At 41.1% G+C, this 121,896-nt stretch overlaps 1 protein-coding gene across 1 annotated transcript; it reads right to left on the bottom strand.

Moving 5' to 3' along the window:
• Positions 1-573: 573 nt before the first annotated feature.
• Positions 574-70,908, bottom strand: pkp2 (plakophilin 2). The gene is made up of 13 exons (XM_062983099.1): positions 70,487-70,908; positions 49,468-49,580; positions 45,389-46,065; positions 42,748-42,883; positions 38,681-38,888; positions 32,460-32,637; positions 12,446-12,563; positions 10,511-10,672; positions 9,272-9,445; positions 7,733-7,886; positions 5,182-5,371; positions 3,842-3,917; positions 574-1,225 (listed from the first exon to the last, which is right to left on the bottom strand). The coding sequence occupies exons 1-13, from the start codon at positions 70,677-70,679 to the stop codon at positions 1,157-1,159; spliced, it is 2,448 nt and encodes an 815-aa protein (XP_062839169.1). The 5' UTR covers positions 70,680-70,908; the 3' UTR covers positions 574-1,156.
• Between the last annotated feature and the right edge of the window lie 50,988 nt (positions 70,909-121,896).

Genomic DNA, 121,896 nt, shown 5'->3' with positions numbered 1-121,896 from the left:
TGACAATAGGTCTGGACCAGCACATATATCCATTATGACCAGTTTAAAGCACAGGTGTGGCACACATTAGTGAACCACTGTGAGTAAAAAAAAATCCCACTAGGCACACTGAGGATGATAGGAGTTGCAGCTCAAGAAGAGGCCTGAGACATCTTTCTGAGGGAGAAAGAAAGAACTGCTTTGTATTTCAATGTGGTGCATAATGGTGCTTCTTATTAAGTGAGGTGGCTACAGAATGCCTTATAAAAACCCCAAGGAACAGGTCCCTTCAAAAGCAAAAAATAAAATAAAATGCAAAGCCAGATTTGAACCTGATGACAGTTACAGCCTGACCAGGTCTTGGGCTGATGGGAGTTGCACCCCATCAGTTGTACGATTTGATATATAGTCCCATTATACAGTTATGCATGTTATAATACGGTCATTCATAAAATTCAAAACCAATCAGTGACTATTTCTAATAAATAGCATTACAAAATGCCTAGCCTGGGCAATGCCATGTACATAAGCTAGTCTGAAATAAACCTAATGATCTCATAGTGTCTTTTTTAAAAAAAACACACAGAAACATACTTCTAATTTTGTAGGTATTTTAAAAATAATTCTTCCAATACAGAATTCAATTCCATACTGTTAGCAAACTAGGTTTTAGCAAACAAGCATGCACAAAGCAAAGAAATTATGCTGAAAAATTACAACCTGAGGAAATGTCATACCTGAAGAACATTCTATGAGAATCTGCCTGCTTTTTCTAAAGATCTGCACAGACAATTTTGTATTATTAATAGTCAGTTTTAGCAGACAGAAAGCAAAAGGAAGTTTTAAAACCCATATTATTTGGTTATTAATTTTTCGTAGTACAAAACAAGGAAATTGACGTGGTCAAAACTGGACCAATATTGCTGTCAGTGTATGAAAATAAAATGACTCACTAGACTGAAACTACAGTTGAATTGAGATTTACAAATCATGTATTGAGTTCAAAAGCAGTAAGAAACAATGAAATAAGGCAGAGAATATTTTATCCTTTGAAAATATAAAACTGGTCTTCCTTGTAGGATGCTGTGCAGTTTTTGCTGGTGATTTAGTGCCAAGAATAGGGCTTTAATGGTTCTGTATAATCTCATCAGTCTCTAAAGTCCTTGTAGTTTGCTTTTCAGTCTTTTAGTGAATTATAGGCTCTTAATGTCCGGTTATTGATGAAGTCAGTCTTCTTGAAGTTAACCTTTACATAAAATTAAAAATAAAATAAAAGAAGAGATTACATAATAATAAAGAACAGTTCTGAATTCTGTGTTCTGAAAATACAGTATATAATCTCTATATGCTGTGAGGCATATATTGTGGCTCAAATTTCCACCTTACTGCAACAGACCTATTGTCCTAAAAGCAAACTTTTGCTCTCTTTGCAGTTGCTATCAGTCACAGAAATACATGTGAAACAGTGCATATCAAAGCTTCTTCGTCTGTATTAATTGCAAAAAATGAGGGAATAGACTTTCACTGGAAATTTGACTGCACTGGGAAAGATTAATGGTCTCTTCCCCTGACAAAAAGCACCTGTCATGTGGTTCCTGTTAAGATTCACCCCCCACCAAGCTGGCAAAAATGTCAACTTCTCATTTAAGAAGGAGTGCTTTTGGATGTTTTGCAGCTGGCTCCCCTTGATCTGCAGCAGACCATATAGAGCAGACATGGGCAAACTTCAGCCCTCCAGGTGTTTTGGCCTTCAACTCCCACAATTCCTAACAACCTCAGGCCCTTTCCTCCCCCCCCCCCAGCTGCTTAAGCACCTGGAGGGTCGAAGTTTGCCCATGCTTGATATAGTGTGTTCGCTGGGGTTTGGTTCTGTAGATACCAAAATCCATGGATGCTCAAGTCCCATTATATACCGTGGCATAGAAAACTGCATCCCTTCTATAAAATGGTGACCAACTCAAATAGGTCCCAGAGAGAGCCTGAGGATCTGTGAAATGTTGGGAGGCTACAGCCTGGAAAGTAGAAAACCAAGACTTGCTTTTTGGATTTTTCCCCCCCTCTGTGGATGCAGAACCTGTGGATTTGGAGAGCTGCTGACTATACCATTGTGTTTTTTTAAAAAACTTCTAAGCTATTTTGGTAGGTCTGAGGAAGGCATCTCTGAAATAATGCTAAAAGGATAAACTGCATTCTCTGGCATTATTTTGTCTGAAAATTATATTCTCTTCCCCCAAATAGAGTTAATTTCATAGGGTTGGAGGGGAATGGGGATGGCACAGGACTCTTCTCCCCAACCAGTATGTGGTCCACAGACTGCATGATTCCCAACCCTACTAAAATGAAGCTGGCTAACAAAACAATTGTGAGCCTATCCCTATTTTGTCAGTCAAAACAGATGTCATCTATAAATAGATCTGGCTTACATTCTGAATCGAAATCAACAAGTTGAACTGTTATGATTTAAAGCAGGGCTGGGCAGTTGTCAGGGGTTGAGGGGCTGCACTCCCTCCTGTTTGTAGGATCTGAGAGGACTCCGCCCTTACTGTGCTTACACCCTAATAGTTTATCTTTTTGAAAATATTTTTAAACTCAAAAGGTCCCCGTCTGCAGGGGAGTAAAACAAACTCTTCTGGTTTTTATTTCCTAGTACAAAAATGCCCTCCAGTGCAAAGTCTACAGCTGACAAAAGCACGTGAAATTGACCTCATGCCCTTTAGGGGATGATAGAGGCATTTTTTTGTTTTAAAATAACAATATTTTATCAAAAATGGGAATGGAAGCTGAGGGACCCTTGGAATCCTGAAAATAGCCTGGCAGAAGGGTTTTTAAAATAGTGTCAGAAGTGACGAGAATACACTGCAAGTCACTTCTGGTGTGAGAGAATTGGTCATCTACAGGGGATGCCTGGATGTGTTACTGGGAGGTTTTTCTAATGTCCCTACAAGCTATAGCTGACAGACGAGAACTCACCCGTCTTGTGGATTCGAACCGGCAACCTTCAGGTCAGAAGTTCACAAGGGTTTAACCCATTGCGCCACCACGGCTCCTTGGCAGAAGGTGCCAAATCAGTTTAAATAAACACAATTTTAGTAAACTATTTGGGAAATCAATTTTTTGTTTCCTACTTGCCAGCCAGAAAAATTTAGTTAAGTTGAAAGTACTTTGGTTTTTAATTATCATATTTATTTTGGGGAAATTACTCAATTGTTTCAAAGACAAAGATGTTTAGGGACAAATCAGACATGCTGATCCTTTCCACCATGTCATTTTCCTAATCTAAATCTGTAGAGGGTCAGCTTTGTCATTAGGCAGAAGGAAATAGGGATATCACCGGGACAATAGTGGCAGCTTCCTGTTTATACCTCAGAAGTAGAGGACAGAACTAGATCTTCCAGGCAATCACTCCTGGTGCTCTCCGGTGAGGTGGAAGGTTTTGTTGAAAGAAGAGCCAATTTCTACTATTGTTTGGCTTCTGTACATATTAACGGGGAAATTTTGTCTTGTTCTTTGCTCCAGGCATTGAAACAGCTTTTGCCAGTGGTGATTTTACACAAACCCTTCATAAAGGCACTTTCTGTGCACTCAGGTCTAATACTAGAACAAATGCACCAAAATATACATGCTGAGTAGTGAACAGCATTGATACCATATCTGTAACAAATGCAGAATCTATCTATAGGGTAACTTTAGATTCAATTTCTAACTGTGAACTGTCTCAAGTCCCCTTTGGGGTTGAGAAGAGCGGTATATAAATAAACAAAAACGCATGGACCATTGCACTGAGATCATCTTTTTTTTTTTTTTGCTATTCAACTTTGTGGGCATTTTAACAAAGCATCTCCTGGCTGTTCTGCTTGCTTACCTTTTTGTAGGCACTGTGAAGATCGGTGTGAGACCACAGAGAATACAACAGGACTGAAGCAGCTCTACCAGCTTTGCTGAAAAGAACAGTAATAACAATTATTCTACGATCAATTATTTATAAAGCTTCCCCAAAGGTTTGGCATATCAACAATAACAAATTTAAAGAGAACAAACTCTGCTCACAGGCTTACGATATAATAAGAGAAAGATATACACTAGAAACATGGAAAGAAGGCAGGGGGGGGGAGGGGGATTCAAAGCATGGATGAATTGATATATTTTCAGACTTCCATCTAAACATTTTCTTATCAGGTTGGGACTAAATCCAAAATGTACTTTTTCATACAGAAATCGCTCATAATTACATGGGTTTAACTGGTATGTTTCAATTATGTTGCTGTGCTATTTTTATGCCGGGGTAATGGGAGTTTAAAAAAATGTAATATCTGAAATAGTTAATTTCTTATTCGTCGGGGTTCAAGTTCGTATTTTTGTTTTTATTGTCTTGATTTTACATACTGTATGCCACTTTGAGTCCCACCATGGGGGAAAAGCAGGATAGAAATAAATAAATAATAAAATAGTAAGAATTAGAAGTACAACACAGCTTTCCCTGTATAATTACCATTTACATGCATGGGTTCAACTTTTGCATATATGATTAGCCCCATTCCCACCCCCAGGATTTCCAAGTTATCTAGCACAACTCTGTAGCCAGCATCCAATGGAAGTTGAGTAGAAAGTCATACTGGAGAGCCTAAAAATTGCTAGAAATGCTCCTCTCAGATTAAAAAAAATATTGTTAGTTTTTCACTTTCACAGGGGTCCTATGCATCTAGCTACAGAGAATATGGAGGGATGAATTGATACTTGCTAGAGCAATATTAAACAATGTCCCAAATTTTCAAGTGCAGCTTTCCTTCTCTAAGCAAGTAGGATAAAATATCCCAGGAAATTTACTGATCTGTCATTGAGGGAATGTTCCTGTCCCAGTCAATAAAAACTGCAAAAGTCAAAATGTTCCATGAGTATTTTGATTCCAATAACATTGAGCCATGGCAGTTAAAGTGGGATCAAACTGCATCCATTTCACAGTGTGGATGTACCCTAAATGGAACTGCATAGGCAAATAAAATATATTATCCAAGAAACACAGATATCTATAACAAATACCAAAAACAACAAGTTGTCAACTATTATACACACACATATATAAATAAAATATATTGTCATCCTGAAACACAACTGTTTTCTACTTTACCCCTTGGATAGCTAGAAAACAGGCTGGGATTCCTGTTTGTTTTGTGCCTTTTAGGGGCACACATGAAAATGGCTCACCTTTCACTTGTGCTGATGCTCATAATCTTTGAGATGCCATCAGAGTTCAGGAGGAGGCGAGCATTCTGGGAGTTGTTCTGAGTCAGGTTGTATAATGCATAACAGGCAGAAGCAGTAGTCTCATTGGCCACATCGGTTGTTGGCACAGAATCCGGAAGAATGGCAACCAAATCAGGCAAGATTTCTCTGGCTAGAAGACAAACATATTGTGGCCTTAGTCTAGTCCTTAAGGATAAAGCTTACCAGCTAACTGATTAAACAAGGTAAAGGTAAAGGTTTCCCCCTGATATTAAATCTAGTTGTGTCCAAATCTGGGGGTTGGTGCATATCTCCATTTTTAAGCCGAAGAGCCGGCGTTGTCCGTTGGCCGGCATGACTGCATGGAGTGCTATTACCTTCCCGCTGGAGAGGTACCTATTGATCTACTCACATATGCATGTTTTCAAACTGCTAGGTTGGCAGAAGCTGGGGCTAACAGCAGGAGCTCACCCTGTTCCCCAGATTTGAACTGCTGACCTTTGGGTCACAAGTTCAGCAGCTCAGCAGTTTAACCAGCTGTGCCACCGGAGGCTCAACTGATTAAACTATTACCCATTTAATGCTGGTCATTTTTATTTTGCAATCCTTCCCAGTTTACCTTATAAACAAACATTTTATGACCTATATGTTGCTATCGGGATGATTTCTGAGGTTTCCATCCCTGCAAGAAAAGAGCCCTATGCTAAAGCCCCACAGAAATTTAATGAATTCATATCATCCTTCAGCTTAAAACTAATTGTCCTTAATAGCTATTTGAAAAACAATAATAAACTGTTCAAGGGCACATTCTTTAGTATTAAAAGAATGAGTATTTAGTGATTACTTCTCTCAGAGGAGCAGAGCGCTAGGACAAGTTTATATATGTATGCTTATTCACAGTTGCATGAGAAAGTGATTACTAAAATCTGGAGGCTTATACAATGTGCAATTCAGAAATGAAGATTAAGTGTGGGTACATCTAACAGAATTAGAACGTAGTTTAACTGTCAGGATTCAATGGGAATTGTAGTTTTTTGAGGCACCAGATTCTTTTGCAGTGAAGGCTAAAGACTTTGTAAATCTGAAACTCCTATGATTCCACAGCACTGATCCATGGTAGTTAGATGGTGTCAAACTGCAGTATTTCTACAGTGCAGACACACCTCAGGTTAGTACAACACTTCTCTTTCCATTGTTTTTATGTTGTGCACAGGTGGTCATGAATATATGGTGTGTGTATATATATGTGTGTGTGTGTGTATGTATGTACCCATCCATCTACCTACACAGGCAATCCCTGAGTTACAAACATCCAACTTACAAATGATTCATAGTTAAGAATGGAATGAGACAACAGGAAGTGAGAGAAATCTACCCCTACGAAGGGAAAGTCATTCCTGAAAGAGGTATCATGGAAAAAAGGTGTCTCAACTGAAGCTTTCTACCAATCCTTGTTTTCACAACATGCCAAATTTTTCAAAATCGCCAGGGACAGAAAGTGAGGTGAAATCTTCTGAACAGGGGCACAAGCAGCAAAACAAAGACCACAGGGGTGTTAACCCTTCCCTATGCTATACACAGCTTATATATATATATATACACACACACACACACACCATACACACATACACACACATGTACCTGTTCTGACTTAGCTACAAATTCTACTTAAGAACAAACCAACAGAATTTATTTTGTTAGTAACTTGGGGACTGTCTCGCTGTGTACACACACACACACACACACACACACACACACAGAGCTGATATTTGTACTTTGGTTTAAGTTCATAATCCCATCTACAAATAGTGATATCATTCTGCATTTGATTCATTGTGTATACAGCAGTTGAGAATATCAATTGGATTTAGATTTTATGTAGATTACATGGATTAAGTCTATGTTTGTCAGTCTCCTCACATATAAATTCATGAAGATAAATCCAGTACATCAAGTAGGATCAACAGACATGGAATAGGTCCCAGGGAGTGATCATCATAGAAAATATGTTTATATAATCTCAGAGAGAAAACCGGGGGGGGGGGGGGGAGGGGGATATATACAGTTGACACACTCACACTGTGGCACACTACTGATGTAAAGTTTTAGCCTTGCTAAAAGGCATTTTTCTGACTCAAAATGGTTGTTATGTTGCAATGTAATTAACAGCTAAATTGGATTTAATAATAAATAAATAATTAATAAACTTCATTTATACCCCGCCACCATCTCCCCAACGGGGACTCGGGGCGGCTTACATGGGGCCATGCCCAGAACAATACAATATAACAGAATATAAAAAGAACAACAAATCATAACACATTGAACAATACAATAAATGATAATATACACTACATTATGCAAAATCAGAAGAACAATAAAACAAGGGCGGGCCACATGAACACTAAGTTAAAACTCGGGGTGAGAAAAGAAATAAGAATAAAAACCACAGAGAACAGGGTCATAAAGTAGTGGTGCAATCTGGAGGACAGATATTGGAGGCGAGCCTGATATATAACCCTGATATATTTACCTATTTCATTCTGCAGAGAGGTGTTACGAGTCAAGTTCCTGAGAAGAGAAACAGCAGTTTTTCGGACACTTGCACTGCTCACGTGTAGCATGTTTCGAATACTTGGGAGGCCATTGGCCTTCTTGACAATAATGTAGGCTATCCCAAATGGCATCTGTCAGAACACACATACAGCTTTTAGAATTGGTATATTCAACAGCAGTGCAAAGCATCCTTTTAATGTCAAGTGGAAAATGTTGCTACTAATTGTCAATGAGTGATTGAAGACTTGTTAAAGCATGCCTACAAAATATATAAATTACTTTGTCATTCTTTCTTTCCTGGGTGATTGTAGTTCTATAACATAGGTATGGATTTTAATCACCTTTATCAAATTACATTTTTAGAGGTGGGAACCCATATAAATTATATTGGTCCAATCAGCATAAATGGGTTATATGACTCTAGGCTGCTGTAGCATCAGAATTGAAAAGATTGTACAAAATGATCAGGCTTGCAGATCACACTTTCTTTTCTATTAAAAATGTGAGGTTCAAATAAAAAACAGCGCCTTAGAAGAAATAAACTCCTTGAATTAAAGAACAAGGTTATTTATAATTATTATTATTATTATTTTTATACCCCGCCTCCATCTCCCTGAAGGGACTCGGGGCGGCTTACATGGGGCTAAGCCCGGATAAAACAACAAAACATAAAAAACATCAAAAAAACCCAAACACAGTTATTAAAATCCAACACTCCAAACAAAACAAAAGAAATAATAATCATATTAAAAACATATTAAAAACGTAGATTTGGCACCCAAATAAAAGAATAAAAATGAACTGGTAAAGTGCAATGAATAAATATTGAATCACGAGGTAGTTGAATGAATACAACCATCAACGATGGAGCAACTTTGGTGGGGCGGACCCTATGACTGTAAACGGATAGGGCAGAATAAAGTGCAGTAAATGAGGAAATGGCCGCAGATATAGAGTATCTCGTGGGGATGGGGAGTTCATTCTCCATATTTGAATATGTTTTAATCATTTTAAATTGTGAATTGTTAAATACTTTTTATATTTTTTGTTTTTATGTTTGCATATTTGTATATTTTAAATTGTATGCTAATGTTTTATGTTAAGCTGCTTTGAGTCTCCTTCAGGAGAGATTAAGCAGGGTATAAATAAATACACTACTACTGCTACTACTACTACTAATAATAATAATAATAGTAATACCTCTGAGCAGATACTCAGTCCAGTAATAAGTTTCCATTAGCACAGTGGTTTTCAGCCTTTAATTATCCAGATGTTTTAGTCTTTAACTCCCAATTTCTTCACTACTAGCTGTTGTGATCTGGATTCATGGGACTTGATGTCCAACACTCGGATGACTAAAGGTTGAGAACCACTGTAGTAGTAGAACTTGTGGACAACCATTGCTATTTGTAAACTGGGAGTCATAATTAGCATAGGAGTAATGGTAAGCCCTCATACTCCAAATATCACCAGGTTACTGCTGAAGAAAGTCAATAACCCTGCCTCCCATACTTACTGGGCCACTCCCTGCTGTGAGGTTCTGCAGAGCTCCCAGTGAGGCTTCCCGGGTGTAGTTCCTTGTACTTTTGGCGATTAAAGACAGGTATATTCTTATCAGTGTGGAATGCCAGAGTGTTTCAACACCACTGGGGACACTCTTTTCTTCAGGGAGTGGCAGATCCTGCTGCTTCTAAACACACAAAGATATTAAAGGAACAAAGCAATTTAGGAACAAGAGACAAACCTCTTTGGAACAGACGGATCAGTGACCTGCCAAGATTAGAAGAATAAGCCTGGAATGGATGTCTGTCAGTCATGTATATGATGCATATCAGTAAAGCCTTACCTCCTGGTGACCCCTGCTATAGCCATGCTTAACAGAGTTTTGAAATGTTTTGGGGATTACAGCTCTCTCCTATCCAGCAACTCCCCATTTTTTTGTTGTTGTTGTGTGTCTTCAACTTGTTTATGACTTATGGTGAGTGGGAATTCATATCCTGGTCCAAAGAGTCATAGTTCAATGCTCAAACCAGCACACCATGTTGGCATTCACATTTTATCATACTTTCTTACTGTATACACACATAATAAGTGCATTTAAAGTACATGCTACCAACAGTTACAGGGTCAGAAGAGACCTGCTGAAATCATTCTTCTAGTCCAGGGATCCCCAAACTAAGGTGATTCGTAGCAATTCTTTAGGGCTAGACAAACATTTTATCAATTTTATCATATTGTTGGTGAAAAATGCTGTCCAACAATATTCAGAGAGCTGCATGATTCCCACCCTGGCTCTGGCATTGCAGAAATACCCTTTTCACATCCCTCATGAAGATGCCAATGGCTGGATCTGGAACCCTTCAGCCTGTGATACATAAATTCTGTTACGAGTTGAGCATCCCTTATCTGGATTTCCGAAATATCCCAAAAACCAAAACTGTCCACAGGGTGACTGTGATAGTGACATCTTTGCTTTCTGATTGTTCGATGTACGCAAACTTTGTTTCATGCACAAAATTATTTAAAATATTGTATAAAAGGTCATATGACTGTGTGTATAGGTATATGAAACATCAACCAATTTTGTGTTTAGATGTGGGACCTATCTCCAAGATACCTCATTATTTACATACATGGAAATACATGAATTCCAAAACCTGCAAAAATTCAAAATCAAAAACATATTTGGTGCCAAGAATTCTGAATAAGAGCAGCTTTATACTGCGTTACTGCCGCTTCCTCAACCAAACATTACCTGCTTTGCTTTCCTGCTTTTGGTTCCAAAACATCCAATGCTGTTGTTATTGGAAGGAACATCTCTTTTTTGCATATAGATATTGTGGGTATAACTACTAGGAAGCTCAGACTCTAACTGATAGGAGAGATTATGAAGGATGCACACGCAGTTCTCAGTGGCCTGAAAGAATAAAGAAATGTGCATTGTTCTGTTTGTGTAAACAACAGGAAGCAAGAAGTAGAGACCTTAGTTTCAGGCACTTGCATATCTGGCCTTTTTAGGGCTCTTGATAGACTGTGGATTATTGTACTGCTGACTAGATATTTTCTAGTGATGGTTGAGGTGAAATGCATCATGTTTCATATAGAATTCTAGAATCTTAAGCAAATAGGCAGCACTAAAAGATTGTTTTTTACATGATCAACAGGGTAGTTAACATAACCACTTTTGCTCTTTTTTAGTTTAATAGCACAATATCATACTAATACCATAGAATCATAGAGCTGGAAAGGTGTCTATGGGCTATTATGTCCAAATCTCTGCTCAATGCAATTTAAATTTGAATACATTTAGGATTCATTTGTATATGAACAATAATCAAATATAGATAAAGGTTTTCCCCTGACATTAAGTCTAGTCGTGTCCGACTCTGGGGGTTGGTGTTCATCTCAATTTCTAAGCCAAACAGCAGGCGTTGTGCGTAGACACCTCCAAGGTCATGCGGCTGGCATGATTGTATGGAGCGTTGTTACCTTCCACCCAGAGCACTACCTATTGATCTACTCACATTTGCATGTTTTTGAATTGCTAGGTTGGCAGAAGTTGGGGCTAACAGTGAGAGTTCACCCCACTTCCTGGAGTCGAACCACTGACCTTTCAGTCAGCAAGTTCATCAGCTCAGCGGTTTAACCCGCTGTACCACCAGAGGCTTCTTTAATCAATTATATTTAATAATAATTAATTGAAGTACAATTACACTATGTAACACAATTTTTGTTCCTGAGTTATAAGTATCATTTCCTAATTGATTCTATCATAAAAACATGGAAAAGTGGATTAAACTGATTTTTTTTTGTTTTTGTAGTACATCCTGCAACACATTTTGCTATAGTTTTTCAATGAATATCTCATTGAGTCTCAAGCAATTCAACATAGTTTGTGGCAGCCACAAAAACAAAGTTTCTCAAGTACAGTAGTCTCACTTATCCAAGCTTCACTTATCCAAGGTTCTGTATTATCCAAGGCAGTCTGCCTTTTAGTAGTCATTGTTTTTGTAGTAAATGTTGCAATGTTTTGGTGATAAATTCGTAAATATAGTAATTACTACATAATATTACTGTTTATTGAACTGCTTTTTTGTCAATTTCTTGTAAAACATGATGTTTTGGTGCTTAATTTGTAAAATCATAATGTAATTTTATGTTTAATAGGCTTTTTTCTTAATCTCTCCTTATTATCAAAGATTTTCGCTTATCCAATGTTCTGCCGACTCGTTTATCTTGGATAAGGGAGACTCTACTGTATAACAACTACTTTCAAAGTAAATACCACACAATTAAACATGAAATAACACATTCAAACCAGGAACAGATTTTTTTCCAATTTTTTTACATAGTGTTATGAACCACATTCCTACAAATGAATATGTGTCAGTGTTTTGCTGGATTACACAGCTGACTAGCTGACTGCGGAATGGATGCCAGGTTCTTGAGCTCATTCAATACATAATAGAGGATTAGTTTCCCATCCACCAAGTTAAATGTGAGAGAAAGGGATGTCCTCATGCTTGCAAAAACATAGGCTGAATGAGGTTTTGGCTTACACTAACTCTGAGAAAATGCAACTGTTAGCATAGATTATATTTATGCTAGTGTGGCACCCAATGAATTCCAGCTGAAGTATCAATGGTCCCCATATCTAGATTCAGAAAATAGATTAATTTCATCAAGCTACCTTATCATCTGGCTGGTGGTCTGCCGTGGTTCCTTGGATGTAATACACCAGTGATTCAATCAATCCATCACATTCTCTCATCTTTTTCCTTCCTTCAGGGCCAGCAGAGCTCATGTTTCTGTTAGAAATGAATTGGAATTGGTTACACAAACATGATAACTCAGTTTCTTGGAAAATGTGAACTGTTTCTTTAAAGTCTATGTCTCTTGGCTGCCCTTGGCTCTCTATTTGGTTGAACATACATATAAAAGAAACAGCTGGACACAGGGATTCTCAAGGATCATTGCCTGATGCCCAGCACAAAATTCAGCCTCTCTGCTTTTAAGGTTTTTAGGCAACGACATTTAGCCACATCCTTGAATTTGCAACACTGGAGCAGTGTCTCTCTTGGAGGGCTCTGCTGGAGGTCTCTTGGACCCTGTTATAGGGTCACCATAAATAAAAGTTGTTTTGAAAGTACAGAACAAGTAAAAGTGGTTCTTCTAGGTTTCATGGAAGAGTACTTTCTTGCCTTACTTAGAGGCTTGAAAAGTTACTTTTTAAAGCTACAGTTCCAAAAATCCCCGCTGACCATGCTGGTTAGGGGATTTTGACAATTACAGTTCAAAGAAGAAACATTTCTAATCTCTGGTGCTACCTGAACCTGGGATTTTCCACATGGAAAGCATATGCTCTAGCACTAATCTATGGTCCTTCACAAATCTTATTTAAAGTATGCATAACAATCATACACACACACACACACACACACACACACATATAGAGAGAGAGAGAGGAAGAGAAAAATAGCTCAAATATTTATTCATACAGATAATCCATTTTAAATGTGGGATGATTTTTATTTTTATGCGTTAGGATACAGTAGACATACAGAACCTGACTTAAAACTCAGCGCAACATTATTATATAAGCTGCATATGCTACCCATTTGGATAAAATAAATATTTGATTAAAATACATAGGAAATTAGGAAGTCATTTCAGGAACACAAACTTTTATAAAATTGAGTGCCCTTTCTCCTCAGCTTTCATTTTCATGTGGTTTTGCAGCCAGGGGTATCAAAGCAATGACAGAAGCAGTTCCAACTAGACTAAGCAAACAACCTTCTCCTATGGGCTCCCCAGCGCAGTTTTAAGGGCCATTCAGTCATTTTCCTACAACACAGCCAACTGCAGAAAGATAATCTGGACTAATAAAATATATCCCCTCTGTATTACTGTAAACTTTCACCCTCTTGATGGAGTCCAGATAAACATCTGTCCCTTTGAGAATTTATCTATATCTAAAAACATGGCAGACCTTCTCACAGCTTCATTCACTAACATACCAAGCATATTTACTCAAAAGTGAAGCAGCCAATGAGTTAAGCATTACAGAAAAGTATTGGTTGGATCTGTAGGCTGCTTGTTTTAGATTACAGAAAGATTTCATGATACAATCTCCCCGGTCTTTATTTCCCTTATTCATGGCTCCGTTTACATGTAAACCAGGGGTTCTCAAACTTTTTCAGCCGTGAAGCCCTTTTTGAAGCAGAAGTCTCTTGTGGAGCCCCAATAAATGTTTGTTTATATTATATATAATGTATACGAGCATGGGGAAATTTTTTGATGCAATGCATTTTAAAATTTGACAGACGGGGTGGGACAGTGGCAGATGGTTGTGGAGTGTTTGTGTGAACTAATTGAAAAAAATGGACAAATTCCTATACATACTGCACGTATTACGTTTGTAGTGCCAGAAAAAAGAGGAAAGAAAGAATAATACAATATTTAAAATGAAGAACAATTCTAACCAATCTAATTTAACCCTTCTTTAGTGGAAGACCCCAGGGGCCATCTAGTCCAACCCCTTTCTGCCATGCAGGAAAAGTACAATCAAAGAACCTCCAACAGATGGCCATCCAGACTTTGTAATAATAATAATAACAACAACAGCAGCAGCAGCAACCTCAAGAGCCATCCAGATCAACTCCCTTCTGCCATGCAGGAAAAACACCTCTTAAGTGGTGAGGGAAATAGGGTTTTGGAAGCAAGGAAGGATAGGGAAAAAGAGTCAGGGCGGCAAGAGAGGTGGGGAGAAAAGGTGTTTAGTGGCAAGTGAGCTGAGCGGAAAAGCTTTTAGCAGCAAGGGAGGCAGGGAGGAGGAAAGAGGAGGAAAAGCTTGGAGGGGAAGGAGTGAGGAGGGAACTGTGGAGCCTCTCAGTATGCTTTGCAGAGCCCCAAGGGCTCCATGGAGCACACTTAAGACAACTGCTGCTGTAGACCAAAGGCATAAATGATGCATATTATCCCACATGAGCTTGCCTGAGCTTTAGGATCTACAGGGGAGCTATTTCTCTGTATCCTGTATGCTGTGGTTATTAACTTTGAATATATTTTAATGATTTTTAACTGGGATTTTTAAAATACTATTTATACTGTATATAATCCTGTCTTAATATTTGCATATTGGCATATTTTAAATTGTATAGTTATGCTTTTATGTTAAGCAGGGGCAGTTCACCCGTAAGACAATTTAGGCAGTTGCCTGGAGCGTCACAATTTGGGGGGCGCAGTTGAGGCACCTCAGCAGGCGGCAGGACCGAGGCAGACGGCAGGACCGATCGGTAAACTGGCGGTGAAATGGGCGGCTGCCCGCTTACACCATGCAGCCGCTTCGAGGATACAGGGCGGGGCCAAGTGGCGGAATCGCGCATGCGCAGTGGTAGGAGAGGGCGGCCCACCCATCTCGCCCATCCACCAGAGGCGGTCTGAACAGCGAGATCGGCGGGGCGCCCTCTCCGACCACTGCACATGCATGTATTCTTGCAGCCCCACGAAGGGCTGCGCCCGAAGCGGCGGCTACATGGGCTTCAATGAAGAACCGGGCCTGTTCAGTAATGACTGTGTCCTTAATCTAGAGATCTGAATGCATAATACAAAATTTAATACATAACCACACAGCCAATCCTAGCTGAAGTACATTTATTGAATGAGTGCAGTGTACTCTAGTTGAGATTAGACTTGGATTTAGTATTTTAAAAAAGAATACAGCCAATGAATAAAAAGAGGAAACAAGAAAACCAAGTAATAAATAGTGAAGACAATGCCTGACATAAAACCATCAGTGAAATTGAAGCATGTCAAGATCTAAGAACACCAAAAGCCATTCTTAAAATGTTCAAGAGAATAATAACATCCACATCTGTTGTCAAAAAGAGAATGGGACATGCGCCAGGTGAGGCTTTCTGGAGAAAATGTCTCCAAAGATCTATCACTGAAAAGACCCCTTTTCACTTATAGCTGCATACTCGCCTCATTTATTGGAGCACTTGGAGGAGAGCTCAGATGAAGACCTTAAAGTGGTGGTTCGCAACTTGTGGGTCCCCAGACTCATTGTTCTGATATGCTGTTTTATCCTGTTTTATGCTGTTATATGGTTTTATTGTTTATATTGGTTTTATTGCATGACTGTTTATTATATGTGACATTGGGCTTGTTCCCCATGTGAGCCATCCTGAGTCCCCCTGGGGGAGATGGAAGCGGGATATAAAAATAAAGTATTATTATTATTGTTTTGGCCTACAACTGCCAGAAATCCCAGCCAGTTTACCAGCTGTTATGATTTCTGGGAGTTGAAGGTCAAAACATCTGAGGACCCACAGGTTGAGAACCACTGCCTTAAAGGATATGACAGAAGATTACAAACTCGTCCTGTTGGTGAGTTATGCCAGTGCAATGCTCCATAAGGCACATCCTGGAATGGTTTGCACCGTGGTGCTACAATAGGAAAGAAATCTACATCCACCACTTAACAACAAAGCTGTCCTGCCAGCTTCTACACCATTCAGCAATATGATATCCTAGACTACATTCATCTGTAAATCATTATAGGATCTTAAGCCATCTTATGTAACAAGATCACCAATTAAATGTGCTATCTTTCTTCCCTATTCCTTTCCCCCTTAATAGCTCAACTACTTGGTTATGAACCTATTTCATCTTTGACTCTCTGTACATTGAGATTAAAATAACATTTTAGCTGCTTTATTTAACAGCAGTTTACATTCAAGAGGTTATCTTATGGTTTAAAAAGAGAAAAACCAAAACCTATAAATAGAATGAAGGCTCAGCTATTCAACCAGCGCCAGGTGCCATATTTTACAAAGTTTGTTAATACGGCAATCGTGAAGGGATTGCAGTTCAAGAGGAATTGGCTCCAGACTATCTAGATCTGTAGAGTAATCTTGAATGGAGCTGGGAAATACATAGTAACTGATAAAGCTGAAGACTGCCCACAGTAACATGCCATGATCTTTTTGTCCTAATCAAAAAACAGACCTTTAGGCTTAGCCACACATTAACCATAGGATTAAAATGTCAGCGTTTCAATGATGTTATGGTTCCTGTTCAAACAAATTCCAATATCTCAACCAGATTTTATTGAAACTGAATTTCCACTGCTAAGGAAAATTATGTTTCCATCTATTGCAGGGACACCAACATGCACATCCTCATCATTTTGCAAATAAACACAGAGAAAAGCTCCCATGTATGCCCCCCTTACTATATACAGTAGAGTCTCACTTATCCAAGCTAAACGGGCCGGCAGAAGCTTGGATAAGCGAATATCTTGGATAATAAGGAGGGATTAAGGAAAAGACTATTAAACTGTCACGACCCAGGCTGCAGAGCACCAATAACCATACACAGAGGCCAGAATCTATCTAATATCTTTATTGTAGGAATATATAAAGTTAATAAAAACAAGTGTAGAAAATAGTCCAGAATTAGACCTTTCAGGAAAGGTCAGAATTAGTCCAAAAAAGCAATGTCCAATAAGAAATATTAAGGTCCAAAGTTGTAATCCAATAACCGAAACACTCACTTTGCCAAGCAAAGTGAGGGGAGATGACAAGGTCCTTTAGTCCATGAAACTTGAGCGAGGCTAGAAAATAACTTGATACTTGAAACAAGGCTTGAACGTGGAACAAGGTAACTAAGAACAAGAACAAGGTCCGTGGAATAACTTGATAAATCCGTGGAACAAGGCAAGGATTGATCCTGGGAAACAAGGCAAAGTCCGTAGATAAACAAAGGCTGGGAAGCAAGGCGAAGGCTGGATAGCAAGGCAAGGCTTGAGCAGGAGCGAGGCTTGAACCGGAGCGCGCTGTCCAGACACAACTCGCTCCGTAGGCTGACGAATTGACTCCGCGAAGTTACTACGCGGGTAAAACACCTAAATAGAGTCTAGCTTCCCGCCGAAGCAGTTCTCTGGGAATCAGAACCGAAAGCTAACTCTGAGACCAGATGTGAGACTCCCCAAAGATTCTCACGAGAAGCAGTCTTAATTGGCCACATTCTTAGCTGCAATCCTCGCACTCCTGCGCGAAGCTGAATCTAAACTTCTCTGTTGTTTACAAAACTCCCGACGCAAGAATACGGGAGAAGTAGGCTCTGGGCTTGTTTGACATACTTCTGGGAGACAACTTTCTTGCAGGTGCAAGGTTCCCAGATCTGCCTGGGAAAGATCTGGCTGAGAGGAATCCAGTTCAGACTGGGAAGGTAAAAAACCCAAGTTTTCATCTTCATCAGGAATTACAATGTCCTGAGCAGGACTACAAGGCCCATGAGTCATCACACTATCCCCCTCCTCAAGGCCCCTCCCAAACTGGGGCCCTCTCCCCGAGGCGCGAGGTCGCGGCTTGGCGGGATAGGTCTGATGAAAGCGACGGGTTAGATCAGGAGCATGGACTGTGGAGGCGTCTTCCCAAGAGCGTTCTTCAGGGCCAAAACCCACCCAGTCAATGAGATATTGTAGGCGGCGGCGGTGAAAGCGAGAATCCAAAATGTCCTCAACCTCGAACTCCTCCTCCCCATTCATCAAAACAGGAGGGGGGGCCGGTTGGTCTGTATCAGGACGCACACCATCCGCCGGAAGGAGCAGGGAACGGTGAAACACTGGGTGAATGCGCATTGAACGCGGAAGTTGGAGTTTGAAAGTCACGGGGTTTAATTGCGCCACCACTGGATAGGGGCCAATGAAACGGGCATCTAACTTCCGGCAAGGGCGGTGGGAGGGCAGAAAGCGAGTGGACAGGAAAACCCGATCTCCTACCTTGATTTCGGGACCCGGCTGGCGATGTTTGTCAGCGTGGCGTTTATAGTCCTCCTTGGCTTGGTCCAGTTGCTGGAGCAAAAGTTGTTGCACCGCTGTGAGTTCCTGCAGCCAATCCTCTGCTGCGGGAACCTCTGAAGTTTCAATGACAGGGGGAAAGAAACGTGGATGGAAGCCGTAGTTTGCAAAGAACGGCGTTTCTTTTGTAGAAGCTTGAACTCCATTGTTGTAGGCAAACTCAGACAGTGGTAACAGAGAAGCCCAATTGTCCTGTTGATAGTTTACATAACAGCGAAGATACTGCTCCAAAGTGGCATTGGTGCGCTCCGTTTGCCCATCTGTTTGGGGATGATGAGCTGAAGATAAGCGAGAGTCTATGCCCAATAGTTTTTGTAGTGCCTTCCAAAAACGAGAGGTGAATTGAGATCCACGGTCTGTGACTAAACTCTTGGGCAATCCATGTAGTCTGAAAACATGTTGAAGAAATAAATCCGCAGTTTCCTTGGCCGTGGGGAGGCCTTCGCAGGGAATGAAATGGGCTAACTTGGTGAATAGGTCCACCACCACTAAGATCGTGGTGAACCCACAGGAAGGTGGTAGGTCAGTGATGAAATCCGCGGAAATTATTTCCCATGGGCGAGATGGGGTAGGAAGGGGGTGTAAAAGCCCTGAGGGCTTCTCCCTTCGTATCTTGGAGCGCTGGCATACTGGGCAGGTGTTGACATATTTTTCCACATCCTTGCGGATCTTGGGCCACCAAAAATCCCTTAGGATCAGATGCATAGTTTTAAATAGTCCGAAGTGCCCTGCTGGTTTGCAGTCATGACACAGACGAAGCGCCTTTTCCCTGCCCGGTCCGGGTGGGATATAGACATGATTTCTATAGCAGAGCAGCCCATCTTTAAGCGAAAAGGGGAAATGCAGACCTTGGCGAAGTTGGTCCTGCGCCCAGGCATCTGCTTGCTGACTAGCCCTGATTTCTTGAGCACAGATGGGTCCTGGAGTAGGGGAAGTTGAACCAATGGGAATGGATTTGGTGTTCCCCACCGTGAGCGTGGCAAAGTTCTCAGGTTGTAGCAGTTGGGATTCAAAGGTCTCCTTGCGTCCTGCAGCGTATTCCGGTTTACGTGACAGGGCGTCTGCTTGCTTGGTTTGGGCTGGGGTCACATAATGGATCTGGAAGTTGAAACGTTCAAAGAATAAAGCCCAACGTTGCTGCCTCTGATTTAGTTTGCGGGCAGTTCTTAGATGTTCTAGATTACGATGATCAGTGTGGACTTCAATGGGAAATTTGGCCCCTTCTAGCCAATGTCTCCAAGTTTCAAAGGCTGCCTTTATGGCCAGTAGTTCTTTTTCCCAAATGGTGTAATTCCTCTCTGGTGTGGTTAGTTGACGAGAATAAAAGGCACAGGGGTGGAGGTGATCTCCCACCGGTTGTAAGAGTACAGCCCCAATTGCCACATCAGAGGCGTCCGCTTGCACCACAAAAGGGGTTCCAGGATTTGGGTGCTGTAGAATTGGCTGGGAGGTGAATAGTTTCTTTAGTTGCTGGAACCCTTTCTCTGCTTGATCAGTCCAGCGGAAAGGCTGCTTTCCACGGATGCAGCTAGTGATGGGGTCGGACCAGCGGGCAAAATCTGGAATGAACTTGCGGTAGTAGTTCGCGAACCCCAAGAAACGCTGCACCTCTTTCTTGTTAGTTGGCGCCCGCCATTCCAATACTGCTGAAACTTTGGCTGGATCCATGGAAAGCCCTAGAGGCGAGATGCGGTAACCAAGGAAATCTACCTCTTGTAGATCAAAAGCGCATTTTTCCAGCTTGGCATAAAGTCCATGATCCCGCAATCGTTGTAACACCATTTTGACGTGGTTCTCATGTTCTGATTGTGATCTGGAAAACACCAAAAAATCGTCCAGGTAGATTATCAAGAACCTGTCTAGATAGTCCTGAAAAATGTCATTGACAAAATGCTGGAACGTTGCGGGGGCTCCGCATAAACCGAAATTCATAACTCGGGACTCAAATAATCCGAATTTGGTCTGGAAGGCGGTCTTCCACTCGTCCCCTTCCCTGATGCGAATTAAGTTGTAAGCCCCCCGAAGATCCAGCTTGGTGTAAACCTTGGCTCCTCGAAGCCGATCCAGTAGATCCGAGATTAAAGGCAGGGGATAGCTGTTCCGCTTGGTGATATTGTTCAATGCTCTGTAGTCCACCACCAAGCGTAGTTCCCCTGACTTCTTCTTCACAAACATCACTGGGGAGGCGGCTGGGGATTGAGAGGGTCTGATGAATCCCTTGCGAAGGTTTGTCTCTAGGAATTCCCTGAGAGCTTCTTGCTCTGGTTCAGTCAGGGAGTAGAGATGCCCTCGCGGGATCGGGGCCCCCTCCACCAAGTCAATGGCACAGTCATAAGGTCTATGTGGGGGTAATTTTTCGGCTTCTTTCTCATTGAATACATCCCAATACTCGGAGTACTTCTTTGGCAAGGTGATGATGGGCTCGGTGTCTGTGGCATGGCATACCTTGGCTACGAGGCAATGGTTTTGGCAGTACGGTGAAGCAAACTGCAGTTCTCTGTTGGACCAGGAGATGTTAGGGTCGTGGAGAGTCAGCCATGGAATTCCCAAAATCACAGGGAAATGGGGAACCTCGGTAACAAAGAAGGAAATCTCTTCCATATGTTCCCTTATCCACATCCTGGTGGGTTCCGACCACTGACTTACGGGGCCCGTCTTGAGGGGACGGCCGTCTATGGCTTGCACCACACGGGCATTCTTGAAATCATGATATTGTAATCCCAGAGAGTCGGCATACTCTCTATCGATGAAATTGTTGGTAGCTCCAGAGTCTATCATGGCGTGGATCATGACGGGTCCCCTTTTTGCTGACCATAATGTGACCACGAGAAGGAACAGGACCCCGGTTGGCGGCTCTTGGATGGATTTTTTGACCGGGTTGGCGAGCCCCTCTACACCCGGTCGTTGGCTTCCCCCGCCGGCTGTGTGCCAGTCGGCTCAGACGCCTTCGTCTCCGTGGAGGACGCCGCCGCAAGACGGGCGGCAGGCTTCCCTTTGGCTGGGCACTCTCTGGCGAAGTGGCCCCCGTTCCCGCAGTACCAGCAGAGGTTTAAGCGTTGACGACGGGCCTTCTCGGCGGCATCTAGTCTGGGACGCACATTGCCCAACTGCATCGGCACCTCCTCGCCTCCTCTGGGGTATGGGGTTGGCGGTGGGGGTCTCCACACCGGACGTGGCTGAACGCTGGCGGGAGCGGGGGGTTTTGCCCCGGCTCTACTGCCCTGGCCTCGAACCCACTGTTTCCTGTTGGCAATCATGACTTCAGCCCGTAAACATTGATCAATGAGTGCCTCGAGGGTCTGGGGAGGATCCACCTTGGAGATTTCTTCCAGCATTTCAATGTTGAGACCCTCCCGGAATTGTCCCCTGAGGGCTACATCGTTCCAGCCGGTGTTGTGGGCCAGCACTCGGAACTCGGCTATATACTGAGACATAGGTCTGTCTCCTTGGAAAAGGCGACGGAGTTTGTGACCGGCTGCCTCCAAATTGTCCTCGATTCCCCAAGTCTCCTTGAGGTGGTCCAAGAAGTGTTGCGCTGATCTTAGGTGTGGAGAGGCTTGGTCGAACAGTGCCGTCGCCCAGCTGGCCGCTGGCCCGTCTAGAAGACTGTAAACCCATGCCACTTTGATGTCTTCTTGGGGAAACTCGGCAGCACGGGCCTCCAGATAAGCTTGACATTGGCGACGGAAGACATGAACCTTAGAAGCTTCTCCAGTAAACTTGGTTGGCAACGCCATGGCCGGAAGACGAACTCCGCGTTCCTTCAAACCCCTTATTTCTCCATCCTGTGCATTGAGCTTATCACGGATTCGGTCCACCTCTTCCTTGTCGATGGTGTAGGTAATCGGCTGGCCGCTCGGCCCAGGTACGGTTCCGGTAGACATTCTGGCCGAGGTTAATTGGTGCTTAGGGGGGCGGAGTCAAACTGTCACGACCCAGGCTGCAGAGCACCAATAACCATACACAGAGGCCAGAATCTATCTAATATCTTTATTGTAGGAATATATAAAGTTAATAAAAACAAGTGTAGAAAATAGTCCAGAATTAGACCTTTCAGGAAAGGTCAGAATTAGTCCAAAAAAGCAATGTCCAATAAGAAATATTAAGGTCCAAAGTTGTAATCCAATAACCGAAACACTCACTTTGCCAAGCAAAGTGAGGGGAGATGACAAGGTCCTTTAGTCCATGAAACTTGAGCGAGGCTAGAAAATAACTTGATACTTGAAACAAGGCTTGAACGTGGAACAAGGTAACTAAGAACAAGAACAAGGTCCGTGGAATAACTTGATAAATCCGTGGAACAAGGCAAGGATTGATCCTGGGAAACAAGGCAAAGTCCGTAGATAAACAAAGGCTGGGAAGCAAGGCGAAGGCTGGATAGCAAGGCAAGGCTTGAGCAGGAGCGAGGCTTGAACCGGAGCGCGCTGTCCAGACACAACTCGCTCCGTAGGCTGACGAATTGACTCCGCGAAGTTACTACGCGGGTAAAACACCTAAATAGAGTCTAGCTTCCCGCCGAAGCAGTTCTCTGGGAATCAGAACCGAAAGCTAACTCTGAGACCAGATGTGAGACTCCCCAAAGATTCTCACGAGAAGCAGTCTTAATTGGCCACATTCTTAGCTGCAATCCTCGCACTCCTGCGCGAAGCTGAATCTAAACTTCTCTGTTGTTTACAAAACTCCCGACGCAAGAATACGGGAGAAGTAGGCTCTGGGCTTGTTTGACATACTTCTGGGAGACAACTTTCTTGCAGGTGCAAGGTTCCCAGATCTGCCTGGGAAAGATCTGGCTGAGAGGAATCCAGTTCAGACTGGGAAGGTAAAAAACCCAAGTTTTCATCTTCATCAGGAATTACAATGTCCTGAGCAGGACTACAAGGCCCATGAGTCATCACATAAACATCAAATTAGATTTATGATTTTACAAATTAAACACCAAAACATCATGTTTTACAATAAATTTGACAAAAAAAGCAGTTCAATACGCAGTAATGTTATGTTGTAATTACTGTTTTTACAAATTTAGCACCAAAATATCATGATGTATTGAAAACATTGAGTACAAAAACGGCTTGGATAATCCAGAAACTTGGATAAGCGAAGCTTGGATAAGTGAGACTCTACTGTAAGTAGAGATGGGCATATTTCCCCGTAGACTCAATAAAGGGACAGCATGACCTCTCTTCTATGTGCTGTGCAGTCCCTTACTTAAACACTCATTGATTAAAATCAGGAATGGAAATTATATTTTGGCAACCACATTAGCTCCCAGAACACCTTGGAATGCCATACTGTAAATAAAATGAAATAAGGATAATTTTCTTCTGCTCCCAAATGCCCCCTAGGAGGCATGAGGGACATTTTTTGATATGTTTTTGTTTACTCCCTAGTTCTACAACTTCACTGGGGCCTAAAATGGCATAGGGCCCCTCAAAATATAGTGAAATTGCCCACCGGAGGGTATCATGGGCATTCTGGAATCAAATTTATTTTTAATTTTTTTTAAAAAAATGGGGGCCACCTCTGGTTAGTGGTCTTCACTTTGCCCATTTCTGAGTTAAAGAACCCCCTGCTAGTAAGCTTTCAAAATGACATGTAATCAGGATGTTCTATTTCTGACCCACCTTAATGGTCAGTCCTAGGTCAGCTCCTCCCTAACACAGCATGAGACTTTTTGTCCTCTTCTCACTAAGAGCTTCCAGACAGTTTGCTCATATTTTAAAAATGACTGTGTCCTGGTTTTGCTGAGATATCCCTGCACTTGAAAGAACACTTTCACCCTTTCAATCGGTTTGTAAGCACTGTTGACAGTAGCATGTTTGTGACAGCCTTCCTTCTGCACGTAGAAATAGTTTCATGGGAATGCCAGAGCTAAAGAAAACAAAAGTGATAAGGGTGGAATTTTTAACACCACTGCTTGATTCAGAAGGGGGAAGAAGGGGCTCAAAACTGAATCTGTAGTTGCTGCAAATGAAGAGTGTTAGATGTTGTGCAAACAATGCTGGACGGTTGTTTTGCAGTTTTGCCTAACCAGGGAGTGTTTTGTCTTCTGACCCAGGAACACATAAGACAAACAAACTGAAAAACCAAATTGTGATTCCTTTTTCAAGGTTTTCAGGAAATTATGCATGATCGCACTTCATTTTAGAGACTTCCTTATGCACGGAATGCAGATACGTGAATGAGGATTCTGGCTACATGCATTTCCTTCCTTTGTTACTCTTCACATTAGCTTTGTTTTTTTCACAGAAATTATGCAATATATAATAAAGTTCTCAACTACAAATTCTGATGTTTTATTGAAGAGGAAAAAGAAGATAAATATAAATTATTCATACATTTCAATAATATTGATATATTCAAATATTTCAATGTAATCAATAGTGATGCGCCATGCAGTCATGCTGGCCACATGACCTTGGAGGTGTCTGCGGACAATGCCGGTTCTTCAGCTTAGAAATGGAGATGAGCACCAACCCCCAGAGTCGAATATGACTAGACTTAATGTCAGGGGAAAACCTTTACCTTTACCTAAGTCAGTTTGTAGATTGTGTCAATACATCAATCTTTTAAATGCTGAAAGCATTATTAAATCTCCTAGGCACTGTAGCACAGGCGGTCAAAATTATCCTTCACTTTTGGCTGTTAAGATGATGTGAAAGATCTATTTCCGCTGACCACGTGTTATGTTCCAGATACACATCGCTCAAAATAATATGTACATCATTAAATATCAAATTTCTTGTACCAAGTTTGTGTAATTACTTCCACCCAAAATGAAGCAACTATGAGGCATTTCCAAAAAGTAAGGATTAGAGAAGCATCAACTATATTACACCTCCAGCAATTAGATCATTTTGTAAAAGTCTTCTATCAGAAAGAGTTGTGGTGACTAATATAATTGAAACAGTAACTTTTGTTGTATAAAACACAGTTGCAGATCTAAGTCAAACTGGCACGTTAAAATAATCATTTATTTCATGTTCCTTACAAGCTTTTTCCTAGAGTGAAATGACATATTATCTTGGCAAATCCATGTTCTCAAACAAGACATTTGCCAGTGTCACAAAGGCAGAGGAATCAGCATGCAGGAGAGTGTGTTGGAAAAAAAGAGAGTAAATAAGCTGAAGAAAAAGAAGTTAAATAAAGAGGAGAAAGAGAATGCATGGGGTTGAGTGAAAAAGGTATTTAATCCCTTGCACTATTTCATGCCTGTAAATGCCCTGAAACTGTTTTTCCATAGCAAGCTTCCTCTCAATCGCTGATGGGGGAAAACAAATTAGTAGGAAACTCATTTGGAAGGAAAGTCAGGAAACGGGGGAGATTAAGATCTTCTGTGTCTACTGATTTACTCCCTAAATACTTCTGCATCCTAAACAAAACACAAAATTTGGAATGCCATTTAACTGCTGGTCTTAAAATGTCTCCGGGACTAAGTCCTGGCCAGAAACAAAGAACAAGATCTCGTGCACAGAAATCTACAGGACTGAGAGTTAAAACTTACTTCAACACTAGCAATGGGATTTAGCACCCAAAAGAAAAAGCAACATTGTGCCATAAGACACTTTCCCACTCGGGCATTTCATGGGGTGAAAGACAGTAAATGGTTTGCTAATTTAAAATAATGACAAAAGCTACTGTAGTGAAAAACAAAAAGAACTTTAAAGCCTACTACTATCTTCTACTATATAGGGGCCCCAGTAGCACAGCGGGTTAAACTGCTGCTCCATGCAGTTATGCCGACCACATGACCTTGGAGGTGTCTATGGACAACGCCTGTTCCTTGGCTTAGAAATGGAGATGAGCACCAACCCCCAGAGTTGGATACGACTAAACTCAATGTCAGGGGAAAACCTTACCTTAACCTTACTATTTTCCATGAATCATAAACTCACTCCAGCAAAATTGGTATGCTGTACCTTTCATTCAGAATTGCCAGCTTTTGAGTCAAACAGAAATAATTACTGTAGAAATTAGTTGTGCAGAAAAAAAAATATTTAGAGCACAATCTAAAGCAAGAGCAGGCACCATTATGCCATTGAGATGATTGAGACCACAACCACAACGTGCTCCAGCCAATGGACAAAGATCATGGGAATTATGATCCAAAACATCTGGACTACATTGGATTGTTTATCCCAGTTTAAGAATCGTGAAACAGTTGCAAAAGCACTCCGAAGAAGAATTCCTGCTAACTTATTACAAACAGGTCTACATGGACTGATTCCAGAGTTCAGACGTATTTGTGTTCCTTGAGGGGTGGAGAACTTTGTAATTAATTTAAAATAACTCCTCCCTCATCGGTGACAAACTTCATGTCCATGTCAGTGCTAGGAAATGAGCATTGTGTGCCCAAAGTCTTGTTCCAGCAACTGTCAGGTACTGAGCCCTGAACCAGAAGCTTTGTTTACCGCTAAAGGAGAAGAGAACTTGGCTGCGTGCCTTGAGTTGGCACGGAGAGGTAAAACAAAAGGACATGCTTGTTGCCCTAACAACCTGATGGGGTTGGCCTTTACCATTTAATAAGCTCGTCTTCAGTTCATGCAAAACCTTCCGGCCATAAACATTGTGTATTTATGCATATATGAAATGAAGTTGTAAGTCAGAATAGTACAATGTATACTCTACTTAGATTAACAATAGCAAAACCGAGTCTCAAGGGCTATTCTGAACCCAGAGGTCAGATTTCATATGCAGAAGTAATTTTAGTCAGAATACTCAAGAGGAAGCACATTATATTGCCTTTGATAATGATAATGCTTCAAATAAAGGCTGGCAATGAGAAGAGCACTACAGCTGATCTTGAATTTTGGCAGGGTTTACGAGTAGGAACCTCATGAAAGTGGAAAAATCATGAATATAATTTGACTTCCCAGACTACCGTATGTAAACATCCATGCAAAAGTATTGATACTTCTACTGGCAGACAGGCTAGAGGAAAGGCGATGGGATGGGGGAAGAAGTCAGGTGGCTGGTGGATAGGTTTCTAGGATGGGTGGAGGGAGTGCCATCATCATAAGAGCAGCTGCTGAAGCCTTTTCCCATCACAGGCACCCAACTCCGCTGCCCTGGCCCTCTCCTCCTCCCATCTCCACCCAGATGCTCCCATCTGCCCAATGCACCACCCACTCCTCTTCTCTGTACTCCCCTATCCATCCGCCTTTCCTCTCTGCCTACCTACCCATCCAAGTGAAGAGATGCAAGAGAGACCTGCTCCAGCCTTCCCACCTTTTTATTTCTTCCTAGTGACCAAGTCGAATTTAACTGAAAACAGCTTAAGATGGACATCAAAGGTAAAAATTAATCCATGAAATATAAACTAACAAATGCAGAGGACTAGCTCTTCTGATTTGTCATCTCATTCACAAAACATCTGAAGCAACCTTGTTATATTCTTCTGCCTGCCTATCCTTTTCTTTATTTTTCCCACTGGGAGCAGCCACCATTTCCCCCCTGGCCTCTACCTCCAGAGTGCCAAATACAGTAGGGCAGGTAATCTACTCCTGTTCTGACATATTATTTCTGCAAATGTGATAACATTATGAAGGGCAACTCAGGTACATGAAGCATGACATACAACATAGCTTGTTTTCTGCAATAAAGGCTGCAGGCTATAGACGTAAAAAACCCAAGCAAGGAGGATGCCAGTTATTACAAAAGAAAGAACTAATTGGGCATTTGCAATCTGGCAGATGTACAAGCTGTTAAGAAAATTATTTGTCAGCACATTTCTTTCATGTGTGGTGTCTGCTAGATCTCTAGATCTCAAACTATTTTTAGTACACATGAATAGGTAAATACCAGCAAAGTTTGAGCAGGAAGAGCATCATTAGGTATTCTCACAGCCCATAACTATCGGTTTTCTAGGGATACAGGATGGAGACATTTCAGTGAAGGGGAAGAACTTCCAAAACATCACAGATGAAAATGGGGATATGTGTGGCTGAGCAACCTCAGAGTATGCTCAAAATGGCGAAAGTTATTAAAGGGGAGTTGCACACAAGCTAGGTGAAGGCCATTTGCAGCAATTGCATTAAGCTGAGGACAAAGGGGATAAGGGGAGGAGAGAGAAGCTGGAACGTTTTAAATGCAGCTGGAAAAGTGAGAAGACAAAGGATTAATCAAAATTGCTCCTGTCAAATTGGGAAATTCTGAATATGTGGGATCTCCTCAGCCATTCCTAGTTTAAAGTTCATTTTATTACTCACAGGCAGATCTAATTGTGTCCTTTTGTGAGAGTGATTGTTGTAGACCAGTGGTTCTCAACCTGGTGTACCCAGATGTTTTTGGCCTTCAACTCCCAGAAATCCTAACAGCTGGTAAACTGGCTGGGATTTCTGGGATAAAAACATCTGGGGACACCAGATTGAGAACCACTGTTGTAGAGGGTCCTAAGCCTTCAGAGCAGATTTTCACTTGCCAAAGTAAGTTACAATGAGGGAGACTGGGGGAAATTACTTCACCTTTTTCTGTGGATGGAAGCTTCCAGTGGGTTTGTGTTTTCAGCTAATGAAAGGGATACTGCTTGCTTTTTCACTGGCGAGGTTTACATGGAAATAGTATACATTTTATCATTGCTACTGTATTTTACGTTTTACTAGGAAATCTAATATATTGATATCCAATAACAAATGAAAAGTGGTTTCTTGCTTTTGCAAAGTTTAAGAAATAAGTAGAAGAATACTTCTTCATGTAGACAAAATTCAAAGGTGTCAAGTTTGCTTTTTAATTCAGTATAATACAGAACTTGGGCATTAGGTTCATTATCACAAAACAAAGATTTTCTCTGTTTTACTTATGTTGATCAATGCCAAGTGCACATGCTTTCATTTTGTACTAGTTAATTATTCCTGAAAGAATGACGTTGGTGGCCTTCTAGCACTTTTGAAAGTAAACAAACCTAAGTGGGTACAAAGAGCTATCCCTGTCACTGTGTCTGTATTCTGGTATAAACAAGCATCAGATACCTGAAATGACAACAACAAATTTCAGGCAGAACTTCTACCCTTTAGTAATGGACACCTTTGTCAGAACCTCCAGTCATCCCACACCTTTGCTAGCCAATATTCATGCTAATTGGGAACTCCTCTTTGCAAGAAATGAAAGAGTTGTTGATTTGCTATGGAAAAAGAACACTGGAGTCCACATTTCATGCTGACTTTTTTAACATTTAGAACCTCAAATTATACACAGTCCAGCAGTACTACGAGCATTGTATTCCTCATGTGCCAAATTGCAATATAAATTGCTGCTGGGCAAAACGTTTGGTTCAAATCAATCAATTTCCATTTCCATATATTTTCAGTATACATCATTTTCACCTTTGTCCACTCTGAGGCCTTTCAGGCTCAGTTAATGCATTAAAATGCACATTTAAAAATGTATGGAAAGATGCATTTAGATATGTTATGTGTTTTCACTTAAAATGCAAAGAACCCTAAATCATTTTCTTGGTATATTAGCAGTATTTCTGCTGAAGAAATTCAACCCTAATACATACGAAGCCATAAGGATGAGCCAGCACTATGAAAGGGAAGGTGATAAAATGCATCTCTCAACTGTCTCTTTGTATCGAATGGAGAATGTTTGAAAAGGACTGTGAGTAGGAGTGCATCTACATTGTAGAATTGATGCAGCTCAACACCACATTGACTGTCATGGCTCAATGCTACGGTTTTACAAGGTCTTTAGTATTCTCTGTCAAACAATACTTATGTCTCAAGAAACTACAAATCTCAGGATTCCATCTCAATGAGTCTTGGCAGTTAAAGTCTTGTTGCATTGCATTAGTTCTACAGTGTAGAAGCATCCTACGGCTTGCTTGTGAAGGAAATAACCATCAAGAAACTATCCTCTCTTCCCTAGTAGATTTTTCCCTGTTGCTAAATTTGCTTTTCCTTTTGCTTAACAAAGTGTTACAAAATATGCTGCACGGGCAAAATAATATCAAATGACAAAAAACATCGTAACTGGGCAATATTGTGAAACAAATGTTTTGTAAATAATTTTTGTTTTTTTTATACGGTGGGGGAGGGGGTTTAATATCCTTAAACTCAAGGAATTAAAAATGGTGAGGTCCCAGCCCTTAAATCTGTACATATATTTTGGATAAATACTATGGAAAAACTTTTCTGACATTTTCGGAATCCAGTGAAAAGGCTAAGCAGGATCACTAGATAATTTATGATTGCAACTTTAGAGCTCGCTGAATAGTATGCTGCTCTTCCTAATGATTAGTACTGTAAGTTACACAATATAAGGCAATGCACTTAATTTGCGTGACTAAGAGCATACTGGTTTTTTTTGTTGCAAATATTTTGCGCTACCTTGGCACAAAGTTTTCATATATATTTTCAAGCCTACTGCATCCACAGCCCTGACTATAGTTAATATTAAAACCTCTCAGACCCTTAGACATTCAAGACATCAAATGAAATCAAATTCTGCCTTGGAGGTTTTTTTCTGAGCTGGTAATCTTTTCTTGACCTTTAATGTAAGTTTGAGGCAAAAGCAGGGAAGCGTGATCAATAGAACAGTTATTGATCACAAGCTGCTTCCTGCCTGCCAGTCTATTTATCTGAATCATTCCCACTGGTGGCTGCTTTGTTTGCCTGGACAGCAGCTCTTGTTAAGAAAGTAAACCAGCATGTATTAGCTAATATCCTTCATGGAACAGTCATTCACTGAATACCAGGGGGTACTTGAGTTTCCAGAATAGAATCATATCAAAATCCATAATTTTGGCCCCAACACCTATCCTCAATTTATACATGAGGTAGACTTATATATGTATATATACAATATTCCCATTCCCTAATTAGTAGCCTTTCAGGATTCCTGGTATCTGAGCCAGCTGTCTTATTCTGCTTAACAGCAGGGCCAGTCCTGTGAAACTCTTGTGTTGCATCTTCATTCTTATCAAGAAAGAATTCACGGATGAGACTTTTGTAAGTGAGCACGATCCATCTTAACATTAATCACAATGACAGTATTGGTTGTACTGTCTCTCATGGACTGGTCTGATATTTGCAAAAGGACAAGGCGACAATCCTTATGGAGGAACATCCACCTTCTGATGAATGGTTGTCCTGTTAATATTTCCTGCCTGGTTCTTTCCACCTTCTCTAGTTAACGCCCCCATAGGATAAAGATAGACCACAAGCCCCAGAAATGCTCGATAAAGCTACAATTTGTTGTCTTGTTTTCAAAACTGGCACAATCTCAGATGTCTGGAGAACTCCTTTTCCATACAACTATTCTCCTTCTTCCTTAATGTCTCAATCACTTATGATTTCATTTCTCCAAATGTTTCCTCAGAATCCACTTTTCTTGTGAAGCACTGGTACAGCTCTTGAGATGTTTTTATGGCAGAGGGAAAGCTTATACAATTGTGCAGATGCATACACTGTATGCATCCACTTACAAAAATTTCAGAGTAAACAGAGTAAACAATAGTGTGCTAGATAGATACATAGCTCTATCTGTTTTCCTGTATCTTCCTATCGCTTATTGAAAGTAATTAAATAGAACATATCAGCTGCATCTCATTACGATTTACATTGCCATTAAAAGCATAAGAGAGCAGTGAAAAAACCGGGAAATGTGCTTTGACATTACAGAACATTATTGTACACCAGGTTTTTCATAGCAGAACTTCAACATGTAAAGAAATCTATCACATCTATTTGTTTGATTTTAGTATTTCCAGGCTATTGCTGAGCAAGGCACGCTATAAAGGCCAACCACATTCAAATCACTTGGACACCACCTGAAAAACCAATTGCTTAGGCAATAAGGTGTTCAAAACCAAGCTGGTCAATGTCACCAGAGCACAGCATACCTCAGGCATCCTGTAGCATTGTAGAAGATATCGGGATCTGGTATGATGCTTGACTTTGTATAATCTCTATCTGGCCATCCTGAGTAAGGGATGAGGACGGTTTCTGTCAGTGGTTTCAAGGCCTCTCGAATCAGTAAATGCTTCAGCTGGTCATTGGAGGAGAGATTCCATAATAAACCTAGAGAAGGTATAGAAAACAGGATCATAAAAACACCTCTTCCTTCATATAGCTTACACTATTCGTCAATATTGCTGAGCATAACAGGTTCAAAGAATTTTATAATACAGCATGTTGTCTCCACAGTGGCCAACCAGATAGCAATAAGAAGAGAGGAACAGAACTGTGTCCTCCTGTTCATATTCCTAAGTGGCTGTATTGAAACCACACTTATTTTGATTTTGGAAGCAGAGGTGTTATGCACACAAGTCGTTTATTAAATGGCTCCAAAACAGGTGCATGAATGGCAGAAAGAAGGAGCTCACAGCTCCCAAGGTGCAATGTTGTTGTATGCAAGCTTGGAATTTGTTCCTTTTCATAAACTTTTGATGTGTTCTGTCTTGGCTGCATCTAGTAGCTCCTCCGCAAACAGGGGTGAGGATGGGGAATTAAATAAAGCTCTGGCACTCACATTCCATTCCAGGCAAACAAAGTGGGTAGACCTTCAAAGTGAGGACTCTGTGAAGGGAGAAATTATGCAGGACTATTGCCTGACAGGTCTCTGCTATTTTGGTAGTGGCAGAGTGTGAGGAAACCAAATTGAACTCCAAATTCCCCTTTTAATTGAACTCTTCAGTTTTGGCTGCAGTCTTCCTGTTCTTCCTTCACTCTCATGATGTGAGAAAGGAAAACAAAAATAGGAATTTGAGTTTACACTGTTTTAGGAGCAGGGACGTATAGCCCTTCCTTATGTTGTAGGGCTACCATGCCCATCTATTCCAGCCAGTATAGTATCTGTTGAAGGATGATGAGTGTGAGGAAGGTCCCACTGGCTGAGCCATCAACTGGAAAGCTATTCGGAAGTGCATGAGCATAGTTTCTCTCAATACGATTTTCTCCAGGCTGGAAAGGTTTTGTATGTTGACTTTTTGCCTGTCATGCCCGTTCTTCAAGCCCTGCCATAAAACAATGTTAGCAAAACTCCACAAAATCTAGAATAGACTGTAAATATACAATTAGAAAGGGAGTACTTGGTCTTCTGAATGTTCCACTACATGCAGATTTCAAAGTTTATTTTACAGGGCCTGGACGAAAATCCAGATAATTTGTTTCAAGTTAGCTGAACTACACAGCTGTCTTAAAAAACTAGCAAAGCTGCTAAACTGCTTTCGGTTGCACAAGAGTGTGACCACACAAAGGTTGTCTCTTTTAGCTACCCATTTCCAAACACTCTAACAACACCCCACCAAGGCATTCACCTTACAACAGGTGTGTGTGAAGGTCATGGGGTGCATCGGGGCTATTTTTGGGTTCTCCAAACCACCACCCACACTCCCAATACAGAAAAAGATATATTTTCAAAAAATTACTTTACCTTGCCCCTCCAATTAAATAGTTCTTCTGTATTGCTAGTTGGGCTTTCACTCACTGACCAAGTCATTGGTACATTCAGACCCACCTTCTACCAGTTATAATGATAGTAAAGTTGGTCCTCTGGATGCAAGGATTCTGCTTCCCTGGATTCAACCACCCATGGCTTTAATTTTTTTAAGATCAAAAAGCTAGCCTTTATTTTACCATTTTATATAAGGGGCACCCTTTTACTATGCCGTTGGGCATCCATGGATTTTGGTATCCATAGGGCGTCCTGGAACCAAAGCTCAATGGATGCCAAAGGCCTCTTGTATTTTGTTGGTTCTGTGATAAAACCAAGCTCAGTTCTCATGTTATGAAGGTCTTATTGATACTCTGGTCACAGATCTACTTGTTCCTCAAAACTTTAAAGGGGAAAAATGACACAGCACTTTAATTGTGTTGATTAAAAGGGTGTCTGGGAAGCAGGAAAGCTGGATCTAATTTGGAGATCTGTATATTTTAAAAACCTGACCAGAGGAATTTACCAGAAGTATTTTTCCATTTCCCCTCCCCCCTCCCTATATTTTGGAATGAGATTTTGTTAAGTATCATCTGGCAATATATCATATGAACATTGGCTCTGCTCTACAAAGAGAACCATTGTTGTTTCAGCTAACTGCTCTGAATTCCAAAACACATCTTTTAAATCTTACTTCAGTGCAGATGGTATTTAAATCTCGGCACCAAACCCCTTCTCACCCTTGGCTCATGGATAATCATTCTTTTGTAATAGTCAAAAACAGTAGTGGCATTGTCATGTTAGAAGGGTAGGGGAAAAACAGCATTTATGATGTTGACATTACTGCCACACCTGTTTATGACCACTTACTGAGAAACAGGGAAATAAATGTATTGTATATATTGTAGAGGTAGTGGATAGAATACTGAGATAATTTTATTTTCAGTGGTTGGCCCTGGAGAAATCACTATTTGTAAGACTCATCATCATAGGCGATCACTAGTGGCTTTGTGTGATTGTCTTCCAAGAGTAGAGTCTTCGCGATGGGTCTGTTAGTGACTGTAGTGACTACTCTTGATCCGCATAGTCTTTCACAATGAGGACATAGATTTCCAGATGGAAGATAACATGTGAGTTGCATTTGCCAAAACAGCATGACTCTCTTATCTATGGATTCGATACATCCATGGTTCCACTTACCCATGCTCCAAAATATATGCCCCCAACCCCAGAAGTATTTGTGCCCCTCTCTAGTCTTCCAATGCAATTCTATGGTATACTTCCAACCCACATATAGCCAAAATATAAGGGCTCACTATTGTCTGAGTTGCAGGTATCTATGGGAGATCTTGGAATGCATCTCCCACATATATGGGGGCCGTGAGTTTATTTGTTTTTGGGGGAGGGGTCATGGCTCCTGTACCTCCAAATAACTTCCTACAGAGTATAGGTGGCTAATGGACACATGCATTAAAAGAAAGCTCACACCATGAGATGCCTTTAAAAACCTAGTTTTTAGATATAACTGCATTACACGCATACTACCTTCACAATAACAGATGGTTGTCACCACCATGGCAGATAGGTGGGCTCTCTTCTACTATTTATCCTTTGTTTTAGGACAGATCTGTCTGTCTGCCTGTTCTATAATCCTTCCTGCAGAAGGAATATTCCTCCATTTCTTAGATGTATGTTGTATGAGACAAGATCAAAACATTAGGCACTCCCTGAAGGGTTTAGCTGGCTCACCTTCATAAGCTAGTTTTGGCTGTGTTTAGCTTTGCTGTCTTCTGTTGCTACCAAGCCGACTCCATAATAAATAAAGTTTTAGCTCCTATCAGCTTTGGCACTCAATCTCTCCTCATTTCTTTCCAAGGGATTCTCAACCTCTATAAAGCATTTAGTATTAATAGAATGGGAAATTAGGCCCATTCTTAGAAAAACAGCTACACTTTATAACTTTCTATATGACCTTTAAAAAAGAGCTGAAATAGTTCCATCATTCAGACATCAAAGAGAAAGCAACCTTACTCTGTATCTGAAAACATTTACCTTGGATGAGTTCAACCACATTTCTGTAAAAAAATATAGTTTCAAAAGTAATAGTAATCAAAGTGTGTTTCCCCCCCCAAAAACACACTCAAATCTGTGACATGTTTAAATCATTCCCAAAGAATTCGGCATATATTACTTCGTGTTTCATAATTGAAACTTTTGCATGTTATGGAATTAAGGCCACTGAAAGTCTTACATTTTGAGGAGGTGATCCTGCTCTATCTCATTGCCCAACAACCATGTTTATGTACATTTTTACATTTAGTGGACAAGCAAGCAGAAAAAAGGACCTACCATGCTGCAGGAGAATAGAGGGGAAAGACAATGTTTGTTAGGTGTGAAAGGATTTTCACCTTCATTTCCCCAAGGTCTGTTGCTGCAACTGAGGCTGATATGAGGAAAGAATTCCTGGTAACGTCAATAGCTCCTGATGGCCATGAGTTTAGACTGCTTTAAAAGAGGGGGTGACAAAATTCATGGAGAATCAATGTGTCATTGGCTACTGGTAATGATAGACTATGTGCCTTTGAATACCAGATCCTGAAAAACACAAGCAGAGGCCTTCATGATATGCTGTGGGTTTCCCAAGTGTTTGGTTGGTGACAAAAGGCAAACTAGATAAGCCTATCATCTGATGTAGCATGGCTCTTTATCTTTTATTACTTAAGATATGTGATCAGGATTGAAAAAAGAGCAAGGTTGTTTTCTGACGGGCAGAGTTCTCAGTTCTATGATGACCCAAAATCAGGCAGCCTGGGGTTGGGGAAATGCATCTGAAGAAAACAGCACCTACTCAAAAGGCTTATTTCACTAAGTGGGAATAGCTAGTTCTCACATTTGCAGACATCTGCAACATTTTCAATATACTATAAAAAATAAATAAACCAAGCCTAGAATATAGAGTTCCTTACAGAATCAACAACGGCACTCATTTCCTCCCACCAGCTCTAACTGGAAATTTCAACATGATCAAGAAGAAAACCTTAAATATCCAGGGTACTAAGTAGAAGCTTCTTACAGGAGTCCTATCAGGTGCTATTATCAGCCTCCAAAATTCCTTAGCTCTGACATATTTACTACATTCTGCAGCAGTGTTATCATAGGTTAACATAAGCAATCTCTATCTACTGACCCCCTCCCCGCAACTGCCTAATTTGTGGCGATTACTCAGGAGAGGGGCTGTCATCATTCCAGGGTGTGGGGGATTCTGGCAGGAGCTCTGGAACTCAGCCACTTTCTCTGCCTGTTATCCTTACATTTCACCATCATTACAACACATAGACATTTTGCTGGTTTAAGAATATTAGAGCACATATTGGCAACCGTTCTGTTTGCTCAAGTAGGTATTCAGACTTTATTGGAAGTTAGGTGGTTATTCAAACATCTCCAAAAAGGAAATCCATCATCAAAAAGGCGATGAAACAGATTGTCGATATGCATGACATGTGCACATCTGAACTCATATGTACAGATGTACATTAAGAAAAGAATCCTATGATTTAAATGTGCTATAATACATCTCAACACAGTAGGAACTGGGTAGTCTGCGAGTCTCTAAAGTTACTCATCCAAATGCTAATTAATGAAGACAAGTTCAAAGCCTCCTTTTCTTTCTTCTTTAGAGCAGATGTGGCCTGGACAGCTTTTCAAATAGGGGGATGTCTTCTCTGTAGTGTAGGACATAGATATGGTCACCCTATTTTTAAAGTATTGTGAAAGATTGTATGGGGATCCTGTTTTTGTCGATCTTTAGGGCTTTATATCTCTGGTGTAAAGAACCAGTGGGTGCTATCATGAGTAGATCTGAATAGCGAGCAAGAGACAAATGTGTCTATGCTTTCAAGGCTGTTGTGCAAAGAGGTATTCAGATCTTTCTTCTGCAATACCTTAAGATTGTGCAAAGCAAAACAACTTTACAATATTGGTACATACATCCAGTGGTGAGGGGAGAGGATGATTTGGGGCAGACATTGAATGGCCACGGAAGAATGCAGAATGTCCAGGCAGTTTAGCAGATGGGAGAAAAAAAAAACTTGGGTTGTTCTCCTTGACCTCAAACATCACTGGTGCTGGAGATTGAAGAGGGCAACACCTTCCCTTTATTCTAAGTATTGCAGCTGGATACTTGCTGAGCAGCCACATCACATGCACTCATATGACTTTTAAATGTTTGTGATGGCTAAATTTTGTGCTGTTAAGTTGAATTTCATGGAAAACAGATGCATCAGCTGAGCAGAACTAACTGGTTCTCATTTGATAATTTGCTCTGGCCAGTGGTTGGTCAGACAATATAAGATGCACATGGTATGGGATGCTACTTCTTAATACATAAAAACATTCAGGAACCACCCTTCTAACTAATTTTCCCTCCAACTAACCACAGAAGTACATGTAGAGTTTGGCCATCTAATCAACAAGGACACCAGTTACAGAAAGTCTATGCACAAAGAGTGTAACACTCCACTGTATCAAAACTTTGTTGTTTCTGACTTATGGTGATCTTAAGGGATTTTCTGGACTCACTTTGCCATCCTCTGAGGCTGAGTGAGTATGACCTAGTGGATTTCTGTAGACAAGTGAGGATTCAAACCCTGTTTGCCAGAGTCATAGTCCAACACTCAACATCTTACTAACCTGTGATTTGCTTTTTAGTCTCCACATCTCGAGTTTGCCGCAACAGCCTTAGCAGGACAGAGATCCCCTTTTGTTCTGACACTTCCAGTTTGTTATCATTGTCTTCGTACACCAGATTCCTCAAAGCTCCACATGCTGCTCTCTGCACGTCCTCATTCTGTACACTCAGAAGTTCCACCAGCTTGGGAATACCACCGAGCGAATAAACCTGACATGTTAAAAAGAAAAAGCAGATGTTTACACTATGATAATTCCATAATAGATAGCAAATATGGAGCTCAGCATAGGAGAGTGTGCTAAGGATTCTAATGTTTCAAAGTAAATTACTTTTGATAAGGAAACATTTTGTCTCCAGGTGTTATCAGTTTTTGTAGCACAAAGTCAATCTCCCCAAACAGGGAAAGTTAAAGCAGTTCAGGTTAGCAAGTATCTGGTCTTGAGAAATGGGAAAAATCCTAACATTTCAGTAGGAATAGGTTAGGGAAAGGTTTGTTTGCTTTGCATTCATATAAGAATAAACTTAATTCATATCTCCTAAACTAACTAAAATGCACTTATACTTCAGTTTTCATTTTTTGCCTGAATTTTCTGATACTATTGTTCAATAAAAATATATACTCTAGGAAAAATTCTTACAATAGTCACATATTCGGTAAAACCATATACAAAAATACAAAATTTAAACTTAAAAAAAAAGTAAATTAATATGGTAATGTTTCAGATGAAATTTCATCCCAAGCATACATTACAGCTTTATGCTTTGTGTTTGAAAAAAAAAAGCCATTTGGAGGATATTAGTTTCCTTCTGTAAAATCAAGGAAGTCTATATTATTGTCTGCCTCCTCTTTTATCCTCATAACAGGGTCAAGCTGAGAAGAAAAACAAGAGTAAGAAGAAGATTGGCTCATGTGGTTGATGGCTCAGTAGACTAGAACCTGGATCTCTCAAATCCCATTTACAAAATCAGGTCTATTAGCTACAATGTGATTAATTAGGATATAAAATTAAACTTCCATATTTCAGAGATAGCACCAGGCCACTGAAACCTGAGTTATACGAAGAGGTCAGGGGAAGGGCATCACTAACAGGGTATACTTATCAGCTTCCAGAGCTATTTGGCTGGAAAAAAAATGCTAGCCTGGTTGACCCCTTAGTGTGATTTTATCTTCAGGAAGGGGCTTTGATGCTGATGGGGGAAGCTAGTGAGGAAAGGGCTGCAAAATCATCCAATAAAATGCTGAAAGAATTCCATCTGTGAAGGCTACATGCACTCAATTAGCTGAATTCTGGTGACTGGTAAGTTTCAAATGAACAGGAACATACTATAGGGAGATATTTGGAAATCCCCTTTCTTTGTTTGCTTCCCAAATCTTTTAAGAAATAGATTTGCCAACAATACTGATATATCATTACTGTAAAAATAAAATCATGTCACATTTATGGCACACTAGTGAATTTCTTGGGTTGTCTCATGCATAACAGCACCGGGCTGTGTCTATAAAGTCTATCAAACAGTAGAAAAGTGACACTGCTTCCACCAGAAAACCTAAACAATTCGTCTTAGATGCTACACAGTTTTGTTCAGAAGTTCATCTATCTTTACAAGTAGTTTCTTCAATAAGCAGGTATATAATACAAAAAAATACATTTTAGCTCAGGCTTACATAATACAATACTCTCAGTTGAACAAACTTTTTAAGGTCAGAAATGCACATATGAAACTTACCATGGGCTTTCCTGTTATTTCTGGCCTAGTTCACAAAACAGTAAATGCTAAATTATCTCCCCATTTTTCTCAAGATCAAAATAAATCATTATCTGTGTGGCCTTTCAGATGTTGTTGGGCCGCAATTCCCATCATCCCTGACCCTCAATTATGCTGTCTGGGACTGATAAGAGTTGTGGTCCAAACATACCCAGAGAATGACACATTCATCACCACATCTTGATCTGCATCACTGCTCTTTAACCAGTTGTTACAGCTGACTATGGAATTATGTCCCAAACTAAAATGAATTGCAGTAGCTGCCAGCCATTATATCCTTCTTAATTTTTGTATTTTGGAAAGTGGGGAAGTTTTTTTTAAAGAGATGTAAACCAAGAGATGCAGAAAAGTAGATGGAAAAGGAAAATAATGTGACAGCGAAAGAGAAAGAAAATGAATGTAGGCATGAAAAGGAAAAGAAAAAAAAAGTAAAGATGGCCCCATTGCTCTGTGTTACAATCAGTGGCCAGTATGGAGTAAGGTTTGAGCACTGGACTATGACTCTGAAGGTTAGGGTTTAATTCCCTGCTTGGTTATGGAAACCACTGGGTGATCTTGGGAGAATCACACAATATGGATTTTGGTTTTGTTGTTTTAATGTTGTTAATTATGGAGCTATTGTATAACTACAGTGAACTCCTGTGTACGTAGAAGTACATGTTGAGAAAACTAGACTTTGAAGTACAGTAGCTATGGTAAATGGTCTGTGTACTGTTTTCAGATTAAGCAAAGCATGTTCCTTGCAAAAATGCTGATCAAACAAAACTACAGGGCCAAGAATTTGTTTTGGAGAACTTGTGCTCGGAATGCTCAACAGTTTATTATGTCCAGCGTTTCCATGTCTTGGTCAACAGTGTAATCAGTAGCTGAGATACTGAGGTGGTCCATGCTGGTACCATAGATATTTGGAAGTGCTGTCTAAAATCTTTTCAAGTCTTCATGTAAACAGGTTTATCATAACGTTTTCACATCTAGTAGTATACTAAATATAGAAGTGAACAACAGACATAGAGTCATGTGAAGTGTTTTAAAAGATTTTCCAGTATAAGTCTCTACAGTGAGGACGTGTTATTTGGCAAACAAACTGAACTGGCCTTATTATTATAGACAGAATGTGGAAGTTACTCAGACTGAAGATGCAACACTCCTTCTCTGTCTATTTCTGTTTAGTAGTATAGTTTTGTGTGATATGTGTTTTGGCCTAAACCAAGAATTACCAAGGTGTCCTTATGTTAAGTAAAAGTCTGTATCCGACTACTGGTGTCATGTCAACATTTTATAGCTAACATGGTTCATGTCTGAATGGGGGTTTTGTGTGAATGTGGGTGGCTTGGAGGAACGCATGGTGGTGGAGGGATGGGAGGCTGGTTGAATACTATCCTTTGCTCCAAGCAGAAACTGTATTACACTGGTCTTGCAATGAGACATTGCATCATGAAGCCAGTTAGAGAATCTGTTTCAGTAATACTTATCACTTTTTAATACACCAATAATCCACTTCCTCTGCCAAGAGCTGACTTCATGTATGTAGGAGGAATAGATAGCCTATTCACCTGCTTATCTGGTGCCTTCTCATCACCACAGGTAGGTTTGGCTTGAGCAAAGATAGAAGATAAAAATTAGGCTAGATTCATCTTGTGTTCCATTGAAATTAAACTGGGGGTGATTTTAAACACACCTGAAAGTAAGCATACCTACCTATCTAGAATACTGTGCGGTTTGGCACACATCAACTAAAAGAGTCCTAAATTAAGAGGACAACACTGAAAAAAGTTCAATCCTATGGACCTCTCAGCCTAGTTGCTGCAACAGGCAGGTGTCCAACGTTGACAGGACAGCAAGGGTGAAGGCAACCAATCCTTGTTGTAACCTGGACTCAAAATATTTTTAAAAACCAATGGACATGTTCATGTGTCTTCAATCTGCCTGTCAATGTATGGTGATCCCATTAATGTAAGAGGATTTTCTTAGGCAAAGAATACTCACAGATGGTTTTGTGTGGTCCTTCCTCTGAAACACAACCCACAGCACTGGGAATTCATTGGTGGTCTCCTATCTAAATACTAATGAGGGCTGCCCTGTTTAATCTCCAAGATGAGATGGGATTTGGTGCCTTTACGATATATCAGCTCTCTGTGTTGGCCTCAGTTTATTTTAATTATATCCACAGAGAAGTGTGGTGCAGAATATCTTTCCATCCTTGCTGTCTGATAGCTGCATTTTGTTCCAGATGCCATGCCTCACATACAAGAAGATCCTCTGCAAGACCATGAAAAAAATGATAAAGAAAATGGTTACTTACTGTCCTTCTGGCCTCTGCTCTTTGGAAGCTCTCATGCTGTATGAAAACAATTGCTGCAAGAACTCGGGGAGACAATGCATTTTCAGTTTGCAGTATATTGACTGCTCGCTCGAGAGTCAAGTCTCCTTCTTTATTCCTGGATGATTAAACATGAAAACATAAAAATGTAGTAAGATAAAGAAAACAATTGGAACCAATGTCTATTTTTTGTCAGAATGTGAATAATTTTCAACGACCCCAGTTAAAAACAGAAGTTTGCAAAAAGCAGAACCTGCTTTGTTGACAAGGCATTCCTCATTTGGAAGATATGGGAAAATACATGAGAGAACAGAAAATAATTCTTTATTCTAGAACTGACATATTCTTCATTGTTGCACTTCTAGTGATGAAAATTTCAGATAGTAGTATCAGCCTGTTTTTGTTCACGCTCCAGTTTATTAAGCTGCTGATGGTCGGCAATCCAATTATAAATCAGAGACTCAACACTAACGTATTAAAAGATAATCATGTCATTGACAAGATTAGGTCAAAAGTACAGTAGAGTCTCACTTATCCAACACTCGCTTATCCAACGTTCTGGATTATCCAACGCATTTTTGTAGTCAATGTTTTCAATATATCGTGATATTTTGGTGCTAAATTTGTAAACACAGTAATTACTACATAACATTACTGCGTATTGAACTACCTTTTCTGTCAAATTTGTTGTTTAACATGATGTTTTGGTGCTTAATTTGTAAAATCATAACTTAATTTGGTGTTTAATAGGCTTCTCCTTAATCTCTCCTTGTTATCCAACATATTCGCTTATCCAACGTTCTGCTGGCCCGTTTATGTTGGATAAGTGAGACTCTACTGTACCAGAATATTTTACCATTAATTTCACCGAAAGGATACTATAGAGAACAATATGGGATAATGATAAAACTGTACATTCATTAATAGGGAGATCAAAGAACAATAAAGACATTAATAATAAGATTAGAGATTGACCTAATGCATAAAATAACCAACAGGATCAGATAGTATTTCAGCTAACAATACCAGGAAGCTCTCATGATGAGTAATTCTTATAAATGAAGAGGTTCTCACACTCTTATTATCATAACTAAAGTATTTTGCTGGCTCTACCATTAGGCAGTGTGAGATGTGCCTCATGTGATGGATTGATCAGTGTGGGGCATCAGCTTTATATACTTCCTTTGATTATAATAAAATAATAAAACTTTATTTGTATTCAGCCCTATCTCCCCAAGAGGACTCAGGGCAGACTGCAACATACAATGGCAAACATTTAATGCCTCATTCTGAAAGCTCTGGTTCCTCTTGTGATGACAGATCTGACAGTGTGGCTCATGCACCTTGTCCCATGTGCTCCAAGCTGGATTCCTGCCCATAGGTAGAATAGTGAACTCAGTCCTCAGAGCAATACCTTGTGTATAAAACAAGTTATAAGCTACCACTCTGTCATTCTCTGTACAGAGAAAGTCACCTCAGGCAGCATGATGTATTAAGTCTGCCTTGTTTATAACCAACCATCCTTCACTATACATCAGTGGTTCTCAATCTGGGATCCCCAGATGTTTTTGGTCTACAACTCCCAGAAATCCTAGCCAGTTTACCAGCTGTTAGGATTTCTGGGAGTTGAAGGCCAAAAACATCTGGGGACTCCAGGTTGAGAACTACTTTTATACATAGAGGTAGCAGATCAACTTAGGGAAGGTTATATGCCACATTACCCTCTCCTAGGTTGCCACCTCCCAGAATTTGTCACCTCCCAGAATTTGCAATCTGAGACTCTTGTGATATTTTGCACAATATAGAAGTTAGTCCCTGAAAGACATGCAAAAATGTTACAAGCAATGTAAAAAGTCTTTTGGTTCTATCTTATTGCTTTTTCCTATACTTTTCCTGGTGAATTCAGCTGTTTTGTTCAGTTCTCACCAGACATAACTCTTTTTACAGAACGTGTTCTGGCCTGATATTGTGAATAACCCTCTTCTGTCCCCCGACACTGTATACCTTAACAGCTGCAAACTTAAATCCCTGAGTATGCAAAATCATGCAGCTAAACTCAGTGGAATAGAGGAGAAATTCCAGCAATGGGCTACCCAAAAAATCACTGTGAAAACAATACATCCAGTGGCAAAAAAAGTAATGTTGTAGCAATGAAAGTACTTTTGGAAGAATACAATTCCATGCTGCTGAGAAATAAGACCTTTCTGCTGCTGGCATGCATCCCTCAGCATACTTTGGAAGGACAGGAGAAAATAAATACATGATACAACAACAAATGTTATCACACACACACAGATCCATGGGAGAGGTGGTTTCATTTATCCATTTCCTTTCTAGGCATTTTAGGTCCTCTGATTTTAGGTCCAGCATTATGTTTCTTGGACAAATGGATGTAACCATATGTTTTAAATTTTTATATTGTATTTAATAGTTTTTAATTTATTCTATGTACTGTTATGATTTTAAACTATATATATCCCTCATGGATACAGGGATTATACTATTTGTGCATGCACATTTCTCTCTCACACACACTCTCCTGCTTTCAGTTTGATTATATTAAAAGGTACATAACAAATGGAAAGTGATCCATATGCCTGGGAGGTATGCAGGTAAAACTCACCCAGGCTGGGATCCAGTGCCAACTCCCCTCTCATGCTCCATGAAACCATTTCGTCTTGCAGCTGCCTCAGCTGCGGTCATTGCAAATCTTGTCTCTGCAGTGCCGCTGGTGGGCGAAGTTGGTTGAGAAGCCTCCTTTGAGTTCTGAGATCTGAAGGTACTCTGGTGCCAGCTGGACCTGAGAGTCTGCTTTTGCTGAGACCCAATTTGAGAAGCAACGGGGTTTCGGACTTGTCCCACGGCGGAACCAGATGTCAGGTAGCTCTCTTTCTCCAAAAGGTTGTTCATGCTCCGACTGTTCCCAATTCGCTGATAGATCGGAGCTCTTGGGCTGTTAGGGGCACTGTCAACCACAGTTTCATTAGGAGGCCCAATGTAGAAGTGTCTTTGAGTACTATACCCTCTGTTCCCACCATTATGAGTTGCATAGCCAACGATCTCAGAACGAGCATATCTTGGAGGCATGACACTTGACCTTTTGCTTTCTTGCCTTATGGTTAGCCCCCTGTTGTACTGGTAGTCATTCTGGAAGAAAACCGGCTTGTCGGGACTGCCATTAGGGGAAACCTCTAATCTCTTCAAGGGTTGCCTTTGAGACTTGTCTTCTGTTGTTCTGTATGAAATATATGGGATGATTCTAGGTCCCCAGCCATTTTCATAACTACTCTGGGAACCTACCTGTTAGGAAAAAAAAATCAAGAACAAAACAGATGGGAGTGATATAGCAATTGAAAAGAACATCAGACTAAGATAGCTATCGATGTGTATGGAATATATTCCAGAACAGTTTCCACGCATGAACGTTATTACATTTTTTAGAAATACAAAATTTTATAAAATTAATCACCAACATAATGAACAGATGCAAATCAAATTTAGCAATCTGAATGGGATGAATATAAATCGGGTGTAATTAACCTTTCCCAGATGAATGAAGGACCTATATTTATATTTACAACATTTTAGACACCCTCAAATTAGTATATTCGCTGTCCTCAATATTTTCATTCCCTCCCTTATGATATAAATGCATGTGTAAAGTATATGCTATACAGTGGTTATGTCTTAAAAAATTATTTACTTTGCTTTTATATCCCACCCTCTCTCCTTCATAGAGGGACTCAGAGCGGCTAAGATTTGGAACAAAGTTGGGCAACTATGGTGAGGCAGGAGGCCATTCCTACCTGCTCCCGTGCTCCCCACCCACCCTGTGGGCTGCACTGTCATGTTTTGGCATACTGGGAGTGATGTAAAGTCACTTCCAGCTGCCATTGAGGCCAATTTGGGGCCTTTCCTAGAGGGGGAAGTAAAACAGCACATTGGCAGCTGGGTTTGGATGAAAAAACACCTGAAAATCTTTTACCTAGAGGATTTTGGGGGATTTGCAGAAGTGTGGATTTGCAGAAGTGTGGATACAGCAAACGCAATTGAAATGAAGAGCCTCTGGCTCGAGAAGTCCATAAAATTGTGCCAGAGAATCTTTAAAAAACATATTTTTTGGAAATTGACAAATGAAATTGCAGATACAGATCCCATGGATAAGAGGGTTGTACTCTCCTGTTTATCTTTTTTAATGAGAAAACTGTAAAACTTTAAACAGATAAAGATATGGAGGCAGGAAGAGAGAGAAGACTTGATTTGAGCCTGGAAGCTTAGTTGACACAATACTGGTTGAACATGTTCCCATCTCCTCGGGGCAGGAAACACCTTGGACCATTTCAAGGACGGCCCTGTAGAGGACAAGATAGTTTTTGTGTCTCTGCGTTTTCTCCCAGGCACGGGACGCAAGTAGCCTGAACAGGAGTCCAGAAATACAACACTTCACAGCTCCTCCTTGGAAAAATCTAAGAAAAGTGGTAATATCTGTAACCTATGAATTACCTCTTCTTTTTATGCTGGGTATTTGTGTCTCTTTCAAGAGAGATAAATAAAAATCATGATGTGTGTGGCTTAGAGAAAATATTTTTATTCCCTCCATTGAACCCCTCTCTCTATTTCTTCTTTCTCTAAGCACCTTCTAAATCCCAGGTTGTTTACCACCTCATGCAACCTGAATACAATGTTTTCAAACATCCTCAATAATAGCTCAGGTCTCAAAGTCCTGAGGCTTTGTGAGTTTGTTTATTAGAAGTAACATTTTCCCATTCGGAGGCAATTGTGACGTATTAGCTATTTATTTGTGTAATCCTCCCATTGTTTGCTTTTTATGAAGTTTTACCATAGTATTTCCTGTTTCTCAGTGCAATTATTTATGTATGCTTTGGTCTGTGTGTGTTCAATAATCTCCCTTTTAAATAGCTCGGTGTGAATGAAGGTTGTTTGATATACTAAGACTTACTATTGACATGGTAAATCTGGATGGCCATCTGTCGGGTGTGCTTTGAATGCGATTTCCTGCTTCTTGGCAGGGGGTTGGACTGGAAGGCCCATGAGGTCTCTTCCAACTCTACTGTTCTATGATTCTATGATCCCTTAGAGATTGTATAGTCCGAACATGTGTGAGTTCACATATGTGTTTGAAGAACATCTCTAGCAACATTTCTGTTCATGTTCTCATCTATTCCCAAGATCTCCATATTTCTTACATTTGTATAATGCACTTCCTCCAAAGGGGAGCTGAAGGTATCACAAATGGGTTTTCCTCTATATTTTATTATTGTAGTGAACATGTGAGTTTAGTTACAAGCTGGAACACATTGGGTTGTCCAAAATTACTGCCAAATCTCATGGGTGAGTGGGAAATGAAGTCTAATCCTCTATGCATTAAATTATGCTGGCCAACCCATCATCTATTCCTTCCTTTCTAAAACTTGCATATTCACTACTTTGGAAAGGCCATATATCCAACCAATAGGAGGGATGTGATTAGTTGTGAAGGTTGTTCTCATATGTGTTGTCAAAGGCTTTCATGGCCAGAATCACAGGGTTGCTATGAGGTTTCTGGGCTGTATGGCTATGTTCCAGAAGCATTCTCTCCTGACGTTTTGTCCTCATCTATGGCAGGCATCCTCAGAGGTTGCGAGATTGTTGGAAACTAAGCAAGTGAGGTTTATATATATGTGGAAGATCCAGGGTGGGAGAAAGAACTCTTGCCTGTTGGATGCAAGTGTGAATGTTGCAATTAATAGGCTTGATTAGCATTGAAAAGTCTTGCAGCTTCAAGGCCTGGCTGATTCCTGCTTGGGGGAATCCTTTGTTGGGAGGTGTTAGCTCCCACAGATATATAAACCTCCTTAGCCTAGTTTCCAATATACCTCACAACCTCTGAGGGTGCCTGCCATAGATGTGGGCGAAACGCCAAGAGAGAATGCTTCTGGAACATGGTCATACAACTTGGAAAACTCACAGCAACCCAGTTGTTCTCATGTAGTAGGGTTAACAAACAGGCACTCTATTTCCAAAGTATTTGAAGAGCTTTAAATATAATTGCTGTGGTATTTCTTCATAAATTTGTTACTTTCCCAGCCTTTTTCAGATTCGCAAATGTTGTAATTTAACATCAAAACTAACTGAAATAGTGAGAAATCTGCGGGACAGGTGCAAAGCATTGATGATGGAGAAAAGGAAAAGGCAAAGTAAGTAATTACATAAATACAGACACTGTAATTAAATGCTAGAGTGGACTTAGTTTAATCCTAACAAGATAGCTTCAGTCTACAAGGTCCATAACATGTCTAACAAATATAAACAAAGACAGAATTCCTTTTGGCTCCTGTACAATCAAAAGCTCTAGTGTCTGCAATGAGGATTAGATTCTTCCTGGTACAGATGTTGTACAGGAGAGCAGTTCACTCTTTTATATGTTTCCATTTCAGCTTCAAATGGGTTTGTACAAGTAAAAAACAAAATTCAGACTCTTTTAAATATTTCCAGAGTGTATTGTTTCAAGTTAGTATTCTTTCTTCCCTTATTAAATGTATGTATGTATTCCAGCAAAGGTGTACTGAATTACAACTCTCATAATTCTAATTCTGGCACTGAGATTATGTTTCTTATCATCCATCATATCTGGAGGGAACCAGTTGGAGAAGGTTGCTCACTCATATGCATGTGCATATGTGCTCTTTTAGTATTTCTCACCTGATGAGATTGATAAAATGAAGTCCCAAAAGAAGGTCTTGAAGGAAAATCAGTTTCAACTGTGTCTAATTTATACACATATTCGGGAACACTGGTGGCCCGATGCAGACTCCCTGTGAAAAGATATCAGAAACAGGTTTATAGCAAATTCCTTTTACTAATCTAATAAAACTGGGTTATATGGCTGTGTGGAAGGACCCTGAGGTTCCTTTTTTTCCAATCAGATCACTCTCATCTCTAAACTGGATTTCCTTGCACATTTTAAGAATATAAACATTTTAGGCTGTACACATATATATACACATACACAAACATATACACAAACACATATTTGTGCATACAGTTTCAAAATATGCATTTTAAAGTATTTTTCCCTGCAGAATAGAGCATTTCTGTGAAAAACAACTATGTGCAACTTTTGCAGAGGATAAATCTCAAATGGCGAATTGGCTTTAGAAGAACTTTCTGCAGTGAGAATGACAGCTTCCTTGGAGAAGAAAATTAGTTTAGAACTACACCTCTATTTTCAGTCCATCTTAGTGAACTGGGTTCATTTATACTGTATTCACAAAATCAATAACAAAAGCAGCAATACTGAGAAAAGCTATCCAGCTGTGTGAACGTAAATCCTACAGATATCAGAAGGATATATTCATCTAAAAAGGAGGAACAGGATAAAAAAAATTAAATTTGCCCCAAGTGATCTTTTTAAATTGAGCAAGTGGCTAATAAAACTATTCAATCTTGAATTGCTTGCTGTTAGAGCCCGATTTTCCCTGTATTAATAATCACAGCGGGGTCACTTCCATGGACCTTCCTCCGTATCAAACCAGAATAAGTCTATTGATACAATACATGTAAACTAGGTTTATGAAAAAAATGTTTTTGTAGTTTTATCTAACCACAGGGATACTTTTATTAAAATAATGCATTGCTTCTGAAACAATACACAGTCATTTTGGTGTCACCCTCTGATTGTGTCACCTGGTGCTGTTTTCACCCTCTGTACCCTCCTAGTGACACCACTCAGTGATCTGCTGCCGCCTCCACACAGTTGATTCCTCCTTCCTTTCCCTTGCCTTGGAATCTTTGCATTACAAACCAGAGCGAATAGCACCTCCTTAATTCCCACTGAATGAGGCATACAATCTGCTTTAAAGGTTACCAGTCAATTTTGCAGATTAGAGGAGACATATGGCAGACGGTAGTGAGTCAGAACTGGGAAGTTAATGAATTTCCTCATCCGTACCTGGAAGGCTAAGTAATCCTGCAGAAAATTCAGGAGTCAGATGACACATCTTATCTGCAAGGTTCCTAGAAGGTCAAGTTATCTGAACTGTTGTTTCACGTTGGCCACAATCTGATTTCTGATTTAATTTAAAGCAGTTTTCCCCAGTCTCTCTCTCTCCAGCATCTCACCATAAAGTCTGCTGATTAAAATTGATTATTTGTATGTGTGCAATGGTGATGGAAGAATTTTAGTTTACAAACCTTGCAATTATTGTCTCAGAGGGTGACAGTTGTAGAGCAATGGTAAGAATGACTATTCAACAAAAGAACTAACCAATAATGTTGTAGAAATCACCCAACTGTATATAATTACCAAGCTGAGACTCAAAGTGAGTTACAATAGAGAAAATTGCACCCACCCACCCCACACACAAGGCTAAAAGCACACAAAAATGGTATGGCTAAAAACCAAAATTGTATGGGGCAATGTATGTTGAATTTACCATTAGCATAAGCATATAGCTGCTGCAGAAGGACCGTGTAAAGCAAAGTGAAGCAAACAGCCTCAGGCAGCAGTTGTGTCATGAAAAGCAGAGCAAGGAAGCAACTCACTTTCAAATTAGTGACTTGGATAACTAATCGCCTTTTGGAGTAGTGAGTTGGAATTCAGTTGTGTTTCTGTTTTGCCTGTAACAGTTTTGTTAATCCCATCAGTGAATAGGAGTATGTTGTTTGCTCATCCTTGCAGGATATATCTTAGACTCTGTCTAAATGCATGGAGAAAGTGAAACAAGGTCCAAAGGATAGGTGTCTCATGTTGCCGTTGGAAAGCCCTCTCAAAATTTACAGTATCTGAATGGGCCACTTGTGAAACCAGCCAAGTATTTTGGTGCATTTTTCAATGCTACAATGGCAAGTCACAATAATTTCTTAGTAACAAATAATTGAATGTGTGACCTTCTTGGTCTGAAGGAACAGTAATACATAATTACTTTTTTGATGGTCAGGTTTGTGAGGATTTGTAAAATGATGGAATGGGTTGACTGGAAAGGCATGTGTCGACAGCTGATTGGCTGAGCCAGTCAGGAGCCTGAATTCTTATTGGCTGCTGTTTCTAACTTGCTGCTGAGACAAATGGTTTTAACTGCCACTTTCACCTCGGAGAGAGAAGAGAACGGTGATTGGAAATGGTCAGGAAGGAAATGGCTGCCAACTCTCTGAAGCCTGATTATTTATAAGGAAATGAGACATATTTAAAGACTGTTTAAAGAGACAGTTTATTCCCTCTGTTCTCTGTGTGAATTCAGAGACATTGATGTATATAATGTTGCCCTGTTTGAACTTTTGAACTGAAGTAAAGATACTGTTAGTTGTTGCACAAGCTTGAGTGTCACTTTATTATACTGTAGGGTTTATCTTGGTTCAGAAACTCTGGTAAAGCTATTTATTTATTTCTACAACCTATAACAAGGTTGAGCCTGGTAACTAGTTCCTTTACAAAACTAACATGTCGAGCCTTGATGAAAAGACAACAAAGGAGGACCTAGTCATTTACTGTAGGTCCAGTCAGTCATGGGCTTTGGTGCAGTGTCTTATAATAACCAGCGTAGACAGATGTTGCTGGTCCAGTGTGAAGGCAATCAAATAATATCACTATATCTAGTTTGGTACAACTCCTGGATCTACAGGACCAGTACCTGCAGATTCACTACCCATTTATAAAAAATATGCAATCTCTAGGAATTTTCTAAGTCCTCTAGGTGATTCTATGCCACTGAGGATACCATAACATGAACCTAGTGGCTCTGCCAAATTCCTAGAGATGATATCTCATTAGAATGTTCTGTTGTCTATGGTGGCTCTATGGTAACTTCTGACAGATTTCGTTCATTTCAAAGAATTTGCTATTACACAGTTTCCTATTTTTACTGTAAGTTAAGGAATGTATTCCTGCATGGATATGGGAATCATACTGTACGTAAATTGGAACTCATTGTCTTTGTCATGCCTACTAACTCTGTTGTGTATGAATCTCTTTGCTTCTGTTTTATAGTTAACAATAGTTAACTGTAAAGCTGTAGTTGCAAAAATGAACTGATGCAATGGGGAGTGTAACAAAGCATTATCACCACAGTACTTCGTATTTCTGCAGAATTGGATTTGCTAATGCCTCCATATCTTCTATGTTGCACCAGCAACAATCAAGTAAATGGGCCAATCTTACTATTACTGAGATTGAGCCAATCATCTCAGGCAGTAATTGTCCTCCTCAGTTATCTGTCCACAGTCCCAGGTCATTCCTCTCTGCTGAAGGATAGAGCTATATTTGCCACAATCTGTCTTGCATTCTCCAAACTAGTTTTGTTACCTGTAGGGAGAATGGAAAATCATGTCCCATTGCCAATAATTAAGCAAGAGTCATCTGTTATTCCAGTTTAATTCTTTATGTAATAAAATGTGATATATGCTATTATTCCCTTTGGGAAGTCCCAGGTGAATTATAAATATAGTTTTGTACTTATATGAGTACAAAAGAGTACTTATATGAACTAGTGTAGTATTACATAACATATAAGCCTTGCCTCCTTGATTGCCACCCTTGATTGCCACCTATACTCCGAATTCCAAAGAATGTGGAGGGCTGCCTGTACAACTCAGAGATTATTCACTCAATAACTGACATCAGTCTTTGCTGCTACTATCTGAAGAAAACAATGAAAAGAAACTGGAAAAAATATAGGAAGGTGATGCAACAGGTTAAACCACCATGGTGTCACAATGGGTTAAACCACCGAGCTGCTGAACTTGCTGACCGGAAGCTGGCAGTTCGAATCCACAGGATGGGATGAGCTCCAGCTGTTAGCCCCAGCTGCTGCCAACCTAGCAGTTCAAAAACAGGCAAATGTGAGTACCGCCTCAGTGGGAAGTTAAACAGCACTCCATGCAGTCATGCTGGCCACATGACTTGGAGGTGTCTATGGACAACACAGGCTCTTCGGCTTAGATCCCAGTAAGGTGGCCTTTTGCAGTTGACAGATCGTAATTTTGTCAATGTCTATTGTTTCCAAATGCCGGCTGAGATCTTTTGGCACAGCACCCAGTGTGCCAATTACCACCAGGACCACCTGTACTGGTTTCTGCCAGAGTCTTTGCAGTTCAATCTTGAGGTCCTGATAGCGGCTGAGTTTTTCCTGTTTATTATTATTATTATTATTATTATTATTATTATTATTATTATTAAATGGGTAAAGGGGTTAACAGTTTCATACTGCTAATGAGGTCATTGAATACCTTGCCCTTTTTTGCTCACTGTGGCAATTCTTCTTTCTCACAATGATTGCCAAATGGAAGACCTCTGTCCAAAAATGACACAGACCTTGTTGTGATGGCATTTGTGGAACTTCCAGCATCTGATTAGAAAGTGATAATCCTGAAGACTGGTTTTGCAGATGATCAGTCGTTAACTGAGATTTCCATTTAAATTTATACAGATTAGAGCTTAAGGAATTCATCATCTTAATCGGGGGGGGGGGGGTGAATCAACTGGTGTCTTATCTCTCTTATTGAAAACCTAGGCTGTGCCCTGAGAAGTGAAAAAGGATAGATAGTGCTGTAAAGCAACTCCACAACAAGCACTGAAATAGAGCCTGTTTCTTATGGACACAACTGCTCAGTGGCTGCTTCCAACTGTGGAATCCTCTCTCATGGAAAGCTACTCTGGCTCTCTCTTTGATTCCTTTTCATCAGTAAGCAAAGACACATTTACTTTAAAAAGTCTTCATTTTATCTAAGTATGGAAGTATATCAATGGTCTGTGCTGTATTTCCTATGCTAGCAGATGTACTAAGCATTACCCAGGTTTCCATTTTGTAATGGTGTTGTTTGTTTTACAGTTGTAAGGTTGGTTCTATCCCCATACAGAAGCACAAAGCAGGACTTTCTTTGTCCCTCAGGAAGTGACCACACCTGGCAGATATAGGTCGCCATGGCAAACACCTGGCTGCCTCTTGGGGTTGCATCTGAGTCTTCCTCACTCATTTCTAATCGGTCAATTTATTTATTTATTACAGCATTTCTACCCCTAACCCGGTACAAGGACTCATCTGACCCGGTACGGAGACTCAGGGCGGCTGAGTCCTAAGTTCCTATATTGTCTCACAGGTTCTCAGTAATTGTACCATGTTTGGTTTTGGAATGACTTGTTCCATAGTTTTCTAAAGGGATTCCACAGTCACCTGACTTGATTAAATAAGAAAACTCATCATGAAAGACAAAGCAGTAGTTTCTCTGTCCCTCAGGTACTGACCACACCCTGGGGATACAGGCCTTCTAGTGCAGGCAGGTGTTTTGGACTCCAACTCCCACAATTCCTAACAGCCTCAGGCTCTTCCCTTTTCCCCCTCAGCCGCTTAAGCTCATATCTGGCTGGCTTCAACTCCCATCAGCCCCAATTTGCTTGGGCTTCAACTCCTTTCAATTCCAGATTTGGCTGGCTGCAATTCACAGCTATCCTTCTAACTGGTCAGGGGGCTCAGCCTTCTTTGTGTCTTGCAACTTCCATCATCCCCAGTCTGCCTAGCAAACAGGCTAGGATGTTGGGAGAAACATTCTGGCAAGTAGGCTGAGCTGTCAGACTGATTTGGAGAAGAGTCACACCTTCCATTCTTGGTGGGAATAATGCGGCTCTTTAAATGTGGGTGGACTACCATAATCCTCTGCTGTGGTCCCTAAGACCACCAATATTTTAAAGTGGGTCACGAAGAGTATGTGCACCATGTTTGGTCCAAGTCCATCACCAATGGGATCCACACAGCCCTCCGAATGTTGGTGGACTACAACTCCCATCATATATAACAAAATACACGATCATTCATAAACATCAACACAATGTAACTCAAGAGAATAAGTAATAGTGGGAAACTTCCTGGAATCAACGTCCTGCATCCCCTGACTCCAAATGCCTCCCTGTGCAGAAGCAAGCCAGAATGCCCTCCCACACCAAAGGGCTTTGCCAGTCTGCAAGGCAGAAGATCTCCTGCCCTTCCAAAAGGGAAGTCCCAACATGTTGTTTGTTTTGTTAATAGTTGAGATCTGTTGGTGTTGCTGCTGCACTACTACCTATTGTAGCAAGGCTGTTTGGGCAACAGCATCAAGTGGAGCCAGTGTGGTGTTGCGGCTTTAGCAGTGGTGTAGAATTCATGAGTGGACACTGGAGAAGCGGGAAAAATTCCATGTCTCAGGTTCAGAGGAAGAGAAAGGAATCCCCACCACAGCAAATCTTGCCAATATAATCCCTTGACAGATTCACTTTAGGGTTGATATTACACAGAACTTGAAGGCAGCCAAGACAACAGCAACAAATCAAATGGGGTCAAGCTGAGTCTGTATGCTGTTTCCCACCCACCCACTCTTTAAAAACATCACCAGTGCTGGGGTTAATAAAGAATAAAGGAATGGCCAAACAAAATTCTATGGAGACCTTCTAAAACTCAACTCAGAAGGAAATTCCACTAAGAAAAACTACAGAAAGGGGCCATTCTCATATCCGCAGACAGCTCCAACAAAAAGCATGGAAATTAAGACATGCAAGAACGCAGTGTGTAAGCAAGTTCTCAAGAGCAGAGATGGTCCTTCAGGCAAGAGCCCCAAGCCATTTGAGTGCTCATGGATAATAGACAGTTCTCTGAATTCCACCCAGAAGCAGACTGGAAGCCATTACAAAGAACAAATACCAGAAATCTCCCTGCCTGCTGTATTGTGTCTGGCTTCATAAGCAGGAAAGGTTGGTGGGAGATTCCATTTGTACATGCTGGAAATACCAAGTGCCAAGTGCTTCTGTGAGACATTTTAATCACTTGGCCGAAAGGGCATTCAGGACAGGGATGGTTTAGGTTCCTGTTGTCTGATCTGCTTTGGAATGCAACTGGAGGAACTGGTTGCCCAAGGTGCCACCTGGAAGAGCATATGCACAAGAGAAGAGCAGAACAGGAGCAGTCTGCATTTGGTTTGGGGTTGTAAAAATGTTTCTGAATTGGGGGCAGAGCAAAGATTTTGTGCAACGAGACTCATTTGACCTACCTGGTTTTTTGCTTCCATGCTCATGCAATACAAGCCTGGCTTGTATATTTGGATACACCAAAATAAAAACACAGACGCCAGCATACATCCTCCTCAAAAAAAGTTTGTTAAAAAAATTCTTCATCTCCCATTGCTTAGGCATGGTGAGTTGGAAACAACTTCATCTAAAACACCTGAAAAAAAGTCAGACCTGTTGAATTACTTAGTAGGGAATCCCTTTTCAGAGGAGTATGAATCCACTGTGAGGTTTAGTCCAAACTTTAGTGAAGACTTCTAATGATACCAAGGCTAGTAGAATGGGTGTACAGTGTTCCCTCGCTACTTCGCGGTTCACTTTTCACACCCTCATTGTTTCGTGGGTATTTAATAAACACTAAAATAATAGTATAAATCATAAAATAATATTATAAATCCCTATTTCTACTTCCTTTCTAAGGAGAAGCCTAAGGAAGGGAGAGAAAAGGAGGCTGAAGCAGCTTTGTTTTCGCCTCACAAGGCAGTGGCAGCGGTGGAAGTGCACATGCACATGCTTGAGAGGCGAGAGGGGACAGAGATGGTACTTGCAAATAACACAAATATAGCGTCCCTACTTCATGGATTTTCACTTTTTGCGGGTGGTCCTGGAACATAACACCCACAATAAGTGAATGTAGTAGCATTTAGGACCATGGATAGCTCACACTAGAACATGGCTCTGATTCATCACTCCACCAACACAGAAACCAACAGCCGCTCCTGGAAATGTGGCATAGCCAAAACAGTAGATTCAGTAAATTCATTGGGTAGCTCAAGGTAAGACAAAATTTCTTGAACATAGTCCAATTTTAGGGAATGATGCACGGGTAAACTTTTGTTCTGAGTTTCATAGAGGAAAGGTAGTATCCACCCATCCCTCCTTTATTCTAATAGCAAATTCAGAAGACAGAGCTACTTGTATGCTCAGAGAGGCATAATATTAACAGAAGTATTGCCCCTTTCCCATTTAGTGACATCCCTTCAGTTAGTGTCACCAGTGCAGTTTCTCGTGGTGTAACTTCCACACACCTGCTCCTATACCAGACTAGACTACAATGTTTTTGGTAAAATATCAGAAAATTTGAAAAAAAATATCAGGAATTATTTAAAAGAAAACACCTATGAAAACAACAGTACATTCTTGGAGTGCATTTGCAGACAAAACCTCATGGTTTGAGACATAATTATGTCAGCTCTGACTGGAGTGCAAGCACATGAGAAAGTTAAAAGTAAATTTATTTATTTATTCATTTACAACATTTATATCCCGCCCTTCTCGCCCGAAGGGACTCAGTTTTAGCTTTGTAAGTATACTGACACAGTGCTGGTAAACTGGGCTTATGAAAAATATCTTGTGATTATAAGTAACAATGGGGATCATTTTATTTTAAAAATCACATTGAAACACTACACATTTTTTTTAGAGATAGGCATTTTGGTATCACTTAATAGAGTCTGCACCAAGTGTCAAAGCAATGAAGGTTGTAGAACAGATACTAAAAGAATGAAAAGACAGAAAGATTTGTGATGGTTATAGCAAAGACCAGAGTGCACAAATATGGGGGAAAAGGTCGGTCAGAAACCTCATTTGGTCACATTGGGGAAAAAAAATGAAGAGGTGATGCCATGACGTGCACTTTTAGAATAGCACCCATGTGAAAGACTCTCCACTGCTCAACACAACCATGTTCAGCTGCCACAGACTTACTGAAGGGGAGGGGGCAATAATGACAACCAAGTTGGAAAAGCAAGTAGAATAATCCTACGGTAGTTCAAAGGAATGCCTGTTGCAACCTTGGATGATTGTGTCTGTTAAGAAAGAGAAGACTCCCTTCTTTGCAGAAAAAAATATGTACAGAAATCAGTGGCCAACACTCATTGCCATACAGTGTAACCAAAAGCATGGCAATGCTGGGTTTACTAGACACATCACAGGCAGCAAGTATTTTAAAAAACTGAAATGGTTTTAAATAGTAGCGGGATGCTGTCTATTTACCTTGTATTAAGAATAAACAGGTGGATACATGAAGTCAAGACCTCACAACTGTAAAATTTCCAACGCTGACACAAAATCTAATCTTGTTCTAATCTTGGAATCTCCAGATGGGTTTGAGGGCAAATACATTGAGAATTTGTCTGTCTAGATACAGATCTCGCTGTTCGGGTTTAGCAAAGGTTATCTTAATTCATTTCCAAATTAGTTGAGCGGTTATAAATGCTCTGATCTGATCTAGCAGCTGGGTTTACACAAAGTTTATTATGCTTAGCATGCCTTGCTCTCCTTTCCATCTGGCCAACTGAGCTCTTGGATAACTCCCTTTATTTGCCAATAACATCATTTCTGAGGTTTTCTAAAAGGGTGAGTATTCATTGCCTACTAAAAACCTATTATATTTATGTGGTTACCATCAACTAATAGATGACTTAAAGGCTGACCAATTCCAGAGTGATATGACTCACATTAGTATGTTCCATGAAGCACAACAGAAAAGGCCTGTATGGTTTTTTATTTGGGAGCAGATAATCCACTACCAAGTCAGAAAAAAAAATCACATAATTTCCATACATGTAGAAATAAAACCGAAGTAGCATGTACACTCATAGAACATTCACAAATCCATCTTGCTCTATACAACACATGCACACCATACAAAAGTTATAAAAGAAACCAATGTGAACAAAACAACTGCTATATAAACATGGGATGAGAATGTCAACATAAGCAACAGTATCTTACGTAAAATTACAAGTAACTAGATACAAAATGAGCAATAAGCATCAAATGATGTTGATTAAATGAAGTTGATAAGTAAAGAACAGGAAACTGCTACACCTGAATGAAAAAACCGTACATATGCAAAATAATAGTATAAATAGCAGGTAACAACAGGAATTCTAGATAACGTCCCGTTTTAATTCATTTTTCCTTAGTTAATACCAAATCTTGTTGAACAGCTGGCCTTGGAAATAAATATACCAAGGATAAGAGAATTGTGGAGGCCTAAATACACTAAAAGCACTAGATCCCTTCTTCTTTTGAAAGCTAAGCAGGGTCAGCCCTGGTTAGTACTTGGATGGGAAGCCCTCAATGAATACCAGGTGCTGTAAGCTAGATTTCAGAGGAAGGAATGGGCAAAACCACCTCTGAGTATTCCATACCTAAATAAACCTTATGTATTTCATGAGTTGCTTTAAGTTGACAGGTGTCTTGATAGCACAAACACACACAAGAGAATCAGGATTTAGAATCTTGAACTACATAAATCCACAAAGATGCCAAATACTGTCGGCTTCCAAATTTTGCAGGTGCCCATTTGTGCTATATGAAAGAGTCCACTCCCTCCAAATGGAGTGTGTTCTCATCCTTGGAAATCTTGTGCCAACATAAATTGGTTAGCCTTTATTGTGCCAGGAGATTCTTTCCCATGTTTGCTCAAAGGAGGTGCAATCATGGAGAAGGAAGGCAAAGTGGAGGAGATTAGATATCAAAGGAAGAAGGAGCAGGACTTTATCAGCCTCACAATGAGATTTCTCACCTACATACCTGGGTGGTTAGCAGGCCTGCCTTTGATGTTCACACAACAAAATATTGCTGATTATAGTTGTACAAATAAGATGCAATGCACACTGGTATCAATCACTATGAATACATCAGAGACATATTCACACACCTTCCTTTTCAAAACTCTTCCACTTTCTTTACTTACACGTCCCCATTAAGTTCTCAACTTGAGATATCTGTGGCATCTTCACTATTACAGTATAGTTTTTACTATTATAAATCCCCAGAAATGGGTCATAAACTTTCCTTATCTCATTTTACAACTTAAGACTGTAATCTAATCAGGGCAACAACTCCCCTTGTATTAATCCATAGTCCTATATGTTGGAATCATTACTACAAAGTAAAAATGATGAAGTCAGGAAAAGGGAAGGGAGTCCAAGTCTTCACTTTCAAACCATCTCTGAATATTGCTGTTTTCTCCCACACCTTTATTTTTATAACCCCATGTTTCTGATTTTGTAATAGCCTTTTTGGAGAAGCAATGCGAATTCTGCCAAATTGTACCCAATCTTGTGGCTTTTGGGGAGTGGGGAGGGTTGCCCAAAGAATGGCATTATGATATGGATTTAAAATATCTTTTTCTTAAGTTTGACATGCTAAGTGGCAAAAGTACAGTAATTGATGTATTTATCTCCCCAATGAATGTAGGGTCCATTTCAGGGATAATAAACAGCTGTCCCAAAGGGCAAATCCAAACCTTGGTGGTATTAAAATATTACATATCAAGAACTCCAGCCTCATTCCTCAGCAATTATATATACATTATCCCTTCCACAATTAGGGTGTTTTATGCAAAGACAGAGTACAAGAGTATCCGTTCCTCATTTAAAATCCCACATCAAACTGTTTCAAGAAGCAGGAAATACTTTAAAGGAAATGTACAGTGAATCTCCTAAAAGCACAACTGTTAAATCCTACACTGAGCGGGGGGCTGGACTTGGTAAGATCCTTCCAACTCTGTGTTTCTGTCTTCACCTGACTAGTCGTACTGACTGATGAATGCATAGGAACTTAAGTACTCTATTCATTTTCATTTATTAGGTCTATACCGAAAGTTTAGTAGGAAGGCGAAACACGAACAATTTCAATCCCTTGCTCTTAACTGTAAAAAAAAAAAAACAATAAAATTCAGATATATAATAGACTCCAGTCCTTTTATGGGTGCCAGAAGGTATGCAAAAAACTTGCTGGTACAAAGGAACTTTGTCAGGTACAAAGTCCTTATTTGCTTGGAATGGAGCATAATTTATTTTCATGTAAGGAAGTTATTGAAAAAGTCCAGCATGTTTATTGTCATGACTGACAAATATGCACATACTTGTTTGCTGAGTTACATGCATGTAACTACATTTCCTAACTTTCCAATATGTTTGCAATTAAATACACATACACACACTTGTGTATCAGCCACATTTGGACACGCGGTTCTACCCACAGGTGTCTCCTCTTCAAGGTTTGACCTGCCATTTGGCAGTAAGTCAGGTTGTATCATGAAAGAGTAGTAAATTGCTAAGTTAATTAATTTATTATTTTTTACTGTGGGTTGAAAAGCAGGAATTTGTGGGATTGTCTGCCTCAGGTGCCAAAATAACCTGGCCGGCTTTGAGAGCTACATACCTTTACTTACATGGGAGGGGGAGGTATTGTTCAACCTCAGGCAGGCAGTAAAATCCCTAGTCCCATGCTGCAAATATCTTACATTAAATAGCTTTAATTCAAACACAGCTCTTTACTATTTAATCCCATGTTTTTATTTATGAACATTATACCTTCAAAATTCCTGGCATCTCTAAAATGCAAGATGCTTTGAATGCTCACACACTGGAAAAATACAGTCAGCCAAAATATGGCAAGACAAAAACTATATGTAACAGAACAATGCCACTCAGTTACAAATTCTATGCAGGAAGTCTGAATGCCTCTGGAGTGTTCGCCTTTGTAGGTGTAGTTTAGTAGGTGTGTATGCACAGGCATTATTCCAACTTGCCATACCTTCCCATTGGTCCGTTTCAGATAAAGAAAGCTTCTGCAGCGATCTTTGCTACGCTGTCAGCAAACAACTGGGTGGCATTTACAACAAAACCTGAGATATTTTCTGACAATATCCAGAAGGTTTTCACCTGCCTGATATTTTTAATAGCTGCCAACTCCAGATCTGGTATGACCCAGGAGGAATTTACTACCAAATGTCTCTATGCAGTTAACAATACATTCAACAGCACTAGAATACAGACAACACTGAAAATGCCTCCAAGAGTTTTCTGAGTGCATTAAGTTCTATGTATATTTGTTGTTATTGTGTGCCTTCAAATAGTTTCTGACTTATAGAAGCCATAAGGTGACTCTATTGCAGTGGTTCTCAACCTAGGGTCCCCAGAAGTTTTTGGCCTACAACTGCAAGAAATCCCAGCCAGTTTACCAGCTGTTAGGATTTCTGGGAGTTGAAGGCCAAAAACATCTGGGGACCCCAGGTTGAGAACCACCGCTCCATTGCAAGGTTTTCTTGGACCGAGAGTGTGTGATTCACCCAAGGTCTTCAGAGTTTCAGTCTGATGCTTAAACCACTACACCACGCTGCCTCTCATGTATATCTATAAAGTGTGTATCTTACCTAGTGCAATTCCCCTCTCAACACCAGAACAGAAGGCAAAGAATATGTCATGATACTTCTATCTATAACAGCTTGTTAGCAAAGGCTCCCTCAAAACTCTATTCTCTTGCAAGCATATAGATCCCACCAATATGTAGACTGTATAGTAAGAACATAGTGATGAAAGATTCACATCACTTTGACTGCCATGGATACATTTTATGAATTCCTTAGATTTGTAGTTTGCTGCAGTACTAAGACCCCTTCCACACAGCTGAATAAAATCCCACATTATCTGCTCTGAACTGGAATATATGGTAGTGTGGACTCATATAACCTAGCTCAAAGCAGATAGTATAAAATTTTCTGCCTTGATATTCTGGGTTATATGGTTATGTGGAAAGGCCCTAAGAATACTTTGCTGTAGTTCAAGGGAGTTGATTATGACTTTCTAATAAGCTAGTCTAAATAACCCACCAAACTACAAATCCCAGGATTTTATACAAAGGAGACATGACAATTAAAGTGGTATGAAACTGATATAATTGTGTATAATGCAGATTCTCCCACTCATGTGGTTTACTAGTACTAAATTATTATTGATATTTTAAACCGTAATTCTATTAAATCGAAGATAGGATTCATGTAGCAGCTAGAAGACATCCCCACCTTTTTTACACCAGCCTACTTCACCAGGTGTTAGGCATTTTCCATGGATGTAAATGCTCATAGACCTGGGAACATGACTGGCAAAATAGTACTACCAAGACGTAGAGCTCCTTAGAAATTATCAATCAAGTGTATACAAACACTAAGAAATGTTATGACCATTATTCTCTGATAATAAATAAATAATAAAGGGGTGCCAGCATGGTGCAGTGGTTTGAGAATTGAATTCCAACTCTGGAGACCCGAGTTCAATTCCCTGCTTTGACCGTGGAAACTTATATGCAAAGTCACACACTCTCAGCCCAAGAAAACCCCTTGATAGTTTGCCTTAGGTCACCCTTAAAGGTACACAACATCAAACCTGCAATACTGTATATCTAATGCACATTTCCCTGGAATTAAGCTACACTGAACACGTGGAGGACACTTCTAGGCACACACAATATCAGTAATAGTTTTATGTTTAAGGATGTTCCAATGGCAATGGAAGTAATTTGCACTTCCCCTACCAGTAGTAACAATCTGTCAGAATTGAGACTTCCCTTCAAAAAAAGTTCTGAGGATCCGGCAGATACTCATTCTTTATTCTTATGATTGATTTACACTTTTGCTCTTGCTTTCCGAGAGTTCAAAAGACATCCACAAGACTGAAAAAACCCAATCTCAATCAACTACATGTAATTCAGCATGCTACCAGAGCTAACAACTAGAAGTACACTTGTCAAATACACCTGCACCCTGAAATATATCTACTGTGACACAAGACTCTCTCCACAGATGGACAGTTTGTGCACATTGCCCTCATCCATTGGCTATGGTGTAGAATATAGTGTTTTTGTTTTTTTAAAAAGAATTTCCCCCATTTTTACGAGGGTCCTGTGTCCCTAATCCCTGCAAGGGTTGAATGCTACTGTATTTGCAGTGTAAACTAGTTTCTTTCTTCTCTTGTGTCCTCCCCCATTTAATCCTCAAAAGAACTTTGTGGTGCAGGTTAAGTCAATTTTACAATGTTTGAACCTGGATTTTGCCAATCCTATTCAAACCCTTGCAGTTCCACAGGCTCCAATTCCGATGTTTGCTATGGCCATTAAAGGGGAAGATTATTTCATATGAGAGATATAGGATGAAGGCTAAGACAAGTTATTCAATTGCCAAATACAAAAGCACCCGCAATGGGCCAGAATCACACAAAAGCCACCCAATCATTGCAATATTTGAGTTTGCGCATGGAAGAGAATCCACATCATCTCCTATCTTAATTAGTCTATCTAAAGGATATCCAAAATAGAAATAATTATGGTGTGTGCTGGTGAGCCATCAGGAGAAAAGCAGCAGAGTAATTGAGGAATACAGGAAGGTGCCTTTAGGGCAAGGAGTACAACAAGAAAGCCTGTTTGGATGAGTCAAGCTTTGGGCTGGGTTATTCTACGTGAATGAAAAGGTTTGGCTGGGTGTCATCAGTTTCAGGGGGAAAATTCTATATCATGATGTATTTGCACAAAGCAGCTGCATAGACAAGGAGTTCTAAAATGAAAAGTCTAGATTTAAAACCTGGCCCAAACTCTTCTGCCACATGAAAGAACACGGACTGCCTCTACTTCAGTGGATTTCTGATGGGTGGAAGGGTACAATAGGCTCTATGAATGTGGCCCCTGAGAGAAATATGCTTTAATATGTATCTTTCATAGAAATACATTTTAATGTGTGCATTTGTGGCATTTTTGCAATATTTATGTGTTTCATTGTTCTGTAACCCGCCTTGAGCCTTGTGTATTATTACTACACAAAAAACAGTGGGTAGTTATGACTTTTATGGACCAGACAAATAAAAGGTTCACTGACTAAAAATATTTTTAACATGTCATGTGTCACCTTGTGGGGAATGGGATACTTGTAGAAATCAGCCTTACAAAGGGCACACCTATGCTGTATTATTAATGCAATTTGACACTACTTTAATTGCCATGGCTCGAGGCTATGGAATCCTGGAAGTTGTAGTTTTACAAGGTTTTAGCCTTTTCTGCTAAAGAGTGCTGGTGACTCACCAAACTATAAATTCCAAGATTCCATAGCATTGAGACTTCGCAGTTAAACTGGTGTCAAACTGCATTCATTCTACAGTGTAGATGAGGGGTCCCCAAACTTTTTAAACAGGGGGCCAGTTCATGGTTCCTCGGACCTTTGGAGGGCTGGACTATAGTTTTAAAAAAAACTATGAACAAATTCCGATGCACACTGCACATATCTTATTTTGAAGTAAAAAAAGTGAGAACAAATACAGATAATAATCATAATAAAAATAATAAAGAGGGTTGGAAGAAACCCCTTGTCCAACCCCCTTTATGCACCAAAAGCACAGGCAAAGCACTCCTGATAGATGGCCACCCAGCCTCAACGTTGTTAATAATAATATAGTAATAATAATAACAACAATAACAATAATAATACATCACACAGTCCTAAACGCTTGGGAAGTGATTTTTGTGATATGAAATCCAGCATATATATCTTGTTTGCTATGTTACACTGTGTCAATAATAACAACAATAATAATAATAATAATAATAATAATAATAATAATGGGTTGTTGTATGTCTTTCGGGCTGTGTGGCCATGTTCCAGAAGTATTCTCTCCTGACGTTTCGCCCACATCTATGGCAGGCATCCTCAGAGGTTGTGAGGTATGCCTGCCATAGATGTGGGCGAAACGTCAGGAGAGAATACTTCTGGAATATGGCCACACAGCCCGAAAGACATACAACAACCCTGTGATCCTGGCCATGGAAAGCCTTCAACAACACAATAATAATAAAGATGAAGAGGGTTGGAAGAGACCCCTCGGGCCATTTAGTTCAACCCCCTTCTGCCTTTGTGCACCAAAAACACTAACAAAACACCCCTTAATAATTAATTATTAATTCAATAATAAAATACCATTATAAACAAGCAACGCTTTGGAAGGCGCACACCAGGCGAGGGAGGAGCTGGAAAGGCGCGCCTTTCTCTCCTCCTTTGTACCACATGTGCATTCCTTGGTGGTGGAGGGAGCCACCGCCACAGGGGCCGGATAAATGGCTTCAATGGGCCGCATGTGGCCCCCGGGCCTTAGTTTGGGGACCCCTGGTGTAGATGCACCCAAAGTTTGTTTTGATATTCTGAAGTCTGAGGCACTGGCAGGGTGGGACTCCAAGTATTGTGAAATGGAGATAAGGTGATATGCAATATATTGTTATATTTTTATTTCCAAGGAAAAAGAGAAAGGCTTGTTAGTTGTGTTTTTTGATGCATAGCCCACAAATAAATACAATGCACCTTAACAAAAGACAGCAAAGGGAGGGAGATTTGATGCTGTCCTTCAGGCAGCAAAGTGCCTTGGGCCAGCCCTGACAGGAGTGTCGCTGTCATTAAATCATGGATACTTCAGGTTCTGTCATGTTAAAGCTTTGGTATCATGTTGAAAGAGAGAACAAGGGCAAGGAAGACTGTGGTCCTTGGTAAACTGAACTGCAGCTTCCAGAAGCCTTAGCCAGCATAGTCAATGGTAAGGAATTCCAGGATATGTAGTTTAATAACATCAAGAAGGTTACAGCTTGTCTGTTCTAATGGTAATGGAGCAGAGAAAATTACATTTATGGGAAAACACTAAACATTCCACTGCCAAATTAAACTGGAGTTTTAAAACCTGTATTAAAAAGATATTTAGTCATAATAGACATCAATCCACTATGAAAATACCTGATCACATAAGATTTCAGAATCTAGGCATGGTGGTCATGCTTGTCTGGTACTTGGATGCAAGTCCACCTGTGAAAACCAATGGACTCAAAGGATCACTAGGAAGGTGCCCTATTCCCAAAACTGGCATGGTGCTGCAACATGGTTTGAGCATTGGACTACAACTCGGGAAACCAAGGTTCAAATCCCCACCCAGCCATGGAACTCACTGGGTGGCTTTGGGCAAATCACACTCTCTCAACCTCAGAGAAAGGAATTTCTGAACAAATATTGTCAAGAAAACTCAATGACAAGATCACTGTAACTGAGAAATGACTTGAAGGCACACAACAACAAACAGGATACAGAATCAGCACAAATGAGGATGCCTGCCATAGATGTGGATGAAATGTCAGGAGGGAATGCTTCTGGAACATGGCCATACAGCCCGGAAAACTCACAGCAACCTAGTGATTCCAGCCATGAAAGCCTTCGACAACACACAGCCCAAATTACTTTCTGTTTTGGTAACTTGATCGTCTACCAGAGCCAGCGTTTGGAAGTGGTTTCAATTTTGGACAAAGATTCTGAAGACTGGGATTTGAATCCCCACTCAACTAAGGAAACTTACTGGATGACCTTGGGCAGGTCACACTCTCAACCTTGGAAGAGGGCAAAGGGCAATGGTTTGCCAAGAAAACCCCCTTATAGAGGGTCACAACGTCAAGGCACACTACATCAACAAATTCATCTATACACATTCATTGTAAATGCAATTTTATTCCTTCTGTTACTAGCTCTATGAACAGAAAAAATAGCTGCAGTTCAATATGACTATGGGAAATGGAAATTTTGCTAACAATAGTTTAATTAAAGTCTGGATGGAAATGTTATGTTGAAACAATCTAAGCACAACAGTGCCAGAACCACACATAAACTTTCAGATATATGGGTAGTCTCTGTATCTACTGAATCTGTATCTAACTGGGCTATATCACAGAGTTCAAATATTTCATGGGTTGATTTTTTTAAATTCCTTAATTTCAAGTACAGTGTTTTATTATGCCTCTGCATTCATGGATTCTGCTACTCATGGGGTTCTGGAAACCACACCCCAGCAGATACCAAGGATCCACTGGACTCTGTTACAATATTAATCATAGGAATTTGCTTATGGTTTAACCTATTTCTGTTTCTCGAAAACAGCCTGGAAATGCATGTGAGAAGGAAGTACATTAGTAGCAGTTTGCTTCCCCACAAGGCTGGATGGTTACATGTGCCCCACATTGGATTACGACCACTGAATTTTAGTCACATTAAACCCTGTGCATGTGTTCCCAACAGTCTTTGACAAAATCCTCACTGCATCTAAAGACCCTCCATTGACCTCAAAGAAGTCCTGATGCTGCCCTCTGATGTTTCCTACAGCTAAAATAAGCAGAGATTACTCTCCCCTGCTTTCATGTTTCTGATAAGAAAGTGGTCTGTGATCCATAATAAGGAACCACTTCTGATATAGAGTTTTGAGCACTGGAAACATAGGGGTTGGAAGTGGAAAAAGAAGAATAAATGGATGGAAAAAATACAGATAAAAACATAAGGAAGTGAAGTAACATTGATATGACTATAATACACTAAAATACCAATGCTGCTGCAACTGAAGACATTCTTAGGAAAAAGAAAGCCCCAAGAGACCCAACAAATTACAGGACAGACTTCAGGTGCATCTATTCTACACAGTAATACAATTAATACAAATACACCACTTTAACTGCCATGGCTCAATGCTATGGAAGCCTGGGAATTGTAGTTTTACAAGGTCTTGAATCTTTTTTTTGCTGAAAAGGGCTGTAGTGTTACCAAACTACAAAGCCCAGGATTCTATAGCATTGACCCAAGACTGTTAAAGTGGTGTCAAACTGCATTAATTCTACGGTGCAGGTGGTACACATTTCGTTCTACATATTCAGGCCTGTAAATCTCACTCATGTGTCTTTGGGAGCAAACCCCGCTGAAATCACCTACACAGGACTGTGCTGCCGAGTGCACTTAACGCCTGAAGCAGTTTCAAGTCATGCGATTTGTTGATTTCAAAGGGAGACATTTCAATATCACCTGTAGTTGTTCCTAAGCCTTTCAAAGCCTCTAGCTTTGAATACATCAGGCCCTCTCCTTTTTAAAGGGGAAAGTCAGCAGGGAAGAGGCCTGGGGCAAATTTCCAGGTTTCTTTTACTACCGGTAGGAATGGGATTAGAGTGTGAAGATACCAGGACCAAGTAGTATATTGCTGCCTCCCCTTTCATTTGGACTCACTGACTTACCGTGTAATTTTTCCTGGCCAGAAGGGATCAGAATATGAAGATACTAGGATTTAATCGGTTGAAAAGTCCATCCAAAAATGATTTGGATTGCTGTGAGTTTTCTGGGCTGTATGGACATGTTCCAGGAGCATTTTCTCCTGACATTTTCCCCACATCTATGGCATGCATTCTCAGTGGGCAAAATGTCAGGAGAGAATGTTTCTGGAACATGGCCATACACTTCGGAAAACTCACAGCAACCCAGTGATTCCGGCCATGAAAGCCTTCGACGACACAACAAACTATTTGTTGGAAAGAAGCAATTGCAGACTCGCCCTTGAAGCTTTGGTGCTTCCACGTTGGACCATGAGTTCTACACGTAGGATTAATGCAGCTTGGCCTCACTTTAACTCCCATGGCTCAGTGCTATCAGGAAAGCTGCAGTTTGACAAGGCCTTTAGCTGTCTCTGCCACGGAATCTACAACTTCCAGGATCCTATAGTATTGAAACATGGCAGGGCCCTTCCACTGAGCCATTTCACCCAGAATATCAAGGCAGATGGGGATGTGGTTAAAGCAGTGTCAAATTGCATTAATTCTAGGTCAGGCATGGGCCAACTTGGGCCTTGAAGGTGTTTTGGACTCCAACTCCCACCATTCCTAACAGCCTCAGGCCCTTTCCAGGAAAGGGCCTGAGGCTGTTAGGGATGGTGGGAGTTGGAGTCCAAAACACCTTCAAGGCCCAAGTTGGCCCATACCTAACTTAAGAGTCTGGAGATTCCAGGATAGGACCCTATTTGCTGCCTATTGAAGAGAGAAGTTCCCTGAAGAGTTGTGAAGGCGCGCCTGCGGACTCACCGTTGACCAAGGAGCCGCGGCTCTTCCTGGCCAGGGTCTGCTGGACTTGACGCTGGATGCGGAGCGACTTCTGAGCCTCGGCTCGGGCGGCCGAGAGCCTGGAGGGCAGCGCCAAGGTGGAGCTGTCCAGCTCGCCCAGGATCTGCTGCCCGAGGACGGTGCGGATGTAGCTGGAGTCGGCGGGCGCTGCCATGCCGGGGACTGAGCCAGCCGAGGGGCGAACAAGCGACGGAGAGGCGGCGAGGAAGCGTCCGGCTGCCTTCGGGGCTGGAGGCGGACTCGGGGGCGCGCACGTCGCCCACGCCCCCTGCCGGACAGGCCCCGCGCTGCAGCCGCCCCTCCCTCCCAGCCATAGCCCCTCCCCGGGCGCATCTGCCCCGAGGAATGAAAGCAGCTTGACATGACACCGCTTAACCGCCCTGGCTCAAAGGCGAGCACGGGAGTTGTCATTTGTTCTACCACCAGCACTCTTGAGTAGAAAAGTCTTAGAAACTTTGCCAAATCACAACTCTCTGATTCCATAGCATTAGACCATGGCAGGTGAAGTGCATTCCTTCTGTAGTGTCGAGGCGCACTAACCGTTTCATCACCCTAGAGCAGGGGTCCCCAAACTAAGGCCCGGGGGCCGGATGCGGCCCTCCAAGGTCATTTACCTGCCCCCCACCCGCATTTATAATATAATATTTTATATCAGTTTTAATAATATAATATATTGTATATACATATGATATTGATAATATTATCATTTTATACAATATAATATTAATAATAATACCATATAATAATATTAATTATATGTTATATATTACATATAATATTACAGTATAGTGATATAGTTCAATATAGTAATATATAATGTTAATATTGTGCTATGCTAATAATATAATATATTGTATGTACATACAGCTGCTCTGAGTTCACTTCAGGGTGAGAAGGGTGGGATATAAATGTAGTAAATATATGTAGTAAATGAATAAATAAATAATTTTGGACTTAGGCTTGCCCAAAGTCTGAAATGACTTGAAGACACACAACAACAACAACAACAACAACAACAACAACAACAATCCTAATTAACCTATCTCATTGGTCAGAAACAGGCCCACACTTCCTATTGAAATCCTGATAAATGTATGTTGGTTAAAATTGTTTTTATTTTTAAATATTGTATTGATTTTTCATTGTTCTTGTTGTTGTTGTTGTTTTTGCACTACAAATAAGACATATGCAGTTTGCATCGGAATTTGTATTTTTTTCAAATGATAATCCAGCCCCTCAACAGTCTGAAGGATTGTGGACTGGCCCTCGGCTTAAAAAGTTTGAGGACCCCTGCCCTAGAGCTTGGATCCACTTTAAATCAACTTTATAACCACTTTAGGAAGAGGGCTTTTTTTTTGGAAATATTTTTATTGGAAATTTTATGTTTGAAGATAAAAAAGTATGAATTAGCAAGTAATAGAATTTTCACATAGCAAGTGGGAGAACACTAATTGTTTATAGAAAGTAGGAAATGAGATAAGAGAAAAATAAAAAGAGGGGAAAAAATGAAAAAATATATAATATATATGGTAAAAAGAACAAAAATATAAAAAAATAAAATGGATTTTTTTTAAACTTCCATCTAACTTTAACTGGTTCATTATAGATTTTTTTTAATTAGGTGTTTGTAGAAAATGGTAAATCACCACATCCCCTTCGTCCTCATCAGTCTCTAAGATTGTATCTGTTCAGCAGATAGAATCAAATTTCATTTGTTTTAAGTAGTCCTTTACCAGGTCCCAGTTAGTTTCTTTCTTTGGTAAACCTTGGCTTGGAGATAACCAATACCCTGTTTCCCCTAAAATAAGACATCCCCAGAAAATAAGACCTAGTAGAGGTTTTGCTGAATTGCTAAATATAAGGCCTCCCCCGAAAGTAAGACCTAACAAAGTTTTTGTTTGACAGCATGCCCACCGAACAGAACACCAGAGCATGCAGGATTGGTAAATGTACATATCATAGAGTGTTGTACATGGAAATATTGGTAGTAACAAGAAATTCTTGACAGGATTCACAGTTTATCTGGTTATGCTGGTTTGTGATGACAACTACTGTACAGTATATAATAAATGTTCATCTTTTTGTTCAACAATAAATATGAATTCTTCTTCATGGAAAAATAAGACATCCCCTGAAAATAAGACCTAGAGCATCTTTGGGAGCAAAAATTAATATAAGACATTGTCTTATTTTCGGGGAAACATGGTAGCGATTGAATTTCTAGAAGGGAAAACCTGGAAAAAAAATTTCCTGCTTTCTGGAGGAGTTCAGTCTCTTGCGGCAAAACCAACCCGATAAATGGGTTGCTGTGATTTTTCCAGGCTGTATGGCCATGTTCCAGAAGCATTCTCTCCTGACGTTTTGCCCACAGGCATCCTCAGAGGTTGTGAGATATATTGGAAGACTAGGCAAATGAGGTTTATATATCTGTGGATGGAAGAAAGAACTCTTATCAATTGGGAGGCAAGTATGAATGTTGCAATTAATCACATTTATTGGCATTGAAAGGCCTTGCAGCATCAAAGCCTGGCTTCTTTCTACCTGGGGAAATCCAGTAAAGTAAAAACAAAGAGGCAAATATGAATGTTGCAATTAATCACATTGATTAACATTGAAAAGTCTTGCAGCTTCAAAGCCTGGCTTCTTCCTGCCTGGGGGAATCCAGTAAAGTAAAAACAAAAACCCACCCAGAGGAAAAGTGTTCTTACCATACATCAAGGGAACCACTGACTGCATAGGGAAGCTGATGAAGAAACACCTACAAACTATCTACAGACCCACAAAGAAAATCCAACAAATGCTACATTCAGCCAAGTACAAGAGGGATCCTCTCACCTCTGCAGGAGTCTACCGGATACCATGCAGCTGTGGACAAGTCTACATAGGGACCACCAAACGCAGTGCCCAAACATGAGTCAAAGAACATGAAAGGCACTGCAGACTAACTCAACCAGGGAAGTCAGCCATAGGAACCAACCACTTGAGGAACCAACCTGGACACAGCGTATTATTTGAGAACACAGAAATGCTGGACCACTCTAACAACCACCATGTCACACTACACAGAGAAACCACTGAAATCCACAAACATGTGGACAATTTCAATAGAAAGGAGGAGGAAACCATGAAAATGAACAAAATCTGTCTACTAAAAATCAGGACAGTAAAGAAAGAACAACACTCTGAAAACAGGGGTATTCCAGACATGAATCAATCAGGAACAGCTAACACCTCACAACAAAGGATTCCCCCAGGCAGAAATCAGCCAGGCCTTGAAACTGCAAGGCTTTTCAATACTAATCAAGGTGATCAATTGCAAAATGCACACAAGAGTTATTTTCCCCACACTAAACATTCCACAGATATATGTAAACCCCACTTGCTTAGTTTCCAACAAACCTCACAACCTCTGAGGATGCCTGCCACAGATGTGGGCAAAACGTCAGGCGTGAATGCTTCTGGAACATGGCCATACAGCCCAGAAAACTCACAGCAACTCAGTCATTCCAGTCATGAAAGCCTTCGACAACACACCAATCCAATAAGTCTGCTGGTGCCTGAAAGTCTCCCACATTTTGGCTGGCTTCTCTGTGCTGCGGCATCCCACTCTGGCTCTGTCTGAAGCAAAGCAGTAGCAGCAGGTCATGAATATTTATTAATTGATTCAAGTCTCAGTTATTGCACTTATTAACAGATATAAAATTTGTATTATTTGGTTTGGGAAATGTACTTTGTCCTTGTTCAGGAGCACTTGGCTTTGATTTTATTCTCCCCTTTTATTTTCCTTTCCTGTGGCTGTTTCTTCCATTGCACTGTTGGTCCTGAGTTGGGTTTTCCTCCAAGCGAGGACTTAGGGTGCATCTATACTGCAGAATTAATGTAGTTTGGCACCACTTTACCTGTCATCCTTCAATGCTATGGACTTTGTAGTTTAGTGAGGCATTAGCACCCTTTGGCAGAGAGGGCAAAAGGCCTTGTAAAACTCTAAAGTTAATCCTGCAATGTAGATGCACAGTATATTTAAATATATAATGTATATATGCTTCTTTCCCAGTTTCTGTCACTGAGCAAAGAATAAGGGATGGTGGTTATTTCTGAAGACAAAAGGATATAATGATGATGATAATAATTTAATGTCAATTTCATTCCTAAAATATTGGCAGCAGCTCTGCATAATCTTTACATGAAAATAAACCCAATTGATCTCTATTAAGCTTACTTCTGAGCCGAAAGGACTGCGTTGTTCCTGTCAGCTTCATTCCTCAAATTCCAGAATAATGTTATCTTTCTTAAGTGACAGTGATGTACTGCTCGCACAGAAGGATACACCTGGATGACAAATGAACATTACCTTCTTCTGGTACTATTTTCAGAGGCATTGCTTTGCACTGCAGTACCCCTTTATGGTTTGTGACTCAGGGCAGTTCCAGGTAAAAACCAGACCCATGTTTGGAAGTCTCCAAAGTTTGCTTCCCCCCCTTCCCCACTCAAGAAGGAATGTGTGTTGACTCACCGGAGGCTATCCTGCTTTGCCTTCCTAGCGAGTATTCTAGGAATGCTTGCTCCCAGATTCCAGTCACTGTGCTACAAATCAAGGCCTTCCCTCAATCATAGAATCACAGAGTTCGAAGAGACTACAAGGACCATCTAGCCCAATGCAGGAATATATTGGCAGTACCGAAGTTACAAACATCGGACTTACAAATGACTCATAATTTAGAATGGCAGTGAGACAACAGGAAGTAGAGAAATCTACCCTTAGGAAAGGTAGAGTTATCATGGTGTCTCCACTCAAGATTTATCACCTTATTTCCACAACAAGTCAAAATCCAATTCTCACAGGGACAGAAAGTGAAGTGAAATCTTCTGAACAGGGGCACAGAGAAGCAAAACAAACACCGCAGGGGTGTTAACCCTTCCCTATGCTATCCAAAGTTTTAAATATATATATATTTGGATGGATTTACATTTAAAAATGTTGCTGTTACAACTGACATACACATTAAACTTAAGAATATACCTACAGAACCTATCTTGTGTTGTCGAAGACTTTCATGGCCAGAGTCACTGGGTTGCTGTGAGTTTTCCAGGCTGCATGGCCAGAAGCATTCCAGAAGCATTCTCTCCTGGTGTTTGCCCACATCTATGGCAGGCATCCTCAGAGGTTGTGAGGCAGGTTGGAAACTAGGCAAGTGAGGTTTGTATATCTATGGAAGGTCCGGGGTGGGGGGAAGAACTCTTGTCTGTTTGAGGAAAGTGTGAATGTTGCAATTGGCCACCTTTATTAGCATTGAATGGCCTTGTAGCTTCAAATGATAATGATAATGTGTATTACTACTGTGTATTACAACAGTTGACTGTACTTATTATTATTTTCATTATTGTTGTTAACTCTCCGGTGAATATTGTATGTACATGATGCTCTAAATTACATATTGCATTTTATGTTTTGAACCTTTATAGTATTTGCTTATCTTTTTGACATAGAAAGACAATAGCTCTATACTCAGAGAGGCCTGACTATTTCTGTGGCCTTTGCACAATGCTCTAATATACATACCTCTTTTTATGTTTTGAACCTTTATAGTGTTTGCTTATCTCGTCGACTTGTAGCTTCAAAGCCTGGCTGATTGCTGCCTGGGGGATCCTTCATTGGGAGGTGTTAGCTGGCCTCGATTGATTCTTGTCTGGAATTCTTGTCTGGAATTCCCTTGCTTTTTAAAAGTGTTGCTCTTTATTTACTGTCCTGATTTGAGAACACAGAAATGCTGGACCACTCTAACAACTACCATGTCAAACTAGACAGAGAAGCCATTGAAATCCACAAGCACGTGGACAATTTCAACAGAAAGGAGGAAACCATAAAAACGAACAAAATCTGGCTACCAGTATTTTTAAAAAACCCTCTAAAATGGATGCCTGGCATAGATGTAGGCAAAACATCAGGAGAGAATGCTTCTGGAACATGGCCATACAGCTCAGAAAACTCACAGCAACACAAAACCTATCTTGTTCTTAACTTGGAGACTGCCTGTACATTCAAAGGACTGCCATCCAGCTTCTGTTTAAAAACCTCCAGCAAAGGAGACTCTGTCACACTCCAGGGCAGAATGTTCCAACCAATTGTGGATTCCTTTTGGCATCAGGCAAATATATGGCTTCACCCGGTGCCTATTTTTTAAAGCATGTATATCTCTTTAAAGAAAAAAACACTTTGCTGTGTGTTTTCCAGGCTGTATGTCCAAGTTCCAGAAGCCTTCTCTCCTGACGTTTCACCCACATCTATGGCAGGTATATACCTCATAACCTCTGAGGATACCTGCCATAGATGTGGGCAAAACATCAGGGGAGAATGCTTCTGGAACATGGCCATACAGCCTGGAAAACACACAATAACCCTGTGATTCCATTCACAAAAGTCTTCAACAACACAGAAACCACATTTGTCTTTTGAAGCTGTTTAACTTCTTTATGTGTTTTCTTTAGTTTAAATTATTTATACTTAAAAACACTTGAATTGTTTTTATTGTTTTATCTGTTTGTCCTCCTGAGATTTCATGACTATTTTTTTTGAAAATTCCCATGTTTTAAACTCTTGAAATTGTTGATTTTTATTCCAATGATCTATTTTATTTGTCAATTTATGCTCCATTTTCTACCAATAGCTGACACCAGACAGCTGTAATTCTGGGTTATAACTCACACTTTTATTTGTTGTTGCTATTGTTGTCATTGTGTGCCTTCATGGTCACTGTAAGGCAAACCTGTCAGGGTTTTCTTGATAAGATTGCTCAGTGGGAGCTTTTGCCTTTCCCTTGTTGAGTGTGGATCTGCCAAAGAGGGCTGGTGCCTCACCAAACTACAAATCCCAGGATCCCATAGTATTGAGCCACTCCAGTTGAATTAGTACCAGACCGTATTCATTCTACAGTGTAGACACACACTGGGAATTGGCTTGCTCAAGGTCACCTAATGGACTTCCATGACCAAGTGACTATTTAAACTCTGGTCTCATGGACTCTTAATTCAACACTATTTGTATTGTTTGCCTTCAAGTTATTTCTGACCTACGGCAATCCTAAGGTGAAACCATGATGGCATTTTCTGGGGCTGAGAATGTGTGACTCACCCAAGATCACCCAGTGAATTTCCAAAGCTGAGTGTGCATTTGAACCCTGCTCTCCAGAGTCATAATCCATTGCTCAGACCATGGCTTATTCACTGTCTGCTTAAAAAAATTGATTTTAATTTTTAATCTAAACTTCCATGCAGTCTTTGGTTATTGAGTGATGTGCAAAAACTGTAAAGAATTGACTAATGCATGTTCTCAGGCATGGAATCCAGCTTTGAGATGCTGACATGCCCCAAGGCTAGATGGAAGATCAGGGGAAACCTTTTGAAATCATATTTACAACTTGAGTCCTGAGCGAGAGCTGAATTGGCTGACAATAAAGCATTTTGATACGTGGGCACAAAGATGAAGGGTTATTGCTGGCCATAGGAGTGTCTGTTTGCTCCCAATATGCACGACTTGTATTATTTCATATGTATAAATATTATGAAGACATCCCATGTCTCCAGCGCCATCTTATCCAAATGAAACAAAACCCTGGAGTTCTTTTGTTCCTTCTCAAGGCTTGGGAATGCAGGGAGTGTAGGACAATAAACTACAATCTCTGGAAAAGCTTCATGGTGTATCTGTGTATATTCCTTGGCCCAAAACAAATTTTAAAAAACAGCTTGGTGGGAGTGGAGAAAATGACACAAATCAGTCTTTGAAAACTATTAAATCAAAGGAAAATGAAGGAGGTTGGACTGGATGGTCCTTGTGCTCTTTCAACTCTAACCCACATAAAACCTGAGAAGATATTGTCACTTTCTTCACAACCAGTCTTGGATCGCTAAATTGCTTTTTCCTGACTATACAAGCAAAGAGAGGTGCCACAGTTGCATAATTGAGAACTGCCTCAGGGCAGAGGCATTGCTCCAAAGAGAGACTATACCTCTCTGTGGAGAACAGATACCATTATGTCATTTGAATTCAAGAGGATGATTCTGGTACCGTTGTAGTTCTCAGGTTAATGTAAATTACACAGCTTTATGGGGCCACATAAAAGTGACATTCTTGGCATTTTTTCTCATTAGATGCACTCACCACTTAGGTATCTCTGCAACTCCTGAACTGACTATAAGGGCTTTTCTTCCTATTCTGCTGCCGCAGTCTGTCTGTCTGGCTCCTGGAGAGGAATAATGGTTGAACAGCTATACATCCAGCCTTGGCATTGGGCACAGCATTTAGCTCCATCTACACTGCCATATACCTATAATGTAATGGCACTCTATGCAGTCATGCCGGCCACATGACCTTGGAGGTGTCTATGGAAACGCTGGCTCTTCGGCTTAGAAATGGAGATGAGCACCAACCCCCAGAGTCTGATACAACTGGACTTAATGTCAGAGGAAAACCTTTACCCTTTTACACCCTTCTGCCATATGTTTGTCATTTTGGATTTTAAGGGTTTTTAAAGCTTATTTGATGAGAGAGCAGCCCTCACTTCATTTGAATAAAGTAGGAAAGCTTGGGATAGGAAGGCAGGGCAAATTGTGGGTGTTAGTGCTGATGCTGAGCAAGCAGAGCTTTGTCTTCCAAGGGTGCATCTACACTGTAGACTCAATGCAGTCTGACACCACTCTAAGTGCTGTGGCTCAATGCTATGGAATCTTGCATTTTGTGAGGCAGAAGCACTCTTTGGCAGAGAAGGCTAAAGAGCGTCTAAAACTACAAGTTTATTCCAAATTCATGTTTGAGATTTGATTCAAATGTATATGTAAGTAACACACACACACTCACACAGAAGAAGATTGGGCTGGGTCTTACTGATAAGTAATTTGAAGAAATGTCAGGCATTAGGTTGCTGTACGTTTTCCGGGCTGTATGGCCATGTTACAGAAGCATTCTCTCCTGACGTTTTGCCCACATCTATGGCAGGCATCTTCAGAGGTTGTGAGGTCTGTTGGAAACTAGGCAAGTGGGGTTTATATATTTGTGGAAGGTCCAGGGTGGGAGAAAGAAAGAACTCTCGTCTGTCAAAGGCAAGTGTCGCAATTGGCCAGCTTGATTAGCATTGGGTAGCCTTTCAGTTGCAAGGCCTGGCTGGAACAATCAATCCTGGCTGGATTGATAATACATTGGGATGCATGGGCCCACATGAATTCTTGTGAGGCTTAGATGCCAGGGGTCCCAACTATAAAATGCCTGAGATCCTAACTCAGTGGCTCAGTGGCTCTTAACCTGTGGGTGCCCAGGTGTTTTGGCCTACAACACCCAGAAATCCTAGCTGTTAGGATTTTTGGGAGTTGAAAGCCAAAACATCTGGGGACACAGGTTGAGAACCACTGACTTAGCTACTGACCAAGCAACAAACTCTTTGCCTATAAAAGAAATAAACGTTTTCACAGAAACGGAACCACAGTGACACCTTGTGGCTAATCTGGGAAACAGCGGCAATTATGGACATTTGACAATATTACAGTACACACTTGTCACCATAATAAAGGGATTGATCTAATAGTAGGTGTTCTTTCAGAAAAAGCTTTTACCCTGCCCCAAAAAGAGATTTTTAAAATGCAATTCAGATGTCATTGCTTTTCATCTATAGCCCTGCCATACTTTCCTACTACTTTTTTGTTTTACTCTCAATAAACTGGAGATTGGGTTCAGGTGAGGAAACTATAATTATGATCTATAACCTCTAAGCACAGTGTACGTATCTGCCTTTAGAGATGCACTGTGTGAATTTGTATGAAATCCAGAGCAGGTAAGTATAACTCCAGCTGTATCTATCTATCTATTTATCTATCATCTATGGTCTTATCTTCAAATATCACAGGGACAGAAAGTAAAGTGAAATGTTACTTCCTGTTGTCTCTCGCCTGTTTTTAACTATGAATCATTGGTAAGTCAGATGTTTGTAACTTAGGGACTGGCATTGGAGCCAGTGTAGTGTAGAGGCAGTTTGCTGTAGCTAATGGATTCTTGCATTGATCAAGAGTTGGGCTTCAGTGTCTCATCTGAATCCAAAACTCTGTTTCACTAGGGCAGTGGTTCTCAACCTGTGAGTCCCCAGGTATTTTGGCCTACAATTCCCAGAAATTCCAGCCAGTTTACCAACTGTGAGGATTTCTGGGAGTTGAAGGCCAAAACATCAGGGGACTCACAGGTTGAGAACCACAGCACTGGGGGGATAACAAATATGGCATATTGGTGCATGTCAACTGCAGTGTGTGTAGGTGTACACTCTCCACAAATTTGGAAGTGTGTATTTTAAAAGTCAGTCTTATTTAGATGAAGACTAACTTTCAATTGTTTAAATACAGAAGCTGAACACATTCTCTGGCTGCTGTTTCATGAAACTGCTTCTGTTTCTTTCTCTGTCACCTGGTTTATTCATCAGGTTTGTAACATTTGCTATCTGTGAGTCTAGGCACACAGTAGACCTAACTGAAATCCTCCATATTTGTTGTGCTACTGACCATCGTGCAATTAGAACATTTTTATCTACCACCAATCAGTGCAATAGTTTTTGAGGTTTCAAAAATAATTCTGTTCCAGTTATTGGCATTGTTTTAATACTGTCGGCCACGTTTGACCCATTTCCTGTTATGACCATCTGGACTCCATGGTGTTCAATTTCTTTCTGTTCCAAGAAATTCTCTCATTCTTCACTAACAACTAATACAATTTTGGAAAGCTGTTCCTGGAACTGTTTTCTCTCTTGTGTAACACCATTGACAATGGTGGTGATTTAGTAGTCCCAAATGTGGATGGTAATGCCCACACTGAACATTTCCAATTTGCTTTGGCAGAGGCGAGAGCACATACTCACATAATCTTTTAATGATAACTTACTGAAAATTGCCATGAATTGATTAACAGTGCGCAAAAACATGGCTAAATGTGGATGGTGAAACATTTTTTACAATTTTTGTTTATTGTACAATGAATTATAGTTTATTTTTAAACGTGCACATCTAGATCAAAATGGATTCATTGAAGAAAGGGAAGATAATATAGATGCTTTATTATAATAGTGCAGCCTCTTTTTAAAATCTAAATCACCTATTATGGTTTGTTGTGTTGGACTACAATTTCCATCATACACAGATAGCATAGCATTGTAGACCAACACATTTTATAAAAGGTTGTTCCCATTCTGTCCATAAATATGGGATTTTGTTAGGACTTTAAAGCTAAGTGAAGTTCCTAAAATGATACCATGATCATTTTATTTTTTGAGTAGATGATGTGTGATTTACAAATAAATCCAGATCCATAATTCTTCTTTAAGTACATCTTAATTTATTTTATTTATTTATTTACGGTACTTTTACCCCAACTTTCTCAACCCCGGAGGGGACTCAAGACAGCTTCACAACATGTCAATAATTCAATGCCTTTGAAAACAGAGTACAAAAACAACAATTTAGATAAAGTAAAATATTAAAATACAATTAAAAACAGTTAAACATTTAACTCCGTGCAACAGAATAAATCATGTGACCCATAGGCATAGTCCGGGCTGTTCCATTCGTCAGTTCCATATCTTTCATGTCTATTATTGCATCAGATTTCTGAAAGCTTGGTCAAAGAGCCATGTCTTCACTTTTTTTGCAGAAGATCAGGAGGGAGGGGGCTGATCTAATCTGCCTAGGGAGGGAGTTCTATAGCCGAGGGGCCACCACGAGAAGGCCCTGTCTCTCGTCCCCGCCAATTGCGCCTGTGAAGAGTGTGGGACTGAGAGCAGGGCCTCCCAGATGATCTTAGACTCCAAGATGGTTCATAGAGGGAGATACATTCAAACAGGTAAACTGGGCCAGAACTGTTTAGGGATTTATAGGCTAAAGCCAGCATTTTGAATTGTGCTTGGTAGCAAACTGGCAGTCAGTGTTGCTGGCGCAAAAGGGGGGTTGTATGCTCCCTGTATGCAGCTCTGGTGAGCAATCACAGTTGCAGTTTCCGAACAGTCTTCAAAGGCAACCCCACGTAGAGTGCGTTGCAGTAATCTATTTGGGATGTAACCAGAGTGTGGACTACTGTGGCCGAGTCAGACTTCCCAAGGTACGGGCGCAATTGGCACACAAGTTTTAATTGTGCAAAAGCTCCCCTGGCCACCGCCGAGACCTGGGGTTTCAGGCTCAGCAATGAGTCCAGCAGAACTTCCAAACTGCGAACCTGCATCTTCAGGGGGAGTGTAACCCCATTCAACACAGGCTATAACCCTATGCCCTGTTCAGCCTTGCAACTGACCAGGAGTACCTCTGTCTTGTCTGGATTCAGTTTTGATTTGTTCGCTCTCATCCAGACCGCCACAGTGGCCAAGCATCAGTTCAGGACCTGAACAGCCTCCTTAGTAGCAGGTGGGAAGAAGCGAGACAGTTGGACATCATCTGCGTACAGTTGATACCATACCCTGAAACTCTGGATGATCTCTTTCAATGGCTTCATGTATATGTTAAACAACATGGGAGACAGTATTGAACCCTGCGGGACCCCACAGAACAAAGGCAGGTGTCCCCCAACAACACCTTCTGGAAGCGACCCTCGAGGAAGGACTGGAGCCACTGCATGAATCATAACCAACTATTGTTTCCAATATGCTTAGAGAGGTTAAAAATCTAGATTTGAATGTGGTTTGTTATTTACAGTATGTATACCCCATCCTTCTCATCCCGAATCAGAGTGGCTTACAGAACACACATATGTCAAGCATTTCAATTATACAAATATACAATTAACAAGGACAAACAATTCACAAACACATGTAATGGCATTTCACATCTTATTTCCAGCAACTTGGGGGTTATGCTCGATTCCGGCCACGGAGGGGTGGTGGTGCTCCTCCATCGTCTATGCCGAGGAGCTTTTTGCCATCCTTAAACATTCTTCCAGTTGATGTCCTTAAGGTGCCTTTTATTACCTCCCCGCTAAAAGCAGTATCTATTTCTCTACTCACATTTCTGCTTTTGATCTGCTAGGTAGGCAGATGAGCTGGGGCTGACAACGGGTGCTCATTCCAACCTGGGCTCAAGCTGTCGACCTTTCGATAGGATTTTCTGCAGCTCAGTGGTTTAGCCTGCCGTGCTAAACTGGGTCCAATCAGATCATTGGACTCCCAACCAGTGAAACAGGGCCTGGCCAATGTCTATACCGTTTGGAGTATATCTGTTGACTCACTTCATATAGCATGGTCTGGGATATTGCTGCTCCAGACTAGCCTTGGATTAAGATGTACCCCTCCTCTCTGAAATGATTGGGATTCCATTTTCGGGCCCTCCTTCCCATTCTTCCATTAAAAGTTAAAAAAGAGAGCAGAAATATGTATTTATACTGGAATGTAGAACTTTGCCCTCAAAAGAAAAGCGAAAGCTACCAAGCAGAGCTGCTTCAGATCATTTGGGGAAGACATTTTAATGAGAATGGAAATGGTTTCAGGGATTTGCATAGGTTACGCAGGAGAGCTCATTGCATCTGATCTGGTACCTTCATTGTACATCTCCAGCATAGATTCGGCATTGATATTGGTGTGAAGGTGCACAGGATGGATTGTGTGCAACACATTTGCATGTGACTGCAAATAGCAAGTGGTATGTAAACAGAAGAAAGGAAGGATATGGGTTGCTGGGGGGAAATAACAGCATAGATGAGCTTTGAGCTCCAAATGCCATGAAACTTCTCATTAGAAATTAAAGAGCTCTAGATATTTGGAGAGCTCCAGTTCATTGTCTTCTAATGAGACAAACAGTGAGATGAAATGTCAAGTTCTGCTTCCAGATCAGTTGGTAGCCAGATTCAATATTTTTAGAAGGCAGGTTGGACCAACACAAGTGTTCACATTCAGATTTATGGAAAAGACATAAAACCCTTTCCTCACTGTGTTCATAATGGAAATGTCCAAGGGATTTAAAGGAGACAGGCTCTACAAAGAACAGCATATCAAACAACGTTTTAAAAATAATAATAAATGCATTGGTTTTCAATATAGTTTGAGAACATATTTAATGGTTTTGTATGATCCTGATGGGCTTTTTCTCCCCGAGGAAGATGTGGAGATGGAGATTCTTGTGTACATATTTTTTCAGCTCTCTTTTCTACACAAAGGAATTTCAAGCAGTCAACCTATCAGCTACTCTAATCATCTTGGCTTAAGGAGAGGATAAAGCTTTTGAAAATTAAAACAACTAAGGATTCTAAGAACGAGGAGCAGATTGGAGGTAAATATGAATGAGGCTAAGGGGACATCTACATTGTAGAACATGGGGGCATCCTTGATAGCTTAAATCTGAAAACCGTGTTACTTGGAATAAGCATCAGGCCTGAAAAATCTCAGGGTGCACCTACACTGTAGAATTAATGCAGTTTGATACCACTTTAACTGCCATGGTTCAATGCTATGGAGTCCTGGGATATGCAGTTTGTTGAGGAACCAGCACATTTTGTCAGATGAGGCAAAAGACCTTGTAAAGCTACAACTTCCGTGGTTTCACTGGGCAATTAAAATGGTGTCAATCTGAATTAATTCTATAGTGTAGATGCACCCACAGCTGGGCAGGTTCTTGCAGAATGAATGATCTTTTAGATCAGTGGTTCTCAATCTGTGGGTCCCAGGTGTTTACCAGCCAGTCTACCAGCTGTTAGGATTTCTGGGTGTTGAAGAACAAAACATCTGGGGAACCACAGGTTGAGAACCACTGTTTTAGATGTTGTGGCCACAAAAAACATTAATATCCAATTTAGGAATATTGTAAGACGACTAAATTATCTTGCTAATTTCTAAAACATGTCTTTTTCTAGCTAGCTGCAATGCACTATGTTCTTCATACAGAACTCAGGAAGACCTTATGTGCCCTCAGCCAGCCATTCAGATGGGCATGATCAAGATGCTTGATGGAAAGGCTTCATTTTCTCTCAATAAGAGCAGCAGATGTCCCCCCTGGCTCTGTGGAAGTGATAGATTGTAGCTGTGCAAACTATTACACAAGATAGCCTCATTAGTTTGGACTCTTCATAAACTAGATTTGACTCTCTAGAAAAAGGAGTGGATACAATTAAGACCCAAACTAAACCCAGGGAATTTGCATTCGTAACAGGATCACATTCTCTGACTAATGCTCAAAAGGTCTTGTGAAATTAAATTAGTGGCTCCTTATCCTCACAGCCATAAATAATTCATTTCTCTCACAGCTTGACTTCTTACAATCAAGGAAGTTATCAATTCTTTTTCCCTCGCAACCTGCCAGAAATAAAAGGAACGGCAAAGGCAGAAGTGGACATGGGCGCTTTTCAACACAAAAAGGGATTAAGTGAACTCAGCCAGGATTGGAAATGTTTGCCACAGGTTGCAAGTCTCAGGTTGTCAAGGTGAAAACCAGAAGGCTCCTGCTGTATTTTTCAGAGTCGCATAGAAGAAGGTATTTGTGCAGGTGTACTTTGTTACCTGGTTGCAGGACAAGCAACACCTGAGGAAATTCCTTCTACACACCCATTAAAGGTACAGGAATTGTCTTGAGCACTGCTCATATCTTGTTTTTGTAAAGATCTAGAGAAGTTCAGTGACAAAGTGGTGTAATGGATTGAATGCTGGTTTAGGACAGGGCTTCTTAAACCTTTCTACTTGTTACTCCTTTTGGCCCGAGAAACCTTTACATGAGGGGTCCCCAAACTAAGGCCCGGGGGCCGGATGTGGCCCTCTGTGATGCCTCATGGGCCTTGTAGTCCTGTTCCTAGTGCCTGTCAGGACCCAGGCTGCAGAGCACCAATAACCATGCGCAGAGACCAGAATCTATCTAATATCTTTATTAAAGGAATATATAAAGTCAATAAAAACAAGTGAAGAATATAGTTCAGAAGTAGACCTTTCAGGAAAGGTCAAATTTAGTCCAGGAAAACAATGTCCAATATGTGATATTAGAGTCCAAAGTTATAATCCAATAACCGAAACACACACTTTGCCGAGCAAAGTGTGGGGAAATGACAAGATCCTTTAGTCCAATGGAGCTTGACAACAAGGCTGGAAAACAAACTAGATTCTTGGCAAACAAGACTTGATTCAAGGCAACAAGAAGCAAGAAGCAAGAACAAGGTCCGTGGCGAGGTCCGGGGAACAAGGCAGGCTTGGAACTAGAACAAGGTCCGTGGCAAGGTCCGAGGAACAAGGCAGGCTTGGAACTTGGTCCTGGAAACAAGGAACTGGAGTAGCGTAGTCCACACACGATCTCACTCCTGAAGCTGACGAATTGACTCCGCAAGGATTTCCTTGCGGTAAAACACCTATATAGGATCTTGTTTTCCCGCCAAGGAACACTTTCCCTGGGGAACCAGAAGTGAAACCCAAACTGTGTCCAGATGCATGACTCCTTAAGATTTCCCAAGGGAAACAGGTTTAATCAGCTAATTGTCTGGCAGCGATTCTGGCGCTTCAGCGATTCGCCTCCCTAGCGCCTCTATCTCTATTATAATTATCCTTACAAGAGAATGGGGGAGAATTCTGCCCAAGGCTTGTTTGGCTGACTTCTTGAGGGCAAACATCCTGCAGGTGCAGGGGCTCCGATTCTGGCTGAATCGGTGGGAAACCCAAGTTTTCCTCTTCGTCTGCCACAATAGTACTAGGAACGGGACTACATGGCCCATGAGACATCACAGTGCCATCGTGGCAGATGAAGACGAAAACATGGGGTTTTCGCCGGTTCAACAAGAGCTGGAATCTTTTCACCTGCCGGATGTTGATGTTTGTACCCAAGAACTCAGTAAAACAGACCTTGGGCATTCCTCTCCTCCGTTCCCTAGGAGAGAGTCCTATGCTGCAGACAGAGAAGTGAGGGAACAAAATTGCAGGAGTTTACGAATTGCTGCCAAACAACAGGCTGATTAGACCTGCTTCCCTTGGGAAATTCTAAGGAGTCTTGCATCTGGACAAAGTTGGGTTTCGCTTCCCGTTCTCTAGGGAAAGAGGTTGTTGGCGGGAAAACGAGACCCCAATATAGGTGCCTGACACGGGAGAATCTTTGCGGAGTCAACAGAGCAGCTTCAGGAGTAAGATCGTGTGTGGACTTCGCAACCCCAGTTCCTTGCTTCCCGGATCAAGTATTCAAGATTTGCCTTGCCTTGTTTTTAACCACGGATCTTGTTCCAAGAATCACTGTTTGCCTTGTTCCTAGTCACGGACCTTGTTAAAGAATCAAGATTGTATCCAGCCTTGTTGTCAAGCTACCATGGACTCCTAAGACTCTGGCATTTCCCCACACTATTGCTTGGCAATAGTGTGTGTTTCGGTTTTGGATTAAAACTTTGAACTCTAATATCATTTATTGGACAATACATTTTTGGACTATATTTGACCTTATTTGAAAGGTCTGCCTCTGAACTATATTCTTCACTTGTTTTTATTGCTTTTATATATTTACTTAATAAAGATATTAGATAGAGATTGGCCTCCGTGTATGGTTCGTGGTGCCCCGCTGCCTTGGGTCTGACACCCTCCAAGGTCATTTACCTGGCCCCCGCCCTCAGTTTTATAATATAATCTTTTTATATCATTTTTAATAATATAATATATTGTATTTACATATAATACTGATAATAATATTATAATGTTATACAATATAATACAAATAATAATACCATATAATAATATGAATTATATGTTATATATTACATATAATATTACAGTATAGTAGTATAGTTCAATATAGTAATATATAATACTAATATTGTGCTATGCTAATAATATAATATATTCTATGTACATACAGCTGCTCTGAGTCCCCTTCGGGGTGAGAAGGGTGGGATATAAATGTAATAAATAAATGTAGTAGATGAATAAATAAATAATTTTAGACTTAGGCTCGCACACAACAACAACAACAACAACAACAATCCTAATTAACTTGACTATCTCATTGGCCAGAAGCAGGCCCACACTTCCCATTGAAATCCTGATAGGTTTATGTTGGTTAGTTGTTTTCATTTTTAAAATTGTATTGTTCTTTCATTGTTGTTGTTGTTTTGCACTACAAATATGACATGTGCAGTGTGCATAGGAATTTGTTCGGGTTTTTTTCCAAATGATAATTTGGCCCCTCCACAGTCTGAAAGATTGTGGACCAGCCCTCTGCTTTAAAAGTTTGGGGACCCCTGCTTTACATTACCCTAGGTATATACAGAGGTATAAAAATCAAACATATACTGATAACAAATCAGCATTTGCAAGGCTGATTTTCCATTTTATGAAGTACAGAAGAAGAATCTTCTGTAGAATCCACTACATGATAGATTTGTGTAAATGTCTAAAACAGCCACGATGTTATTTTCAGAAAACTTTTACTGTTGCCAAATTTTTCATGATCTCAACATTTAGCTAAGGAGTTGGGGTTGGTGACATACATTTTAAGAAGCAGTGGTCTAGGATATTAGGAGACTAAGGTTCAAATCTCTGCTGGGCTTGGAAATCCACTTGGTGGCTTTGGGCATGTCTGTCACGACCCAGGCTACAGAGCACCAATAACCATACGCAGAGGCCAGATTCTATCTAATATCTTTATTAAGGAATTATATAAAGTTAGTAAAAGCAAATGTAAAAGTTAGTCCAGAAGTAGACCTTTCAGGGAAGGTCAAAATTAGTCCAAAGAAGCAATGTCCAATATGAAATATTAAGGTCCAAAGTTGTAATCCAGTAACCGAAACACTCACTTTGCCAGGCAAAGTGAGGGGAGATGACAAGGTCCTTTAGTCCATAAACTTGGGTAAGGCTAGGAAATAACTTGATACTTGAAACAAGGCTTAAAACGTGGAACAAGGTAACTAGGAACAAGAACAAGGTCCGTGGAATAACTTGGTAAAATCCGTGGAACAAGGCAAGGATTGGTCCTGGGAAACAAGGCAAAGTCCGTGGATAAACAAAGGCTGGGAAGCAAGGCGAAGGCTGGAAAGCAGGGCTAGGCTTGAGCAGGAGCGAGGCTTGAATCGGAGCGCGCTGTCCAGACACAACTCGCTCCGTAGGCTGACGAATTGACTCCGCGAAGTTACTACGCGGGCAAAACACCTATATAGAGTCTAACTTTCCCACCGATGCAGTTCTCTGGGAATCAGAAACGAAAGCCAAACTCTGAGACCAGATGTTAACCTCCTTAAAGATTCTCACGAGAAACAGTCTTAATTGGCTACATTCTTAGCTGCAATTCTTGCACTCCTGCGCGAAGTTGAATCCAAACTTCTCTGTTGTTTACAAAACTCCCGGCGCAAGAACACGGGAGAAGTAGGCTCTGGGGTTGTTTGACATACTTCTGGGAGACAACTTTCTTGCAGGTGCAAGGTTCCCAGATCGGCCTGGGAAAGATCTGGCTGAGAGGAATCCAGTTCAGACTGGGAAGGTAAAAAACCCAAGTTTTCATCTTCATCAGGAATTACAGTGTCCTGAGCAGGACTACAAGGCCCATGGGTCATCACACTATCCCCCTCCTCAAGGCCCCTCCCAAACTGGGGCCCTCTCCCCGAGGCGCGAGGTCGCGGCTTGGCGGGATAGGTCTGATGAAAGCGACGGGTTAGATCAGGAGCATGGACTGTGGAGGCGTCTTCCCAAGAGCGTTCCTCAGGGCCAAAACCCACCCAGTCAATGAGATATTGTAGGCGGCGGCGGTGAAAGCGAGAATCCAAAATGTCCTCAACCTCGAACTCCTCCTCTCCATTCATCAAAACAGGAGGGGGGGCCGGTTGGTCTGTATCAGGACGCACACCATCCGCCGGAAGGAGCAGGGAACGGTGAAACACTGGGTGAATGCGCAATGAACGCGGAAGTTGGAGTTTGAAAGTCACAGGGTTTAATTGCGCCACCACTGGATAGGGGCCAATGAAACGGGCATCTAACTTCCGGCAAGGGCGGTGGGAGGGCAGGAAGCGAGTGGACAGAAAAACCCGATCTCCTACCTTGATTTCGGGGCCCGGCTGGCGATGCTTGTCAGCGTGGCGTTTATAGTCCTCCTTGGCTTGGTCCAGTTGCTGGAGCAAAAGTTGTTGCACCGCTGTGAGTTCCTGCAGCCAATCCTCTGCTGCGGGAACTTCTGAAGTTTCAATGACAGGGGGGAAGAAACGTGGATGGAAGCCGTAGTTTGCAAAGAACGGCGTTTCTTTTGTAGAAGCTTGAACTCCATTGTTGTAAGCAAACTCAGACAGTGGTAACAGAGAAGCCCAATTGTCCTGTTGGTAGTTTACATAACAGCGAAGATATTGCTCCAAAGTGGCATTGGTGCGCTCCGTTTGCCCATCTGTTTGGGGATGATGAGCTGAAGATAAGCGAGAGTCTATGCCCAATAGTTTTTGTAGTGCCTTCCAAAAACGAGAGGTGAATTGAGATCCACGGTCTGTGACTAAACTCTTGGGCAATCCATGTAGTCTGAAAACATGTTGAAGGAATAGATCCGCAGTCTCTTTGGCCGTGGGGAGGCCTTCGCAGGGAATGAAATGGGCTAACTTGGTGAAAAGGTCCACCACCACTAAGATCGTGGTGAATCCACAGGAAGGTGGTAGGTCAGTGATGAAATCCGCGGAAATAATTTCCCATGGGCGAGATGGGGTAGGAAGGGGGTGTAAAAGCCCTGAGGGCTTCTCCCTTCGTATCTTGGAGCGCTGGCATACTGGGCAGGTGTTGACATATTTTTCCACATCCTTGCGGATCTTGGGCCACCAAAAATCCCTTAGGATCAAATGCATAGTTTTAAATAGCCCGAAGTGTCCTGCTGGTTTGCAGTCATGACACAGACGAAGCGCTTTTTCCCTGCCCGGTCCGGGTGGGATATAAACGTGATTTCTATAGCAAAGCAGCCCATCTTTAAGCGAAAAGGGAAAATGCAGACCTTGGCGAAGTTGGTCCTGCGCCCAGGCATCTGCTTGCTGACTAGCCCTGATTTCTTGAGCACAGATGGGTCCTGGAGTAGAGGAAATTGAACCAATGGGAATGGATTTGGTGTTCCCCACCGTGAGCGTGGCAAAGTTCTCGGGTTGTAATAGTTGGGATTCAAAGGTCTCCTTGCGTCCTGCAGCGTATTCCGGTTTACGTGACAGGGCGTCTGCTTGCTTGGTCTGGGCTGGGGTCACATAATGAATCTGGAAGTTGAAACGTTCAAAGAATAAAGCCCAACGTTGCTGCCTCTGATTTAGTTTGCGGGCAGTTCTTAGATGTTCTAGATTACGATGATCAGTGTGGACTTCAATGGGGAATTTGGCCCCTTCTAGCCAATGTCTCCAAGTTTCAAAGGCTGCCTTAATGGCCAGTAGTTCTTTTTCCCAAATGGTGTAATTTTTCTCTGGTGTGGTTAGTTGACGAGAGTAAAAGGCACAGGGATGGAGGTGATCTCCCTCCGGTTGTAAAAGTACGGCCCCAATTGCCACATCAGAGGCGTCCGCTTGCACAACAAAAGGGGTTCCAGGATTTGGGTGCTGTAGAATTGGCTGGGAGGTGAATAGTTTCTTTAGTTGCTGGAACCCTTTCTCTGCTTGATCAGTCCAGCGGAAAGGCTGCTTTCCACGGATGCAGCTAGTGATGGGGTCGGACCAGCGGGCAAAATCTGGAATGAACTTGCGGTAATAGTTCGCGAACCCCAAGAAACGCTGCACCTCTTTCTTGTTAGTTGGCGCCCGCCATTCCAATACTGCTGAAACCTTGGCTGGATCCATGGAAAGCCCTAGAGGCGAGATGCGGTAACCCAGGAAATCTACCTCTTGTAGATCAAAGGCGCATTTTTCCAGCTTGGCATAAAGTCCATGATCCCGCAATCGTTGTAACACCATTTTGACGTGGTTCTCATGTTCTGATTGTGATCTAGAAAACACCAAAAAATCGTCCAGGTAGATTATCAAGAACCTGTCTAGATAGTCCCGAAAAATGTCATTGACAAAATGCTGGAACGTTGCGGGAGCTCCGCATAAACCGAAATTCATAACTCGGGACTCGAATAATCCGAATTTGGTCTGGAAGGCGGTCTTCCACTCGTCCCCTTCCCTGATGCGAACTAAGTTGTAAGCCCCCCGAAGATCCAGCTTGGTGTAAACCTTGGCTCCTCGAAGCCGATCCAGTAGATCCGAGATTAAGGGCAGGGGATAGCTGTTCCGCTTGGTGATATTGTTCAATGCTCTGTAGTCCACCACCAAGCGTAGTTCCCCTGACTTCTTCTTCACAAACATCACTGGGGAGGCGGCTGGGGATTGAGAGGGTCTGATGAATCCCTTGCGAAGGTTTGTCTCTATGAATTCCCTGAGAGCTTCTTGCTCTGGTTCAGTCAGGGAGTAAAGATGCCCTCGCGGGATCGGGGCCCCCTCCACCAAGTCAATGGCACAGTCATAAGGTCTATGTGGGGGTAATTTTTCGGCTTCTTTCTCATTGAATACATCCCAATACTCGGAGTACTTCTTTGGCAAGGTGATGATGGGCTCGGTGTCTGAGGCATGGCAGACCTTGGCTACGAGGCAATGGTTTTGGCAGTACTGTGAAGCAAACTGCAGTTCTCTGTTGGACCAGGAGATGTTAGGGTCGTGGAGAGTCAGCCATGGAATTCCCAAAATCACAGGGAAATGGGGAACCTCGGTAACAAAGAAGGAAATCTCTTCCATATGTTCCCTTATCCACATCCTGGTGGGTTCCGACCACTGACTTACGGGGCCCGTCTTGAGGGGGCGGCCGTCTATGGCTTGCACCACACGGGCATTCTTGAAATCATGATATTGTAATCCCAGAGAGTCGGCATACTCTCTATCAATGAAATTGTTGGTAGCTCCAGAGTCTATCATGGCGTGGATCATGACGGGTCCCCTTTTTGCTGACCATAATGTGACCACGAGAAGGAACAGGACCCCGGTTGGCGGCTCTTGAATGGATTTTTTGACCGGGTTGGCGAGCCTCTCTACACCCGGTCGTTGGCTTCCCCCGCCGGCTGTGTGCCAGCCGCCTCAGACGCCTTCGTCTCCGTGGAGGACGCCGCCGCAAGATGGGCGGCGGGCTTCCCTTTGGCTGGGCACTCTCTGGCGAAGTGGCCCCCATTCCCGCAATACCAACAGAGATTTAGGCGTTGGCGGCGGGCCTTCTCGGCGGCATCTAGTCTGGGACGCACATTGCCCAACTGCATCGGCACCTCCTCGCCTCCTCTGGGGTATGGGGTTGGCGGTGGGGGTCTCCACACTGGTCGTGGCTGAACGCTGGCGGGAGCGGGGGGTTTTGCCCCGGCTCTACTGCCCTGGCCTCGAACCCATTGTTTCCGGTTGGCAATCATGACTTCAGCCCGTAAACATTGATCAATGAGTGCCTCGAGGGTCTGGGGAGGATCCACCTTGGAGATTTCTTCCAGCATTTCAATGTTGAGACCCTCCCGAAATTGTCCTCTGAGGGCAACATCATTCCAGCCGGTGTTGTGGGCCAGCACTCGGAACTCGGCTATATACTGAGACATAGGTCTGTCTCCTTGGAATAGGCGACGGAGTTTGTGACCGGCTGCCTCCAAATTGTCCTCGATTCCCCAAGTCTCTTTAAGGTGGTCCAAGAAGCGTTGCGCGGATCTTAGGTGTGGAGAGGCTTGGTCGAACAGTGCCGTCGCCCAGTTGGCCGCTGGCCCGTCTAGAAGACTGTAAACCCATGCCACCTTGATGTCTTCTTGGGGAAATTCGGCAGCACGGGCCTCTAGATAAGCTTGGCATTGGCGACGGAAAACATGAACCTTAGAAGCTTCTCCAGTAAACTTGGTTGGCAACGCCATGGTCGGTAGACGGATTCCGCGTTCCTTCAAACCTTTTATTTCTCCATCCTGGGCATTGAGCTTATCACGGATTCGGTCCACCTCATCCTTGTCGATGGTGTAGGTAATCGGCTGGCCGCTCGGCCCAGGTACGACTCCGGTAGACATACTGGCCTTGGTTAATTGGTGCTTAGGGTGGCGGAGTCAAACTGTCACGACCCAGGCTACAGAGCACCAATAACCATACGCAGAGGCCAGATTCTATCTAATATCTTTATTAAGGAATTATATAAAGTTAGTAAAAGCAAATGTAAAAGTTAGTCCAGAAGTAGACCTTTCAGGGAAGGTCAAAATTAGTCCAAAGAAGCAATGTCCAATATGAAATATTAAGGTCCAAAGTTGTAATCCAGTAACCGAAACACTCACTTTGCCAGGCAAAGTGAGGGGAGATGACAAGGTCCTTTAGTCCATAAACTTGGGTAAGGCTAGGAAATAACTTGATACTTGAAACAAGGCTTAAAACGTGGAACAAGGTAACTAGGAACAAGAACAAGGTCCGTGGAATAACTTGGTAAAATCCGTGGAACAAGGCAAGGATTGGTCCTGGGAAACAAGGCAAAGTCCGTGGATAAACAAAGGCTGGGAAGCAAGGCGAAGGCTGGAAAGCAGGGCTAGGCTTGAGCAGGAGCGAGGCTTGAATCGGAGCGCGCTGTCCAGACACAACTCGCTCCGTAGGCTGACGAATTGACTCCGCGAAGTTACTACGCGGGCAAAACACCTATATAGAGTCTAACTTTCCCACCGATGCAGTTCTCTGGGAATCAGAAACGAAAGCCAAACTCTGAGACCAGATGTTAACCTCCTTAAAGATTCTCACGAGAAACAGTCTTAATTGGCTACATTCTTAGCTGCAATTCTTGCACTCCTGCGCGAAGTTGAATCCAAACTTCTCTGTTGTTTACAAAACTCCCGGCGCAAGAACACGGGAGAAGTAGGCTCTGGGGTTGTTTGACATACTTCTGGGAGACAACTTTCTTGCAGGTGCAAGGTTCCCAGATCGGCCTGGGAAAGATCTGGCTGAGAGGAATCCAGTTCAGACTGGGAAGGTAAAAAACCCAAGTTTTCATCTTCATCAGGAATTACAGTGTCCTGAGCAGGACTACAAGGCCCATGGGTCATCACAATGTCATGCTCTCAGTTTCAGAGGAAGGCAAAGGCAAACCCCCCTTTGAACAGACTACCAAGAAAACCCCTGATAGGTTCCCTTTAGGGTCACTTTAAGTCAAAAATGACTTGAAGGCACACAACAATAAGAAGAAATGCCAGGGGCAGAACAATATTAGACAGGTTCTTGCAAAACACCCAAATTCATATTTCATAATACAAGAAGAAGTCCATAGTACGAGGGTTATCCAGAAAGTAGATTTTGACTGTTGTTGAAGGCTTTCATGGCTGGAATCACTGGGTTGCTGTGAGTTTTCTGGGCTGTATGGCCATGTTCCAGAAGCATTCTGGAACATGACCATACAACCTCAAAAAATCACAAAACGTCAGGAGAGAATGCTTCTGGAACAAGGCCATGCAGCCCAGAAAACTCACAGCAACCCAAGGCTTTGACTGCTTTAAAATGGCGACACTGATATTTTTGAAAACTGGGATTTAAGTACTACATGCTTAAAAACTAACTTTGGAAGTAGCCAGTAGGCATTCAGGACACTTTCTAATCATATTGCAAACCGTAATCAGAATAATCACATTAACAATTGCCTCATCCATGAATCTAATTTTGTGACAATTAAATTAGGAGTTCACTAGTTTGAAACTGACAGATGAGGTTCTCTAGCAAAAGTGATGAGCGATATCCATGATAAATAATACTTCCTGGAAAGCAGAGATCAAGTATTTCTAATACGCAGACACAAAATAATAAATCTCACTCAACCCTATACACAAAATTCTACTACATATAGTGTCATTTACTCCAAAAGAAGTCTCTGGGCAGAAATGTAGTCCTAACAATGTGGATGTGTCCAACTTAATTATACTGATAAACACTTGTTAAGTTAAGTAGCCTGTTTTCTTCTCACTGTGTCTAATTGGATTACAGTACAACTAATTAAATTTCCAGAGATAAACTGCTATTCTGGGTATTTTTTCCACTCAAAATCCAATTCTGCAAATATAAGCCTCTAAATAGAATGCTCCTCAAAGCAACATAACAGCAGCCATTCAGACTGATGCATCATAATAGACTATGAAGTACCTAAAATATGATACTAGAACCAATGTAATGGTTAGAACCAGAGAAAAGTTAAAATATTAGTAGCAGTATTAATGATTAAAAGGCTAGTAGCACCTCAAGGGCAAACAGATTTACTGTTGGCTTCAGTACACAAAGACGTAACCATTTTGCCCAGTTCTTTTATAAAAGCAAAAACCCTAGTGTTAGACAAAGTGGGGCAGTCACCTCAGGCAGCAGATGTTGCAAAGACTTTATGGGTCTTAGAGGACATGCTTAAATATTCGCCAAGCTTATAATGCACCCTTCAAATAGTCTGATGGGATGCCATAATGTCTTTGCCTCATGCACTAGAATATTTTGGGGTGTCCTTGGGGGAAAAAAAGCACAGAGAAGATAAAATGTAAACTGACACACCAATCAATAGTAAAATGCAAGAGGGACAATCTGAGATGACAGTGGCACTGTTAGGTGTACAATCATCTTAATCTGTTGTTGGAAGGAAGATATTGTGTTGGCAAGACAGATCTCATATCTATTGACCTATTGCACTGACGCTTGCCTTCTATAAAATGGCAAAAAAGAATATGTGTTTTTTGGATTTTTCTACAGTTTGGTTAAAAATGTAGAGGCAGAATCCATGTTTCACTAGCTATGGAAGCTATGTAGCCTATGGAAAAAAGACATCTGTGCTGAAAGGAGAGATAATAAATAAATAAATCCTGGAAGCCAACTGTTTTTACTCACAAATATGTATATAACAGAATGATCTCTCAGTTTCTCTGAACTGTTGAAGTAGAATTAGGTCATGGTACTCTGTAGTAGGATATCTTCCTAGAAAGCCAGGCATTAGTCAACATAATCTGTTATTATGCTAATAACTAAATAACTGGCTGAAATGTAGTCCATTTATCTCCTCCAGAACATTTTGGAGAAGGGGATGCTCTTCAGAGAGGGGGCTTGCCTTGTTGAGCGGTCTAAAGACCAAGCCATCTAAGCTCGATGCTAGCTTTAGTTATGCCTCTCCAGGAATTTAACATGGGGCTGACAAGGGGTGTGAGTTTTCCCGGGCTAATTGGATTGTTGGTTCTACTGGCAAATTTGTTATTCCAGACTGGTAATATATGTGTGTGTGTTGCCCAGTAGATGTGCAGTCATTCCTTCACATTTGCTGGGGTTAGGAGCAGAGGAACCCCATGGAAGTGAAAACCATAAATTAAAAAATGCTTTAAAAACCCACCTGGAAGAACTGCACTGGAGAACATAGATTATTAGAGTGCTTCTCCTTCTGGGAATCTCTAGGTTCTCCAGCATGACTTGATGGTCAACATTTGGCAGAGTCACACCAGAAGACCCAGAAATGTTTAAAAGCAATGTAATGCTTTTGGGTTGGAAAGATTAGCTGTTTACAAAAAAGGTTGCCCAGGGGACGCCCGACTGGATTTACTCAGTCTTTGAGGAGGCTCTTTCCGTGTCCAAAAGTCAATCCTGCAAATGTGGAGGGGCAACTGTATACCCAAATACCTTGTTAAGATAGCTTGTCAAACACAGTTCAGTGTACTGATGATAATCTATAAAACCTTAATCACTTGAAGTTGAAGAACTCTTGTTCCACATTTCAGCCTGCAGAGATGCTAAGATCATTGGAGATTCTCTAGGTCAGTGGGGGGCAAATCTTATAAGTTGGGGTACTACAGTAACCCCCAGAGGACCTTAGAAGACTGTGCTAATCACATTGTATCCAACCCTGATTGCTTTCTTTTTTACTGTGGGGAGGATTTTTCTATGGAGGGAGCTGATGGTCTTTGGGGGCTTTAAAAATGCCAATAGGGATTAGATATATAGAAATTGTACACTTTTTTAAAACCTACATATGCATTGGTATGCATTGGTATAGTTCATTAACTAAAATAGACTGAAGTGCAGACACATGCTCAATATCTATAATAAAATTAACAATTAGAAAGTAGTAAAAATCTCTCTAATCAGAGAACAAAACATAATCTATATATATAAAAGGGTAATGAAATTTTGGCCTAGGACAAAACAACAAAACTATACATCCCAGAAACACTAAACTTGGCAGCACAACCCCTCATCCATGCCTCTATGTTCATACAACAAAAAGAAAAGAAAAATTAAGTCCTAATTAGAGGGAGAGGAATAATTGTTTTTATCCAATTGCTGCCAGTTAGAAGGCTAAGCTCCACCCACTTGGTCTCCTAGCAACCCACTCAGCCCAAGGGACAGGCGGAGTTAGGTCTCACTTAGGCCTCTTCTTCACTGCCTATAAAATACAGATTATCTGATTTGAACTGTATTATATGGCAGTGTAGACTCAAGGCCCTTCCACACAGCTATATAACCCATTTATAATGGACTTAATGTCAGGGGAAAACCTTTACCCTTTACCTTAACTACCACCAATTCCTCAATACTTTATTTCCCATACCACCATAATCTGCCGCAGCAACGTGTGGCCGAGCACAGCTAGTAGTATATAAAGAAGTGGGTAATAATAGGCTTAATTAATTTAGGAAATTGTAAACTGGTCTTCCCCAATTTTGTGACTTCCTGATGTAATGGAGTACAACTCCCACCATCCTCAGTTAACATGGCCCTGTTTGTACTTCTTTGATTATTGGGGGGGGGTGGCATTATATCTTTGTAGGGCAGTGGTTTTCAACCTATGGGTCTCCAGGTGTTTTGGCCTACAACTCCAAGAAATCCCAGCCAGTTTACCAGCTGTTAGGATTTCTGGGAGGTGAAGGCTAAAACAACTGGGGACCCACAGGTTGAGAACTACTGCTGCGGGGGTTGGCTCTCAACATCCTGTTTTCAGAATCTGCTGACTCCGAAAACGGACCATGATTCATGCTCATGGATTGTCAGAACCCTGGCTGCTGGGCACCAAAAACCATACACGGAGGCCAATCTCTATCTAATATCTTTATTAAGGAAATATATAAAAGCAATAAAAACAAGTGAAGAATATAGTTCAGAAGCAGACCTTTCAAATGAGGTCAAATATAGTCCAAAAATGTATTGTCCAATAATTGATATTAGAGTTCAAAGTTTTAATCCACTTGACCGAAACACACACTTTGCCAAGCAATAGTGTGGGGAAATGTCAGAGTCTTAGAGTCCAATGAAGCTTGATAGCAAGGCTGGAAATAAACTTGATTCTTGGCTAGGTCCGTGACTAGGAACAGGGCAAAACATGAAGCGTGGAGCGTCCGTGGAACAGGGCAAAACATGAAACATGAAGCGTCCGTGGTTACACAGCAAGGCCAGGCAAAGGCTTGGAAGCTTGATCCGGGAAGCAAGGAACTGGGGTTACGAAGTCCACACACGATCTCTCTCCTGAAGCTGATCAATTGACTCCGCAAAGAATCTCCCGTGTCAACCACCTATATTGGGTCTCGTTTCCCGCCAACAAATTTCTTTCCCTAGAGAACAAGAAACGAAACCCAACTCTGTCCAGATGCAAGACTCCTTAGATTTTCCCAAGGGAAGCAGGCCTAATCAGTCTGTTGTTTGGCTGCAATCCGCAAACTCCTCCGCTGGGCTTCTCTGACTCCTCTGTCTTTAGAATAAAATTCTTTCCTGGGAAACGGAGGGGAGTTCTGCCCAAGGCCTGTTTTACTGAATTCTTGAGGGTAAACATCAATATCCGGCAGGTGAAGAGACTCCGGCTCTTGTTGAACCGGCGAAAACCCCATGTTTTCATCTTCATCTGCCACAATAGTACTAGGAACAGGACTACAAGGCCCATGAGGCATCACATGGATTGTCTAGTCTTGCTTTTCACTCTTGCTTTTCAACTTTCAAATTGTGTTTTAAATTTCAGATTCCAAGTTCTGATGCTATGGAACAGTGGTTCTCAACCTGTGGGTCCCCAGATGTTTTTGGCCTTCAACTCCCAGAAATCCTAACAGCTGGTAAACTGGCTGGGATTTCTGGGAGTTTTAGGCCAAAAACATCTGGGGACCCCAGGTTGAGAACCACTCCTATAGAAGGCAAACCAGGATTTCAACTAACCTGAAGAGCTTTGAAAAGTTACTTTGTAGATTACAATTTCCTATCGCCAAGTTGATTGATGGATTTTGGGATATTATAGTCCTAGAACACAACCTTTTTCAAAAATGTCACTTCACTTGGTATCTGAATTTGACAGTTTAAGGTATTTGATTACATTTAAAAACTGCTTCGATCCTGTATGAATTTAAACCTGCCCTATCTATAATCTTTAAAGAAATCTTTAAGCTTCTGTTCTTACTACTGAATCCTCTTGAGTGTGCATCTGTATTTAAATCTCTTCTCCCTTCCATATATGCATGTATAAAAGAAGATATTTAGGAAATATCTTCCATCCTTAGAAATATCTGCAATATTTTATAAGGTCAGACATCACCTCCCATTGAAATCTACTATCCAGACATAATCCTTAAAGGAAATACTCAAAATGTCTCACTGAAGTATGAAGCCATAGAGGTGAAATTCTGAAAACTGATCATTGAAAGGTCGTGTCATTTACTGCGGCAATTTTTCATTACTTTCTTTAAATGCCAGTAACCTTCAGAATATTCAGCCCTTAAAAAAGAAGCTAACATGACAGGCAAACAAGCACAAGGCCAAAGAAGACAAGTTTCTTCTCATTTCACCTCATTTAGTATTGACGTCTGGATTTTAAAATATATTTACTCTCCCTTATTGGGACTGAAGACTGAATGTAAAAGAGTTTACCGCATTATTTGTCAGTTCTGAAACACATACACTGTCTGCTAAGCATAAGTCAAGATGGTTCTTTAGCTACAATTACAGAATTTAAAGAAGGCAGAGATGTTTAAATGTGTTTAGTCTGAGTGGGCATTTGCATAGAGTATGGGGACTATTTTCCTCTCCTTCAATGAGCCATATGTCACTTCTGGTTCTTGTTTTTACTGGTTTGCAGCTATAACTCCCCATTCACGCGTCACCTTCAAGTTGCCTGTTGACTTATAGCAGCTTCATCATAGAGTTTTCTTAGGCAAGGAATACTCAGGGGTGGTTTTGCCAGCTCCCTCCTCTAAAATATAGCCCACAGTGCCTAGTCTTTTTTGATGTTCTCCCATCCAAGCAATAACCAGAGCTGACCCTGCTTTACTTCCCAAAGCAAGCAGGATCTAGTGCAGTTAGGGTATTTGGGCTGTATCTGTACATGTGTAAGTATAAATACAAATATTTATATGAAAAATGCACGTGTGTCCATGGGGGAATGTGTTTGAAATGAAATCCCAGGGGCTGCAATTCATCCGGAGCTCTAGGGAATACAGGATTTCATACTTATGAGAGAACCATAAGTACAGCACTAGCAAAACTCCTTGTTCTGGTTTTATGCTTGCAATGTGACTAGTTGAGAGTTGGAAAATAATGCTAGTATGGCATACTAAGGGCTAACCTAGATCAAGACTGAGCTGAAGCTGAAGCGTATCCATGCTGCTGTGTAGATTCTACCCTAGTTATTTTGGCAAAAATAAGATTCTGTATGCTCATCTGTTTTAGTGAGCTGAACAACTCTGTTTTAACAACAGCTGACATCTTGGCCTATATTGCTGAATTGTGTTATTTGTGCTGTGCTAGAAATGTGGTGACTGCAATATTATGTGTACAGGACCAACAAACAGAAGTTACAGTTACATACAATGCCAGACTCTGAGAATATCCTCATAAACTATAAGCAATCTCTGGCTGGTCACATAGACCTCAGATAAGGATTACCATGCATACATGTATTACATTTTGTGTACTTTATCCTTGTCTGCATAGGTCTGTTGTTCTAGAAAATATTGACACTTTATCTGTCTCAGCAAGTGCTATGAGTAGATTGGACTGAAAGCACTGCTGAGGCTAAATAAAATAGATCATTTGGCCAATATTATTATTTATTGCCTGTTTGCCTTCCTGCTCAGTTTCAAAGCTCATCTTAGCTTTGTGTCCCACCTGGGAGGATACTGCAGAGCTGATATTTCAGCTTTACTAAAGAGTTATAGACTTGGCATGCTTTTTTAAAAAACTGGATGGAGTCTATGACTTATGTAAGAATAAGAGGTTGCATATGCATTAATTGCTAGTTTGCTATTTCCAGTGTGTGCACCCATTCTTTATTACTGCTTATTTTTCTATCCCATGGATAAATGCTGTTAATGCAGCCAGCTTTAGCAGCGATTGGTACTTTAGCCACCTTCCTATGAGTGGAAGAATGCCACCAGGCTAATCCATTTTCAAAACACCTTTTAAAAATGTCATCCCATCTCAATTTGATTTTGTTATATTTTATTCCCTTGTTGTTTCCACTATTGCTCAAGCCCCTTTGCAACCTTTTAAGTTGCCTTCTTACATCTGTTTCTGGCACTTTTAGGAGAGATTCTACATTACAGACTGAAAGAGCAAAGTGTAAATGGCAATTTATGATTGCTGGATTCTCTCTATATATCACCCTTTCCATGCAGCAGATTCAGGATGATGACTCCTTGGAGGACAACAAACCTTCTCTAACACTTCAGGATGGGTAGCTAGTTGAGAAATCAGGAAATTATCAAGCAGAACTTCTGAAGAAAGTACTTCTGTTTATAGGCTTGTTTTCAGCCAGACATATCTACTACTAGGATACTTTGTCCTCAAACTAAATTTTATTTTCCCCACTTCTCCCTAAACAATTACCGAGTGTACAGAGATTAAATGGAGTGATTATGGTGGTGAAGATTTTTTTGTTTTCTTACTTTTTTTCTATACAGAGTTTTTGGGGGACTTTTACAAAATGTAATCCTTTCATCTGGACATGTCATGCCCTGATTTGGCAGGGACTTATCACTTTGTATTCTTTGCAATCTTACTTTTTCAGCTGTCATAGTTTCTTTCCCCTCCTCCAAAGATTGTTGGCTTACATTAAATATTACAAACTGAGTTAAAAGTGCAAAAATACTTTACTGAATCAACTTAACAAAGAGGAGAGATAGGTCCAGAATTGTTCCTTTCCCTGTAGATTCAAGCAAAAGCAAATTGCTGAAACCTCTTTGTATGTCCATCCTCATGAATAGCTTTTGCTATCTTAACTGTACTCCAATGCTGTGTGGCAACCTGAATCCCATTTTTCATCTGTGAAATGTTAGAAGGATGTAATATGTTCTTTCACCCCACTTGTTAAGACGTAGCTACTGTTATCAGTACATGAATTTACCATAATTGAGGATATCCATAGTGTACATTCATGGCACCAACACAACATTGCTATTAGTGTCATTTTATAGAATCCTGTGTCCTTTAGTTTGGAGAGGTACTTTGAATCCTCTATTACACTCCATTTAAAGTACAGCATTAGAGCTTTGTGGCAGAGACTATTAAAAAAACTACAAGCAACAGAATTATCAAAGTAGTTCAAGTGGTATCAAAGCACTTTAAGTGCGTATTGTGGATACACAATTTATTCCCTCGATGTTTAATGTACGCTGCTGTTTATTATATAAAGCTGAGACAATATAATTAGGGTGCAGAAGGGTCGAAACAGGAGATTCTAAGTATAGCTGCACATTGTAGGAATATTAACCCCATACCACTTTAATCACCATGGGCCACTCCTTAAGAATCTTGGAAGTCACATTCAAGGGAATGGGCTATATTTCTCAAGCAAATAATTTTAAATTCTTTGAGCCCAGGATAGAGCCATGTCTTTACATTGGTATAAAAATTGTAACACTGATAAACCTTGAGGCACTTTGAGGTTTGCAGAACTGCAAAAGATGGGAAGAGAAATTCTAAGAGAAATCCTCCTGTGGCAACTATGGTAGCATGCTAACAGAATGGGGAACAGAAACCAGAGAGAGAGAGAGAGACAGGAGAGGAGTAGTTAATCTTCAATGGTTATAATTAGTCGAGTTTGGAGTATTCCACACTGCAAATATGTGTTACAGATCCCACTTGTTAGTGTATATAATGAAAGCACGGGAAAGGGACAACATGCAAAATGCTGTGTTGTTTTCTAACTTTCTCAAAACACTACCCACAAAGGGCATTGCCAGCCTTTGGTATGATATAGCTGTATCGGATTCACAGAAGCAGAAATCTGTGGCATAGCTTAGACTTGCACAGGAAGACATATGGTTCTGGCCTAGAAGAAGGCATACTCTCCAACTGGGAACTAGCTTTGGCAACTATCAAGTAGCTTTGATTTTATATAATGCTCTATTATAACCCCGCAAGGCAAAGCAAATACATTATTATACCTACCTTTCTTGTGTGCAGCTGTATCCACATGGGAGGTTTCATAAGCTGTTTTTCTGCTGCTCTTTATTGTGGATTTCAAAAACCTGCAATCACATGAAATAATCACCCTTGATCTTATACGGATTGTAAAAAAACAAAACAAAAAACCTCACAAAGAATTGAATAGGATCAAGATAAAGGCACACTTGGCAGGTTCTGCTCCTGCAGATAGATCATCCAGATGCATATTTGGTTCAAAGACAATGGATTGTTTACGTATCTCTCTAAACCTCTTTCTTTCCAAAATGCCAGAAAAACCTCACCCCATAAACTAAGAAAAAGAAACCGTTTCCTCAACCAACAGCTATGCAATACAAACTTTCCACTAAAGTCCAGAATAGAAAATATTTGAACAATGAATCATGGAAACACTGGCTTCACCTAAATTGGTTATATAACCAGAAAGTAGAATGGAGTACAACAATGTGTAATGTCAGTATTAGAACTGAGTATAGGACAAAGGGGTTACATAGTCAAACCTTTTACTGTAAAAGTTAAAATTGCAGGGCTGTTGAGACCAGGTACATGGGTCTAATTTTCTGGACAGTGCAATTGCTGGACAGGATGTAAATATTATAGTGAATCCTAAAAGGACAGGATTTGAAACCTTAGACCTACTGCAACTCCCCAGACAGGATGCAGTTTGCAAGTGGACTCTGAATCGGTGGGGAAAGATGCTGAGGTCAAGACATCTTTGTTTAAAGAGTTTCTCCCATCCCAAGAACATAACACCCAAACTGTTCCATCAGGAGCCGAGAGGAACAATGTATTGATTAAAAGGAAGAGAATGTAGAAGTTCATATTGCAATGATCCAATAGAGTTTAGAGTGCATGCATTTAAAACCTATCTTTCCCCACAATGGTCATTCTGTGCAAAGTTACAAATAAAAGTTATTTGAGTTAACCATCAGCAATGGTGTGATCATGAAGGTTACAGCAACTTGAATAATGAAGACTTCATACTGCTCTGAGACAGTTACTAAAAAGAGAACCAAACCACCCAGAATTGCTATAGTTAATATCACCATCAAAATCAGCAGTTTTTCTCTCTCTAAAGGAGGACTGGAAGATTATAGCTGAGTTTTAACAAATATGGCTAAACTTAGGTTCAGATTAAAGAAGATTACCTCTTCACATGGACCTTTTGGGCCATGCCATGTCACCGGTTAAAGGGAAGGCACACAGGGCGGCTCGTGGCACCCTGCGTGCCCTCCCTCCTTCCCCCATAATACAGTGGGGATGGAAGAGGGTACATTGGCACCCTGTCCCTGTCCCCATCAGATGGTAGAAAGGATGGCAACATGCAGCAATGTCCATCGAAGCTACCCAAAACACAGTTTCCTCTACGTTGGGGGAATGTGGGCAGGACCTGCCGTGCGTCGTGTGATGGCTCCTGGAAGGCACCATCCAAGTCATGAAACAAAGCGCCAAAATGGGGCTAAAATGCCCCATGTGAAGAAGACCCTAAAGGGGTTTTTCCTTGTAGAGTTCAATTCCACTTTGTTGTCATGGTTTGATCTGGGAGAAAGAAAAGGAAGCAACAAGGGAACTCTCCATGGTCCTGAATGTAGCATTACACTAAAGTGGTACATTATTATACTACAGTGGGCCTTTGGCACTTGCTGGGGTTTGTCACCAGGACATCCCCCAATATATACCAAAAATATGTGGATGCTCAAGTCGCATTATAAACAATGGCATAGTAAAATAGTTTCCTTATATAAAATGGCAACATTAAGGTTTGCTTTTTAAAATTAAAAAACACTTTCAAGTCATGGATGATGGAATCTGTGGATGCAGAAATCTTGGATACAGAGGGCTGATTGCATACTGTGGTTATTATAAAGAATGTTATGAAGGCTAGAACATAGCAATAGAAAAATACAAATATTGATGTACTGGCTTTGGTTAATTACTATGCAAAATAATATATTAATAATTACCATAATTCCTATAATACAAAAATTAGATCCCTAGATTTGAAACCCTACAGACATGGCCATCCAAGTTTAGCCTGGACTTTTATAGTTTATATCTGGTGAAGTAAGTAGGCCTATTTTATACCCAAAGCACTACAGTTAAGCTTCTTGAGTCTAAACTCCCTGTGTGTCACCTTATCAATTCTTAAATAGCATCTTGCCTTTTCTTTACAATGGGTTCAGAATCAGAAGAAATTTGCAGGTTAGATGTACTACCAAATACTTTATGTTCCCCATCCCCGAGTTAAGGACTTGCATATCATATCAACTTAACCTTTACTCATTCAGAATTCTTTTAGTTTATTGATTTAAACAAGACTTTAGCTGTTTTTCATGTTGCTATCCAAAGTAATCCTTAACAGAAAATAATGGAAACATGGTATATGGAGTGTCCAGGTTTGTTTTATTTACGCAGCTGATAAATCTGGTATTGTTAACTATAGAAGAGGGGGCTTATAGTAAATTATATGCGGCTTTTCCATGATGCACAATGATCAACAGCATAATTAAAAAACCTATCCAACAGCATCATTTTGCAAAACATATCAAATAAATTTAAAGAGGGCAAAGCAAACAGGTCAGATTTAATATTCCAATGAGATGATTAATGAAATAAAGAAGCATGATGAACATGGGCATTAAACAATTAAAAAGCAAATCTATTCCCCTCTGCTCACACTAATCTTGCTGCATTTTGAGAAGTTACACAACAGTCCTGCTTAAATAACACTTTTGGGAAGATGAGCTGTGTATTCCTGCCAGTCGCATTCCTCTCTTCTCCAAGTTCGCAGCTGGCTCTTTCCTCCAAGGAAGATCTGGCAACAGCAAATTGCTGTAATGATGCAGAGTGTGAGGACATGTTGATTTGGAGGTAAGCTGCAATGATAATCACAAATAATTACTGTGATATCTTGTAGCTTAGATTTTAGCATGAGTTGTCAACTGCCTTCAAATCAACTTATGGGGTTCTGATGAATAAGAGACCTTCACGTCTCTCTCAGTCTTGCAGATTCAATTGCGTTTGGCTTTCTTCTTCATGGTGCCTGTAGAATGCACATATATGGTAGTTCAATGCACCTGTGCAGCATTTCCGGAACCCTATAACAGCTGTAGAGAGTTTGGCTATAACCCCACCCACCTTCCCCTGAAGGTATATAGCCCCTGGTGAGGTTATAGCCTTAGTTCCTTTTTTCCCACTGTAGCAGCGTGAGGAACACTTCATTTGTTTTGTTGTGACTTCATTAAGGTTGGATTGGCTTTTTGTTTGGCTTGGGGGTAAAATGGCTACTCCTGGCTTCAAAAAATGCTCAGCATGTGGGGGGAATCTCCCAGATTCTGACAGACATGATAGGTGTCTCCTTTGCTTGGGGGAGTCAAACTTGGTGAAGAGTTGTGGGGCCTGCCGGGCGTTCACACTACAGGCCCGCAAAAATAGGGAGGCGTGTCTAAAGGTGTTCCTGTATGAGCGCACACACTTCCCTCCCTCAGCAGAGAAATGGCCACCATCTTCCTCCCGCCAAGCCACGTCCCTAGTGGACACCAGCTGAGCATGGATGTCAAGTCAACTTTCTGGAGTTGCTTGCCCTCCATAAGGCCCTGTGGGTCTTCTGCAATGTGCTGCAGAGGCATGCAGTGCAAGTGTGCATGGACAACACCACGGTGGACAAGCAGGGCGGCACAAGGTCCCATTCCTTATTGGCCCTGGTCATGACAATTTGGAACTGGTGTGTGGAGAATGCCATCCTTCTCAGCATGGTTCATGTTCCAGGACACTCCAACATCTTGGCCAACCAGTTGAGCAGGTTTCCTGACACTAGGCACTAGTGGTCTCTTCATCGCAATGAGGTGGAAGCTCTGTTCTGGCGCTGAGGCCACCCAAGCATAGACCTGTTAGCATCCTGGGACAATGCCAAGTGCCAACCCTTTTGTGCCTGGGGGGCGTGGCCGGCTCTGACGGGCTGCCTGGGGGAAGCGTTCCTCTTCAGCTGGACAGAGCTGCTCCTCTACGCCTTCCTGCCCATTCCGCTTCTTCACAGGGTGGTCTCCAAGATCTATCATGACCGGGCCAATGCCATCATTGTAGCGCCGTGGTGGCCCCGCCAACCATGGTTTCCCCTCCTGGCGGCGATGGTGGGTGACGGCCACTCTGAGCTCCTCCGCCGGCCAGATCTCCTAACCTGCAACCGCGGCACGCTTCGCCACCCAAACATTCACTGACTTCACCTGGTCACGTGGAGGGTCCAGCCCAGCTGTTCTCCACAGCCATACTAGACATTTTGGGGCAGCCCACAGGCTAACTATCCAGCAGTCATATGGCTACAAGTGGGCCAAGATTGCAGACTATGCGCAAGAGCAGGGGGCTGACCTGCTGACAGTGCCCACACCACTTTTCCTGGACTTCCTCGCCTCCCTGGCGCAGAGGGACATGGTGTTGTCCTCACTTAAATGCTACCTCACTGCAATCTCGGCCTATCAGAAGCATTGCGGACTTCCTTCCTGCTCCCAGAAACCGATGGTCCAGGTATTTCTGCAGGGTTGTAAGAATACTTACCCACCTCGTGCCCTCCCATTGCCTGCATGGCAGCTCCGCCTGGTGCTGTCAGCCCTTACGAAGCCACCGTTCGAGCCACTCTCCTCGGCTGACCTCACCCATTTATCATGGAAGATTGCATTTTTGGTTGCCATCATAACGGCGCAGCAAGCAAGCAAGCTCTGTTCCCTCTGTGTGGATGATCCCAACATTAGATTCCATAAGGATAAGGTAGTTATGAGGAAGGCCATTGCTTTCCTCCCTAAGGTCGCTTCCCATACTGCACAAGACATTTTGCTTCCAGCTTTCTTCCAAAACCCGACCACTCTGCTTGAGCAGGCCCTGCACTTGCTTGATGTGCTCAGGGCACTGGCCTATTATGTGGACTGCACCAGAGACTTCAGGAAGTCCCACCCACTTTTGCAGTATCATGCAGACACCAGGGGAGCCCTGGTGTCTCCATAGAGGATTTCGGCATGGGTGGTCATGGTGATCAGGATGACCTATCATCTGGATGGGCAGGAGCTGCCACCGGGCCTTAAGGGCCATTTAACATGAGCTGTCGCTGCCTCTATGGCCTTCTGCCATGTCATGCCCCTGGAGGACATCTGCAAGTCCACATCGTTAACCTTTGTGATGCACTACAAGGTGGACCTGCTGTCCAAGTGTCAGGTGGCTTTTGGGAGAGCGGTGCTGTTTTCAGCGGTGGCATGATGCCCACCATCCATGGTAAGTGGCTTGCTAGTCTACCATATGTGTGCAATCCACAGACACCATGAAGAAGAAAGTATGATTGCTTACCTGTAACCGTGTTTCTTCGAATGGTGATCTGTGGAATCCACACATCCCCACCCATACTCCCCCGCTTTGTCATGCCTTCCTCAACTGCTGCTATGGCAGCAGAAACTAAGGCTATAACCCCACCCGGGGCTATATACCTTCAGAGGAAGCTGGCTGGGGCTATAGCCAAACTCTCTACAGCTGTTATAGAGTTCCAGAAATGCTGCACAGGTGCATTGAACTACCATATGTGTGGATTCCACAGATCAACACGGTTACAGGTAAGCAACCATACTTTCTTGATTGAGACTATCTACCTGGAATGCAGTCTCCCCGTTTCCCTACTGACTTCTACTTTACCAAGCATTATTGTCTTTTCAAGTGAGTCATCTCTTCTCATGATAAGTCTAAAATATAACAGCCTAGGTTTCTAGGGACAATTTAGACCTGATTTTTTCATTTATTTGTCTTTTTCGGTGTCCATGGTATCTGCAAACTGTACTCCAGTACAACAGATCAGAGAAGTTGATCTTCTTTCTGTTGGTTTTTTTTTTTTACTCTCCAGATTTCATAACCATACTTGAAACTTTTGTTTTGTGTCAGGAGCGACTTGAGAAACTGCAAGTCACTTCTGGTGTGAGAGAATTGGCCATCTGCAAGGATGTTGCCCAGGTGACACCAGGATGTTTTGATGGCTATACCATCCTTGTGAGAAGCTTCTCTCATGTCCTTGCATGAAACTGGAGGTGACAGAGGGAGCTCATCCACTCTCTCCACGGGTGGATTCGAACCGGCAACCTTCAAGTCAGCAACCCAACTTTCAAGTCATCAGTCCTGCTGGCACAAGGGTTTAACCCACTGTGCCACCGGGGGCTCCTACTTGAAACTGAAGAATACAATGACATGGGCCGTCCTAATTTTAGTATTCAGTGATACACCTTTACACTTTACAATCTTGTATAGTTCCTTCTAGTTCCTTCACAGCTACCCTTCCAAGACCTGGTCTGAGCATATATATTTTTAAATATTTCTCTGATAGGAATAGGCTGAATTTTAAAAGCTTGCTTATGTTAACCTGACCAAGAATCTTGAACCATCTTCCTAGGGAGCCAGAATAGCCATCTCACTGCTGTCTTTCCTTTTTATTCCAACCGACATTTGAAACAGAACATTTCTAAAGATGAGATGAGGGTACTGTACTGTTTTCAACTGAGTTGCTCTTAATTGCTTTGCATCTTCTAATGGTATTCTATCTTTTCAAGTGTCACTGAAAATCCTTTTATTACTGCCAACAGTTTAATTCCATTTTAATGTTCACTGTTTCCAATGTTGTTATCTATATTGCTTTGGAATTCGAGGCCACCTTGAGTTCCAATTTTGGAAGAAAGGCAGGATATAAATGCACACAATAACAACAACAGCAACTTAAATACTACACATTGCAGACCACACTGCCCCACATATACTCTATAGAAAACAAAGCATTTTTTTTCCAGATGGATCAAGTGAGTGAACCAAGGGACATACTACAAAAAATAAAAGAAATGATCTTTCCTCCAAGGCTTTAGCTAACCAGTACTTGAGGAAGAATGCCCATGCTATCTTAAACACCCCTCCTCACTGGAACTTATATGTTTCCTTTCTCTTCAGTCCTTCAATACCTTTTCCCTTTATGTAAGGTGTAGAGTTATGAAATTATGTAAGAGAGGAACAGTTGCATGCTGCCAATCACTGACTTGCCAGACGGGCTCTCTGCTGGCTAACATAAAAAGCATTGGAGTTTTATAATATGTATTGTGCTTGCTGTCTTTTAAGGGAAAGGAAGAGGTCCAGTAATGGGGCTCCTGCAAACCAGAAAGCTCCAGGCACTAATCACAGTTATATGTTCTTGCTTTCATGACAACCAGCAAGTTTATTGTGAGGTGGGGGGGGGGGGGGGGAGGAAGAGATAAAATGCACCATCTTCCCCTTTCTCAGCTAATCATAAAAAGGTGGTCTGATAGAACTAAGAGGAAGAAAGCCATTTATGATGGCATATACTTACCATATGCAATTAGAAAGAAAAGGCATTTGCTTTATATCACAGAGCATGCTTGACCATCTAATAGCATGCTTCCAGACAGTCCTGTTTGTCCCTTTGACATGCATATTGCTGTTATCAATCATTTCTGTTGCTAATGTACAAAGTGCTTTCTCTCATTGGCCATGTACAACCCTAAGCAATGGACCAGTTATATTCGGAGGGCTTGACAAGGTTGGACCAAGTACAAAAAAGGAGGAAGGAAAAAGGAAAAAAGAAAAGGAAAGCCCAAAAGCCAACTGCAGCATTCAATATGTTGAGATCACTGCTTTCCTATTTTCCGGTTAAAGAAAAGAAAAGAAATTGCTTGGGGCTCATTCTTAGTACACAGTTATAGCATTATAAATCTACTTAGCTGCCATCAGATCCAAAAAAGTTAAAGCCACAAATGTGGAGGATCAACTGTACATACAAGTAATTCAAGAATGGATCCTTAACAGATCTGAAGCAGATTTTCTACATACAAGAGGGAGATACTGGCTCTGAGTAACTCCAAATGCTGGAGAAGTACAATAAAAGTTAAGACAAAAAATTAAGATGAGATGTTATTTATTTGTTTTTATTTATACCCCGCTTTATCAAAGTGATTTAACATAAAAGCATTAGTATATCATTTAAAATATGCACATATAAAAACATTATAACAGAATTGCAGATGCATGTGGAATGACAGCTCACAGAAAACTGAGCATGTTGAGTAATGTAATGTCATTACTGGGAACAGACACTAAAGTACACAGAAATCTATAATACGTGTAGAGATACAGTTGTCCTACTACTAACTAATCTATAATCCTGTAAGGATTATGATTTGACTATTACTGGGAACAGAACCAAGGGGATGGGCTGGTTGGCTGAACTGAAGTACACCACACTATAACATCTAGTTGTTTCTATAGGTGCATCTGCACTGTAGAATTAATGCAGCTTGATGCCATCTAAAGTACCATGGCATCATGGGAACTGTAATTTGGCAGAGAGGGCTAAAGACCTTTTTTTACAACTCCCATATTTCCATAGTCCTGAGCTATGACAGTTAAAGTGGTTTCAAACTGCATTAATTGTACAGTGTAGATGCACTTTACATTGTGTTGGCTAATTACAGATCGGTCAATATGGGGGAGGGGGGGAAATCGCATTGCGGACAGTTTCCCCCCGTCTGAAATGACTGTGAAGAAGGTAGAGTTTGGAGGTACAATGTAGCATTGTCTCAGAGCTCCCAAATCTTTACTACTTCATTTCTTATGGAACTATATTCCCTTTGACGTGATATAGACTGGCCACATGTCCTATTTTACAGAGAATTGTACTCTTTTGGATGTATAGGTTAAAGATAAAGACTCAAAGCATCAGTAACAAGATTCAGTTTGGTTTCTAATTCAGTGCTTTGGAAAATGGTCGAAATTAGTCTTGTACCAATACTGTGTAGCCATATATTTGTGCTTCATAACTTGTAAAATTGCATCCTTACCAGAATGCAAGAACATATTATGATTAGATAAACACCAAGTATACTTTAAACTAGTCAAGCCAAAAGCTGATGGCAGTTGTTCTTGTGACAGCTCCACAGCAGGGATCTCAAGAATCTTAAAAAAAACTGTAACTTAACTTGCATTTGAATTGCATTTGTCACAGAACTGATGACAAGCAATATGAACAAACGGTTCAATTGTCATATGCATTTTCTCACATAATGCTTCCAAAATATGTCAAAATATAGAGTTGGATACTTGGCAATTGCTTTTGGCATAACCATTTACGTTTTCTTGACTAAATTTCTCTGCCTCTCTCTATTTTTATGATTTACATTTGTTAATTGCATATTTCCACCCAAGAACATTCTGCTCATGTTATCCTGGCAGATATTGACAAGTTGGGACAAGGTCAGAGAAGGACAGCGAAGATGATCAAAAGTCATGGAAACCAAGACTTGTGATGAATGTTTTAGGGAGATGGATATGTTTAGTTTGGAGAAGATAAAACTGACAGCTATCTAAATAGCTAAAGGGATGTCATGTAGAAGATGACTCTACAGAGACTAGAACACAGGATCTAAAGTCAACATAAACGGTAGGAAAAACTTTAAAAAATGGTTAATAATGGAATAGATTGCCTCAGAGAGGAGTGGGCATTTTTCAGGAGTGCTTTGGTTGTGTATTCCTGTATTGACAGAGGTTGGACTAGATGGCCTTTGTGAGCCCTCCCAGTTTTATGTTTCTATGACCCAGAGTGGCATCATTACTGGATTGGTTGGCAAGCAGTTTCAAAGATGAAGATACAAAGTTTTGAATTTTATCACCAGCAGAGGGCACCATTGAATACAAATATGTCTTGCTTACATGAGTTCAACACTTAGCAACCCAAAATCGAGGGTTTATTTTGGGTGAAGAGACTACTAATTCTATGTTTTTTTTTCTCTGCAAGCTGTCTTTAATGTTAATAGCCACTGTGCCTAGATATGGTTCTTGGAGTAAACTCATTTACGACCTCATGTTAGCTGAGGGAAACAAATATTTACCAAGCTATATTTTACTAAATGCATTCTTAAAAGCTTTCTTTATGATTTGCAAGATCTCATTAAAAAGGGTTACTTCTCGTATATAGCACAATGTATCAGTTTGGGAAGGCAGGCCCCTTGAGAGCAATATGGCCATTAAAAGAGGCAAGAAGTAAGATGGTCCAAAACACAACTGGATCAGCATTGAATATTTCTTCTAACATTCATGAAGCATCAGTCACTGTACCTAAAGCTAGTTCAGGAAGGGATGTGTGTTCAAGGTTACACACAGATCTCTCCATATGAGTTGACTAGAAGACTCAGGAAGAATGACTGAGAAGCTAAAACCATCAGAAACTGCTAACTAACTGTAGTTTAATGGCATTGAACTGGATTAAATGAAAGTGTAGACCCATATGTCGACTTAGTTCAATGTAATTAAATAGCATTATTTGGCAGTGTAGATCTAGCCTCATTTTGCATCAGTGTAGAGCAGGGGTCCCCAAAGTATGGCCCGCGGGCCACATGCGGCCCACCGGAGCCATTTATCCGGCCCCCGGAGGCAGTGGCTCCCTCCTCCTCCACCAAGCAAGGTGCATGTAGCGTGAAGGAGAAGGGGGAAAAGGCGCACGCCTTTCTTGTCTCCCTCCCCCCACGGGCACCTTTCCTGCCACTGCCGCTGAGGAAGGGCCGCAAGGGGCGAAGAAAAGGCGTGCGCCTTTTCTCCCTCGTCCCAAGGGCAGCTTTCCCATTGCCGCCGCTGAGGAAGGCAGCGGGAAAAGTGCGCGCGGGGTGAGGGAGGAGAGAAAGGCGCATGCCTTTTCCTCGCCCCGCGTGCACCTTTCCCGCTGCTGCTGTCGAAGAAGGGCCACGCGGGGCAAGGAAAAGGCATGTGCCTTTCTTCCCTCACCCCACGCACAGCTTTCCCGTCATCACTGCCGAGGAAGGCAGTGGGAAAGGTGCATGCAGGGTGAGGGAGGAGAGAAAGGTGCATGCCTTTTCCTCGCCCCCCGCACACTTTTCCCGCTGCCGCTGCTGATAAAGGTGCACACGAGGCAAGGAAAAGGCGTGCGCCTGTCCTCCATCGCCCAGCCAGCAGCTTTCCCATTGCCGCCAAGGAAGGCGAGCATGGGGCGAGGGAGGATGGAAAGGTGCGTGCCTTTCCTGCCTCCTCGCTCGCCTTGCACGCTTCTTTCCCGCCTCCTCCCTCACCTGGTGTGTGCCTTCCTCAGTGATGGAGGAGGGGAAACAATAATGGAGGCATGCCTATGGTAAAAGGAAGAGGCCTTCTGTCTTATCTTGCCAAACAGACTCCCTCCTCTGCAGCCCTGTCTGGATTTATTTTTCTTGAAGATTAGCAATCTCTTCCAACCCTGATTATTACAGTATTGTTTTTCTTGTTGTTTTTGTTGTTGGTCAGGGGTGCTTTATGTTTTGGTTCACAAAGGCAGAAGAGGGTTGGACTATATGGCACAAGGGGTATCTTCCAACCATTTTTATTATGGTGGTATTATTATTATTATTATTATTATTATTATTATTATTATTATTATTATTATTATTGGGTGTCTATCTGTCAGGGGTGCTTTGATTATGTTTTGGTGCACAAAAGCAGAAGGGGGTTGGAGTAGATGGCCCAAGGGGTCTCTTCCAACCCTATTTATTATTTTGATGATGATGATGATGATGATTAACATTGAGGCTGTATTTGTCCCCCCCCCCTTTTTTTTTTTTACTTCAAATTAAGATATGTGCAGTGTACATAGGAATTTGTTCATAGTTTTTTAAAAAACTATAATCCGGCCCACCAACGGTCTGAGGGACTGTGAATTGGCCCCCTGTTTAAAAAGTTTGGGGACCCCTGGTGTAGAGGCATCCCTCCAAACCTGGCCACATTCCTTACAGCAAGAACAAATACACCCATTTTCCTGTACAGTCCCTCTAAAAATTATGATAGGAAGTGATGGTGCATTGGTTCCTGTTGCCATTTAGTGAGGGGCTGTAGAGGGAAACAGATATTTGGGTGATGTATATGGTTTGGATACTTGTGGGCATATTTTCACATGTTTTCTTACATGGTGGGGAACTTCTAGTGTGATTATAGGGCAAACATTGATGTAAAACTGTGCTGATGCTTAGAAAACTGGAGTAGTTGAGATGTGCTTCAGGAAATTGGTGTGAAGCTTCAGGGCCACAAAAGTGAAGTCCAAAAGCTGAATACACCCTGCAGGATGCACTATGTCCAGACAGCAATAACTATGGATGGAAAAACTATCAGAATTTGGGAAATGGGGAGGAGAAGAGATCTTTTATAAGGAGAATCCTCTCCTTATAAGTCTGGTCTTCTCCCCACCCACTCTGAATGGAAGAAGAGGACTATTCGGACTCACAAAGCCTAGGTTCGCCTAGTGCAAGCTCTGTCCCAAAGGCTGGTGCATAATGTTGCTAACAAGGCAAGAAAACCTAAATCAGCAGGGATTTCTTCCCATTCTCTAGGAATATCTTCAAATACTTCGGTTTTAAACATTTATTTATTGGATGGGAGAAGGCATTCCGAGAACAGGTGAAAATTGGTTAAATTTGGCTCCCATACCTGGAGAAAGGTGAGATATGAAATAAAATCAAAAATAATTTTAAAATCCATTTTCTCCTCCAGGAGGAAATGATTTAAATAAGCACATGCCTAGATAACAGTATGGTCTGCCACATTATTCAGAACAGGTGTGACTCCCATGGAAGCCAATTCACATCTTGGATGTCACTGTCAAAAATGTCCTCGCTTTAATTTTTCTCTGCTTTGCTCCTGCTGGGAAAAGCAAAAGGAGGGCATCAAAGATCTTGACATATGGGCAAATTGGTGGGATGAAAAGTATTATTTTAAGTATTTTTCTGAGGCCCCTTTTACACTGCTATAGAAAATCCATATTCCCTGCTTTGAACAGGATTACCTAGCAGTGGAAACTCATATAATCCAGTTCAAAGCAGATAATATGGATGATCTACTTTGGTAATCTGGATTATATTGTAGTGTAGTCTTCCTAGGTCCATAAGGAAGGCTGAGCAAAGGAAAATAGATGCTTTTGAACTGTGGTGTTGGAGAAAAATCCTGAGTGTGGCTTAGACCTCAAGATGATCCAACCAGTCCATACTCCAGGAAATAAAGCCCAACTGCTCACTGAAGAGAAGGATATTAGAGGCAAAGGTGAAGTACTTTTTCCACATAATGAGAAGACAGGAAAGCTTGGAGAAGAGAATGATTTTGGGGAAAACGGAAGGAAAAAGGAAGAGGGGTTGACCAAAGGCAAGATGGATGGAAAACTACTACTGAGTTTTTGTCTTCCACAATCTTTGGGAAAGTTGGCCATGACCTGATACATCATTTAATAGCTAGCTTTGCTTCTAGGTGGATTAAGATTACCTGTACAGAAAACAAGTGCAAACCATTGAAAGGATTCCTCACACTGAACATGCACAAGTTGAATTTATACAAAAGGAAAGATGAGAAACTTGTGCAGGACTAAGTGCTTTTAGAGCAGAGCTCTCCCTCTTCACTTAGCACTCACACTTTGCCAGCTATTCCAAATAAATGTAAAAACAGTGCAGATAATTCCCTGTGGGTTAAATGCAACATGAATCGGCCACTTCATGGAACATTTCTTTGAATCTCATCCCTGTGATATTAATGGAGCTAGAAGCAGACATGGAGCTTTTTAAAAACCATACAAATAAATGAAGATTGGCTTGTGAGTAGAGGTTATTTTATACATCAAAACCCTTTCTATCCACTAAACTTCAAAGAGAAACCATCTGAAAAAAACAGAGGATTACTGGTTTATTTGGAGGGGTCTTTGTGTGCATCTAATGGTATATAAAATGGATAGGCCGAGAAATTCCCCAAAGCTGGGTTTTCGGTAGTCAAGAGGGCTGCTAGTGGGGGTGGGGACAAGAAGAGCTGCTTTGAGTCTCCCTTGTGGAGAGAAAAAGTGGGGTATACATAAACAATAGCAACAACAACAACAAAGAAAGGCCATTGTGGAAACTTATGTAATACTGGTTGTAGGTGGTTGCTTCTCCTCTAAACAAGGGCCTGAGAGATTAATGTATTTCTGGACAATGGTGACATTTCTTGAGTTCTTTCTTCATTCTAGTGTAGGCTGCCTCAGAAAATCCAAGATCATCCTTAAGTATATCCTCAGGATGATATCATTCAATATGTATGGGAAGAAAGGGGGAAGTATCATTGGTGTATCAATTTTTCTATCATTCACAGCAGGGATGGAAATCATGTGGCTGCCCCAGTGTCATTGGACTTCAGTATTCCCCACCATTGGCTATGTTGGTTTTGCAGTCCAACAACTTTGAAGGATCTCATGATTCCCATCATTGTTTTAGAGCAGACAACAGCAACCTCTGTTCTATGTGTGGCATCTCAAACTTCCCATAAACCCCCAATCCCTGAGCTGCCCCAATTTAAAAAGAAAACTTGATCCCGATTTTTAGGTAATTTGTCATCTGAAAAGTGTACAAAGCATCCGAACTTATCCACACATTTGTGGTCAGCTTCCCACAAGTCTCCAAAGATGCCAAACTCTCCAAATTTGGCATTTAAAGTGGAATAATGGTGTTATAACTGTGTAGTGTGAATGGGTTCCTGATCTGCCATCAGGCTGTTTGATCTAAAATGACCATTGTCTTCCACATTCACTGAGGTTAGGCGCAAAGGGCCCCGAGTAAGTGAAAAACTACAAAGAAAAGACTTGCTATTTTTTAATTGGAGAGAACATCTCTTTAGGGATTTCTAGGTCATCCAATGTAACTCTATGGACAACATCTTCTGGAAAATGACCGTAGAATTGCGTTAGAATACTGAGAGGATCCTAAAGAGGTGCTTTCTTTAGAAATCTCGAGGTTCTCCAGCATGAGTGGAAACTGTTGAGTATGGAGTCACTCTCAAGGACCTTGAGATTTCTAAAGAGAACATTTAAAATCATATCTGCAAAAGTGTGTGTGTGTGTGTGGGGGGGGGGGGGGCTACTATAGTGTGGATTTCCTATGTATTGATCTGTAATCTCAAGTCTCAAGGAGCCCACAGAAGGCTGGACAACATGGTTATGAGAAAGCATAGAAAAACACACACCGCAGAAAATGGAGGAAAGGAAGGGAGAGAATACTTTACATGGAACAGCCATATACCTTAGGGTGCCACCCACTGCTTTTCTGTCTTCCCACCTCAAGTTACTAAGAATGTTGAACATCCAATGCCCATCAAAATTGTTCTGTGAAAGGAGATTTCTTTTGGCAATCCCCTGCTGTTTCGTTTTTTGGAGTTCCAGGATTTAAGGCACATTTTGAACTAATGACATCAAATAAACAGAAAATGGCATTTTATGACTTTATTTACACTTCTCAACCTCAGAGGTTATCACTGCTCTAATTCTTCCAGAGATATTGTTGAAACACTTAGATTATTGCTATTCTTTCTGGTTATGACAGCAGCCATGTGGGGAAAATCTGTAATAAGTTAGACTTTGAGTCAAGACAAAAGCATTTTTGAAAGTGTTATCATGATGCATGTAGTAAGCTAAGGAAGACAGATAAGAAAGAAAACCAAGATAAACACAATCACCTTTATGTTTGTCACTGAACTTAATTGGCACCATTTTTTAAAAAAAACAATTGTTTGCTGTTCCTAAGGCATGGTGCTTTTGTAGCATTTCTTAAAGACATATTCATAAATGAAAATTAAAAATGGTAAATTCTGGGAACCAAAAAACATTTCATTGAAGTCTACTGATTTATGAAGTGGGAAGAGATGTGATTAAGAAGCAAGAAAAACATTTGTATCAAGCCAAAAGGATACAGAAAAGTAAATGGGGTCTTATATGGTTAAACCAGACAGTAGCAATTGCTTTGAAACTGAACTATTATCTGAAAAGGACTTTCCTGTGGTCCTTTCATTTCCCTAATGAAAATAATGAGAGCTAGAGTTCCTCTTGATTTTGCACCATGCAAAGCCTGACTGCTAAGGCTTGGCCATTTATATTGGCTTCCCCTCTTCTCATTGGCCCTTGTGAAGAACTTGTGGGATTTAGTACGCAAGCCAAAATGCATTTGAAGAAGCCTGCAATTGCAATATTGCCAGTTCAGACATGAACCAAGATGGATTAGAGGAAAGCTTCTCATACAGACCAGAGAGAGTGAAACCTCAAGCATCAATTGGGCAGGAACCCAAGCTGGTATATCTATGGCTTTGTGTAGCATCAGGTTACAAACCAGGATGAGCACTGCAAGTGGTAAATGAGAAAGCCAGTGCAATGTTCAATGAAGCATTGAAGTGAAGTTATAATGCTTTATCTAGCCAACCATAGAAAATCATTGAGTGTGGAGTGGCAAATGACTGCCTGCTGCTGAAACACTTTATCTGGTGTCCTGTGTTTGTCAAGAGTGTCTTTTTCAGAAAAACCCAACCCTTTTTGCCCTAGTTATCTCCACGCCCCAGAGCAGAGCACTAATTTAAAATTAATAGTTTACTTCCCCAACAACCATTTGACATATTTGCCCCTTGTCCACTGTGTTTTCTGCAATTGTTTATTTTTCACCCAGGAATAGCTTTTGTTACAATTAATAATGCATTGTAAGACACTTCCATCTTCCCCAAGCAGTAAGAAGTCCTGAGGCAGCACTACAACATTTAATTGGCTTTGGATAAGTGAGCTGGAAAGACAGATGGTATTTTTGTTTGCTTTCAGGATCCTCATCTTATTTTTTTGTATTAATGGGTATTACAGGGTCTCATATGAGGCAACACAATGAGTAATTCTACATCAGATTCTTAAACAGCAACTGTTACTCAAAAAGGATGCTTCTCATTTCAGTTTATTTCCCAAACCCAACAACCCAGCTCCCCTGCACTGCTCAAAGTTCAAAAGATGAATAGCTTCTGTGCTTCTCCAATGAGTGCTGAGGTTGTTGGTTATGTGCCATTCAAGCTATCAATGTGATTTTTTTTCATGTCAGGAATGACTTGAGCAACTGCAAGTCGCTTCTGGTGTGAAAGAATTGGCCATCTGCAAGGACGTTGCCCAGGGAACGCCCGGATGTTTTACCATCCTGTGGGAAGCTTCTCTCATGTTCCCGTATGAGCTGGAACTGACAGACAGGAGCTCATCCCTCTCCCCGGATTCGAACTGCCG

Source organism: Anolis carolinensis, chromosome 5, assembly GCF_035594765.1.
Source record: "Anolis carolinensis isolate JA03-04 chromosome 5, rAnoCar3.1.pri, whole genome shotgun sequence".
NCBI lineage: Eukaryota > Metazoa > Chordata > Lepidosauria > Squamata > Dactyloidae > Anolis > Anolis carolinensis.
The sequence above is the reverse complement of the archived record's forward strand: the minus strand, read 5'-3'. Positions and strand labels throughout refer to the sequence as shown.

Coding starts and splice junctions, on each gene's coding strand:
- pkp2 (XM_062983099.1), bottom strand. CDS start 70,679: ATGGCAGCGCCCGCCGACTCCAGCTACATCCGCACCGTCCTCGGGCAG. Junction 32,638..38,680: donor GACTAAAAAGCAAATCACAG/GTTAGTAAGATG, acceptor TACCTTCTCTAG/GTTTATTATGGAATCTCTCC. Junction 7,887..9,271: donor TCACAGCAGGGAGTGGCCCA/GTAAGTATGGGA, acceptor GTGTTCTGACAG/ATGCCATTTGGGATAGCCTA.